Source organism: Megalobrama amblycephala, linkage group LG3 (genome assembly GCF_018812025.1).
Source record: "Megalobrama amblycephala isolate DHTTF-2021 linkage group LG3, ASM1881202v1, whole genome shotgun sequence".
Lineage (NCBI taxonomy): Eukaryota > Metazoa > Chordata > Actinopteri > Cypriniformes > Xenocyprididae > Megalobrama > Megalobrama amblycephala.
In genome coordinates, this window is record NC_063046.1 from 47,348,596 (window position 1) to 47,481,825 (window position 133,230).

Genomic DNA, 133,230 nt, shown 5'->3' on the forward strand with positions numbered 1-133,230 from the left:
TCAAACTGCCAACGGCTGAAATCACGTGACTTTGGCGCTCCGAACAGCAGATTCGATACACTGATTCATTTAAGCTCTGATGCTTCCTGAAGCAGTGTTTTGAAATCGTCCATCACTAAATAAGTCGTTTTTTTTTTTTTTTTTTGCCGCACCAAAAATATTCTTGCCGCTTTATAATATTAATATTGAACCACTGTACTCACATGAACCGATTTAAATATGTTTTTAGTATCTTTATGGATCTTGAGAGAGGAAATGTCATTGCTCACTATGCAGGCCTCACGAAGCCATCGGATTTCAACTAAAATATCTTAATTTGTGTTCTGAAGATTAACGAAGGTCTTACAGGTGTGGAACGACATGAGGGTGAGTAATAAATGACAGAATTTTCATTTTTGGGTGAACTAACCCTTTAAATAGATATGTTCATAAGACCCATGTGAGTAATTATTTAATTGAAATATCCCACCAGATTAGCAGTACTCCATTTCCTTTCAAGGCCTCGAGACCATGTCACTTGTCCTTTGTAGCGTCCAACATCAGATTCGAGATCTGAATCTGAAATCATGGTCAAGGATTGTGCACCATTCAGAAATGAATTTAGAATGCATTGTAATTTGTGAATTTGAATTGAGATGTATTAGCAAACAGGATGTATAATTGTAAAATTTAATGAAAGGAAGTGGAATGAAAATATATTGAAATCCATATAACTGTAGTTTTTTTAAGTTTGATAGGCCTTATAGATAGATAGATAGATAGATAGATAGATAGATAGATAGATAGATAGATAGATAGATAGATAGATAGATAGATAGATAGATAGATAGATAGATAGATAGATAGATAGATAGATAGCAATTCAGTTCAATTCATTTTCCTGTCTTTTCAGTTCAAATTCCAACTCATGAACTGAAAGGGAGCCAGTTCTTCAATTCTGAATTTTGCCCAAACATGCTCTTTGTCAAATATGACAAATTTGTAACTGTACAATCCAGTTCATTCATTTGGATTTATGCCCAGTCAGCTGTGTTGAAGTTTCCACAAAGTCTCTTAATCAGATCCGGAATGCACACTCATCCTCTGCTCAAACTCAGCTGACACTGGGGGCTCAAGAGATGGAATATCCTCATCAATGTGTCATGTGTGAGTGAACAGGTTTGACTGTACCTGTGCCCCCTTCAAACACTGGTGGTAATTCCCTCCCTGGTGACCTAGATACCAATTACCACACATCTTACTGTGAGAAGAGGAAACTGCATTTCTGTAAATGTAGTTGAAGTTGAGGTGGGACATTTTAAAGGGCTTGTTCTTTTTTAAAATTATAATTTTAATTAGATTAAAGGTGCAGTAAGTTTTGAAAAAAAAAAAACCTGTTGAAAGTGAATCGGAAACACACTTGTAGCCAATCAGCAGTAGGGGGCGTGTCCACACATGGTGGGGGAGGAGAGAGAGCTAGAGGGAGATTTTAAGAAAGATGGCTGAGAGACATTACAAAAGAGAAAAGGTCAGAGCAATATCATAAAAAGAAGGGTTACAATCAGATAAGAGCTTTAGGACCCATGTTAGTTTTTTTAACTGCTTTGGTCTTGTGTTTTGAAACAATGGTTATGTAGAATGAAAATTTCTACAACTAGAATGAAAGCATGAGATCAAGTTTTGAAAGAATGACTAGCTGTGTTACAAGTGTGATCAGTTTGGATTTTTCTACTAAGAGTTTTGAAAACAGTACCTAAGCAAATAAAAAAACTGTAATATTAGAAAAGCTTTCCAGTGCTGGAGAGACCTAAGCGAGAAGACCCCGAGAAACCTAACCTGAAAACGGATGCCGAGATTGCGTTGTTTCAGTAACATTGGTTTTGAGTGTATGCTGCTGGCGACTAACAATGAACTCTTGCTTTTATATACTCTTGAGTACTAAAGGCCTTCTGAAGAAAAGCGATGCGTTTGTATAAGAAAAATAACCATATTTAACAAATTATGAAGTAAAATATCTAGCTTCTGCCAGACTGCCTAATGTATACAATGTATACAAGCGTGGGGTACGTTTTGCTCACTTTCTTGAGTTTTATATACGTTGGTCCTGTTCACTGCCATTATAAAGCTTAGATGCATCAAGATATTTATTAATATAACTCTGACTGTGTTCATCAGAAAGAAGAAAGTCATATACACCTAGGATGGCTTGAGGGTGAGTAAATCTTGGGCTAATTTTCATTTTAAAGTGAACTAATCCTTTAAATAACCTACATGATAAATGGGATGGACTAAGTTTAGGGTAAACAGTGTGTCCTGCCTAGATTGGTAAAATGAAAGCAAAGTGAAGTTAATAAACGTAATTTCGGGAGAAGTACGCCCATCTAATCTTCCAATTAATACCAAGGTATAAAACCAGCATCTTACCTCTTCCTGTTATTAGTTCTTTTGGCATCCCTCCTCCTCCCCTTCTCCTCCTTTTGTACTAATTTTGCCTGTTATGGGGGGCAATCGGAGCTCGAGTAGGATTTCTTTCTGAGCCCCTCTATAGCAGACAGCAAGCCAAATCTGTTTACCACTTACGCTAAGATTTTATGGGCACACAAACTTGTGAATACATATTTAGACTGGGACAACAAGCACCCAGCCCAAAACTATAATCAAGTGCAGGAAGCATAAAATGTTGGTGGTGATATTATGTGGCAGTCCCAAACTTATCACCAACATTAAGAGAGATATAAAAAGGGACCGAACAGGGACAGAGGAAAGAGTAAGAAAGTGTAGAAAAGTAAATTAGACAGATAAGATTACTGATTCTAAAATAGATATATAAATTTCCAAAGTGAGGTTTTTTAAAACAATGTGTTTGAGTGACACACTGGTGAATGACATCACTGTCTTTCACACCTAAAGTGTTCATACTAAATATAACACATAATAATAAACTGTGCGGAAAGATAGGCTTTGAGAGGAGGCACTATAATTGTCACCTGTTTGTGTCCTTGCCAAGTAGTGCCACCAGAGACAGGCTTAGCATCTTGTTCTAGGAAGGTTAGATTCTGGCTATGATAACCTTTCTGATGGGATTAATTTAAGTACTGATACACTGCCATTGTGAGACACGTGGAGAACAAAAAAGACATTTGAAATGGATGTTTTGCTAACAATGCACAGATTTGTGTGAGGTTTAGGATACTTAAAATGAGATGAAAACCATTGCATCACTCGAGTTACTGATGTTGCTCCATAGTCAAATTCATTAGATACTGGTGATTTATCTCCTCTATTCAAATTGGAATTGTAGCAATATGAGATCTTTTTTATTGAGCAGGTCAACAGATGCTTTGTATAAATCATTTTGATTCATTAATCAATATCTGGTGGAAGTGACCATGTTTAAAAAAAATGCTTTTATTAAAGCAGATTGTTTCCTGCAGATTGTGTTCAGTGATGGTTTAATCTTAATTTAATCTTATACAGTATGTTTGAGAAGTGTATATGTGCATCTCTGTAAATATAATGTTTCTTTTTTATTATTATTTGTAGGTCCTACATTGTTTTGCAGTTAGCAACATACAGTATAAATAATTGGCCTGTCTGCCTGCACACCAAGAACAAACACACAGAGTACTCTTTATATACACTGTTCAAAAAAATTAAAGGAACACTTTTTCATCAGAGAATAGCATCAAGTCAATTAAACTCCTGGGATACTGATCAGGTCAATTAAGTAGCAGAGGGAGTTGTTAATCAGTTTCAGCTGCTTTTCTTAATGAAATTAACAACAGGTGCACTAGATGGGCAACAATGAGACGACCCCCAAAACAGGAATGGATTTACAGGTGGAGGCCACTGACATTTTTTTCCCTACTCATCTTTTCTGACTGTTTTTCACTAGTTTTGCATTTGGCTAGGGTCAGTGTCACTACTGGTAGCGTGAGGTGATACCTGGACCCTACAGATGTTGCACAGGCAGTCCAACTCCTCCAGGATGGCACATCAATACGTGTCATTGCCAGAAGGTTTGCTGTGTCTCCCAGCACAGTCTCAGGAGCATGGAGGAGATTCCAGGAGTCAGGCAGTTACTCAAGAGAGCTGGACAGGGCCGTAGAAGGTCCTTAACCCATCAGGACCGGTATCTGCTGCTTTGTGCAAGGAGGAACAGGATGAGCACTGCCAGAGCCCTACAAAATGACCTCCAGCAGGCCACTGGTGTGAATGTCTCTGACTAAACAATCAGAAACAGACTTCATGAGGTTGGCCTGAGGGCTGTCATCCTCTAGTGGGCCCTGTGGTCACTGCCCAACGCCGTGGAGCTCGATTGGCATTTGCCATTGAACACTACAATTGGCAGGTCTGCTACTGGCACCCTGTACTTTTCAGATAAGGGCAGTTTCACCCTGAACACATGTGACAGACATGAAAGGATCTGGAGAAGCCGTGGAGAATGTTATGCTGCCTGTAACATCATTCAGCATGATTGGTTTGGTGGTGGGTCAGTGATGGTCTGGGAAGGCATATCCATGGAGGGTCGGCCTCTACAGGCTAGATCAAGGGTTCCCAACCACATTTCTGGAGGCCCCCCAACAATGCATGTTTTCCATGTCTCCTTAATCAAACACACCAGATTCAGATCATCAGCCCATTAGTAGAGACTCCAAGACCTGAAATGAGTGTGTCAGACAAAGGAGAGATACAAAATATGCAGTGTTGGCGGGCCTCCAGGAACGTGGTTGGGAACCACTGGGCTAGACAATGGCACCCTGAATGCCATTATGTATCGGAATGAAATCCTTGGACCCATTGTCAGACCCTACGCTGCTGCAGTGGGTCCTGGGCCCCACGCTCACCTGAACTAAATCCAATAGAGCACCTCTGGGACATTATGTTTCAGTCCATCTAACACCGCCAGGTTGCACCTCAGACTGTCCAGGAGCTCAGTGATGCCCTGGTCCAGATCTGGGAGGAAATACCCCAGGACACCATCCGTCATCTCATTAGGAGCATGCCCCGAAGTTGTCAGGCATGCATACAAGCATGTGGGGGCCATACAAACTACTGAGTACCATTCTGAGTTGCTGCAATGAAATTTAAGCAAAATGGACTAGCCTGCTGCATCATTTTTTCACTTTGATTTTCGGGGTGTCTTTGAATTCAGTCCTCTGTAGGTTGATCATTTTTATTTCCATCAAACGATGTGGCATCCTTTTGTTCCAAACACACTACCCAGTCCATATCAGTATAGATATCCAGTGTGATATTTTTGAGATCTGATGAGTTTTCAAAGTGTTCCTTTAATTTTTTTTGAGCAGTGTATATCAACAAAATCTATAAAGTTTACTGTAAAGTTCCTACCTTAATTTTTTTTTAAGTACAATCAACTTGGTTGTACAAGTCATTTCAACTTAAAAAACATAACTTATAAAAAAAGTTGAAATTGCTTAAATTATTTTGATGAGTTAATGTAAAAACATAAGTTGCCATGACTTACCGATCATATTTTTTACAGTGTTGTTTTAAAATGTAAAGTATGCATCAAGATGGCTCTATCCATTAGGGAGAATTCAGGGTGATTGGGACACTTTTTGCCACTGAGATGACTTGGAAAAAGTATCCCAATCAACCTGAATTCACCCCCTATATAAAATACTTAGAAAGACCATGGCCTGGTTTCACATACAGTGCTTAGATTAAGCCAGGATTAGGGCTTAGTTCAATTAAGACCTTTAAGTAGCTTTTATAAATGTTCCTTAGAAAAAAAAAAAAATACTGGTGTGCATCTTGAGACAAAACAATGGCACTGACATATTTTAAGATATGTCAGTTCAAATTGCTTTCAATTAAAACAGCTCAAACATACATTCTAGTCTGGGTTAGGCTCAAGCGTTTTCTGTGAAACCGAGGGAATATATTCACTGTTTGCATAGTTCATTATGCAACAAAATTTATAGAGTGGTAAGAGATTTCAACTCACTGAGCCATGTGTATAATACGTATTTGTACAAAGCCATATTTCTGTATTCAACCATAGTAAAATCACCACCTGCAGTGCAAAAAAAAAAATGTCAAATGGACAAACCGGAGGTAGTTTGGCTGACAAAGTTTTTATTGACTATAATTTTCATAAATGTAGTTTACATTTGTCATACACAAATGCACTGCAAAAAATGGCTGTTGTATAATAACAAATAAAACATTTAAAACAAATAAAACAAAAGAAAAAAATAAGATAATACCAAACACTTTAAACAAGAGTTTTGACTCAAATGTAAATTTATCTTGTTTTAAGGATGCTTAGATATTTTTGTAGGAAATCAAGGCAAATAAAGTTCAAGGAATTAAAGGTATGATTACACGACAACGATGTACTAAAAACATTTTTTCCTTTGCGGTTTTCGCCTATGGATCAAAACGATCCTCATTTACATGTATCAGCAAAAATGACAAAAACGCTGCCAGACTGGTAGCTGGCGATGTCATCTTGTAAAGAAACACTTGATTTACACTCTTTACACTCTTGATACACCAAGGGTGGAAATACTCTTATTCAGAATGTCCAAAAATTATGGGTTTTCTGATGTCTGTATATGTAGGTTGAGATCTCTGAATACCTTTGGTAAGGAGGGAGGTCTGTGTGTTGTTTATCTAGGGGGAAACTGAGCCGTCTCAGCCGTGAATTAATTTGTAAAAGAACTGGATCCCACTTAAGTAGCCTCTGATAGAACAGCTTGGAGGTTCTTGATGTTGTTTATATAAGAAATAAATGGAAAGCAGGGAAAAATCGGGAAACGGCAAATTGTTCTAGATATGGAATAACTTCTCCATGCTGTCAGGTATGATTGGAGGATACTAGGAGAAACGGCTTGGAGGATGGAGTCAGGTGATGTGTCGAGAAGAGGTTTAGTAGGTGATTCATAAGAAGATCAGCTCTGAATAGTGAGGAACTGGGGTTTGGGCTTGGGTCCGCCTCTGGAGCCACCATCCTGAATTTCTGAGAGGATTTGGGCCTTGATGTTACTGGTCACTGGAGGTGTTCCAAGGCGACGGTATTCTGAGGTACGGGCATCAGCATTGCGCTATATAGAGAAGAAGATGATTTTGTCTGTAAAAGGGTGTTGGGGGGAGAGAAGCCAGGGGCCGAAGTTGATTGCGGAGGCAGCCTCGCACTTGAGTTGGCCACTGGGCCAAAGGAAGTAGCCGGGAGGGTAGTGAAGGAAGGAAATTATGGAGGGAAATAAGGTGTCTGTGCTTGTGACGCTAGCGGAGGCATCCTCGCGTTAGCATCCACTGCTGAAGCTGACGGCCATGAATTAGAGAGAGGGTTAGGAGGAAATGGCAGAGATGGCTGAGGCATCCTCAAGCTAGGGCCTGCTGTTGGAGCTGGAGGCCACGAAAAGAGGAGAGGGTTGAAGACGGCAGAGGGGAAAGGCAAAGATGGCTGGGCCTGCAACAGCTAGCAGAGGCAAAATGAAAGATTGGGAAACTGATGAAAGGCAAGCATCATAGGAGGTGGGCATTGCACTCTGAGGCACCGTGGTGGGGAGAGGCACAGTATAGAGCTGAGCGGTTGTGGAAGGAGAGCGATGATTTTCGGCTGCGGAATCTGGGGCACAGCCCAAGCTTGCTGAAGACCGCGGCCCGATGAACGAAGATTGTCCAGGATTGCACCTGCGTGAGCCGGTGTCATTGTGCGGCATGAGGTCGGCGCCCTAGGGACTTTGCTTGTGTGTTTTGTTACCTTGTGGGCTGGAGTGGATCTAGGAGAGGGAACGACTGATTGTAAGAGACGTACAGATCTTACAGTTGTGCTTTGTTCAATTGTAGGGATTGTTGGATTGGCCAGAGTGTAAGAAGATGCCGAGGAGGATGGTGGATTTCTTGCTGGCAGAGGCAAGGGTAAGCCTCGGTGTCTTGGTGGAACATAGGTGAGTCGGCTACATATTCATAGGCCTCCTCTTATGCTCATTTGAGCTCCTCATTTGAACGTGCTCCTCCCGAACTTTGTTAATAAAACATCATTTCTTTCATTTCCACATTGTCAGTAGAACATGTGCAAAACTTTCCACTCCCATTGGCACTTTTATGGGATTGCGGTCTCATGCTAATTTGCCCTGTTTAATGAATCTGGCCCCAAGTGATCCAGGACCATCACTGGTACCTCTTCAAAATGCATGATGCCTTTGTGTACAGGTATAAAAAAGAAGGTATGGGAATGGTCAGTTAGTATAAGTAAATATGAATTGTTTAGATATTGCACATATATATTGTACAATGATGACATATTGCACTGTGAGGAGATCTGTAATCGGTTCATGAGATACAAAACTTTGTCTCCTCTTTTACTTTTTACGAAACATTGTCTTGACAATGTATATCAATTTAATTCAAGACTAATGAGGATTTAGATCAAATCTAAACATGATTGATAAGTATTAGGTTTGGTTACAGTCCCTCTGAAATCTCTAAACTGAATATAATAGCACAGGTGGGCGTTCAGTTGTGCAAATAGCATTTGAATAAAACTGTATCAGATCTCATAGTTCCCTCAGAAGCATAGTTGGCCAGGTTGGTACAAACCTTGTCTGTGTGAGGAAAGGCAGATATTTCATCTCAACACCAGGTTAGTGGGCCACTTTTGATATGTTTAAACTTACTGTTTACTCCATCATCCATGTGTAGGTGAAAAGTAATTAATCCTCATTATTGGGATCCCTGTTTTTCAGTCATATTGTTTTTATCTTAAAAAACAAACAGACATTTGTTTAATTTAAATTTGGAAGTTGCTTTTTTTAGTATCACTCTTCTCTCTGTTTCTTTTTAGACACCAGCAAAAGCAGTTTGGGGGGAAAAATGAACACCACTATTTCTGTCAACCAAACTGTCTACATCTACGAATGTTTTGACTCCTACCTCGGGATTGTCATAGCGCTGAGCTCTTTAGTTCCAGACTTAATGTTCTTTGTGCCTTTACATATCTGGATCCTTTCTATGTGCTTCACAGATTTGACAAAAGGGAAGGGCATTCCAGTTTCTGACGTCTTTACGGTTGTCTTGTCTCTAATGGAAATTATTTCATTCTTTGGGTTTTTCATGTGTATTATTTCACTTGTTTTTGAAATTTCTTGGACTATGTACGGAGCTGTGTTCATGCTTGGGAAATACCTGATTGGACGGCCCCTAATGAACAACTTGATTTGTCTGGAGCGCCTCATTGCTGTCGTCTATCCTGTGGTGTTCCACAGGTTCAGCACTCTGAGGCTCCGATGCATATGTGTTGCTGTGGCCTGGCTGGTGACCTGGTCTTTTGGGGCATATGCCATTCTCACTTTTCCACAAATCCCATTGCAAGTCTACAGTATCTTTCTCACGGCCTGTCTCTTGTGCATCACAGCCTGTAATCTGGGAGTGCTGAAGGCTCTGTTGAAACCCAGTCCTGGTAATAAAGAGACAGAAAGAATGAGCAACAAGAAAAAGAGGGCCTTCTGGATCATGACAAGCATTCTAGCCCAGTTGTTTGGGTCCTATTTCTCATTTTTGATAGTTGCAGTGATAAAGACACACATTCCATATGACACTTTTTGTTTGTTGGGAGGCATTAGCATGTGGTTTCTGAGACCAAGTAGCTTAATACAACCTATGTTGTATTTGTCCAAGTACGACAAACTGCCATGTATTAAAAACAAATGAACAATATTCGTTTAAAGCGATATTCACGTATACAAAAAAATGTAGTGAGGAAAATTCTTTTTAAAAAATATTTTATAAATCTGTGTTTTATATAGATGAGACCTGTTCACTTACGTTATGTTTTTCCCCTCATGAAATGGGGTCGTGAGTTTAAAAATACTTCATATCACAGATTTTGTTTCCTGTGTACCTCCTACCATGTATAATAGTATGTATGATAATGGTTATGGTTATTCATTAATTAGATCACACCTGTTTGTATTCTGTTCGTTATCTTGTGTATATAAGCTCTTCAGTTCCTTCTGGTGTTGCTTGTGTGTATAGGCCTGCACACTGTTTCGTTGTGTTTTACCTGTTTGGATTACCTGAGTTAACTTTGTTTAATTAAACTGAACAATTAATTTGACCTTCTTCGTCAACCTTCTTCATCTTCGGACCCTTGGCATAACACCATATTGTTTCAAAGCAGCTTTACAGAAAACGCTTGCTTCAGTGTAACCATTATAACATATTTTGATTGTTTATCAGTCAGAGATAAGTGTGTCAAAGTAATGTCCACTAATATACAAGATAATACAAGTTATGTTGTATTCAGTTAAGCATACACAATGGACATCAACATGTTAGTTAATAATTACAATAATTATTATTATAGTATAAGGATAATTGACAGTTTTGTTCGTCAATCCAAAGGTGGTGCTTAAACATTTATTTTAAAACTTTTTAATCTAAATGTTTGTAGTTATGATGATGGAGATGATACTTAATAAAAGGTCTGGATATTTATTTGTATATGATTGATATAGTGAACATCGACATTGTTTTGTAGAGCACAGATGGCAGAGAGAAACTATCAGACCATTTGAATACGCCTTTAATGTGATCGCGTATGAAAATGTCACTGGGCTACTTCATACATCAACATCTGTTATGAAAAACTAGAGCTACTGGAGGATTTGCAAGCAATAGCTTACATTTAATTCATTGTTGTGTATCTGATGTATAGTTAGCCAGCTTTGAGAGTTGAAATTGGGTTGATTACATTATGAGCCCTACAAATAATAAACTTTTTAAAAGTTGAAAAAAAAAGCCTTAAATTCTTTATCATATTCTTATCTCTGATACTGTAACGAGTATACTCAGTTTTGTTTTCGTTTTCACTGTGTTCTGTTCCTGTTTCTTTGTGTTTCCATTTACCTGTTAGTTTCCTTGGTTGTTAATTAATTCCACGCACCTGTTCTGTTTTCCGCTGATCACTCTCAGTCTGTATTTAAGCTCTCAGTTCATTCTGTTCATTTGTCTGGTATTGTCAATGTTAATGTGGTTGTGTTTTGTTATCTTCTGTGATATCCTGAGTGTTCCTTTGGTGGATTTAATAAAGAATGTTTTTGTTGATTCCTCGTCTTCATGCACATTACTACAATCTCACCTGACAGATATGTTGTGCTTAAATTTGGTTGAGCAAAGCAGAATTTAGGCTATATTTTTATATAACTACTGCTAAACTACATGTTTTGTTATTGTTTTGATATTTTTGTGTTTCTGCTGATAGGTAAACTGTGCAGGCTAATTGATTTCTAAACTAAAATCACACAATTTCTTCTCTAATTTCCTCACAGGTCTCTGGATAAGAGGAGTGGCTATCACAACAACATATATTTACACAGACTATATCCTCACACAACACACTACAGGCTGCACAGCATGTGTGAGTATGTGAAGGCTTTTTTTTTTTTTTGGAGTATGTAAGATTTCAAATATACTGTGTCTTAATCTTTTGTAAATTCACCCAATTGTCTACAGGGGATTAATAATGTAATTGTATTTCTTTACTTATTTGATATAATCTTATGAACTAATTTAATTTAACATTATTCCAGGCAGATAACAAAGGAACAAAATGGCAGTGAACAACACTATGGATTATTTATCCAACTGCACTTTCCAATCTAAAATGAACTTTTCTGGTGATCCATTTTATGAGTGCATGGACTCTTATCCAGGAAATATTCTCACTGCCACCGGTTTACTGATGAACGCTGTCCTTCTGTTGCCTGTGAACTGCTGGATTCTGTGGCTGGTGAGGAGAACTGTCGATGTTGCATCCTCAGACTTTGTCATTTTAAATCAGTCTGTTGCTGAGATCATTAATGAGGTTTCTCTTGTTATTTTTGTGTTAGGTGCTTTCCTTAATAAGAAAGCTCTTATTCTTACTGCTATTTTCCTGTGCAGCGCATTCCTGGTGGGTCGACCACTTTTTCAAACCGTTTTCTGTGTGGAGCGCTACCTGGCTGTGGTCCATCCGCTGGTCTACCTGAAATACACAAAAAAACATAACATAAAACTGCTGTTAGTTGTGCTTGTCTGGCTAATTATCTTGATGGTTGGACTGTTTATTGTGGATTCCTACCCTAAAATGCCTATATGGCTTTGCATGGGACTATATCTGGCAATGTTAGTTGTGTGTTCATCTTGCTCTGTCATTATTTTATGGGTTTTGAAGAAGCCCAAGCCTGGTGACGGAGGGAAAGAAGCAGCATATCAACTGAAGAGAAAAGCTTTTGTAGCCATCACAGTCATCTTGATCACTCTGGTGTTTGGCTATGGGACGGTCTCATGTGTTATTGTACTGAGGGATCAACTTCCATATCACACTTATTGTTCAGTTCTAGGCTTAAGTTGGTGGACCCTTATACCAAGTGCTGCAGTTCAACCTTACCTCTACCTGTCAAAAGTGCATAAAGTATTTTTCGTCCTGAACTTCTTGAAGAAACTACATAAAAGTCTTGCATTGTTTGGTAACAAATAATTTTAAACTATTATCAGTACACTAAAGTATCAGCTGTGATCAGTTCATGCAAAATACAAACAATTAAAGCATTTTTACAATAACTTTGCAATGACCATCAGGTTTCTCAGTAATTGTTCCATTAAAATTGGAAAACAATAATGTGTCACAAAATGTTTTACTTTCATTTTGACCAGTAAATCTGTTGGTTCATCATTTCAGGCCTGGCAAACTTCTCTTGTGTAAATGTATTGCTTAAAAAGTGTACTATTCTATCTTTTTGGCAAATGATACTTGTTTTGGATCGAATGTCATGACAATCATATATTTTTAAGTGTGGCTTACATGCCCAAATAATTTGTATATACTAGTTGCAGTGTATATACTATTATCTGATCCTGTCTAATTGACCCATTTTATGGTTCCAGGGTTCTCGGAAGCAAAGAACGTCATTGTTGGGTACACTTCTGGTGTTTGTATTTGCGTTTGCTCTGAAAGCATATGAAACTGTAATAGTGTTTCCATGACTTTCCAAGAGAGGGAAAAAATATAGGGAGGTTGATTACAGTAGTCAGGAGAGAGAATGATGTCAAATTTGTCATCACTCCCTCAGCCGTTGTAGAAACAGCATTTACTATCAAAGTAATATAACACAAAGTATAGAGTTATAAATGTGTATTACATTTTTTTAAAATGAAAATATTAAAAACTTTATTACAGCCCTCAGTATGTTTGGATAGACATCTATCAACTTGCCACATCTTGACTTGGGAATATTTTCCAAATCTTCTTTGCAAAAACATTCCAGATCTGTTAAATTATGAGGGAATCTCCTGGTCATGGCCCTCTTCAGGTCCTCCCGTGTTGGGGGTAATGCACTACATGTAAAACGAGTTACATAATCAAATTACTTAGTAACACTACTTCCTTTTTAACTAAAAAGTTAAAGGATTAGTTCACTTTGAAATGAAAATTAGCCCAAGCTTTACTCACCATCAAGCCATCCTAGATATATATGACTTTCTTCTTTCTGATGAACACAATCGTAGAAATATTAATAAATATCCTGACACATCCAAGCTTTATAATGGCAGTGATAGGGTTCAGTGAGTATGAGCTGAACAATGTGCTTCCATTCACATCCATCCATCATAAATATGTGCTCCACACGGCTCCGGAGTGTTAATAAAGGCCTTCTGAAGTGAAACAATGCGTTTGTGTAAAATAAATATCCATATTTAACAAGTTATGAAGTCAAATATCGAGCTTCCGCCAGACCGCCTTCCATATTTAAAATTACAAAGAAAGTGTAAACGGGCGTCGTGTCAGTTACACTTTTTCCGTAAGTTTAATAGTGAAGGCACATGACGTAGCGTAAGCTTTGTGAACTGCAAGAGGTTTACACTTTCTGCGTACGTTGAATACGGAAGGCGGTCTGGCAGAAGCTCAATATTCGACTTCATTACTTGTTTAAATATGGATATTCTTTTACACAAATGCATCACTTCACTTCAGAAGGCCTTTATTAACACTCCGGAGCTGTGTGGAATATGTTTATGATGGATGGATGTGGATGGAAGCACTTTGCTCAGCTCATACTCATTGAACCCTATCACTGCCATTATAAAGTTTGGACGCGTCAGGATATTTATTAATATTTCTCCGATTGTCTTTGACAAAAACAAGAAAGTCATATACACCTATGGCTTGATGTGAGTAAAGGTTGGGCTAATTTTCATTTCAAAGTGAACTAATCCTTTAAAGGTACAATATGTAATAATTTTGTCCGCTAGAGGTCGCTAGAGGCCTATTCAAAACAAAGGCGTAGCTTGATGAGTCTTGGGACATATGGTCTCCATCTCACCGGACGGTGCAAAAGAATAGGGATTGGAGTCGGGAAGAAATCATGTTCATGGATGCGATTATTAACATTACTGTAGTATGAAGCAGAGCAGGACCGAGTGTTGTGGGAGCTGAACAAGGCCGCTGGAGCGATTGCGCAACTCACGCCTCACGAGCATCTGAACTTTTATTATGACACAGTCGCCGGTGCCGCTTCCGCTTTTCCGGTCATGAGTATGAGGTAACGCAGCTCTGTTTATCATATTAGATACATTTGAGTGTGTTGAAAATGATGTTATAACGTTACTCTGTGCATTTGCTCGGCGTCTGCTGTGAGACACCTGTTGCACACTGCAGTAAGATAGATCGATTTTAGAATATCATATTAAATAATGGATGTCTTGTGTTGATAAATGACATGCAATTAATTTTAAAACATATTGTATGATGGAGGAAATTATGTATTACTCTTAATAAAAATAAAGCTGCATCTGATTATGCTATGTTAGCTATTTGACAAAATAGTGTTTTTCTCTGAGGCGTGGCAAAGCATGGTAAATCGAAAGAAAGACTAAACGTGTTGAGCTATATAACAACAATTCGTTTTCTGTCTATAAATATATCAAAACAGATGTTCCCTTGTCTATTAAAACGTGTAACATTTTAAAGCGTCTTTGGTGTTTCCATGGTTTCTACAAAATAAAACCGGAAACCGAGAGGTAACGCGGGTATGACGCAATTGACAGGCGACTCCTCACACGTCCCGGAGCCTTAGGGTGCGTCTCAATCAGGTCCCTACTTCAGTAGTCAGGGCACTAACCAGGGAGTCGGCCATTTTAAGGGCTGTCTCAATTGCAGAATCCTTCCAGGGCACTGAAACATTCGCTCCCTAAAAAGTCCCACAATGCACCGTGAAAACCAGGGAGCATCGATGCTCACTATGCTCCCTTAATGGAAGTTCTGAGACACGAAACTTGAATCATGTGAGCCAACTCACTACACATAACGACGCGCGATAGATGCTTTTAAAAATACAAACCATTATTTGATTATATTTCAGCATAAACATACATCGCTAGACAGGTAATGAACATAATCTAGCTAACATTTATAATTTATTTACGGCTGAAATGTTGCACGTATATGTAACAAGCAAATAATTTATCATAATGTACTTTAAATAACATTACAAGTAATGTCAGAAAATATCAGCTCTGTTGTTGTTCATAAATACCAGTAATGATGTAGTACAATGAGGACGTTGTCACGTCTCTGGAAATAGAATCATAAGTGTCCCAATGTGTAGTGAACCAGCATCTTTTACTGTCCTTACCATTGCCCGAATTCATGTACACGATATACTGATTCACGAGCTCGGGAGCTAGGGAACTGATTGAGACACACCCTTAGTTAAAATTGCAATTTTCTCACGATTTACAAATAGTTGGAAACATTTGGGATATTGTAAGTACTCAATTGAACAAAATATATAACACTGGCCTAGTGGTTTTTGGATATTTTACTGCAAAAATGTTACATATTGCACCTTTAAGTACTTTTTTCACTACTTACTAGTTACTTTTTAGTTTCAACCTCACGTTGAAAGAAATCGTGAGCAAAGGCGCTGTGTAAACATGATGGTTATTGTAGTTCTAAACTAAATGTGAGCAGGAGTTTACTCATCTCACTTGCAATAATTAAATATGTTAAATAAGACAAATATACTTTATGTATTTAATCTTACTTTATTAACCAATGTCTTTGCTGTTGACTTTCGATGATCCAATTCAACCATACTGATAAACAAAAATGATACATTTTTTAGTTTTTATTGCTTGAGTAAGAGTGTTAAAAGAGCCTTTACATTTGCCAAAAATATAACTTTTTTGTTATTAAAAAGCAAACAAGCAAGCCTAGCCCAGGTGAGAAAATTAACGCATAAAAGTAAATAAGTAACTCAATTAGTTACTTTTTTAGGGATTAACACACTATTTTAACACATTACTTGTATCTTTCTCCAGCCCCCATATATTTTCTATAGGATTCAGGTCTGGGCTCTGGCTGCACCATTTCAAAACATTCATATTTCTTTGCTGAAGGCATTCTTTTGTTGATTTAAATGCGTGTTCTAGATAATTGTCAGGCTGAAAGGTGAAAGTTCTCTTCAGTTTAAAGTTCCTCCAGGAGTCATGGGATCACATCAATAGACTTTTCGGAAACTTTAGTTTGATTTTATAACAAGAGCATGTTTGCTTTTTGTGCAGCAGATACACATGACTGCTGCTGTTACCTAACATCTCACTGTGGATGAGAGGAGTGGTCATATGATCAACATATATAGTGTAGGGAATAAAGCCTCACAACACACTACAGGCTGCACATATACATGTACCATAGAACTATTTATTGGTAAGTATGGGGGTAGGTTTCTTTTTTAAACAACAATCTTGTATGAGAATTGTATGGGATATATCACGTTTTAATATTTTAAATTTATGTGATATGATCTTAAGCATTGTTCACTGTATTATGTATTTACGTGTGTTTACTATATTCTGTGATAATATGGTGCATCTAAAATGATAATACTTTCTCATGATGATAAATGTGAGATGAACAGTCAATGGATTTATTTGGAAGAATCTGACCATTTATAAAATGACACACAATAATCTTGCAAGCACTGCATATATATATATGTATAAATATATGTATGGACTAATTTAACCCTTATTTCATACAGAAAACAAAGGAAAATCTGACTGAATATGGCAGTGAACATCACTGTTGACTTTTTATCCAATTGTACCTTTCAATCTGGAAGCAACAATTCTGATTATCCAATTTATCAGTGCATGGACTCCTATCCAGGAAATATTATCACTGCATTCAACATAATAGTGAACATCATCATTTTTCTTCCTCTGAACTGCTGGATTCTGTGGCTGGTGAGGAGAAATACAGGTGTTGCATGGTCAGACTTTGTCATTTTGAACCAGTCTGTTGCTGAGGTCATTAGTGGGATAGCCCTCATTGTTTTTCTATCAGGAACTTTGCTCAAAAAGAAAGTTGTTACTATTATCTCTAATTACCTGTGCAGTACATTCCTGGTGGGTCGGCCACTCTTTCAAACTGTTTTTTGTGTGGAGCGGTACCTGGCTGTGGTCCATCCATTGGTGTACCTAAAATACACAAAAGATCATAAACCTAAATTTTTTTTTGTTGGGCTTGTCTGGCTGATTATCCTGATATTTGGATGGTATACTGTGTATTCTTACCCTAAAGTACCTGTATGGTTTTTCTTGGGAATATATTCAGCATTGTTAGTTGTGTGTTCATCTTGCTCTGTCATGATTTTATTGGTTTTGAAGAGGCCCAAGCCTGGTGACGGAAAGGAGAAAGCAACAGCATATCAACTGAAGAGAAAGGCTTTTGTAGCCATCACAGTCATTTTGATTACGCTGGTGTTTGGCTATGGGACAGTCTCATGTGTTATTGTACTGATGGATCAACTTCCATACCGCATTTATTGTTTAGTTACATCCTTAGGTTGGTGGACCCTTATACCAAGCAGTGCCATTCAACCATACCTCTACCTGTCAAAAATCAACAGGTTGCCTTGCATGTAAAACATTTAATATTTTAGATATGATCATAAATGTAATAAATGGGTCTTTTTGTGTCTTTAAATCTCTGCATAAATGTCACATCGTTTAGAAGCAAAATATTATTATAAAATATTGTTCAAAAGGGAAAGTATCAGTTTTCCTACAGAGTAGAATAGTTTTTGTATAGTAATTTACAAGAAGACATGCTTAAAATCTAACACATATTCTTATCTGAACCTTAATATCTGTTTAAATATAAATATGATTTTTAAAATATCTGTCTTAAATACTAGTTTTGTTTACTGTAGTTTAGTGGATTCTTATGAAACGCTCTGTAACATAATCATCTTATCAAAAAGTTATTTATTTGCTATTTTGCAAAAACTGTGGTGTCCAGATAAATAAATACGTTTACATAAAATATTGTCCTAAGTTGCCATTTTGTCGTAGTCTTACCTGCATTCATCTTAAAGTTTTAGTTACTGACCAATCAGAATCAAGCATTCTAGAGAGCAGTGTAATAAAAATGATCAACTTTATATGCATGTTTTTATATGTATGTATATATATATATATATATATATATATATATATATATATATATATATATCTCATGCATATAAAGTTATATGCATGTTTTTATATGTGTATATATATATATATATATATATATATATATATATATATATATATATATATATATATATATATATATATATATATATATATATATATATATATATATATATATATATAATATTATATTATATTATATAAGATGTGTGAAAGCATTAGGTATGCTGTAGATATGTCAACATACAATACAAGTGCATGTTTACTTTTTAAAATGTCTAATAAATCACATGCTGTCTGCCGTAATAATCACCACATAAATTTCAAAGTGGAGAAGGGAGTGGCAGTCACAACACAGCACTAAATCTGCACTAAAATCAGCACTAAAACTACAAGCTGCACACATACACATCTCCTCAAACAGCCAAATAAATCCATGAGTGAGGTGGAGCGGAGGCGGACTCAGGGGAGGGTTGGAAGGCCAGATCCATGGAGTGGAACCAGGACTAGAGACTAATGAGGATCATAGCGCCAGGGCGGAGCCAGCAGAGCAGGTGGCCAGGGTGGAGCTGAAGGGATTGAAGTGAAGCTGGAGACCACCACAGCAGAGTAGACGGGACTGAAGACCCCCACGGTGGAGCAGAAGACCACCACAGTGGAGCAGAAGATCAGGTGGAACTGGAGACCACCATGGTGGCTTCGGCAGAACTAAAATAGAGAAGACAGAGAGGTTGGAAATGGCCTCTGTAGCCATCACAGAGAGATCCTAGAAGACCTCCGTGATCGTATCAGAACAGACAGAGTTCACGCTGCCACAGGAGGAGTAAGAGAAGTGTGTGCAGCCCAAATACACAAGATGGCAACTGCCGTTACAGGAAGTGCAGCAGATGGGACTCTGGCGTGGTGGCCATGACGGCTGGAGACTCTGGCGTTGGGACCACTGGACTCGGAACCGCTGAGAGCACTGGACTTGAGATCACTAGACTTGGAAGCACTGGAAACTATGGTGGGCCACTGAAGCTTGATGCACATCTGCCTCTACCTCCCCCACAGTTAAAGAGGAGCCACTCAGCATCAGTGCAAAGTCCATATAGTCACACAAACTATAATTAATCTCCCCTACAGGGATCCTTTTGTCAAAAGCTACTTGATATGACAAATCACAGAACTGATGAACATATTCCTCAATCGACAAGTCTCTCTGCCGAAGCTGCAGTAACTGATCGACTGGGTCCATGATGGGTCCATGATTGGTCTGGATCTCAATGGACTATATATGCACGGAGCGTTCTTTAGAACTTCCGCAATAATAAAAGCCAGCTGCAAAACTTCTGGTGAAATGTCACCTGTTGGTGTCCTGCTGAGCATCAATAGTGTAATACTTAGCTTATAATCAGAATATAGTCAGGCCTAGCATTAATTTAGTTATTCAAACATAATTAGACGACATAAAAAAAAAATAAAGACGTACCTCAGTGTTCCTCCTCAGCCAAATTCGACCATCAGTTTTCAAACTTTAGTAAATAGTTTTCAACACACAGTAAACTAAAGATTTACTGTGCACTATTGTTAGATTCACTGAAAAATTGAGTTTTCACAAGTGTGCCATTGAGCTATTCTGTGAGCTTGCGCTGCATCCAAAGGGAGAGCGCAGTGCCTGCTTGCTGTGTAATTCATTCTCAAGATTTTGTGAGTACTTCATACTTCACCTTGACAAAATGTATTTTTAGACATAGTGATTTTATCACGTTTAATATTTATTCAAAAGCGAAACTGAGTGAAAAACAGAAAATGGCTAATATGCGCAAATAAATGCTACTATGCCGCCATCTGCTGGTTATAGTGGTAATTAATGTTTTTATTTTTAAATAAAAGTGTTTTCTATCAAATGTTGGATTTCCTACATCTTGAAACGTTCGGTTTTACAAATGTGGACAATCTCAGAAGGATGCACAAATAATGTTTGTGGTCATCACATTAAAAATAACATTTGAAGTGCTGGAAAAAAAAAAAAACATTTCTTATTCCAACGTTCCCATTAGCTTCGCATTTATTGCAATCAATAAAACTGGTTTATTGGCAAATTAGGCAAGTGTGATAACTGCATTAAAATATAAATATAACATTAAAAAGTCAACCATTGATGGTTTTGTGTCGATGTACAGCGAGTACAGAATGACAGCTAACAGTTTACTGGAAATGCCCAAGCTGGCTTAACAACAACCAGGAAGGAGCTGCTGGATCTATATATGGCGAAGTCTTCTGTTACAAACTGCTCTGAAACACGGTTAGAAGATCCAAATGCAGCTTTATTAAGGTTAATGCAGAATCGTAATCCAAATAACAGGCAAATGGCACAGGGCAAACCATCCGAATATCAAACAGAGTCCAAGAAACAGTCAAACAATGGAATCCAGGAAAACAGGCAGAGGATCAGAACCCAGAGCACAGAGAAAGCGCTCGGAAATTGCAGTGGTAACACAACAAGACTTCACAGTTGCACTTTATTTTACATTATGTGTACTTACAGAGTACTTACCTGAGAAAATACTGGTAATATAAGGTAAGTACAGGGGTTAAGGTTAGGTTTAGGGGGTGGTTCAGGGCCAGTACCTAGTTAACAGCAAAATGCTTTAAATAAAGTCTCAAATACTACTAAATTTTATTCTGCGTTTGTTCAGTGGAGTTTTGTGAAATTCCAGGTGTTAGTCACTTTTGTCAGCATGTGGTCTAGGCTTGGTGGAAGCATGGAAATTACTAGACTTATAGGAGGCAAAAACCCACAGTTTCAGTTCATTTGAATGAATTGCATTCTTTACATTATGACATCAGTGTTTATTTTCTGGGAAAATGATCAAACATTTTCAGCTAGCAAAATACCTTGAACTGAAGTGGACATGTGTTGGGAGTAGAAAAATTAAAAGATAAAGAGTAAACAAAATGTAAAGGAAAAGAATTACAATTACATTTGCACTGGTCTGTGTCCAATGACTAGTGTTGGGGAAAGTTACTTTTAAAAGTAATGTGTTACAGAATTGCCATAATCCCTAAAAAAATAACTACTTTTTGTGGAAAGTAATGCATTAGATTACTTTTGTGGTACTTTTTCGGCTGGGCTTGCTTGTTTGTTTTTAATAACAAAACAAAATTCTATTTTTGGCAAATGTAAAGGCCCTTGAAATGAATAATCTTTAGGCTGAAGAAAATGCAAATGCACACCTGTGCAGTAGAGGGCATAGCTCAAACAAACCTTTCAGATGTGCTGTCATTCTGAACCGCAGAAGGATAGGACGCAGGTAAAGAAAGTTCAACACTCTAATCCTGCGTGCCAATGTGCATACTATCCATCCTAAATCGTATGTGAGATTAGAATAAGTGTGTCCCCAAGCAAAGAAGTATGTTGAAAAGAGTATGCCAAAAGTCCTCAGATGGTCCACTTTTTCCGGTAGATTTTCGAAGTGTGGATCCGTGCACACTCTGCTAATATTGGCCATTGCGCTTTGGAGGAGGATTTGTTTCAGAACTACAAACATGGCGGATGTGCGCTACCTATGGTTAAGTAGAAAGGTTTAGATAAAGGGGTTTGAGTGACTAATAATCAACATTTATCCTGAAGAAATAAATGTATTTAATGTTATCCATGTTACATTTCATCCATAACAAATATGTGAACTTTTATAAAGATCTGTTTGGCCATTACCTTTTAAATGTGTCATTATGCAAAAATATAAAGAGAGTTCTCCACATGAAAGACTCACACCTGGCAGATGTTACAACATGTTACTTCTTTTCTTTCCAATATGGTAGGAAATTAAATGAAATTAAATGCGGAGGATGTTAACTGTGGATGTTAAGATGATTGACAGGCCAGTTACCGTGAAGGATGCACATAAATATGCGACAGATCATCTGCTAAAGACACAGTTTTATCACATAATAGTATGTCCCAAAGCTTGCCCTATACACTCATAAGTATGTACTTTTTCTTCAAAAAAGAGTACATACTTTTAGGGCGTAGTACATGTATAGGAGAATCGGGATGCAGCATGTCTTCAGCTATAAAAACTTAATAAAAAATGAAACATAAATGTGATGTTTAACTAAAGTCATTTTTGTTTATTTGTATGGTTGAATTGGATCATCAAAGGTCAGCCGCAAAGACTTTGGTTAATAAACATTCTGTTTGTATAACTATAACTGCCCAAGAACATGTTTGGTTCATACATTTTCTACTTGACTGTGTGTAAAAAAATTAATTATGGTGTAGATATAGGCCTATATATAACTGCTGTAATAACTCCACATGAGCTTCAGTGTGGGAGGGAGTGGATGTCATAATACAATATACTGTACAGAGATTAAATCCTCACAATTTTCTACAGGCTGTTCTTTGTTTGAGTGAGTATGTGGGTGGGCTTTTCTAGTTTGATAAAATGTTTGAAATTTGATTAAAAAAAAAAAAATGATATAAATATTCAATTAGTAAACATGTAATTTCAGTAAAATCAAATTTAGTAAAATAATAGTGATATCAAAATGTGATATCAACTTATGCGATATTATCTTAAGCATTGTTCACTGTATCATCTAATAATAATAATAATATGTGTATTTATTATAAGCTGTGGTAATACGGTGCATCTAAAAAGCGTTTTCCCTGTGTAGTACATTCTTGGTGGGTCGACCACTCTTTCAAACCCATTTCTGTGTGGAGCGCTACCTGGCTGTGGTCCATCCGCTGGTCTACCTAAAATACACAAAAAATACAAATCACAGTGTCATTAGTTGGACTGTTCTGGCTGACAATTCTGATGTTTGGATGGTATTTTGTGGATACCTACCCTAAAATGGCTACATTGTTTTACATAGGACTGGTTCTAGCAATGTTAGTTGTGTGTACATTTTGCTCTGTCATGATTTTATGGGTTTTAAAGAGGCCCAAGCCTGGTGACAGAAAGGAGAAAGCAACAGCTTATCAACTGAAGAGAAAGGCTTTTGTAGCCGTCACAGTCATTTTGATCACTCTGGTGTTTGGCTATGGGACGGTCTCATGTGTTATTGTACTGAGGGATAAACTTCCATATCACACTTATTGCTTATTTCTAGGTTTAAGTTGGTGGGTCCTTCTGCCAGTTGGTGCAGTTCAAGCTTACCTTTATCTGTCAAAAGTGGACAAGTTGCCATGCATCAAAAATGTCTAATATGATGTTGTTTGATGTGGACTGTTTGGGTTTATAGCCTATACATTTATACATTACATACATTTTTCTGCACAATCTAATTTAGTAACAAAATTGTATTATACAATATTGAAAGGAAGTATCAGTTGTGATTATATAGAATAGAAAAATTGATTTTGTGTGTGGATAGATAGATAGATAGATAGATAGATAGATAGATAGATAGATAGATAGATAGATAGATAGATAGATAGATAGATTATAGTTTTTATTACCACAATTATTTTAATTACAAGTATGTTTCAAATACAACTACTTTTTTACTCTATTCAGTGGATTCATATGAAATCTCAGTCATTACCAAATACTTTTCTATGAAGTCATTTACTACTGTCACCTTTGTCAACGTGTGGTCTACAGGCTTGGTGGAAACAGGGAGCTTTACTACAAGAGGCACAAACCCACAGTGCCATCAAATTCAATTCATTTGAATGTAGGACAATCTACAGTGACAACAACTGCCATGAGAATATGATGATTGATTGCAGAAAAGCTTAAATAACACACACTTGTGAAAATAAAGCTGATTTTGAGACGCACAAAACAAATTATGTTGTTCAGCTTCTGTTCATGCATTTTGGCTATATTCAAAGGACATAACAAGAAAGTCTTATCTGCGTCTGTTATCTAAGGTCTTATACTTGTTTGACAAAAGTCACAGCAAAGTATTTTGCCTACATTACTTATGTGATACAAAACTCACTAGATTCATTTTTAAGAAAAAAATAATTAAAATAAATAATAATAATTTATAAATGACTATTTTATTCTGATTGGTCAATAGCTGTGTTTTATTCAAGATAAAACACGGCTATGACCGCTTCACCCAACGGTTCTGTGTATCACTACACAACACCTTTAGCAACCACTCTTAGCAACGTAAACTGTATGTTCTCAATTGATATTGTTCATTGAAGCTTACTGTATTATGTAGAAGAGTGTTGTGAGAAAAAGATAGAGTGCGCGAGTTTATTACCTGCAATCAGATTTAGCATTTTCCTTCAGGTCAGTCATGTGTTCATAATAAAAATCTGTTTAAATGTCCGATGTATTATCTTGTCCTTTTAACAGTTAAGGGGTTTTCCGTGACTGACAGCGCTAATCAAAGCATTTATGAGTTGCGTTTTGTTCCGTTTTCAAAACAATTCAGTCTTTTCAATGTAAAAGTCTTCGCTACTGACTGACACACTCATAAAGACAGTCTTTGTCGCCATCTAATGGTGTAATAATGTAACTTCTGTTGCTGTTCACAGTCAGGGACTATTTTTTCCAGTGGAAGGAAGGCTTTAGTGAAAATTTACTTCATGAAGTTCATTGATACCTACTTTTGGCTTTAATATTTGTATTGTGTGGTAACAGTTTTATAAAACCAATAAGGTACTCGAGGCTAGTGCTGTATCGTGAATAAGTCACGGCTAAAGGGGTTGCACGCAGACTTATTCACGATACAGCACAGCCTCTTGTACCTTATTGCTTACATAAATAGTATAAAGCTAGTGTGTCTAGATATTATATGGTTAACATAGTACTTCTCACCTTTATACCATGCATTATGATGCCTGATATTTAGAGTTTAGTTTTCGTTTTTTTTTTTTCTTTTCTTTTTTCTCCTGTTTTTAAGGAAGTTTACTGAAGCATAATGTGCTGCTTTATTCTTGGTGCATTCAATTTCAAAGCTGTTTAGACATTATGAAACACTTTTATTGGCAACAGAATTTGTTTGTATAATAATAATAATAATAATAAAAAATATATATTTTCATTTATTGGTTAAATGTCTCTGACCTGCCTTAAGTTACAAAATAAATGTTGCTGGAATTTGTGATAACAGCATCTGCTTGTGTATATATTTATAAATATACTCACTCCTATCTGCATACTGTAGTCATCTCAATTGAATCTCTCTGTTGACAAAGGGAGGTGCTATCTTGTTAAAATACATGGTATACATGCAAAATCCTCACAACACAGGCTTCATGGATATGTGTGCAACTCTTCATGTGTGAGTATATGATAGTCAATTTCTTTTCCCTTTGAAAAATCAAATGTGTTCAATAACGTTGGGAAGTTTTGGAGAAGTATACTTTATAATAAATAAAATATATTTGATGTAGTTATTTGGTATAAACGCATCATTTACTACAGTGTTACCATATATCAGTGCACAATGTACCTAAAACTCATGTTCACCTTTCTTGTCTTGTGCTTTCTGTTGCAACAAACTACAGTATTTTACCGTTGTTCCATACAGAAAAGAAAGGAAAATATGGCAGTCAACAACACCAATGACTTTCTATCCAATGGCACCTCTCAGTTTGCAAACCACTCTTCTGGTGATCCATTTTTTGAATGCGCAGACTTCTTTCCAGGAATGATTCTCATTGGTTTCTCCTCATTTCTGAATGTCGTTTTCATTCTGCCTGTGAACTGCTGGATTCTGTGGCTGGCAAGGAGAAATGTTGGTGTTTTGTCCTCAGATTTCATCATTTTTAATCAGTCTGTTGCTGAGGTCATTGGCAACACCTCCATCATTATTTTTCTGTTCAGTGTAATCATTAATAAGAAAGTTATTATACTTATCTCTGTTTACCTGTGTTGTACGTTAATTGTGGGTCGACCACTCTTTCAAACCGTTTTCTGTGTGGAGCGCTACCTGGCTGTGGTCCATCCGCTGGTCTACCTAAAATACATGAATGCCTCTAGGATTAAAATGTCATTTGTTGGGCTGGTTTGGCTGATAATCCTAATACATGGATGGTTTGTTATGGGCTCGTACCCTAGAATACCAACATTTTATGTAGGCGTGTTTATAGTAATGTTAGTTGTGTGTACATCTTGCTCTGTCATGATTTTATGGGTTTTAAAAAGGCCCAAGCCTGGGGAAGGAAATGAGAAAGAAGCAGCATATCAACTGAAGAGAAAGGCTTTTGTAGCCATCACAGTCATCTTGATCACGCTGGTGTTTGGCTATGGGACAGTCTCATGTGTTATTGTACTGAGGGATCAACTTCCATATCACACTTATTGTTCGATTCTAGGCTTAAGTTGGTGCACTCTTCTGCCGAATACTGCAGTTCAGCCTTACCTTTATCTGTCAAAAATAGGCAAGTTGCCATGCATCAAAAGCCATTAACCTTTAACATATTTATTTAGAGATGAATGTTGTTTATACTGAATGCATCATGTGCTTAATGTATAAATATGTTTACATTAGATATCATAATGTCTCAAAATGTCTCACTTTCCATGAGCAGTTAAATGAATTCTGATGGTTTTTTACTACTAAAACATATAAAACTTTTATACTAAAACTACTTTTTTTTCTACATTGTACTATTTCTTTCATTCCTCAGTCTCTATTATAACTTGTTTCCCTCTAAACAACTTTGCATTCGTTGTATTGCTCATTTGTAAGTTGATTTGGATAAAAGTGTTTGCTACTGTAAATCAGTAAATGTAAAATGTAATCCAAATGTACTTGTTTTGTGTGTTACCCATATATATATATATATATATATATATATATATATATATATATATATATATATATATATATATATATATGGCCACAATTTTGCTGATTGGGAAATTACATATTATATGATTAAAGTTGACTTTGGCATGCTAAAATTACCTGATTTTGAGTCATTTTACTTGATTTAGCTTGATTTAAAACGCTTTCAATCTTTCAGATGCAGATTCACCACCCTTATCAAAACTACATGGTATATCAGCTGGTATGTATGGGTGGGCAATATGACCATAATATGAGAAATTTTATAATTTTATTTTTTATAAAGTTATTTTTGTTAGACTATACAAAATGGAAAAAAGAAAAGAAAAAAAAAGCAAATTACCAGTACAATAGTAAACTAAATAAACGATTTTTTTCAGGTGCAGAACCTACGGTGCAGAAGCTTTATTTAACATATATACATTTATTTAACTGTTTGATTAACATTAATGACAGACAGGTATTTAATTGGGCTACTGAATGCATGGACATAATATACTGACACATATCCAGTTTTTACCCACCTGTTTACGTCACTTGAGCCATAACCGACTGTATCCACGCGAGATACTCCACACGATGAACATTTTGACATCTGTGTGCGTGTATATTTGACTATAGAGTGCCTCAGGGATGACGCATTTTTGTAGGCAAAACCCGGAAGCGAGTTAGCATTTTAGGACTTCCGGTTCCAACGCCGTAAAGTCTATAGGTGCGTCCCAATTCGCGTACTTGTGCACTATTCTCGTTCACACTGAAAATTCCAAAAAGAAAAAGTGCACTTTAAATACCCGGATGATGCACTAAATTAACGGAAAAAACGAAGTGTGGAATGTTGGACACTTCGTGCACTCAACTGTCGCAGCTTTAATTACGTAGCGGAGGGGAAGGGAGGATCGACTCCGTTGTTAAATGACAAAATAACCTTATAGACCACTTTGGAGCAGACGTCACAATGACGTCACTTGCAGCTGCGCGCGCATAGTGGTTGCAGAAAAATAGCGGTAGCAATTGGAGGAAAATAAGAGAATAAGAGAAAAATGTTTTGTTGTGCCTCTGGATGTTGGAATCGGAAATCAAAAAATATAGTCTTAATTTTTAAAGAAAACCATCGTTGAAAACGTCCTTTGAAGCTAAACGGAGACGTTTCACAGACTGGACTGATGACACCTGCAAGGATTAGTCTACTATTAAAGCAGGAATTTGATGTAAACAGTAAGTCTACATAATATTCACATATGCAGTTCAGAGGACATACATACATAGCAGTTACAGCATTGAAATAATATTTAAACCTATAACATTTCACATAGATAACTTTTAAACAGTCTATACAATTTTAATTTCACAATTCTGACTTTTTTCTTGCATTTGCGTGTTTATTACTCCCAGTTCGGACTTTATTCCTCGCAATTGTGAGTTTATTTCACAATTCTGAGGGGAAAAAAGTCAGAATTGCGGGATAAATTGCAATTCAGAAAAGACAGAATAACGAGTATATCTCACAATTGTTTTTCTTTGTAAGAAATGTGAGATATAAACTCAGATTTGCGAGAAATAAAAGTCAGAATTGTGAGATATAAACTCGAAATTAACTTTTTATTCTTTTAATTCATGACAAACAAAACAAAACAAAGTTGTACGCGTCAAGAGACTTATACGCTTTTAGCTTCTCCTGAGTATAGGCTATACACTTGAGGTGTCAATCAGGTAAATATACATCTCTGGCCACTGGATGCTTGGCCATTTCGTTTCATCATTTAACCACTGACAAGGTGCTATGGCAGACATCCCAAGTCTCCCGGAAGTTCCGGGAGTCTCCCGCATATTGATAGCGGCTCCCTGATGCCCGCAAATTAGTTAAAATCTCCCGGAATCTAGAGCGAGCGAGCAAGAGCGTGCATAGAGACTGTGTTTCAAACCAGCGCGCGCACGGCAGAGAGGGAGAGGGAGCGAGAGAGAGACCTTGCGTGTGTGTGTGTGTGTGTGTGTGTGTGTGCGTGTGTGCGAAGCGCATGTAAGACAGAGAGCATCCCGAATGGCCTTTTTCGGCAAATCAACCAATCAATTATCAGTGAGGTGAGTTGACAAGTTTCATTTCATGTGCATATTATTCAGGCTAGTTGCCAAGGCTACATGAAAACAAAACTCCTTAGACCTGTTTAAAGTTGCAATGGAAAATAAATAAAAGCAGTTTACATAAATAGTATAAGCAGCTTATATAAATAGTAAAAGTAATCTACATATTTAAACATAATTAACGAATAATTGCATATGCCTATAGCTTATAGCTCCTTCCTCTTTTTTTTTTTTTTTTTTTTTTTTTTTTTGGGGGGGGGGGGGGGGGGGGTACCTCCCTGAAATGACTTTTTGCAGGTTGGGATGTCTGCTATGGCAAACGGATCCGTAAGCTGTATCCCACTCGGTAATGTTAATTTTTTTTGAAATAACAGTGCTTATCGCTGGGTGAAGCTGCTGTGATATGCCGACAACATTTTAAAAAAATAACAAATCAAAATATTCTATAATGTTTCTAAATCTTAACTACTTTGAACCGCTTCGTCGTAACTCTCGTCGTACTGGTTATCACTCCCGGGTTTTCTGCAACCACGATGCGCGCGCATCCCGAATGTTTACAAACAGTAAATAGGCCTATACACTTCACGCACTACATGGATGAGTACATAGTGCACAAGTACATAGTGTACAAGTGCATAGTGTATAGTGCGTCATTTGGGATGCAACTTATGGGTTTTTTGAATGGGTTTTTGTTAAATCGCCTGAAATAAGGTCTGTGGTTAACAACGCCTCTAAATACTTTCACGTTTTGCTCTATGACATAAAACACACCAGTTATAACCCACTTGTGATTTTTTAAACTTTTACTTTGTCTTAAAATCGGCGGTTGCTAACAAATTGCTAAAAGGGACTACTTCCTTTGGCGGGGACTTTAGACGTCATCATTAAAAACGGGACATTTGGACAGCATTTCTCATGAAAAAGTGGATAAGTATTCATATACAGCGCAGATCATAATCAGCGAGCATGTTTATAAATAAAGTAGTTTTCTAAATGAAGTTTGAGGAAGCTTGGTGGTGGTGACAATGGTGATCCGCGACCATGGTGTGCTGTAGTCCGTTTATAGCCTACTGTTAGCCTTTTATATCTGACGACTTTATTTAGGCTTCAAAATCTATAAATGTTGTGTTAACTTGTAAAGATTATCTTGATAGACAAAACGTGTGAGTGTCATAACCCTTTGTTAAACACAGAGCTTATTTTCTGCGATTTTCCAAAAGTCTATGGGAAAAATGCATAGGCTTTCAACCATGGGAACCCGTGCGCCGCTAACTTCCGGGTTGGCCTACAAAAACACGTCATCCCTGGGGTACTCTATTTAGGCTCAAGGAGAACTGATCCCGCCTATCCCACCTTCACTAACTGCACGTTCATCGATAACGAATTGTGATTGAATTGTAATTTTGTGCTACAACAAGCTTGGCTACCTTTGATTAGGCTGAAATTATATTCAACCCGCCAAGTGACTAGTGGTGGCTGTCTACACACAAAACAAGTAGCCTACATTTGGATTACATTTCACACACTATATATATATATATATATATATATATATATATATATATATATATATAAATACTGCTCAAAATTAAAGGAACATTTTTTAATCTGAGAATAGCATCAAGTCAGTTAAATTTCTGGGATATTAATCTGGTCAATTAAGTAGCAGAGGGGGTTGTTAATCAGTTTCAGCAGCTTTGGTGTTGATAAAATTAACAACAGGTGCGCTAGATGGGCAACAATGAGACGACCCCCAAAACAGGAATGGTTTTACAGGTGGAGGCCACTGACATTTTTTTCCCTACTCATCTTTTCTGACTGTTTTTCACTAGTTTTGCATTTGGCTAGGGTCAGTGTCACTACTGGTAGCATGAGGCGATATCTGGACCCTACAGAGGTTGCACAGGCAGTCCAACTCCTCCAGGACGTCCTCTAGTGAGCCCTGTGCTCACAGTCCGGCACCGTGGAGCTCGATTGGCATTTGCCACTGAACACCAGAATTGGCAGGTCCGCCACTGGCGCCCTGTACTTTTCACAGATGAGAGCAGGTTCACCCTGAGCACATGTGACAGACGTGAAAGGGTCTGGAGAAGCCGTGGAGAACGTTATGCTGCCTGTAACATCTTTCAGCATGACCGGTTTGGTGGTGGGTCAGAGATGGTCTGGGGAGACATATCCATGGAGGGACGCACAGACCTCTACAGGCTAGACAATGGCACCCTGACTGCCATTAGGTATCGGGATGAAATCCGTGGACCCATTGTCAGACCCTACGCTGGTGCAGTGGGTCCTGGGTTCCTCCTGGTGCACGACAATGCCTGGCCTCATGTGGTGAGAGTATGCAGGCAGTTCCTGGAGGATGAAGGAATTGATACCATTGAATGGCCCCCACGCTCGCTTGAAGTAAATCCAATAGAACACCTCTGGGACATTATGTTCTGCCAGGTTGCACCTCAGACTGTCCAGAAGCTCAGTGATGCCCTGGTCCAGATCTGGGAGGAAATACCCCAGGACACCATCCGTCGTCTCACTAGGAGACATTGTCAGCATGCATACAAGCACGTGGAGGCCATACAAACTACTGAGTACCATTTTGAGTTACTGCAATGAAATTTAAGCAAAATGGACTAGCCTGCTGCATAATTTTTTCACTTTGATTTTCAGGGTGTCTTTGAATTCAGTCCTCTGTAGGTTGATCATTTTCATTTCCTTCAAACAATGTGGCATCCTTTCATTTCTAACACACTACCCAGTCCAGATCAGTATAGATGATATGCATGATATTTTTCCCCACTGAGATCTGATGTCCAAATGTACTTGTTTTGTACATACATATGTGTGATCCTGGACCATAAAACCAGTCATAAGGAGCAATTTTTTTAAATTGAGATTTATACATCATCTGAAAGCTGAATAAATATGCTTTCCATTGATATGGTTTGTTAGGATAGGATATATTTGGCCGGGATACAGCTATTTGAAAATCTGGAATCTCAGGGTGCAAAAATGTATACATCTTAAACATCTGCATAAATCTTAAATATCTTAAATCTATACTTATCATAGCCATTATAGTCTGATTATAGCTACAGTAAAATATTATTTTTCCTAATTACTTATGTGATAAACAATGCTGAGTACAATTGCTAAGTATTGTATACAAAAGCTATTTCATTAAATTTTATGTAAAAATGGACAGTTAAAATAAGTTCTCAAAAGGTAGACAAATAATAATTCTAACAAAATAATTAATGAAATAATACAAAAAAAAGGCAGAATACTCATTATAGAACCTGTCACAAAATATATTTGAAACCGCCCATCACTAGATATTTTGGAATTAGTCGCTATTCTTTTATTTTTGCCGTAAAAAAGTATTCTCGTCGCTTTAAACTGTTTTAAATATGTTTTTAGTAGCTTTCTGGGCATTGAAAAGGGAGTGTTATTGCTGGCGATGCAAGCGTTACTAAGCTATGAGGGTGAGTAATTAATGACATAATTTTCATTTTTAGGTGCACTAACCCTTTAAAGGTCTGATTTCTATTTGCATATTTTCCAGATATAATTCATCCAGACACACAGCTGATATAAATGATGCACACCCAGGTGAGATAAACTACACAGCACGATGGATCCACTCTAACAGTTATCTGTCCAGTACCAGGTCAGTATACAAACTAATATCTCTGTGTCACTATTGCTAACAGTTTATGTTTTTGCTAAAGTCTGTACTTTCTTCTGTTTATACATTTTTTTAAATGAATCTTAATTGCAACATTTGACAGATCTTCTTTGTGTTCTTTATATTCTTGCACTTGTTTCGACTGAAGAGCAAGATGAACACCACGGCCTCCATGAACCAAACATATCCTCTTGTATTTACATGCTCAGACTCTTACCCAGGGAATTTCATTGGATTAACTGTCACAGCATTCCAGATTTTTATCATCCTGCCTGTTCACACCCGGGTCCTCTGGCTGGGCACAAGTGACATTAGAAAAGGTGGAAGTCTGGCAACCTCAGATATCTTTACAGTCAGCCTGTCTGTATTAGAACTTTTGACTGTCATACTTTTTGTGTTTACACTGTTTGCTTTTGCTCTTAACTATCAACACACGATGCTTATTTTTATGTTCTTTTCTGGAAGCTACATGGTTGGACGTCCCTTTTCGAATAGCTTGATTTGTGTTGAGCGCTACATAGCCGTGGGCCATCCAGTGATGTACCGCAACCCAGGCTTTGTGAAGCACAGATATATTGTTGCTGGACTGGTCTGGATGCTGACTTTGTCTTATGGAGGATTTGCTGTGTTCACCTTTCCAGAACCCCCGATTGCAGCCTACCTTGTCTCCCTCACAATTAGCCTGTTAGTGATCACCGCTTGTAGTCTAGGTGTGCTCAAGTTCCTGTTGAGACCAAGTCCTGTTGAAGCACAAAAGGAAAGGATGCACCACCAGAAAAAGAGGGCATTTGTAATTATCACTGGCATTCTAGTTTGCATATCTGTTCCATATGGTCCTGGATTTGTTTGCTTTCAGTATGAAGAAGTATATATCTTATGATAATTTCTGTTTGGTGGTGGGCATCAATATGTGGTTAATTCAAGAATGTAGTTTAATACAGCCTTTTCTCTATCTGTCCAAGCTTGGCAAGTTTTCATGCAGCAAAAAGTTTCTCATTAAAACAACGAAAATGGTTGGAGCTGTCGCTTCGTGGATATCACATGGCTCTCAGATGTAAGACGTAAGCTCAATTCTGGGTTGTGTTGTGTAACCATCAGCTCTCCTTACAATTTTCTATCTGCTTCTTTTGTTAAAAAATCTTGAAATGCATTAAAAGCTGATAAAATGGTAACAAACATGGTAACAAAATGGGATACTTTTCTTGTGGTCTCCAGTGGCCTTTGCTAATGCTCTGTGTGATGTGAAATTAGTCCTGAAATAGGTTGGTTGTTTTTCTTGGTATTTATAAATGTTTGCATTTAATTCAAGATAATCTGAACAAAGTATATGTATCCAATAAAGAACTATAAGTTCTACTGTGTGATGTTATGAAAAATGTTGAGAATGCTAATGTGAATGTACATCAAATCTTTGATTATACTGCTAATGCATAATGATCTTTAAAATTAAAGAGATGAAAAAGTATATTGGGCTATGTTCACATACAGGCAGAACAAAATCTAATTATTGACCTAACAGATCTAACTTAAATCTGTTTTGTTTTTGTAGTATGCACAAGAAAAACAAACAGACTTTTATTAATCTTTGTCAGTCTGAACAGGTGGTTGCAGAAGCAAGGAGCACAATTTATCACAAAATAAAGCCCTTCGTGATGAAACAAGATCTCTAACTTTATGTTAGGCCCCATCCCTTCACAGTGTAATGAGTGAGAGCAAGAGAAGGGAGGCAGAGTGGGGGGCCAGGGTGGAGCCGGCAGAGCAGGAGACTGCCACGGTGAAGCTAATGGAGCAGGAGACCACCTCAGCAGAACTGACGGAGCAGGAGACCACCAAGGCGCAGCTGATGGAGCAGGAGACCACCACCAATGTTTTACGAATCAGTGGTTTGGAGCAAATAAACTGCCAACGTCACGTGATTTCAGTAAACAAGGCTTTGTTATGTCATAAGTATTTCGAAATTTCAGTGGTTCACCACTATGGGGCGTGACTTTGGCAGTTTGATACATGCTCCGAACCATTGATTCGAAACAAAAGATTCGTAAAGCTTCGAGGTTTCATGAAGCAGTGTTTTAAAATCTCCCATCACTAGATATTGTTGAATAAAGTCATTATTTTGTTTTTTTGGTGCACAAAAAGTATTCTTGTCACTTCATAACATTAAGGTTGAACCACTGTAGTCACTGAACTGTTTTAAATATGTCTTTAGTACCTTTTGGGTATCTGAAAGTGTTAATTATCTTGCTGGCAATGCAGGCCTCACTGAGCCATAGGATTTTATGAAAAATATCTTAATTTGTGTTCTGAAGATGAAACGACATGAGGGTGAGTACTAATAAATGACAGTATTTCATTTTTGGACGAGCTAACCCTTTAAATATGACATTTAAAAGGTTGCAATACCATTTCTCTTCACTTTTTATTTTGAGGTTTTAAAACTGTGAACACAAACTCAAATGAACACATGCTGTTAAAATGCTGCTTTTCATTCCATATTTGCATATTTTGCTTTCATAATTCATATAAATGCAAACATATGTACTGTGGGATGAAACTAAAGTGAGAGGAGCTCCAGGAATGAAAAGCACTCAGATGGCTATCTGTCCGATTAACATCAAGTCAGTGTAATTCATTGTTTATATTTCTGTATTGTTCATTGTCACCACAGTGTTTTCTTGTTTTTAGTTTTCAAATGTGTTTTTATTGTATTATTTGTTGTTCTTCACATTCTTTAGACACACACATCTCGAAGAGAAAAATGAACAACACTGTCTCTAAGAACCAAACATCTTCTTTTGCGGTCACATGCACAGACTCTTTCCCAGCGTATTTGGTTGGAATTTCTGTAATAGCACTCAATTTCATTGTCTTCCTGCCCATTCAAATCTGGGTCCTCTGGCTGGGCACATGTAACGTTAGAATAAGGGGACGTCTGGCAGCCTCAGAAATCTTTACAATGAACCTATCTGCACTAGAAGTTTTTGTGTCCATGCTTTATTTTTTAGGTCTGGTTGCTTTTACTTTTAACTATCAAGAAGCCATTCTGTTTGCTACGTTCTTCTCTGGAAGCTACCTGGTTGGACGTCCCCTCACGAACAGCTTGATTTGTGTTGAGCGCTACATGGCCGTTGCTCTTCCAGCGATGTACCGCAACCCAGCCTTTGTGAAGCACAGATATTTCGGTGCTGGACTGGTCTGGCTGCTGATTGTATCTTACGGAGTACTAGTGCTGTTTCCATACACAACACTCACTTGAATTCTACATATTGTCCCTCACAATCAGCATCTTGGTGATCACTACTTGTAGTCTAGGAGTGCTCAAAATCCTGCTGAGACCAAGTCCTGGTGAAACACAGAAAGAAGGGATGCACCACCAGAAAAAGAGGGCATTTGTAATTATCACCGGCATTCTAGTTTGCATATCTGTTCCATATGGCCTAGATATATTCATTGTCACCATTAAGAATAAAATTCCTAATGATGCGTTTTGTGTGCTGGTGGGCATCAATATGTGGTTAATGCAACAAGGTAGTATTATACAGCCTTTTCTCCATCTGTCTAAGCATGGTATGTTTTCATGCATCAAAAAGTTTCTTATTAAAACAGCACAAAATTTTGGAGCCACTTCCTCATAAATAGCGCAGCCATGCAGAGAAGTGGCTCTCAGACATTCAAGGTCAATTCTGCATTGATTTTTGTAACCATCATCTCTCCTTATCATTTTCCTTTCAAGATTGCTTTACAAGTATTGTTAAAAATGGTTAAAAAACAAATCAATTGAGAGGAATTTCTTTAATTAATTGTATAAGAATTAAATGCATTTAATGCAAGTAGATCAAGTGAACAACAAAGCACATTTAACAAATGAAGCACAATAAAATTCTACTGAAAACATGAAAATATTGAGAATTTAATGTTGTGTGAATGTAAATTGACTGCTTATTACTGTAATGATTCTGTTAATAATAAAGTGATGCTGTACTACATGCTCTACATTTATTGAATTCTTGTATTATAATTATTATGCATGGGTTTTAATGATCTGAAAAAAAGTCCGCTGACTACATGTATTTGCACAAAGAAGGACCAAAATCAATTTAAAATGAAGTGAGTGCAAAAAAAAAGTGTTAAAAATGGTGAAAAATTTTGTTGGAGCCATAGCCTTTTGAGCAGTTGTACAATAGTGTTTCAGGTGACCAGTCTGAGTCCTTTCCAAATCAGCATATTAGAATGATTTCTGAAGGATCATGTGACATTGAAGACTGGAGTAATGATACTGAAAATTCAGCTTTGTCATCACAGGAATAAATTACATTTTAAAATATATTAAAATAGAAAACAGTTATTTCCCAATATTACTTTTTCATCAAATGCAGCTTTGGTAAGCATAAGAGACTTCTTTAATAAACAATAAAAAATCTTAATTATTCCAAACATTTTACCATCAATGTAAATGCAAAAAAAAAAAAAAAAAGTGACCATAAGCACTTTACCTAATACATTCACAGTGTTAACTCAAAATCGATTTAAAAAAAAGTCCATGGACACAATATGCGCCAACCTTATTGTTATTACCTAATTAGTACAGCGTTTATTTAAAGCCTAAATGGATCATACGCTGTAAACCCGAATAAGTTGGCAAGACTCAAGTTAAGAAAGTGAAGAAATTCAAAGTTTAAGTAAGCAGAACTGGCATATTTTGTAGTACTCTTCCATTTTAATTGTTCTTAACTTGAAATGTTTGAATACGCTCATATATTTAATTTAAAATTATCATGTACCCTCAATGTAAACATTTTTATTAGTGTAAAATTATCTAGCTAACAAGCAAATTCAAAAAAATGCTTAGCGTTAACAATAGCATAGTATAGCACTTGAAGCTGAATGAGTACAGCAATATAAAGCATTTAACATATTTGCTTTCAAACCAAGTCACATGCACCGCTGTCACCATGATGATAACTCTCCAAATTAGCATAACAAAACATTAACCATTACTAAATCTCCCACTTAACATTAATCTTGCACAAAAAAAAAAAAAAAAAAAACATTATATAACACTTAATTTTGAACCATTGCCACCAATAAGTCTCTACAATCAACTTAGCTCACAATGCTTTTGGGAAACTCAGCCCTGAGCAGTAAATATGTAATTTACAGTCAAATGCATGCAATATCAGTTCTCTGCACTTATTTTGAGGTTTTAAAACTGTGAACACAAACTCAAATGAACACATGCTGTTAAAATGCTCGTTTTCATTCCATATTTGCATATTTTCCTTTCATAATGCACACTTAGAGATACAGATGCAAAAATATGTGACATATATGATGAAACCAGCACGAGAGAATACACTGCTGGAACAACACTGGAAACACTCTGATCTATCCAACATCAGGTCAGTGTAATTTACTGAATACATTTCTTGGTCACCACAGAGAATGTGTTATCTTGTTTTGTTTTGTTTTTTTACAATGGAATTTTTTTCTTTGCTACTATTCCATTATTTGTTCTTGTTCTTGATATCCTTTAGGTACTCTTGTTTAACTTGAAGAGAAACATGAACAGCACTGTCTTCAAGAACCAAACTTCTTCTTTTGGGTTGGCTTGCACAGAATATTCACTTCAAATTTCTCTAATAGCACTGGACTTCATTGTCTTCCTGCCCATCCAAATCTGGGTCCTCTGGCTGGGCATAAGTAACCTTAGAATAAGGGGGCGTCTGCCAGCCTCAGAAATCTTTACAATGAACCTATCTGCACTAGAGTTTTTGGTGATAATACTTTATTCCGCATCTATGTTTGCTTTTGCCTTTAATTATCAATACGCAATATTCCTTGATATGTTCTTTTCTGGAAGCTACCTGGTTGGACGTCCCATTATGAATTCTTTGATTTGTGTTGAACGCTACATGGCCGTTGCTCATCCAGCAATGTACCGCAACCCAGCCTTTGTGAAGCACAGATATTTTGGTGCAGGACTGGTCTGGATGCTGACTGTAGCTTACGGAGTACTGGCTGTTTCTATCTCTCCACAACCAATACTTGAAGTCTACATATTGTCCCTCACAATCAGCATCTTGGTGATCACTGCTTGTAGTCTAGGTGTGCTCAAAATCCTGCTGAGACCAAGTCCTGGTGAAACACAGAAAGAAGGGATGCACCACCAGAAAAAGAGGGCATTTGTAATTATCACTGGCATTCTGGTTTGCATATCTGTTCCATATGGCCTGGATTTATCCCTGTTAATTATGAAGAAAAAATTGACAGATTATACTTTTTTTTGCCTGCTACTGGGCATCACTTTATGGATAATGCGACCAAGCAGTGTAATACAGTCCATTCTCTATCTGTCCAAGAAAAAGAAATTGCCATTCACTAGAAAAGATTAACCATAAAAAATGCAGGGACCTGTATGTTTAATACAAATGTAGATCTTTGCAAAGTTTCCTCAAATAGGGCTTTGTATTTTGTTAGTTTTGTTGATTTGCTTGCAGTAAGTAAACAGTTTGAGCGTGTTATTATATGGCAAAAAAAAAAAAAAAAAAAAATGAATGAATGATGAAGAACATCAGTGTTGTGTTACTGAAATGTGTGCTTTCTTATATTGCTCATGTAGTAAATTGTAAACATATTTAATAATAAAGAGTTAGGGAAAGGTGGATATGAGTACTTTACTATATGAGTATATTATTAATTTGATGATTGTTTTATTTCTACAAACATACACTAGTACAGAGCACAATATACATAGCAAACAGAGAATATTTGACTTGTAGCATACTACAGTACAGTCCAAAAATTTGGAACCACTAAGATTTTTAATGTTTTTAAAAGAAGTTTCAGCATATTAGAATGATTTCTGAAGGATCATGTGACACTGAAGACTGGAGTAATGATGCTGAAAATTCAAGCTTTGCATCACAGGAATAAATTACTTTGTGAAATATATTTAAATAGTACACAGTTATTTTAAATTGTAATAATATTTCACAATATTACTGTTTTTTACTGTATTTTTAATTAAATAAATGTAGCCTTGGTGAGCAGACGAAATTTATTTTAAAAACATTAAAAATCTTAGTGGTTCCAAACTTTTGGACTGTACTGTACATCCATACAAAAATAAAAAACAAGACTTAGGGAGATTAAAACTCCTATTAAAACTTTTTTCTTAAATTGTTACTAAACAAAACAAAGATGTAAGTTCAAGACCTATATATTATTTGAATATTAACCAGAGAAAAAAGTGTTTCACCTAAGGCAATGGTGCAGTGGAAACATTATCACTCCCTTGTTTTTCAGAATTTGTGGTCAGATATAAATAAATTTGTAATTCCTAATAAAGTCAAAGAAACTCACTTTAAAATAATAAACAGATACTATCCATGTAACAATTTTATTAGTAAATTATGTAGTTTTTGTATAGAAGAAACAGAAACAATTGTACACTTATTTTATATTATATTTTATATTATCAGTTGTAATTATACCAAATTATTTTGGTCCCAAATTTCTATGTTTCTTTTTGACTTGTTTTACAAGTTTGTCACTATAACTGATGTAATGGTCTTGTTTATGGATTGTGATACTGGTTTATTGGAAATGGATAATAATTAAACTTCTTATTCTATTAGGGAAATATCATATACATAAAGCAAAATGTATATCGACTGTACCAAATGGTAGACTATTTTTTTCCACTGATTTGAAGATTTTTTATGACTCTCTCAATACAGAACAATCGAAAAGCTGTTAAGACATCTAAACTGTTGAAAAGGATAATGTAATAGAAACATGATTGATTTGTGATATAAGATACAGAAATTTAATTTAATTTAATTGTTTTATATATTCAGATGTCTTTGTATTCCCCTACTGTTGTTTCAATAAAAAATAAATAAATAAATAAAAGACCTATATATTAAAAATATATAAATTGGAGGCGAGTGCTCGTGATTTGGGGTGGGCTTTGTGACGTCACCGTTACAGACGCATGTTTGCGGAAGTGATCAGAGGACGAAGGTTGTGCAGGCGTGATGGAGGTATGTAACGGTGTCTCCTGCACAAATATTTCAACAAACAGTTACAATGTTAATTGCGCAGAGTACATATATTAAAATGTTGTCTCTGTCATGATTGTGAAACAGTGTGTAACGTAACTGTTGAGTAGTGACTGACTGACTGACAGGAGACATGCGAAGGTTTGAAGTGTATTATTTTTATACGATTGGTGCAGGTGCGAAGGAAATTATTGAACTCAGTTGATAAGTGTGTGGACGAGGCTCTGGAGGGTCTCGTGAGGAGTAACGGGGATCTGGTGCTGCTGCGGGGGCACAGAGTTGTGCTGCGGTCAGATCTGGAGAGCATTAAGGGAAAGGTAGCGCTCCTGTCCGGAGGAGGATCTGGCCATGAACCCGCACATGCAGGTAATGCATGATACATCAGCCCCTCCCCTAGTCTGGCTCGCTCTCTTGTCTCGCTGGCACAGAAACATGTTCATGCTCTATTAGCATTTATAGACCTTATGCGCCAGACCTTATGCGCCATCTTTATAATGTTTTTGAACTTCTGCTTTTGCTGTAGCTCCTATATATTTCTATGGCATCGCTGTCAAAGAATAATTAGCTGGTGAAGTGAAGATTTACTTGTTGTAGAGTTAATGAAAGTTTCATGAGCACTGTAATGTTTAAAGCATACGTCTTAAAGTTCACCCAAAAATGAAAAATCTCTCATTAATTACTCACCCTCATGCCATTCCACACCCGTAAGACCTTCATTCATCTTCTGAACACAAATTAAGATATTTTTGATGAAATCCGATGGCTCAGTGAGGCCTGCATCGCCAGCAATAACACTCCCTTTTTCAATGTGCAGAAAGCTACTAAAAACATGTTTAAAACAGTTCACGTGACTACAGTGGTTCAACCTTAAAGGTGATACAGAGGATCTTTTCCTCGACTGAGAAACCAAAGACTGTTAGTGAGTTTTTGAAATGAGCGCATGTGTAAGAACAGCCCCCCTCCTTCACAGCTCATTTCGAGGGAACGCCTCCCAAAACTCGTGCACGAGTATTGGAACACGAGTGTTTACCACCAGCATTCGCTGTGTCGTGTTAGTGGATTCATTATGTCGGACTCGCAGGTAACTCATAATCTGCAGTTGGTACTCCTGTCTCCGGACGAAAACATTGCATGCAGCGCCTGTGGAGTGTGGAAAGTTACTGGAGCGCGCAGCCGTGCTTGTCTCTCACAAGGAACGTCATGGCAGTGATTGACAAGCCAGAGGGCCAATCGTTTACGAGATGATCGCGTAAACGATTGGCTGATGTTTTTAAGGCCCTACCTCGTGCACAGATGATGTATATTAATATTATTCCTTTCAGTGCACCTAATAAATAGTCTTGTCAGTTAGTAAAGACAGTTTCAAGTAATATTGCAAAAATGTATAAAACAAAACATCCTCTTTAGCACCTTTAATGTTATGAAACTAGAATACTTTTTGTGCGCCAAAAATAACAAAAGAGGGACTAGGGCTGGGCGATATATGGCATGCGATTCTCACGCGCATTTCGTCAGTAAAGCCGGTTCCCTGATTACCGCTAAATCGCCATCACCTGCTTTCAAACGGAGCGCCATTTAACAGACAGAGCCGTAGTTCACTGATAAGCCACGCAATATCACGTTCATATCGCAGATGAATCGCCTTTGATAATGAACGCGATATTTGCGTGGCTTATCAGTGAACTACGGCTCTGTCTGTTAAATGGCGCTTCATTTGAAAGCAGGTGATGGCGATTTAGCGGTAATCAGGGAACCAGCTTTACTGACAATGCGCGTGAGAATCGCATGCGATATATCGCCCAGCCCTAAGAGGGACTATATCCCACAATATCTAGTGATGGGTGATTTCAAAACGCTGCTTCATGAAGTTTTACAAATCTTTTTTTTCTCGAATCAGTGGTTCGGAACGCCAGTAAACGAGGCTTTGTTACGTCATAAGAGTTTTGAAACTTCTATAGTTCACGTGATTCTGGCAGTTTGATACGCGCTCTGAACCACTGTTTTAAATATGTTTTTAGTAGCTTTCTGGGCATTGAACAAGGGATTGTTATTGCTGCCGATGCAGGCCTCACTGAGCCATCGGATTTCATCAAAAATATCTTAATTTGTGTTCCGAAGATGAACGAAGGTGTTACGGGTGTGGAGCGACATGAGGGTGAGTAATTACTTTAACAAATGTCAGTAGAACGGGAAGACTTTAAAATGATCAGTTCATTCATAAATACGTAAGATCACTGTAGAAATACAAACCGGAAGACAAAAACAACGAGCGCAGAGCTAAAAAGGGGTGGGGCTACGTAAGATCTATCCACCTTATTCATGACTAGCCTACTGCGTTTCGAATTATGGGTTGCACTTCCAGTTTGGGGAACTTCCATTTAAAAAGACTGAAACGAATCATTTCATATCATAAGGTTACCCTACAAATAAAGCTTATCCGTCAATTTTTCTTTCATGTTTTATTTTCAGACATTGTGAGAATAACGTAACACTTGGTATTTTAACGTAACAAGAATATGTTACAAGAATATTGTACCCAGTTTTTTTTTTAAAAAAACGTATTATTGCGTTCATAGACTGAGCCTTTCACTGACTGTTTACAGCTAAATGGAAGTTACACCCATAATTCACGCAAAGCGTCATGGGGCGTAGGAATCAGGTGGATACTCCTCTACAAAATACCATAAATACCGTAATTACTACAGTGCTTTTGTCATAACTGTATTTAAAAGGAAAAAACTTGATTTAGCTCTGTAAATTACACCCCAAACGTTTGAACGGTAATGTACTTTTATGCATCTGGCAGATGCTTTTAGCAAACGTGACTCGCATATGAACAGTGTAACAGTTCTTGCAATCGAACCTATGACCTAGTGCCATGCTGTACTTGAGCTTCAGAACTGTTTCACATTTGACAAGTCTCACTCTCGTTCAGGTTACATTGGCATGGGGATGCTGTCTGGAGCTGTGGCGGGAGCTGTATTCGCGTCCCCTCCTCCAGGCAGTGTGCTGGCTGCCATTCTGACTCTGTGGAAGGGAGGCGCTTCAGGAGTCCTGCTCATCGTGAAGAACTACACGGGTGACCGTCTAAACTTTGGCATAGCTGTTGAACAGGCCAGATCACAGGGCCTCCAGGTGGACATGGTGATTGTGGCCGATGACTGCGCCTTCGCTCAGCCCAGCAAGGCCGGCAGGAGAGGCATTTGTGGAACTGTGTTCATTCATAAGGTACTATAATGAGCTTGACATGGCTATGTTAATCAATTGCATCATCAATCAAATAAAAAAAATAAAAATAATAATAATAATAAATTTGTTTTTTAGCTAGCTGGAGCTCTGGCAGAGAAAGGCTGTCCTTTGGATGAAATTGTTGCATGGGTGAACAAAGCAACAAAAAATATTGGTGAGAAATATTGGATAAAAAGATGGCTTTTATAGCTTAAAGCTACAATATGTACAATTTTTGCAGTAAAATATCCAAAAACCTTTAAAATCTCATTCATGAACATGATTTCCATCCTGATTCTTTTCCACTGACTGTGAGGTTAAGAGGACATCTCTCAAGATTACGCACTCAAACTCAGCGTCATCAAGCTACGGCTTTGTTTTGAATAGGCGACCTCTAGCGGCAAAAAATTTACATATTGTAGCTTTAAATGATTTAGTTCTACATAAAACTTTCCAATGTGAAAGTCCAGCCATTGTCCTATGTAAAAATGGTAACACTTTACAAAAATGTTTCATTAGTTAACATGAACTAAAGAATGAACAATACTTCTACAGCATTTGTTGCTCTTAGTTCATGTTAATTTCAGCATTTACTAATACATTATTAAAATCAAATGGATTTGTTAACATTAGTGAATGCACTGTGAACTCACATGAACAAACAATAAACAGCTGGATTAATTAATTAACTAATGTTAAAAATGAGACCTAACTGTAAAGTGTTACCATAAAAATATATATTTTTATGGTGTTTCGACAGGCACAATGGGTGTTAGTCTGTCTCCATGCAGTGTGCCCGGATGCCTTCCAACTTTCCAGCTTCCACCAGGAGAGATGGAGCTGGGACTGGGTAGGAGAGATTTATAACAAAAAGAGTAAAGATAAAAAACATTTTTTTTAATTAATTATCAGTAAGTGTGTGTTTGTGTGTATAAAAAATATATATATATATATGTTATTTATTTATATAATTTTATAATAAATATATTTAGGCTATATTGTATTTATTTAACAAAATTAAAAACAGTTATATTATTAGAATTTAAAACAACTATTCTCTATATGAATATATTGTAAAATATAATTTATTCCTGTGATGGAAAAGGTGAATTTTCAGCATCATATTGGTGCTCAAGAAACATTTCTGATTATTATCAATGTTAAAAACAGTTGTGCTGCTTAATATTTTGTTGCTTAATGTGATACTTTTTTTTAAATAGAAAGTTCAAAAGCATTTATTTATTTATTTAAACAGCATTTATTTTAAATTAGAAGTCTTTTATAACATTATAAATGTCTTTACTGTCACTTTTGATTAATTTCATGTGTCAGTTTCTTGCAAAAATCTTACTGATTCCAAATGTTTGAACAATAGTGTGTTAATATATATTATATTTATATATTTAAATTATTTACTGTACATTTATTTGTCTAGGGATCCATGGAGAACCCGGTATTAAGAGATCAAAAGTGAGTCTTTTCAACATGCCGATCATCCAATCCTACAATAAAGAGCAATGTATGGTCCTTTGAGATTGATGGTTTTGAGTGTTTTTAGGTGGCCTCAGCTGATGAAGTTGTGAAAACTATAATAAGTCACATGACTGATTCCTCGAGCAAATCACATCTGTCCCTGAAGTCAGGTATGATGTGTAACAGGGTTGAATCTGAAGGTGTCTGTTCACATGAACGTGTATTCAACAATGTATTTCTCTAACAGGAGACAAGGTGGTGCTGTGCGTGAATAATCTTGGTGGTCTCTCATGTTTGGAAATGGCTGTAGTTTCCAAAGCAGCTGTACATTGCCTAGGTGAGACTCAAGTAGCACAACACTATTTAACATTCAGCTTACATCTTTTTTTCTTTTTTACAACTTACAACTCATTCAACTTTCTTTCCTTTTTTTATAAGAAGAAAATAAATGATCTTATTATATGCAAATATTTGTAGTTCATTATACTGTTAAGAAATTAGATGTCTTCAACTGGTCTTGACTGTTTCTGATTCGATTCGCTCCTTTTCAGAGGAGCGTGGTGTGCTGGTTGTCAGGGTGATGTCGGGATCATTCATGACATCACTGGAGATGGCGGGAATGTCTCTTTCTTTAATGAAGGTTGATGAAGAGGTGCTCAGACTGTTTGGTGAGTTCACTTTAAATCCAATTTTACAAGCATACTTGCCTATATATAAAGTGCAGTGTATGTGAAGTGTCACTGATTTGTCTTTCTCAGATGCTAAAACCACAGCCCCAGCCTGGCCAAACCTCAGCCCGACCTCTGTGAGTGGGAGGAACCTGTTCATGGAACCTGCAGAAAAACTTGCCGCAGCTTCAGATAAATATAATGACGGTAAATTTAAAATTTAAAGTAGCTGTTTTCTATTTTAATATATTTTAAAATGGAATTTATTCCTGTGATGACAAAGATGAAGCAGGATTCTTTGATGACTAGAAAATTCAAAAGAACAGCATTGAAAAATATTTTGTAACATTATAAATGTCTTTACTGTCACTTTTGATCAATTTAAAGGTGCCCTAGAATTAAAAATTTAATTTACCTCGGCATAGTTGAATAACAAGAGTTCAGTACATGGAAATGACATACAGTGAGTCTCAAACTCCATTATTTCCTCCTTCTTATATAAATCTCATTTGTTTAAAAGACCTCAGAAGAACAGGCGAATCTCAACATAACACCGACTGTTACGTAACAGTCGGGATCATTAATATTTACGCCCCCAATATTTGCATATGCCAGCTCATGTTCAAAGCATTAGACAAGGGCCGGATCTCTGGATGTGCACAGTTAAATCATCAGACTAGGTAAGCAAGCAAGAACAATATGTAAAAATGGCCGATGGAGCGTTAATAACCGACATGATCCATGATAGCATGATATTTTTATTGATATTTGTAAATTGTCTTTCTAAATGTTTCGTTAGCATGTTGCTAATGTACTGTTAAATGTGGTTAGATGTAATAAATGTGGTTTCTTACTGTATTCACGGAGACAAGAGCCATCGCTGTTTTCATTTTTAAACACTTGCAGTCTGTATAATTCATAAACACAACTTCATTCTTTATAAATCTCTCCAACAGTGTAGCACTAGCCGTTAGCCATGGAGCACAGCCTCAAATTCATTCAGAATCAAATGTAAACAATATAACAGTATACAATACTAACATGATCCGACACATGCATGCAGTATGCATGACGAACACTTTGTAAAGATCCATTTGAGGGTTATATTAGCTGTGTAAACTTTGTTTAGGCACTGTTTAAAGCAAGCGCGAGCTCCGTGGGTGGGGAGCACAAGATTTAAAGGGGCCGCACAGCATAAATCGGCTCATATTTAATGATGCCCCAAAATAGGCAGTTAAAAAAATTAATAAAAAAAAAATAAGAAGTTTTGAGCTGAAACTTCAGACACATTCAGGGGACACCTTAGACTTATATTACATCTTGTAAAAAAACATTCGATGGCACCTTTAATATATATACATGTTGAAAGTATTAATAAATCTTACTTGGCAAAAATCTTACTTGAATGGTATTGTATGTTTACTGAAATACTAAAGCACTTGATGAACACAGTGATACTGCTTCATAGGCTCGCTTTCCTCCGTCATTCGCCTGGTTTTGGAGTCGGTGTGCAAGATCCTCCTGCAGCGCCAAGAGGAACTCAATGCTTTGGACCGCGCAGCAGGGGATGGAGATTGTGGGAGCACACATGCTCTTGCAGCTAATGGTAAAACTTTTTCAACATTCTAACAATGCACATATTATTTAAACCAACATATTACTTAATTTTATGTTCATAAATAATGCTGTTAAAATGTTTTCCTTCACAATGTCGTCTACTTCAGCCATTCAGGAGTGGCTCCAGACCAGTAGAATCCCTGGCAACCTTGGCCAGCTTCTTGCAGATCTGGCTCTGTTGGTCCAGGATAGGATGGGAGGATCATCAGGGGCGGTATGTGCATTTACATCAGGTTCAGAGACACTTGAAGTCCTAAACCAATGCTTGATAGCTGATAAATTAGTCTAAAGACCCATTCACACCAAGAACGATAACTATATTAGTGTCCACACCAGCAGACAATATCGCACTGTTTATTCTAAGCACTCGCTGCAGTTAAGTCATCTGTCGCTTTAAATGCTCAAGCTCTTAAAGTGGGGTGGATTCTGATTGGCTGATTGTTTGGTCTGCACCAAAGAAGAAAATGAAACATTTAGTCCTGGTTCACTTACTATTCACACTGTCATTTTTAATACCGAACCTAAATATACAAAACAACAACAAAAAAATAACAGCCTTTATGTGTATTTTGTGATTAAACTTACCAAGAATCCAATGCTGTGAGATGGGCTAAATGCGCTCGTTGTATGCATGGACATATGATGGTATTTTTACCAGCTGAGAATTTGTGAAGAGCTTATAAAATGTTAAAAGAAGTAAAAGCAGCGGAAAGAATTCTTCCGTTGCACATAAACGAAGATCTGCTGCAAGGAGATGTTTCTGACACCTGTACCAAACTGTAACAGGCAGCGTAGCTCCTATGATGAGGAGAACCAGGTGTGCTTGAGCATGCTGTTCTTTTAGGGTCACATCTTGTGACATTACCTCCTGTTTTTGGTTTGTTTAGATGTGTTTGTCTTTGTTGGATTCATATTCCAGTCAACCACATCACAGTTCGCTTGGAAGTGGACCGAGACCCACCTTTTATCGATCCACTAGTTTGGTGTTCACCAGGGTTTCGAATAGCAGCATTTAAACTTTTTCAGATGAACCGCACTAGCAGAGCAATTGCACCAGAGTTTGTTTTAATCAAACCAGACGTGCCAAGTGTGAACACACCCTAACAAGATGAAAACAAAATGATTACGAATTTCTCATGAAATAATCAATTGATCCGTTATCTTTTTCTCCCCAGTTATATTGCTTGTTTTTGTCCGCGGCTGCCCCTCATCTCAAACAAAACTGTGATGGTGCTGCTTGGGCCAAGGCATTGCATGCTGGGACAGAGGCCATGAAGAGGTCAGTGTGACACCAGTATTAGATGAACACATTCTGAATTGTTTTTCTTTATACTTTAGTATTTTCAGTATATTTGAAGTTGCCAAGTTTACAGTTTGGCACAGTGTATAAAGTATGAAGATGTGTGTCATTTTATTGCAAATTTGTTCCTTTTCTGACAGATATGGAGGTGCTGAACCAGGAGATCGGACCATGGTATGATTGAGAGAGAAATTAAGAGTCAAATTCTAGTTATAGTAGTCATTGTTGTACACAAATTGGTAATCTCTGTTCTTTAATTAGTAAATAGTAAACGCAGATTAGCTAATATATGCATGAATTACACTAGCGTTCAAAAGTTTGGAAAAAAAAAAAAGTCTCTTATGCTCATCAAGGCTGCATTTATTTTACCATAATTAAAAACAGTAAAATTGTGAAATTTTTGTGATTTTAAAATATTTTTTTTATTTATTTGAATATATTTTAAAATATAATTCATTCCTCTGATGCAAAGCTGAATTTTCAGCATCATTACTCTAGTCTTCAGTCACATGATCCATCAGAAATCATTCTAATATGCTGATTTGCTACTCAAGAAACATTTATTATCATTATCAATGTTGAAATCAGTTGTGCTACTCAGTATTTTTGTGGAAGCTGTGATATTTATTTGAAATATGAATTCTTTTGTAAAATTATAAATGTCTTTACTGTCACTTTTGACCAATTTAATGCATCCTCGCTGAATAAAAGTATTAATTTCTTTAAAAAAAATAAAATAAACTTACATTTGAACATTAGTGTAGTTCCCTGTTTACCTGAATAGTTTATTGTAGGTACATGAACAGTATTTTGGATAAATATGTATATTGACAAACCATGCTGTTTATATCCATGTATATCAATGATTGATCTGCTTGAGCAGTGTTTTTGAAATAATTAACCTGCAAATCTTATCCTTGGACCTTCATTAAATCCAATCTTTTAATATGTGCAAATCATTGATAAAACTGACCTTATGTGTTATCTTTAGGGCCCAAGCGAAAATTCGCGCAGGGCCCTCTTGTTCTTCTAAGGATTATTATTATTTTTTTTTTTTTTTTTTTTTTTTTTATTTTTTTTCCGTCTTCCGGGGCTTTTTGGGGCCTTAACATGCTCAAAAACTCTTGAAAATTGGCACACACATTGGAATCCGCGGCCATTAGGACGCCGGAGAGGCTGGTACCCGGGCGTGGCAGGGGGGCTCGACAGCGCCCCCTTGAAAAAAGTCTGAAAATTTGGTCCATATATTAAACACGCTTGCACGTATTAGTATGAAACTCAGTACACATATAGACCTCATCGGGCCGAACAACTTTCGTGCTCTAAGTTAAACACCACGCCAACAGGAAGTCAGCTATTAAGGGTTGTTTGAAAAACGCATGCTCTGGAATTTGATATACTCCTCCTAGACGATTAATCCGATCGCCACCAAACTCGGTCAGCATGAAGTCAAGACACTGATGATTAAAAATTGCCAGGGGATTTTTGATATCTCGAACGGTTTGGCCGTGGCGAGGCAACGAATTTATGGCGAGAAAAAGGAAACAGGAAATGTGTTATAACGTCTGCATACATATATTGATCTTTATGAACTTCACGAGTGTGTTCGTTATAGGAGTCTGATCACATGGATGTGACTATTGTGAGTCAAAGTTATAGCGCCACCAACTGGCAGCAGGAAGTGTATCACTTTTTGAAATGTTTTGAGATCACCCTCTTATTTTTACCTGATTTGCTTCAAACTTCATCAGTGTAATGTCAATACACAGCAGATGTAGACCTATGACAGGATTTTGATATTTGAAATATTGTTGCCATGGCAACAGGTCAAAACTGTAATAATATTCTTGAGTGTTTTTGAGGCTCTTAACATGCTTCAAATTGCATGAAACTCGACACACACATCAATATTGTCAACCAGTAGACATGGACAAAGCCATAGAAATGGGCGTGGTGGAGGGGCTCAGTAGCGCCACCTTTTGACAAAAGTGGGGGGTTAGTTTTTCCTACAATCACCAAACTCGGTACACATATTGTTCTCATCAAGCCGGACAATTTTCTAATTTACATTCATTAGCTCCGACCAACAGGAAGTCAGCTATTTTGGTTTGAATGTTAATTTTTTGAAAAAACAGGCTATGAATTTTATACTACTGCTCCTACAGGTTTATCCAATTTACACCAAACTTTTTTAACTTGTTGCTAAACACATTGAAGTTGTTTAATTGCAAACGGATTTTGGATATCTCAAACGGTTTGGCCGTGGCGAGGCAACGAATTTATGGCAAGAAAAGGGAAACAAAGTGTTATAACTTCTGCATACATTAATTGATTTTGATGAAACTTCGGCTTAGTCTTCGTTGTACAAGGCTGATCACATGGATGTGACTATTGTGATTCAAAGTAATAGCGCCACCAACTGGAAGCAGAAAATGTGTCACTTTTAGCATACATTGAGATCACCCTCTTATTTTTACCTGATTTGCTTCAAAATTCATCAGAATAATGTTAAAACTTGGCACATGTAATACTTTGAAAATGGGCAGGGAGGAGGGGCTCTATAGCAGCACCTTGTAGTGCAGTAAATGTGGAGCGAATTTGACATAGTCCTTTGATGTTTAACCGTTTTAAATGCCTATTGCCCGCTGTGCACAGTTGCCCTGAAGCCACCGGGGTGGCGGTGCCACCGGGCTTGGGCCCGCCATCGCTGCTCGTTATTATTTTTTTATTTTTTTATTTTTTTATTTTTTTTCCGTCTTCCGGGGCTTTTTGGGGGCCTTAACATGCTCAAAAACTCTTGAAAATTGGCACACACATTGGAATCCGCGGCCATTAGGACGCCGGAGAGGCTGGTACCCGGGCGTGGCAGGGGGCTCGACAGCGCCCCCTTGAAAAAAGTCTGAAAATTTGGTCCATATATTAAACACGCTTGCACGTATTAGTATGAAACTCAGTACACATATAGACCTCATCGGGCCGAACAACTTTCGTGCTCTAAGTTAAACACCACGCCAACAGGAAGTCAGCTATTAAGGGTTGTTTGAAAAACGCATGCTCTGGAATTTGATATACTCCTCCTAGACGATTAATCCGATCGCCACCAAACTCGGTCAGCATGAAGTCAAGACACTGATGATTAAAAATTGCCAGGGGATTTTTGATATCTCGAACGGTTTGGCCGTGGCGAGCAACGAATTTATGGCGAGAAAAAGGAAACAGGAAATGTGTTATAACGTCTGCATACATATATTGATCTTTATGAAACTTCACGAGTGTGTTCGTTATAGGAGTCTGATCACATGGATGTGACTATTGTGAGTCAAAGTTATAGCGCCACCAACTGGCAGCAGGAAGTGTATCACTTTTTGAAATGTTTTGAGATCACCCTCTTATTTTTACCTGATTTGCTTCAAACTTCATCAGTGTAATGTCAATACACAGCAGATGTAGACCTATGACAGGATTTTTGATATTTGAAATATTGTTGCCATGGCAACAGGTCAAACTGTAATAATATTCTTGAGTGTTTTTGAGGCTCTTAACATGCTTCAAATTGCATGAAACTCGACACACACATCAATATTGTCAACCAGTAGACATGGACAAAGCCATAGAAATGGGCGTGGTGGAGGGGCTCAGTAGCGCCACCTTTTGACAAAAGTGGGGGGGTTAGTTTTTCCTACAATCACCAAACTCGGTACACATATTGTTCTCATCAAGCCGGACAATTTTCTAATTTACATTCATTAGCTCCGACCAACAGGAAGTCAGCTATTTTGGTTTGAATGTTAATTTTTTGAAAAAACAGGCTATGAATTTTATACTACTGCTCCTACAGGGTTTATCCAATTTACACCAAACTTTTTTAACTTGTTGCTAACACATTGAAGTTGTTTAATTGCAAACGGATTTTGGATATCTCAAACGGTTTGGCCGTGGCGAGGCAACGAATTTATGGCAAGAAAAGGGAAACAAAGTGTTATAACTTCTGCATACATTAATTGATTTTGATGAAACTTCGGCTTAGTCTTCGTTGTACAAGGCTGATCACATGGATGTGACTATTGTGATTCAAAGTAATAGCGCCACCAACTGGAAGCAGAAAATGTGTCACTTTCAGCATACATTGAGATCACCCTCTTATTTTTACCTGATTTGCTTCAAATTCATCAGAATAATGTTAAAACTTGGCACATGTAATCCTTTGAAAATGGGCAGGGAGGAGGGGCTCTATAGTGGCACCTTGTAGTGCAGTAAATGTGGAGTGAATTTGACATAGTCCTTTGATGTTTAACCGTTTTAAGTGCCTATTGCCCGCTGTGCACAGTTGCCCTGAAGCCACCGGGGTGGCGGTGCCACCGGGCTTGGGCCCGCCATCGCTGCTCGCAGCTATATTTATTATTTTTTTTTTTTTTTTTTTTTTTATTTTTTTCCGTCTTCCGGGGCTTTTTGGGGGCCTTAACATGCTCAAAAACTCTTGAAAATTGGCACACACATTGGAATCCGCGGCCATTAGGACGCCGGAGAGGCTGGTACCCGGGCGTGGCAGGGGGGCTCGACAGCGCCCCCTTGAAAAAAGTCTGAAAATTTGGTCCATATATTAAACACGCTTGCACGTATTAGTATGAAACTCAGTACACATATAGACCTCATCGGGCCGAACAACTTTCGTGCTCTAAGTTAAACACCACGCCAACAGGAAGTCAGCTATTAAGGGTTGTTTGAAAAACGCATGCTCTGGAATTTGATATACTCCTCCTAGACGATTAATCCGATCGCCACCAAACTCGGTCAGCATGAAGTCAAGACACTGATGATTAAAATTGCCAGGGGATTTTTGATATCTCGAACGGTTTGGCCGTGGCGAGGCAACGAATTTATGGCGAGAAAAAGGAAACAGGAAATGTGTTATAACGTCTGCATACATATATTGATCTTTATGAAACTTCACGAGTGTGTTCGTTATAGGAGTCTGATCACATGGATGTGACTATTGTGAGTCAAAGTTATAGCGCCACCAACTGGCAGCAGGAAGTGTATCACTTTTTGAAATGTTTTGAGATCACCCTCTTATTTTTACCTGATTTGCTTCAAACTTCATCAGTGTAATGTCAATACACAGCAGATGTAGACCTATGACAGGATTTTTGATATTGAAATATTGTTGCCATGGCAACAGGTCAAACTGTAATAATATTCTTGAGTGTTTTTGAGGCTCTTAACATGCTTCAAATTGCATGAAACTCGACACACACATCAATATTGTCAACCAGTAGACATGGACAAAGCCATAGAAATGGGCGTGGTGGAGGGCTCAGTAGCGCCACCTTTTGACAAAAGTGGGGGGTTAGTTTTTCCTACAATCACCAAACTCGGTACACATATTGTTCTCATCAAGCCGGACAATTTTCTAATTTACATTCATTAGCTCCGACCAACAGGAAGTCAGCTATTTTGGTTTGAATGTTAATTTTTTGAAAAACAGGCTATGAATTTTATACTACTGCTCCTACAGGGTTTATCCAATTTACACCAAACTTTTTTAACTTGTTGCTAACACATTGAAGTTGTTTAATTGCAAACGGATTTTGGATATCTCAAACGGTTTGGCCGTGGCGAGGCAACGAATTTATGGCAAGAAAAGGGAAACAAAGTGTTATAACTTCTGCATACATTAATTGATTTTGATGAAACTTCGGCTTAGTCTTCGTTGTACAAGGCTGATCACATGGATGTGACTATTGTGATTCAAAGTAATAGCGCCACCAACTGGAAGCAGAAAATGTGTCACTTTCAGCATACATTGAGATCACCCTCTTATTTTTACCTGATTTGCTTCAAAATTCATCAGAATAATGTTAAAACTTGGCACATGTAATCCTTTGAAAATGGGCAGGGAGGAGGGCTCTATAGTGGCACTTGTAGTGCAGTAAATGTGGAGTGAATTTGACATAGTCCTTTGATGTTTAACCGTTTTAAGTGCCTATTGCCCGCTGTGCACAGTTGCCCTGAAGCCACCGGGGTGGCGGTGCCACCGGGCTTGGGCCCGCCATCGCTGCTCGCAGCTATATTTATTATTTTTTTTATTTTTTTTTTTTTTTTTTTTTCCGTCTTCCGGGGCTTTTTGGGGGCCTTAACATGCTCAAAAACTCTTGAAAATTGGCACACACATTGGAATCCGCGGCCATTAGGACGCCGGAGAGGCTGGTACCCGGGCGTGGCAGGGGGCTCGACAGCGCCCCCTTGAAAAAAGTCTGAAAATTTGGTCCATATATTAAACACGCTTGCACGTATTAGTATGAAACTCAGTACACATATAGACCTCATCGGGCCGAACAACTTTCGTGCTCTAAGTTAAACACCACGCCAACAGGAAGTCAGCTATTAAGGGTTGTTTGAAAAACGCATGCTCTGGAATTTGATATACTCCTCCTAGACGATTAATCCGATCGCCACCAAACTCGGTCAGCATGAAGTCAAGACACTGATGATTAAAAATTGCCAGGGGATTTTTGATATCTCGAACGGTTTGGCCGTGGCGAGGCAACGAATTTATGGCGAGAAAAAGGAAACAGGAAATGTGTTATAACGTCTGCATACATATATTGATCTTTATGAAACTTCACGAGTGTGTTCGTTATAGGAGTCTGATCACATGGATGTGACTATTGTGAGTCAAAGTTATAGCGCCACCAACTGGCAGCAGGAAGTGTATCACTTTTTGAAATGTTTTGAGATCACCCTCTTATTTTTACCTGATTTGCTTCAAACTTCATCAGTGTAATGTCAATACACAGCAGATGTAGACCTATGACAGGATTTTTGATATTTGAAATATTGTTGCCATGGCAACAGGTCAAACTGTAATAATATTCTTGAGTGTTTTTGAGGCTCTTAACATGCTTCAAATTGCATGAAACTCGACACACACATCAATATTGTCAACCAGTAGACATGGACAAAGCCATAGAAATGGGCGTGGTGGAGGGGCTCAGTAGCGCCACCTTTTGACAAAAGTGGGGGGGTTAGTTTTTCCTACAATCACCAAACTCGGTACACATATTGTTCTCATCAAGCCGGACAATTTTCTAATTTACATTCATTAGCTCCGACCAACAGGAAGTCAGCTATTTTGGTTTGAATGTTAATTTTTTGAAAAAACAGGCTATGAATTTTATACTACTGCTCCTACAGGGTTTATCCAATTTACACCAAACTTTTTTTAACTTGTTGCTAACACATTGAAGTTGTTTAATTGCAAACGGATTTTGGATATCTCAAACGGTTTGGCCGTGGCGAGGCAACGAATTTATGGCAAGAAAAGGGAAACAAAGTGTTATAACTTCTGCATACATTAATTGATTTTGATGAAACTTCGGCTTAGTCTTCGTTGTACAAGGCTGATCACATGGATGTGACTATTGTGATTCAAAGTAATAGCGCCACCAACTGGAAGCAGAAAATGTGTCACTTTCAGCATACATTGAGATCACCCTCTTATTTTTACCTGATTTGCTTCAAAATTCATCAGAATAATGTTAAAACTTGGCACATGTAATCCTTTGAAAATGGGCAGGGAGGAGGGGCTCTATAGTGGCACCTTGTAGTGCAGTAAATGTGGAGTGAATTTGACATAGTCCTTTGATGTTTAACCGTTTTAAGTGCCTATTGCCCGCTGTGCACAGTTGCCCTGAAGCCACCGGGGTGGCGGTGCCACCGGGCTTGGGCCCGCCATCGCTGCTCGCAGCTATATTTTAGCTTGATGCCCTATGCCCTGCTGTGGAGGAGTTGATGAAACTTTCCACAGCACCTCCTGATGGTCACATGGCTATACTACAAGCAGCAGTGGAGGTATGGACTGTCACTTTAGCAATTTTTTTCTTTTGCAGTTTTCTCAATTTCTTGCATCTATAATATTAGCCTCATGCCTATCTGTTACAGAAAGCAGATTTAGGAGCGGAATCTACCCGCAGTCTCACTGCAAGGGCTGGACGTGCCAGTTACGTTGCATCTGAACATCAGACCCAGCCTGACCCCGGTGCCGTGGCAGTAGCCGCCATTCTGAAGGCCATACTCCATTCTTTGAAGGAAGAGAGTTAAAGAAGCTTTTTAAACTACCCTATTATGCTATTTTAAAGGTTCCTAATTTCCTAATTTTGTTTTGGAGGTCTCCTACAATAGATTTACATGCATCCAAGGTTAAAAAAAAAAAAAAAAAAAAACTTTAATTTTCTTATAATATACATTGCACATGACCTAATTTCTCAAAGAGGATTCTCTCTCTCTAAACCCCTCCAACCCCTCTTCTGATTGGTCAGATGGTCCAGTCTGTTGTGATTGGTCTACGGCTTACAGAGAGGGTGTCAGAAACTAAATGCCAATTACCATATCTAAATTTCAGCTGCGGAGGCTTCCTCAGCACTTGATAAACAGCGATACGAACGATGGCGTCATTTTTTCCATATAAATTCCAGCGTGAGTCCTCATCCTTTTGAAGTGCAGCAAAGTAGATTCACAGAACCGAAAACAATGTCTTCTCGACATGACGACAACATGAACCAAACTTTTCCAGGCCTCAGCTACAACTACAGTATTTGAGGGTCAAAGTAGATGTTCGCTGGCAGCCAGTGAAGACCATATGCTGGCATTACATTGTTACATAGGTTTGTAACAGGAAGTGAGACTGTAATTGCTGATGACGCATTTCTGCAGTTCAGAATCGATTCTTTATTTTAGGAGACAATAACTTTATTTGTCGTGCACTTTGATCTTTAAAACTTTGCAGACCTTTACATTCACAAACAGCTGTAGTACACATTACATGAAAGGTAATATTCAAAAAAGCATAATAGGGGCACTTTAAGGAACAGTAAAGCAAAAGGTTATAAACAAAACACAAGAGTTTGCTAGCAATGATTTTTGCAGATCTTTAAGATGCTGTTTGATTTTTAAAAACATTAAAATACTTTATGTATATATACTGGGTCAATCATTTGTGTGGGTTTGGTCCAAGAAACCCGTTTAAAACGAGTCATAATTTGTGTATTGCAATTTGGTGCCACTAACTTCAGCTTTAATGAAAATAATGGAAATACTGAATAAATAATTAATCAATACACTGCCAATAACAAAACAATAAAAGTGACTAAGACCAAACATTGTTAAAATGAGAGGGCTTTGAATTTGAATTGTTCTTGTTTACTGTTGTAAACAATTATGCTAATTTCAGTATTGTAAAATGAATAAATGTAACTAATAAAAACTGCTATATTTTAATCTGTGATGTCATCATTTTGAATAATCAGATGTAAAAGGAATAGTTCACTCAAAAAATTAAATTTCTGTCACCATTTACTCACCCTCATTTCATTCCAAATCAGTATAACTCTCTCTCTCTCTCTCTGTGGAATATAAAATAACAGAGACATTTCTCCAAAAAAATATATTTTATTAAATAATGACTTTTTTTTTGAGTGAACTAACCCTTTAATATGATAATGCATTTATTGTAATGTTTTGCTCACACACCCACACGTTCATACACGTCTACACAGAGAATTTGACAATCCAGTTTTGTGCCTTGAGTGATGATGATGTGTCGTAAGTGTGATGATCTATTTACATTAAACAGAGTGTGAATCATGAAATCAGACAATAACACTGCACTGCTGATAATGATTAAATGACTGAATTATCTTTACATACAAAGGTAAGCCTGACATCTGAGTCAAAGTCCATGTTAGGTGAAGGAGGAATAGCAAAGAAAATAGTGTTTTTAAATCTACACTTTAATATTTGAGCTGGACGTCTTCTTTCGTTTCTGACTTTTTTTCTTTCTTTCTTTACCTTCTAGTCTTGTACCCACAGTTTCCTGACTTCCTGTATCTTCAAGCACACAGTCAAAAGTGCACAGTAGGTATGTGAAGAGCAGGACCGTAATGTTTCTGGCTTTCTACCCAAGCTGAATGACTCACGCTTCATTTTGAACTGCTGTCACCAGGTAGGTACGTTTTAAACATTGTACCTTGTACAGTTTATAAGAGATTGAAGCCCTCACGATTATATGTTATATATTATATTATTATTATATTATATATATTTTGTGTGTGTTTTTAGGTGTATGTGTGAGAGTATGTGACCTTTTATTTTCAATACCTCACTCAGTTTGCTTGTAGCTCCATTTCTCATAGAATCATGTTGACATTATTTTACAATGTACATCTTATGTAAATAACGAGCCCGGGGTGTGTTTACCCTTGGTTTCTGCAAACTCTTATAGAAACGAAAAGGAAAGAAGACAGGACAACCACATACTAGCTTTCATTTAATGATAAATCAGGTAATTTTCTAGATTGAGATCATTTTACAAGGCAAGCAACTATGCCACATCGTTTACCACAAGTGTAACTGCCTTCAGCAACTGAGATCAAAGTAAAACCGAACCATTCTAGCAGGAAATGAAAGTCTTAGAAAAGAACTAGAGTTTTGCCTGAACTACATAGAAACACATTATCTGCCATTTTCTGTGCACATGACCAGGCGAATGCTGAAGTTGTTGTTTTAAGGTGTGTTGGCGTTATGGGTTCATATTTAACTTGACTGTAAATAACAGAATTTGATGCAGCTATAATTTCTCACTTATTTTTGTCAACAATTCCTTTTCTGTCACCCACAGAGATGGAGTTTGCTTGCAGTCATGTTGTGTGTAACTGGAGGTCTGAGAGCTTAACAGAAGATGAAGCTAAAGTCACGAATCAAGGTTAGTCTTGAGCTCTGAATGCATTAAAGAGAATAGAGAACTGTTGGCTATTAACATTTATTATTAGAGCTGAGATAATTCTGATGAGACATATAAAGAGAGAGATTTACTAAAAAAAATGTATTAAGGGGAAGTTGTCACAAGGGTTGTATCTTAGCAACAAAGTCCAGTTACACATACTTGCTTTCTCTAGCTGTGTTGTTTTTATGTTGGATTCAGTGTCAGGTTGGGGCAGGTTGTCACGTGCTTATGTATTTGTTGGTTTAATATTATTGTATGTTGCCTTTAAATTTTGCTGATTTGTCAGTTGTTTTGTACTTGATAATTATTTTACTGTTAAAATGTAACTGAAACAAAATGACATTAAATGGTGTCTAATAATAGGCATGGTCCAACTGTGACAACTTACCCCATATAGTGTACTGGGGAACTATTAGATTTCATTGCACACATAGTCAGTCAGTTTATAACTCCATCTGTTCCACATGATTGCTCATGTTTTGTAGGTTCTGCCTCCACTCTTCCCTGTGGTTTGTCCAGAGCTCAGTCTGTCTCAGATCATCCTTACGACAACCGCGTTACCTTTATTCAGAAACCAGGTGAGTAAACGGCGCATTGTTTATCATTTTAGCATTGCTTTATAAAGACTGTTTGTAATGAATGACTGTTTGTAATGAATATTTGTGATCTTGCTTGAAATGAGGAATGAGATTTCTTTTTTAATGTTGTAATGTTTTTGTACCAGTTGTTTTTGTTACTAGTTCTGATAAAGAATTTGAAAAGATTGGTTTGATCTAAATTTATTTGATTTACTTTGTCAAGTCACCTTCATTTCTATAGTGCTTTATACAACACAGAATGTTTTCAAAGCAGCTTTATAGTGATAATAAGGAAACTAATGATTCATTGATGCAAGCAGAATTCAATTCTTCTGTAAAGCTGCTCTAAAAAGACAATAATGTTGAGTGGAACCACTCTTTCAGTTCAAAAGACTTTAGGCGAAAGACATATGCTCTTGAAAGAAATTGTTCGTTGGAAAAAATAGCATCACATCCTTTTTGTGGGTGTTGAAAGCTGATGAGATCAGTGCTTTTTCAAGTGCATGTTGATGAGTGGGTGCTAAAAAAATCAGCATCCCTGATATTCATACAGTAAAAATAATAAAATTGTGATATGTTAATACATTTTAAAATAACTGTTTTATTATTATTATTATTATTATTATTTGAATATATTTTAAAATGTAATTTATTCCTATGATTACACTATTCTTCAGTGTCACATGATCCCTCAGAAATCATTCTAATATGCTGATGTGCTGCCCAGGAAACATTTATTATTATAATCAATGTTGAAATCAGTCATCAACTGTCATACTTCTTTTTTTTTTTCTTTGATAAATATTACTGACCCCACAGTTTTAAATGGCTTTTATTTGTTCACGATACTATATTATTTTTATTATTAATTCAAACTTTTTTTTAAGCTCCATCATTGGTTCCACCACCTGTTCCACCCCGTAACATACAGCAGAGGAAGAGTCTGTCTAGATCTCGCCCACCACCATTACCACCCAGAGGTGAGAACACATTCTCTCGTCCTTTATAACACAAACATACACAGAAAATATTCAGTTATGCAAATACCTTGTACTTGATAATAAACAGGTTCAGTCAGTTGATTGTTTTTGTTTTTTTGAGCTCAATAACACAACAAAATCTGTTCTTGAACCTTTATATACTGTTTTTCTCTATCTCTGTATCAGGGCTGGAGAATAATGGAGAGACTCGACTTAAAGCTAATGTAAACGTAGTGTCACTAAAAGTCGGAAGCCTTGTGGACATTACTAAAGGTGTGCTAAATTTCTAAACAGTCTTTTTTGAAGTACTTTTTTAAGTGTTTTCAATTCAAACCACCTCACTTACTGTGTCTGTAGGCTCTGCTATACAGAGCAGCCAGAAACCAGTGCACTGTGGGAAATGCAATGCCGTCATGTCCTCTGCAAGCAGCCCAGAGACACACCAAACAACAATAGTAAGTTATACCAATAGGTGCAAAATCCATTTGTGCATCTGATATTAGTGTTGAAATATCATTTACTTTTGATAAAAGTGATTCCTGTGGGGTTTTTTTTCTAGATGTGGAACTGTGAGTTTTGTGGGAAGGAGAACGTTTACTCTCTGACGGCACTAAAGGCGGGCCGGTTTCCCTTGCGCTCTCCTCCAGGCAGGGATATACTTTACATGGATGACAACGAGGACACGGACTATGAGAATCTAGACGACATGCTAATTGTGCTGTGCGTGGACATTTCCGGAAGTATGAGCGTCACTTCTGAGGTGCCTTCTTTCATTACAGATGGCCAGAGCTGTCATTATGTTTTCAGCACTCTTTATTTGATATTTTGTTTACATTAAATATATTTTTCTCTCAGATCTCTCCTGGAAACAGCATGCGATCACCCACATATATTTCACGACTGCAGGTGAGAGGTGACCTCTGAAGTTTTGCTTATATAAACAGGAACCATACATGTGAAGTTATTCTCATTTTTTTGGGTTCAGGGAGTCCAAGAAGCTCTTCAGATGGTGCTGTCCTCCCTGCAGAAGACCTCACCTCACCGAAGAGTGGCACTGGTGACTTTTAACAATGAGGTAAAGGCACTTATGGGAGGAGACAAATGAGTGAGCCAGAAAAGGAGAACAAGAGGAGAGAAATGTATACTGTACTTTGTGCAAGTGCAAGTGCTTTTGAGGAAGCCACCAGATGTGCCAGGTTTTCCAGATTAATGAAATAGAGAACTTGTTAGGCTTTTTTTTTAAGCTAGATTTTTTCAGATTGTTTATTATTTCAAGTTCTGATCTGACCTTTATTATTTCTCCACACTCATTCACAAAAACTGCCACACCATTATTTGAATTTTTAGCAATGCCAGTCAGTTATTGTGGTATAATCCAGCAATTTTCAAACACAGAAAATGTGAAAGGAAAAAAGTGATGTTATGTTTTTATGTATTATATAAAATACATTATTATATAAAATTGGTCTATTATTATTATTATTATTATTATTATATATAATTTAATTGTTTTATATATAATTTATATATTATTATGTTATAATTTATATATTATATATTATTTATATAATTTATGTATAATTTATATATTATTATTATAGTTTATATATTTTTGGGGGGATGAACAGCAAAACAAAAAACAAAATGAAATTATGTATTGCAATAAGCACTATGCATTCATATTTGAATTTACTTGAAAGTATTTCTTGTCAGGTTTATTCTGTACAACATTACGCTAATGTTAGTTTGAACAAAACATAATATTTTAATTTTAATTTTTTTGCTTTGACTTATGTTACAACAGCAATATAAAAGCCAGTTATTTAATTTTGCAAACGTGTTTTCTATATAATATCACATTTTTTCAAGGACTGGGTAAAAAAATATTGTTTTCTCGGTTTTAATCGATTCGATATCGATTCTTAAATCCCAAGAATCAATCTTTTAATCTGTACAGTTTTCAGTTGATGAACATGACAATGTAACCCATCTCCCATCCATCCAATAAAAAAAATCGCAGTAAGCTTTGTCGATTTTATTACGAAATTCAAACAATAAATACAGTTTTGGCACTCTTTAATGTGGCCTGACAGATCGCTGTAGCGCTTTAGTTCAAGTGAAGCGTGAACCAATCATCTCTTTCACTTTACTACGAGTTACCGCGTGAAATAAACATGAATGAACATCAGAAGGTATGTTAAAAGATACAGTATAACTTGCCGAAATCCGTATCATGTCTCATATAATTGCTCAATCAGTGTTTCAACCACGGAAAGACGTCAATAAAACAGCATTTGACGTAATATTACATTTACCTCAGAAAAGCTGTTCAGACCATAAACTTGTTAGATAAAAAAATTTAACTCTAGAGAGCAGCATTTTGCTAAATATATGCATCACCATATAACAAATTTATTATATTTTTACTGTTCTTCAGTATTTAACGCATGTATAAATATGTCAAGTTTATATGACAGCCACCATATAAATGTTTATATTTCAAAAAACGAATTCGAGTAGAAACATAATTATGTAATTTATATATAAAAATTATGTATATATATAAAAACTCTGTGTGTGTAATTTAAGTGTTTGTGTACAAATCAGTTAATATTAACCTTCAATGTTATAGAAATGTAGTAGGCCTACCAACTGAATCCCTGTATAGTTTACAGCATTAGTTGAGATTTTTTTTCCTTGGACTGTATCTGATATACAAACCCGATTCCAAAAAAGTTGTGACACTGTACAAATTGTGAATAAAAACAGAATGCAATGATGGGGAAGTTTCAAATTTCAATATTTTATTCAGAATACAACATAGATGACATATCAAATGTTTAAACTGAGAAAATGTATCATTTTAAGGGAAAAATAAGTTGATTTTAAATTTCATGGCATCAACACATCTCAAAAAAGTTGGGACAAGGCCATGTTTACCACTGTGTGGCATCCCCTCTTCTTTTTATAACAGTCTGCAAACGTCTGGGGACTGAGGAGACAAGTTGCTCGAGTTTAGGAATAGGGATGTTGTCCCATTCTTGTCTAATACAGGCTTCTAGTTGCTCAACTGTCTTAGGTCTTCTTTGTCGCTTCTTCCTCTTTATGATGCGCCAAATGTTTTCTATGGGTGAAAGATCTGGACTGCAGGCTGGCCATTTCAGTACCCGGATCCTTCTTCTACGCAGCCATGATGTTGTAATTGATGCAGTATGTGGTCTGGCATTGTCATGTTGGAAAATGCAAGGTCTTCCCTGAAAGAGACGACGTCTGGATGGGAGCACACGTTGTTCTAAAACTATATACCTTTCAGCATTGATGGTGCCTTTCCAGATGTGCAAGCTGCCCATACCACACACACTCATGTAACCCCATACCATCAGAGATGCAGGCTTCTGTACTGAGCGCTGATAACTTGGGTTGTCCTTGTCCTCTTTAGTCCAGATGACATGGCGTCCCAGTTTTCCAAAAAGAACTTCAAATTTTGATTCGTCTGACCACAGAACAGTTTTCCACTTTGCCACAGTCCATTTTAAATGAGCCTTGGCCCAGAGAAATCGCCTGCGCTTCTGGATCATGTTTAGATATGGCTTCTTTTTTGACCTATAGAGTTTTAGCCGGCAACGGCGAATGGCACGGTGGATTGTGTTCACCGACAATGTTTTCTGGAAGTATTCCTGAGCCCATGTTGTGATTTCCATTACAGTAGCATTCCTGTATGTGATGCAGTGCCGTCTAAGGGCCAAAGATCACGGGCATCCAGTATGGTTTTCCGGCCTTGACCCTTACGCACAGAGATTGTTCCAGATTCTCTGAATCTTTGGATGATATTATGCACTGTAGATGATGATAACTTCAAACTCTTTACAATTTTTCTCTGAGAAACTCCTTTCTGATATTGCTCCACTATTTTTCGCCGCAGCGAAATTGGTGATCCTCTGCCCATCTTGACTTCTGAGAGACACTGCCACTCTGAAAGGCTCTTTTTATACCCAATCATGTTGCCAATTGACCTAATAAGTTGCAAATTGGTCCTCCAGCTGTTCCTTATATGTACATTTAACTTTTCCGGCCTCTTATTGCTACCTGTCCCAACTTTTTTGGAATGTGTAGCTCTCATGAAATCCAAAATGAGCCAATATTTGGCATGACATTTCAAAATGTCTCACTTTCAACATTTGATATGTTATCTATATTCTTATTGTGAATAAAATATAAGTTTATGAGATTTGTAAATTATTGCATTCCTTTTTATTCACAATTTGTACAGTGTCCCAACTTTTTTGGAATCGGGTTTGTATATAACCAAATTAATCAATATTGAATTGAATTCATTTGTAATCAAATAGCAAGCTCGTGAATCAAAATTGAATCGTGAAATTTGTGTCAATACCCAGCCTTAGTTTTTACCTCACCAATTATTAATGGGTCTTTATACATGAAAATATAGAGCAGCCTTTATTTTATATGTAGGGGGTCTCTTGCAAAGAGATCATCATATTTGAGGGTCCCTGGCTTCAGAAAGTTTGAAAACATCTGGTATAATATATTTTGTTGTTAGTGACTAAACGACACAAAAAAACTGTGGTTGGTCATTTTACATGTCCATCACTTGGCTTCAGCGGTGAGATCCAGAATTTATGCTAGTTGACAAAATTTTGGCAACACAGGCTGACCAGGCTGAATGTACCCTGTGTAAGAATCACAGATATGAGGAAGAATTACATACTGTACTTCTGAAGTCAAAATTCAACACACCTATAAAAGTAACTGAGATGACAAGTTGTGATGACTGAGCATTTCCTGTTTTAATTTTGACTAGCTTGTGGCTTCTGGTTGTGGGTACCAAAATTTACCATTAAGAACAAGTGAAACTACTAATATTAGAAGTGTTAGGTATCTATAAAGAGAAGTAAAGTCATTGTGCTTTATTTACTGTGATGTGCCACATTCACTTCAGAGTTAAAAGAAACATGACAGTGGTGTGTATGGTTTTCAGGTAACAGTGTACGGTGACGGTACAGGGGTTCCTCTCTCTCTGAGAGACTGGGCGTTAGTGGACTATGACTATGTGAAGAAGGAGGGAGAGAACTACAGCACCCCTCACTGCATTGCAGAGACTATCCAGCCTCTCACCCAGAAAATCAAAGAGTGAGTAAAACGTTCTATTATTGTTTGTATATCTGTCAATCGTCACCTTGACTGTAGTCTCATTAGAAAGAGCCTCTGTGTGTATATGTGTGTGTGGCCGGTTGTTTTGTATGTTTGTCACTAAGTTTAATTTTAGTGCTACTGCTGGTCTATTTGATTTTGTGGTTTGTGCTTCTGTCTGTTGATTTTACAGTCTGAATTGTACAAAGTTCCGCAGTTTTATAAAATCACTATAACCTGTTTAAAATGTTAGAGATAATTTTTATCAAGTAAAAAACACTCGACAGAAACTGTTGCCTACGTGGAGTTTTAACACACAAACAGACCGGCTTCCAAATTATTCATTCAAGAACGGTGTGCAAATTTACTGCAACAAACTTCACATACTTTTGAAAATCCAGCGTATAGTTGATTCTGATAAGTGTTCATTGTCACAGTTGTAAACAAGATGGCTTTCCTCTTCTATGAGGGGGTTTGGCTTCACGACGGCTTTTGTTTTCAGTACGTGACTTCCGAAAATCCTGTAGAATTCAACCAATCAGATGATGACTTCAAAACTCCTGAAGTGTTTCTCATTTTGTGTGCCTTATGCCAGAGATTGTCTTATTATTGGGAGATACGAGGGTCCGTGGCTCTAATATTGGGGAAACCGTAATGGCTAACCAATCGCATTACAGCCTTGATGTCACTGAATTTCGTTCAGAGTTGTGCAACAGTTGTTCTGTTTGCGGATACCATAGAAATGAATGAAGTGCCATAAACTGAATCCTACCTGTTGCACAATTTCTGTATCTTCTCTTATAAAACAGCATTTCTTTTGGTTCAAAGTCTGAAAATAGATAAATCCACAACAAATGTTTAAGAGCAAACATGTTGAAGATTAGTCGAGAGGCTGTCGATTCATTAAATGATCAAAAGTTTTCCCACAAAAGCAGTTTATTTAGCGTAGTGAAGCCTCTCCTCCACTGACATACATTCAACAAAAATGGCCTCTGGTCTCCTTCCCAGGGTATTTTTTGCTAACCTTGCAGGTTTGCCTTAAAGTGACTTTGCTTTGCATCAAACGTTCAGCCAACGGTCCGTGGGTGTGATGTCTGCGGTTGAGACTAACAGCCTACATTTCATATAATAGGTCTTTAGATGGCACTTGGCCTTAAATTGACCAACTGTGATAGTTTCATCAAAACATAAATCATAAATGCAGTACCATTAATGCAACTTCTGCTATGATCTCAACATGTCATTAATTTCAATTTCTTCCTCTCCCCAGACTCAGAGAACATGGAGCCACAGCATTGGGACCTGCTGCCCTCGTCTCTGTTGCCATGGCATCCCAGTTCACAGGGTCAAAGGTTTGTATTCATAATTACATGCTCTGACAACTATAACTTTTTATGATAAATATGTAATGATAAAACTACTATTCATTGTATTATGCCATGGTCCTAAATAATGGTCTAAGAGGACTTTATTTGAATCACACATATAGATCATTTATCACTTATTCTGTTACATAAATAATAGCTGCTTGGCTACTATACATATATATATATATATATATATATATATATATGCACCGATGCACGGATACCATTTTTTAAGGACCGATACCTTTATATCAGTGGCGTGCAGTGGTGTTGAAATGAGGAGGCACATTTTTTATTTATTTATGAATCAGTGTAAATTCTTGTGCATTACTCTTAACATTGACACATCTTCCTTATTAAATAAACATTACTTTACATTACATCAAAAAAGAAAAAAGAAACCAAAGACAATTCTATTTTGTAATTTTACATTAACAATGTATTGTAATAAATGTTCTATTTATCAAAACCAAGTCAATCTCATCAAGTTAATGTTTTAAGCATTTCTTCATTCATTCCAAAATAATAACTAAAGGCAATAATAATTTAAACAATATATTTTATTTGTATATTGATGTTTTTCTTTTTAATTGTCAACTTAGGCTATTTTGGATCATCAGTCATGCTCCGTAAACACCGTCTGTCACAGACACGAATTGTATTTTTAATTTAACCAAGCACTAAAAAAGACCCGCAGTCATCATGCTTTCAGTCCATTTCAAGTTTGATTTTGATGTGACATAAAGAGGTGATATCTAACTGGGTGATCTATTTGCATACTTTTCAATTAGTCTTCCCACTGACGCCAATATGTTCAGTCAAACTGACGCCCAGAACGTGCACGTCAACAAGAGGAGGGATTTATCGCACAAACCAATCATATCCACTCATAACCAATCACATCCATTCATAGCGCGATGGAGACATTGCCTCCTCTCACGTGACTTTCCCCCATTCATTCTCAATTACCCCCCACAAAACCCACCGCACGCCGGGGGTCTGATGATTTTATATGGTTTCCTATGAGAGCAAAGGGAGGCATTACTCCATATACTGTAAAGCATGTCTCCTGCTGAAACTTTACCTGCGGGTGTCACTGTTGGGCAGGGTTCCTTTAGAAATACGCGCTCTTTTTAATGTCATAATTTGTAATATTTGTGTTGTTTTATATGTAATATGGATTATTTTCTCATCATATTTTTTTGAGGAGGCACTTGCCTCCCTTGCCTCCTCAGAGGAAACTCATTTCTCTCTCTCTCTCTCTCAGCCTCTTTATTATTACTCTAATGAAAAAAGTAATAATTTTATGTGCTTCTCACAAACTTAAAGAACAAAAATTTCACAGTGTCCAATAACCTTCAAAGGGCATAATTACTAATATATATAATTGTTGTTATATAAAAAGAAATTTACAAACAAATTACAAACAATACAACAATTACCATAGAGATAAAAATTAAATGTAAACTTTTTCAGATACATTAGGTTTATTTACCATGTATACATTTATTAAACATATTTTGTTGTTTTATTAACATTATTTGACAAATAGGCTATGGTCGCTTTAAGACCGAATCCATGGATACTGACACATATCCTGTTTTCACCTAAATGTTTACGTCCACTTAAGCCATAACCGACTGTATTTACGTGAGATACTCCACACGATGGACATTTTGACAACTATTTGTGTATTTGACCATTCAGGCGCGAGGAGAACCGATCGCGCGCTGTCTGAGAGAACTGGAATCGCGCGCAAGAAAGAGAGAGAGCGCGTGCGAGAGAGAGAAAGAGAGAGAGAGAGTGAGACAGAGAGCGCGCGCTTCTGGTCTGTGTCATTCATACAGTAAAACCATGTTATAAACTATTATTATAGTTAAACATTTTGTTTTCTATTTTAAAATTCTGTTTTTTGTTTTAATATATTTTAAAATGTAATTTATTCCTGTGATGACAAAGCTGAACTTCAATCAATTAACTATTAAAACATTTCTGTTAATTGAAATAAAGCTGAAAAAAAAATATATAAATAGTATAAGTTAATTAGAAAATTACATATTTCTAATATTAGTTATTAACAAGAATTAGAAATGTTGCCTTGGCAATAAACTCAAATAAGTTTATGTTGAATCACTACAATTTTTAACTGGAAATAAATAAAAACGAAATAAAACTAAAATTGAAATAAAATAATTTAAACCTAAATAGCAATATTTGCAAAAAAAATGACAAAAGCAAATAATTATATGACTAAAACTAAAAATAACATGAAAACTATAAATGTAAAAATAAAAGCAAACTCAAAATATTAATAAAACTAAAGTAAAAGTTAACACTGCATCTGAAATCAAATACTTCCCTACTATATAGTATGTGACAAACAGTACGCCAAAAGAGTTGTGTGTCCGAATACATAGTGTTCAAAAAACAGTAGGCTAAAAGTCCCCGAATAACCTACTACTTCCGGCGAGATTTTGAAGTGTGCATTCGCTGGACATTTTACTATCCCATGAGGCCACAGGAAAGATTTATGAATGGCAGTGAAGCGACGCAACTGATGCTGGTAGGTCACGTGACAGTAACAAAATGGCGGATGTAGTACGTCGGAATTTCATATAGAGCACTTTTTTTTATGGTTGTGAAGTAAATTCAAATTCAAGCGCAGTAGCTACGCAGATTTGGACGCAGCATAACACAACACTACTCCAGTCTTGGAGTGTCACATATGTTTTATAATGTGTTATATTTTAATACACACTTTTTTTATTTCTTTTTTCAGGTTATAATTTGCACAGATGGGCAGGCCAACATAGGCCTGGGCCAATTAGATCAAGAGTATTCCCATTGCTCCGCCCCCTCACCTTATTTCTACAACCAGTTAGCCCATTATGCTGCTGAAAAGGGGTGAGCGTCTGCAAAGCACAAATCTCTTAGTGTTAAATGTTAGTTTTAACATATAATGACTGTAGACAAAAATACACAGTGAAATAGATGAAAAGTTATTGTGTTTATTAAGTCATGCCTTTCCATTGTTGTGGATATTTATAGTGTGATAGTGTCCGTGATGACCTTTGAAGGAGAGGACTGTCGTTTGGCAGAGGTTGGGAGGTTGGCTGACCACACAGGAGGCAGAGTGAGTTACTGCTACTGTTCATCTGCAGTCCACCGTCCGTCACTCTGTTGAGAAGCCTGGGTCATGTTGAAGGTATCAGGTTAGATGGTAAAGAAGACCGATTGTGAGCAACATTTAGAGAACCCTAGAGGTACACAAGGATTTTAGCAACGTTTAATTTCCCCTAAAGTGGTCATCTTTCACTCATTTAGTTACATTTCACATTCTTGTTGCTCAGTGTAAACTTTGCGAGAAGTAATCACATTGCCAGTATGACTCCTTTTCTATACAGTTTCTGCTAACAGCACTAAATTTGTTAGTTCCTGAACTTTGTCTATAAACCCGCTCTGTAGATGCTTAACCTGTTTTAATAGGTAAGCAACATGTAGTTTGAAGCCTATTTCAGAGAAACTGATACTTATCACCAACGACACCCACACATGCAAGGGAGAACGATTTTGCGTTCAGTATTTCCCCTTCAACTCATTTAAATGTGAAAATAAATGTTGTGCTTTGAAACAATGATAACAGGAAACTGGGGCTGGGTTTACAAAAATCTTCTTAAGAAAGAAGTAAAAAAAAAGAAGTAATGTTCTTAAAATAAATTCTAAGAAGTTCATAAGAATGTTCCTAAGTGCAATTGTTGACAAATTTTTAAGAAATTCTCTAATTATTTTCTTAAGAACATCTTAATTTTTCTCCTTAGTTCACCCAAAAATGAAAATTCTGTCATTAATTACTCACCCTCATGTCATTTCAAAACCCGTAAGACTTCAATCTTTGGAACACAAATTAAGATATTTTTGATCAAATCTGAGAGCTTTCTGACCTCAAAGACTGCAAAGTTATTACCACATTCAAGGTCCAGAAAGGTAGTAAAGACATTGTTAAAATAGTCCATGTGACAACAGTGATCCAACTGTAATTTTATGAAGTGACAAGAATATTTTTTTGTGCGCATAAAAGAACAAAACAAAAATAACGACTTTATTCAATAATTTCTTCTCTTCCGTGTCAGTCTCAGATGCTTTTCATTTTTGTAAACACAGTGCAGCGCTTCCGGGTTCTACTTCAGAATGTCAGCTCATTATACACGCATGTGTTGTGCTGCTTACGTGAATGGCGTTGGAGACAGACATGGAAGAGAAGAAATTGTTTAAAAGTCATTAGTTTTGTTTTGTTTTTGTGAACAAAATGTATTCTCATTGCTTCAAAACATTAAGGTTGAACCACTGTAGTCACATGGACTAATTTATCTTTACTACCTTTCTGGGCCTTGGCAGTGGTAATTGCGTTTTTCTTTGGGCTTTCTATAGGGGATCAAAAAGCTCTCAGATTTCATCAAAAATATCTTAATTTGTGCTCTGAAGATGAACGAAGGTCTTACAGGTTTAGAATGACATGAGGCTGAGTAAATAATGACAGAATTTTCATTTTTGGGTGAACTGAAAAAAAAGATAAGAACATTCCTAAGAAAAGTTTTTGGGAATACAAAATTTTCTTATCTTTTTTCTTACAAAATAAGAAGAAAATGACAGTTAAGAAGAATTTTATTCTTAAGAATGTTATGTGAATCTGGCCCCTGGTGTGCACGTTTGCAAAACTGCAGTCACTAGACATCCATCTCTATATTGTGCAGCACTATAAGGTTGCACCTGTTTAATATTAGTTTGTACTTGGTTTGAATAATATAGATTACTGTTCAAAAGTTTGGAAGTTTTTTAATACTTTTGTTCAGCAAGGATGCATTGATCAAAAGTGACAGCGAAGAACTTTCTATTCATCAGAGAATCCAATGTTTCCACAAAAAAAATATAGTATGTGACATACAGTATGTTTCCTCTTTTTCTTTTTAACATTGATAATAAGAATATTTTTCTATAGCAGCAAATCATCATATTAGAATGATTTCTGAATTTTGAATAACAGGAATAAATTACATTAAAAAAATTATTCAAGCAGAAAACATTTTTTTTTTTTTTGTTGATATTTTTGAACGGTAGTGTATCTCTTTCAATATATGCAATATTACATACAAAACAATTAAAGATCAGTCAGAATAACGACATTATGTTTTGTTATTTATTCCCAGATAAATATTGTAAATATAGGTACAGTTGCCACAGAGATTCAGAGCGCTATAGCTGACAATGTCCTAGCAACTAGCGTCATGGCAACACTGCTTGCACCGGATGGCATGTAAGTATCTGTTAGTAACCTTCAAATATTCACAAACACACATATGCACTACACAGTCACATAAAAACACGCAAACACCCATATATGTTGTACCTCTGTCTCTATTTTTCTCCTTCTTCTTTGATTGACGCAGGTACTTCCCCTATGAGGAGGATAATCATCGGTTAGTAAGAGAGATTGGCAACGTGACAGACGGTGTTGAGATCACCTTCCAGTTTGCAGTCAGACCGGAAAAAGTTGAAAGTAAGCAAAAATAAACGGTGCCATCAAAAGAAAGCATTTGAGACACATTAGAGAAAAAGGAAAATTTTACTCTTTACTCATCCTCATGTTGTTTCAAATCTGTTTACTGGTATTTTTAGCAGAATTTTCTCTGTATTTTAGTTTTCCAGCAACGGGACCGGGTCCCTTTTCAGCTGCAGCTGAGTTTCAGGACTCGGGAATTGCAGAAAGTGATGAGAGTCATCACTCAACAGAAACGGGTCACCACCAGCAGGTAAACCACTCAAAATACTACACAATAACAGCAAACACTGTCCAGATCCACAGCCCTTGATATACTCATTTTATAGTCTCAACATAAACTATATGGTGATTTATGGTTAATTGTTTCACATGCAAAATATCTGCAAAAAATGTCACTGTGGACATACAAATACTTTTGCTCATACAATAAAATACAATAAAAAATACAATAAAAGCAGTAATATTGTGAAATATTGTTACAATTTAAAATAACTGTTCTATAGTTTTTAAAATATAATGTTGAAAACAGTTTTTGCTGCTTAATATTTCTGTGAAAACGATATGCTGCCATTCAAAGGTTTGGGGTAAGTAAGATTTTAAATTCAGCAAGGATTGAAACACTAAAAGTGACAATAAAGTAATTTATAATGTTACAAAATATTTATATTTCAAATAAATGCTGTTCTTTTGAACTTTCTATTCATCAAAGAATATAAAAAAGTATCAGTTTCCACAAAAATATGAAGCAACTGTTTTTACATTGATAATAATAAGAACCGTTATTAATAATTTAGCACCAGTGATAATTGATAATAACTGCAGCAGCAAATCAGCATATTAGAATGATTTCTGAAGGATCATGTGACACTGAAGACTGGAGTAAATGCTAATGCTAAAAAAAAATTGAGCTTTGCATCACAGGAATAAATTACATTTTGAAATGTATTACAATAGAAAGATATAAAAATATTAGTATTTTGAATTGTAATAATATTTCACAATATTATTACTGTATTTTTCTATCAGATTAACGCAGCCTTGGTGAGCATAAGAAAATCTTATTATTAACAGAAATAAGTCTTATTTTTCCAATTTTTGAGTATATAGTAGTGTATACATCTCAACCTCCCTTTCTTCATCTTTGTCTCTTTTTCTGTCTGTGTAGTTGGGTGTGGGCGGGCAGTTTAAATATGTCTGTGTTGGGCGTTCACTGCGCCCAGCTGTGTGCCAGGCTGACTATGGAGGGCCGAGTACAGGAGGCACAGAGACAACTCAGAGCTCAGCAGGACCTTCTCAGAGACATTAGGTACAGCAAACCTCTCTAGACAGCTCTCTGGTGCATCATATGTGTGTGAATTCATGTCCATCTCTCTCTATATATATGTCTCACAGTCAACAGAAGCCAAGCCCCAAAGAAGAAAGTATCTATGGGAATTGGATCAGTACCATGAGTATGATCTGTGAAGACATCAACACTGCCAACCAGGTCTGAATACACCCTCAATCATACTGCCATACAAATATTTTTATTATCTCATTATTTTTTTTTAAATTTGGTTGCAGTAGCTTACACACAGCATAGGGAGGCTTTATTTGATACTTTGAACTAAACTTACAAACAAAAAAATAAAATAAGAACAAATAAACAAATTGCAAATGATAGCAAAAATAAATACAAAAGAATAAAGAGACAAATAAACAGGTGGCTCTAACAGTAGTATTCAGGTAAGAACTGCTATAGAAATAAAGGTAATTAAATGTAAAATAACACTGAATTGTCTTCATTGTAAAAGTTAAATACAGATTAATGCTTAAAATACAGTTATAAAGGTTATTCAGTCAAGAGCACTGAGTCATTTTCTCTGTCTTTTGTTCTTTGATTAACATGACAGACAGCAGCAGGAATATTAGGCTGCTGTCACTTTAAGAGCTTATGCACAGATCCAATATACTGTTACACAACATGCGTTTTCAACTATTAACTTCCAAAACTGACTGTGTTTACCTGAATACTCACATTTTGACATAATTTTGTATGTATTTGGCCGTTCAATCGCAGTAAGCCACTCAATTTGGTACTCATGAGCTGTTTGAGAGGAAGCTTTATGTGTGCGCCACTTAAATAGATCAGTGGTACACGTGCTTTTGGTGTGAGTGCGAAATCTGAGTGAATGAGTAAAAGTATGCGCAATACCCGCAACCCCACACCAAAATTCAGACCCTGTAACACCAATTCAACCTGAGCGAATGAGACGGTATGTCAATTCCACTGTTGGAGAGAAGACACTGAGAACGTGCAGCTGGCATCAGTGTATCGTTCCTGCAGAAAATGAGTTTTGGAACTCAAATATCGATAGTTTTGAAAACGCTACATACATACATACATACATACATACATACATACACACATACATATATATATATATATATATATATATATATATATATAATGTACAGCAATGTACAGCCTATATATATATATATAGGCTGTACATTGCGACAAATATGTAAATAATCGGTGTATATATATTTAAAAAAAAAAAAGACTGTGCAATGAATACATTTATCACAGTAGCACACAAGAGATACAGTTTTGCATATGTGTGAGACAGCCACTTCTTTGTGCGAAGTGAGTGTTTGTTTTGTGCTTGTTTGTGTGTGAAGTTAATCTAGGGCTTTACGATTAACCAAAAAAGCAAAATCCCAAAGTTTTAATTAAATGAGTATATGCACAGCGTGTTTCGCGTTGAAACGGATTGTGATCGGTTCACAGTGAATGCTGCTCCATCTCTGCAAGCAGAGTTTGAATTACTTTACTTTGTGCATTTGAAAAAGCAACAACACATTTAATGACATATTTTTACTCCCAACTCACTTTATAACGTCAGTCGAGTGTTTGAAATAGCTTCCTTTTGTGAGCTGACGTGGCAGAAATTATATTTTATAGTAGGCCTATAGAGAATGCATAACAAAAATTTTAAAATTACCATCACAGATTTTTATTATAATAATCTAATATTTTATTAAAGAAATTTTAGACATTTCTAATGATAATTACAGGAAAATGAAGTGGTATTTTCAAGTGCTCAGCCAAAACGGATGGACGATGTCTGGATGTGATTAGTGATTGGGCTGTATTAACAAAACTCACTTAAGTCTGCCAATTTTGGCAAATAAACCAAATGTTTGTATGAAATCATTTCTTGTTAAAGGGTTAGTTCACCCAAAAATGAAATTTCTGTGATTAAGTACTTACCGTCATGTTGTTCCAAACCATTAAGACCATCTTTCATCATCTTCGGAACACAAATTAAGATATTTTTGATGAAATCCGAGGGTTTCTGAACCACACATAGACAGCAATGTCATTGTACCTTCTGAGGTCCAGAAAGGTAGTAAAGACATTGTTAAAATAGTCCATGTGACTGTAGTGGTTCAACCTTAATGTTATGAAGCGACGAGAATACTCTTTGTATGCAAAAACAAAACAAAAATAACGACTTTATTCAACAATTTATTCTCTCCCCTATCAGTCTCCTACGCAGTTGACGTAGTAAACACAGTGCAGCGCTTCCATGTTTACATCCGAATGCCGGCTCAGTATTGGCCGGCTCCTGCGTCAGCATCATATTGGCCAGTACTGAGCTGGCGTTCTGACATAAACACGGAAGCGCTGCACTTCTTTCACTACGTCAACTGCGTGCGAGTCTGACAGGATAGAGAACAAATTGTGGATCTCAAAAGGTGTAGTGACATTGCTGCCAATGTGTGGTTCAGAAACCTTCGGATTTCATCAAAATATCCTAATTTGTGTTCCGAAGATAAATGAAGGTCTTATGGGTTTGGAACAACATGAGGGTGAGTAATTAATGACAGAAATTTCATTTTTGGGTGAACTTGTGTGCCCTGTGTGGAACATTTACTGTTCAAAAGTTTGTGGTCACTAAGATTTTTTTTATATTTTTTGAAAGAAGACTCACGCTGACTCGGGCTGCATTATTTAGTATTTAGTCATTGTTTACTCAAAGGCAGCATACCACAGTCAAAGCACATACTCATGTAGATATACTCTCACATGCATCTAGATATGTCTCAGTGATAGTACTGAACATCATATTTTAAACTTAGCTCAGTCACAAAAGGGCCCAAACAACTTTAGCATTATGAATGAATCATTGTGACTAAATGATAAAGTCTTTGAATTAAAACATGACACTTTTACTCTAAACAGAACACAACAGAAACTGAAACTCAACCAGCATGCCGAACATCTTCCACTGCAGTGAGTACAAGATCTCTCACACTATATTACATTGTAGATTGTGATTCGAAATCTAATTTAAAGCTGGATGCAAGTAGAAACTGTTATACATAAAATGAATAAGAAATCATGTTTAGATAGCATGGTTAAATGTGATACACATACACAAACTGTCACTCAGTAGAATTGTTTTCCCCTCCAGAGCATCTCAGACGCGGCGGCTAAGGTGGTTTACCAAATGAAGAGGGCGAAGAGCGTGAATGGAAAGGGACAGAGAGTTGCCATGCTGGAAAACTGAGCTCAGATGTCACCAAGACTCATGAGCAGTCATTTTAAGTGTGAATCCAGTGATGTAGGCTGCTGTATCAATCACAAACTATGGAGAATTGTTATTGCTTTGAAAATATGCAATATATAATGTATACAAACTATAGCCGATAACCTGATAACTACTTTTGTGGTGAGCTTCTTTCTATGCCATCACTGCTGTTTGGCAACACCTGCCAGTATTTATCTTTGGCTGATCTGTGGATTTCAGATGTTTTTGTGTTAACAATTAGAGTGCAATTATGTCAGATTACAAACTATGATACTAGGGACTGTACTAATAAATATAATGCAATGAAATAAAACATTTTATAGAAATCACAGACTGATTCCTCTTATTCTTTCTACTTACTGCCAGTGTTATTTTAGTATCATTGAGATACTATTATAGGTTTTTTTAATATTTTGAATCAGTTTTTATTTTTTTATATTTTCCATTTGAATTTTTGAAGTTTTTAAATTGTTTTTCACTTAATATTTATTTTATTTCAAGTAACAAAATCTTTTATGGTTTTAGTTTCAGTTTTATTTTTTAGTCAACTATAATAACCCTGCTTACAGCACCTTAAAAAACCTTTATATTATTTTATTATGTATTTAGTTAACAGTATATCAACAAGAAAAGATGAGAACTGGTTGGAACCAAACTTAGTGATGTACGTGAGAAAGCTGCCCTGATCATTTGCACTCTTTGTGTTCTTTTCTTATCTCTCTCTCTTTTTTTCCCTCTCTAATGCTTATGGCCGATGTAGAGTAGCATTTGACTTTTGAAATACCATTCTTGAAATGAGGCGATTCTATCTCTCTCGGCAGACGGTATGTACCAAGAAACATCGTGTCACCATCTGGATATCCCTTCCAAAAACAGCTGCTGATTTAACACTACGTCAGGTTTTTCCACAATGAAGTTTTGTTTTGCACATCTGACCTCTGGTTCACTCCGCTAACTGACCGCATAAGACCTTAAGTCGACTGTATTCAGTCACGATCTGGCCCAAATCTCTGCAGAAATCACAAGTTGTACAGCTTTGGCTCCTTGTGATTTTATTTTTGTTTAAAACTTTATTTACACAGTAAAATACTGTTTTTCATTGAAACAGTAATATACCGTTTCAATGGAAAATGGTATTTTACTGTGCACATTTTTTTACAGCTAATTTTAGAGTGTAGTTCATCACATCAAGTATGTTTTAAGTATGTTGAAACCGATTGCCTTAAACCATTTTAGTTTTAAAACCAATAAGTCTTGAGTACTGTAAACTCATATACATTAAGTTATTCACTAATATTTTAGTGTTGGTTTAGTCAATCATTAGAGCACACTTAACTTAAAGATTTTAAGTTTATTTCACTCATTCAGTTTGAATTCAAGTAACAAATCTAAGTCTTAACAATTATATAGCTACTTAAATGGTTTGAGAAAACCAGTTGCCTTAAATGGTTTAAGTTCCATTTAACTTTAGTCTTAAAATGACATAAGACTAAGCAAAAACTAACATTGGTGCAAAGCAACGATGACAGAACAGGAGATGAAAGCTATAAAAGCATAATCTACACTATAGAAATGTAATTTCTCTAAAAACAATTGTTTAAAAAAAAAAATTTGAAACCATGGAATAAGTTCACATTTCTTTTAAATATGTTGTGGTCAGCCAAAAACGAAAGCTATTAGATTTAATTAATTTCTGTAACCTAAATTATTATAGTTAAAAATAGCATATTATTTCTAGTAACTTATTCTGATTGAGTTCTGCTTAATATAATTAGTTTTTGAGTTCATATAACAAATATTTGTTAAGTTGAATCAACTTTTTAAAAATTAAAAAAGTGAAATGAACTTATTTAGCGATTTTCACTGTTAGGTTTCACAGTGTTCATTTTGAACAGTATAAATAAAATGAATATTTGGAGATTTTGTCTGGATCTGGAAATGATCAATGTCAGTATTATTTACATCAAAATGTAAACTACTTATGTTCCTGCCTCATTTATTGTCAAAACCTGACAATGAAGTGTGTTTGAAACAAGCATGTAATCTTGTTTGGAATCTCATCAGACAGGTTTGAACTCACTGTGTCTGGCAGAAAGTGAGGGAGGAAAAGAGAGCTGAGGAGGGGAGTGGCAGATCAGAGCATCAAAAGCAAACCACATGTAAGACTTTCTATCAGACCTGTACCACTGAATCGCCTGGATACAGTACAAGAACAGAGTGACAGACCACTGGATAAAGAAGAAAGAGACTTAAAGAGATCATTTGCTCAAGAGATTTCAGGTATTATAAGTTTTATGACTGTTTATATGGATTTGTTGTTGAGCATTTAAGTCGAAAAGTGTTATGAAAGAGCCAAGAGCACTTAGTAAATCATAGTTTAAATGGTATTTGGACAAAACATTGTGACAAAACTTTTTGTCACAATTTTGGACACAAAAAGGAATGTCATTAATTAGATAATGAATAAAACCAAGAAGCATTTATTTGAAAGAAAGATAGCATGAGCACACTTCTCAAGGCAAAATGTTTCACCAAAAAAAAGAAAAAAGTTTAAAAAAGGGACAAAACATTTGACCAGTTGTCAAACTTGGTTTGTCTGTGACCATAGGGAAATGGCTTCATACATCTACTAAAAATCACTTTTGGACCAGCTGGTTAAAAGTCATTGGGAAAATGGCTCAGAAAATGGATAATTTTTTAGCAGATGCAACTTGGTTTGATATTTTGTTATCTAATGCAATGACATTTAGGCGTTTTAAGTGCAGCTTAAAAAACCCTTTGGGCGCCACTGACAGAATGATAGAAGTACAACTGAATGGTTGCATTTGTGTGCATGTGTTCATTTCTTCGGTTAGAAATAGATTTGGATTCCCAGAACCCTCCAGAGGACTAAGATACTTGGCAAATAAGGAACATACCAATGAAGCAGACCTGAAATGTCACAAGCTCTTACACAACATGTGCACACTTTAGCCAGTAGTGCCTCATTCCAGTGTAAAACCGCTGATTAGAGGTGAGAACAGCATTTTCTTTATCCGTCTCAGTTAGTGTGAATTAGAATCTCAATGAAACTAACACTGATCCTAGACTATTACTTCTAACTTATCCAATAATCTTATAGGTTGCATTTGTCTGTGAAGATTCCCATTCATTCAGGTCAACACAGGAAGTAAAATAAAATCATACCAACTGAACAAATGTTAGCCCAACAACCTTATATTGCAATCATTGTATATGGGCTCTGTAGTTTTACGTATGTATATGTAGTTTTAATGTGTGCGACTTGTCCGATGGTGTCCAGCAGTCTCACATTGTTCTTTTTTGGAAGTTTTGTGATGATACTTCACTCTATATTTGCTATTTTGCCAACTGAAGTAAAGCCATGTTCTTTCTTGAGTTTAAAGACTTTCAAGCAGATAAAATGCTTCATCCTTTAAAATTAAATAGTTAAAAAAGCACTAGTACAAAGGTTATCATGGTTAATATTAATAAAATAAATGAAATGAAATAAAATAAAATGTAAAAAACCTTTTTTTAAAATGTAAAAAACCTCAGCCATTTGCCAAAACATTTCTCATTTCCATTTGGTTTAACTTTATTAACTAAAATTATATATTTTTCTTTATAAAAAAAATTATTAAAACTATATAGACATATTTTTTAAACCAATAACAAAAAAATAAATAAAAACAATACTACAAAATTACTAAAGCTGAAATTAAAATGAACTAAAATGAAAACGAATTTGAAACAGTATTTATATCATTTTTTAACTCTAATACACCATGTCCAACCGCGTTCAGCATTCGCTTAGTGAGGTCTGATTGCACTCTGACAATGGCAGTGATGTCTCGCACTCATTGAAGTATAAGCGTGAGACATCAATGCCGCTGTCAGAGCACAATCAGACCTCACTAAGCGAGTGCTGAACATAGTGGTGTTTTAGAGGTAAAAAATGATATAAATACTGTTTGGTTTCTCGCACAAACCGATCGTTTCGTGTCTTAGGACATCAGTGTGTCGTCACGATCCGCAGGGTTTAATTTGGACTTGTCTATGCAAGTTTTATTTACTCTTATAGTAGAAGTTCCCATCCACTCGTATTATTTGACTGACAGACGGCAGCGGTTGGAGTTAAAAATCATCATTTGTGTTCTACTGAAGAAACAAAGTCACCTACATCTTGGATGCTCTGGGGGCAAGCAGATAAACATCAAATTTTCATTTTTGGGTGAACTATCCCTTTAAGACCAACCATGTGCAAATTCATCAGTCAACACCATTGCTGAGTATTTTCTCCTTAAAACTGCAGTGTACCAAAGACAATCTCAAAAACAAGGTTTGAAACCGCCTGTTTTCTACCATCACAAACATGTAACCAATCCTGTCAACGTGCGGAGCGGGGCTTACAATGTTATGAACTGTATGCTTTTCTCCCGACTTTCTGTGATGTTAAAATAGTTTCTAAGGATGCTCATTTTTAGAGCGCAGCTGTCTGACTCTAAGATGGTGAACGGGAACATGGTTTGTGTAAGATTAGAAAAACATTATGAACTGTCTGATAAAGTAGTCAAGCCAAAGGCTAATCATATTGTAAGGAACCCCGCATCGGCCCAAAAACGGAATCTGACACGCCTGGGTGAAGGTTAACGCGTGTATGCCTTTTCAGCGTCTCTGAATGTTCACTTAATTTCACTCGTTTAATCTGACTCCAATTTCAAATGATTATTACTCTTAGGTTGTGTTTCCAATTAGAAATTAATCATTTGTTATGTATTAATTTAGATATTCGATTATTCTGATTACCTTATATCTTCAATTATTTCGTTCACTGCAGTCCCGGTATCGCTTTAGAAGAGTTACTTCAGCCGATTTGAGCACTCTTCCCGGACACAAACTCGTCAGTCTGACCTTAAACATTGGATGCAGGGTAAATATCTACCTTTAAGTCGGTCGCGCTCTGCTTACTCGTAACAAAAAGCATAGTTTTTATATATTTACGAAAACTGCAACTTATTTAAGGCAGTGATAGTCAGAAATCGAAATGGATTTAATTGACGTGCCCCATGCTCCATCTATTAAACCTTTCGTATGAACAATCCTGAACACAGATTTGAGGTAATACCTTCGCTTTGATCTACTAGAAATAATGGATTAAGAATAATACAGAATTAACCACATATAACATTTTATTTGTCAAGTAAAAATATATGATGCCAATTACATTACAATTAGACAATTAAAGCCAATTCAGAAATGTTAAATGCATAACATCGATTACTCAAAGAAATGCATATATACACAGGGATGGGTGAGTGTCCTCAGACATTCACCCATCTCTGTGGGGGCTACAGATGATCCCCCATGACTACTTTGCTCTTTACCTTTTATACCAGAACAAAAGGATCGTAAACGTTTATTACACCAACACCTGTTTTGGGGGAGAGGAGAAGAGACACCACCCAAAAAGAGGACAGAATTTTCCTTAATTTTCCATCTTCTTCATAATTCTAGTAACTGCAGTGAAATTGAGACCATTTTACCAACCGCACTGAGACTTTTAAAATGATACCAAACATGAAAAGGGAAAAACAATAAATACACAAGTTACATTAAACATGTTGAATAACTTTCAGTCAGGGGGAAGGAGAGTTTGTGTGTGTGTGTGTGTGTGTGTGTGTGGTGGGGGGAGGCATTGTCCTTTTGGAGTTGGGGCAAGGCGTCGCCCCTTGCTATTCTTTTAAGATCTTCTCTCCATACGCTTTATTGCTTTATTGCAGGATGCTTGATCTCAGTTTTTGTTTAGCAGGAAAATCAAGCCTTACAATATTAATTACTGTTGGTTGTCCGACGTTGTAGAGAGTGATACATAAAACGCATTACCATTCTGATACATCGACTTGTAGACGACCCTGTGTAATTCACTCTTCCTCTTCTTCTGAATCAGCTTCTGATTGAAACATATATGGCTGAATTAAACCAATATTTCCACTTGCAATTATGTAGCGTTTACTAAAGTTGAGCGAGTGGGTCAGGTAGTCTGAGCTAGCTGGTGTGATTGAGTGGAGACGGGAACTAATTTATATATTCATGGAATATATAATATTATATTGAATGAAGGTTGTAGAGTTACATTCAAACTATTTTAAGGCAGGAAAAAAAATGTAATTTTTATTATCAAAGATGAGTTTTAAGGGATAAAATTATTGACTGCAGGGGGATAAATTAGACCTTATTGTAAAGTGTTATATAATCACATTCACAATAAACATCAAAGATTATAATGAATTCATACATGTCTGCTATAAAACACTCAATAGGTTAAAGAGGAGAGGCTAGTAGCCTAATTTGACTTCTGAAAAAAAAAAACAGCTGATCACTTTATGAATTAACAGCCTCTGTTTACCACTAAACATTAATTGTGGAGTGAGCTATATTCAGAGTATAACAAAACAAATGTTGATAATTACGAGAGAAGTCCCAGAGATTTTTATTTTATTTTATTATATTTTAGATCTGCTGTGATTAACTGTCACAGGGCTGAAAGTGATTCAATGATTCAGAACCAGATTTAATAATGATAAATAGTTTTAAATCCAAGTTGTGACTGATATATAACATTTCTGTTTTGGCTAGTAGAAGTTTTGATTGCCTGGTTACTTACAAATGTTGTAGCCAAAATGGCTGGTGAGTAAAAAAGTTAATTTCAAACCCCTGTATTGGTTTTCCTATCCATGTCATGCAGCCAAATCCTTACAATTCTGATGCCATTTTCCTTCTCTCCTCTGTATTTTTTGCTTTCCCTCTGCACAGCCATGCCATTCTCACGCAGCTTCCTGTCTGAAGAGCAGCTGCTGTGTTCCATCTGCTTAGATGTGTTTGACAATCCGGTGTCCGCTCCATGCGGCCACAGCTTCTGCATGGCCTGCATCAGGCATTACTGGGACACAGCGAAGCACTGCCAGTGCCCCCTCTGCAAGCAGACCTTCAAGAGAAGGCCCGATCTCCACATTAATCGGACTCTACGTGAGATCACCGAACAGTTTAAGCGTATGGTGGCAAGCCCAGGAGACTCTGGGGGGGTCGGAGCAGGTGGAGAGGCTGAGGAAGGGGGAATGACACAAGAAACAGTGGATGGGGCACAAAAGCCAGGCCATCTTCCAGGACTTCTTCTTAACGAAATGAAGCAAAGATTATCACGGCACAAGGTACACAGCAATTCTCAGGCATGTCATGAGGAAAGAGGGTCTGAACAAACACCAAACACAAATACTAATGGCACCCAGCCTCCTGTTATTGACAGACAGTTGTCCCTGCGAAGGTATACCCTAAGTGGGGCGGCAGACGCCATGAAAGTGCCCCTTTGTCCAAAACATCACTGTAACCTGGAACTGTTCTGCTTGTCTGATCGTGAATGTATCTGTATTGAGTGTGGACAAACGGAACACCAATCACACAACATCACATGTGCCGAGAAAGAGTGGCGCAGTAATAAGGTAGGATGAAATAAGAATAAGTCTGTTAACCCTTTTCCACCAAGGCAGTTTGAGTGCTGGTTCGGAGCCAGATCCTAGTTTCAAATCAGTTCTTTGTCTTTTGACACACAAAGCACCAGCTCCGAACCAGGAAAAGTGGTTCGTAAGTAGCACCAAAACGTTGCTGGGCTAGAAGTAAGAACCGCTTGCGTCAGGGGCTGGGGGCGGGGTTACCGTGACCAACAAGAAACTTGTGACCGCCATTTTTGAAATAGCTCGATTGTAATCTCCGTCTATACAAATTATGTCGAGCCGTGTTTGGATGCCGATGTAGGTTCGCAAAGCCATGAGCATCAACAGTAGTGAAACATCCGCGATTGTTGATAGAAGGCTTGTTCGAGATGCATCGGAGCAGCGCGGACCGATTCGGCGGGTGCCACGGATCCGCGGGAGCGTTGTAGAGCATACGACTCTTTGTGCTTTTGGATCGTTCTCGCGGAGCCTTGATGTCATCCGCCGATCGCTCTGCGGGAAGCCGATGTATCTCAAACGACCCTGATGTGTTTGTGTTTGGCGCTGCAGCGCTAGCTTTGCTGTGAAATATGAGACATATACAGTGACGTAAGACCTGGCTCTGGCTCTCTAACCCGTGGAAAGGCAAACCGGTTCTAAGGCTCGTCAGTTGAACCAACTCCGAACTGGCACTAGCACTAGCTCTGAACTAGTACCCGGTTCGTGCTGGTGGAAAGGGGGTTGTGTAGTCGGTAACACATTACAAGTAACGCAAGTTATGTAATCAGATTACTTTTACAAGTAACTAATAAAATAACATATTGCTTTTAAATGTACAACAAAATATCTGAGTTACTTTTTCAAATAAGTAACTGAAGTTACTTTTTCTCATTTATTAAATGTCAGCAGCGCTCCTGTCCCCATGTTAAGAGAAGGTACAGAGGCGTTGTGTGTGCTGTGTGTAAACATGATGGTTATTGTAGTTCTAGACTAAATGTGAACACAAAGGATGATATTTGGAAGAATGTTTGTCCCCTCATTGACTGCCATAGTATTGTTTTCCTACTATGGTAGTCAATGGGGGGACGAGATCTCCTTGGTTACAAACATTCTTCCAAATATCTTCCTTTTTGTACAGCAGAACAAAGAAATTTATACAGGTTAGGAACGACTTAAGTTAACTATCCCTTTAAATGTGTGCTTGTGCTATTAAATTAAAAAAAAAAAAAAAATAAATGTAACATTTCTTGCTTTAAATGTGTGCTTGTGCTATGGATTTTTAAACTAAAATAAAAATACCACCTTTATTTTGTTTACTAATCCAATGGCATTCATACATTTGTAAGTGTGACTTCAGTGTCCACATGCTTTTTGGGGCCACTGAATATTACTGATCAAACATGGGCAGAGATCTTTGGCCACTACTATTCAAAAACAAGACATTCTTAAAAAAAAAATTTGGGATGTAAAAATGTACAGTAAATATGCATGAAGCACTGATATTGCTTAAGCACTTGTTTGGAACTGTAGTAATATAATGTTGCATCATGCATTACTGGTAAAATCTGGGTCGCTTCCTTCTGCATCATTTCCTGTTTACTTTCACACAGATGAAGATCTCTATCACAGAGACAGAGATACAGGAGATGACCAGGGAGAGGATGCAGAAAGTGGAGGAGATCAAACAATCACTAGTTGACATTAGAGTAAGTAACGCAGAATCACTTGCTTTTATCATCCCACGACATTAAAAACCCCCGAAGTCTTAGAGAAAAGTGAACTGCGACGGTTTAACTGTAATATAAATCAAGCTCTATGATGAAAACCATTCTGACTTCTTCACCCCTTCTCCAGAAGCTGGCCGAGAATGAGGTGCAGCGCAGCATGCAGCTGTTTGGGGTGTTGATGAGCTCCCTTGAACGCAGCCAGGCCGGCCTGCTGGAAGTGACTGAGATCAACCGTCGCTCAGCAGAGCACCAGGCTGAGGTCATGATCAGAGAGCTGGAGCAGGAGATCACAGAGCTCAAGACGAGAAGCACAGCGCTGGCTAAACTGGCCAAAACTGAAAATTTTGTCACTGGACTGAAGGTCTGTAATGTGTCAAGAGAACATACTTAGGAATTGTGCATCAGATTTCTTTTGAGACGCTCCAGTTCACCCATCTTTTCAGTCTCTTCTCTTCTACTATTTAGTCTGTTTCAAATGTCATAGAGCTCTTTTGACATGAGCCAATAAGAATGCCTACATAGCAAATCCCTTAGCAACTCCTCACAACACCATTGCATATTGGTATGTTTTGCACTGACAAGTACCATTTTATGGTTAAAAAAAAATTCAATTATCAATTAAATAATTCAAATAAATTGTTTTTGAAAGAAGTCTCTTCTGCTCACCAAGGCTGCATGTACTATATTTAATCAAAATACAATATAATTGTGAAACATCATTGCAATTTAAAATAACTGTTTTCTACTTTCATATATTTTGTTCTTGTGATGGTAAAGCTTGTGATTTTTAGGTTCATTACTTCAGTCTTCAGTGTCACATGATCCTTCAGAATTCATTCTAATATGCTGATTTGCTGTGTTAAAAACAGTTGTGCTGGAAACTATATATATATATATATATATATATAAATAAATAAATAAATATATATATATATATATTCATTTTTTTTCCCCCAGAATTCTTTGATTAATATAAATGTAAGTATTTATTTGAAATATAACTATTTTGTAACAGTTTAATAGTCTTTAATGTCACTTTTGATCAATGTAATGGACCTTGCTGGTATTATTTAAAAAAAAAAGAAGAAGAAAAAAATACTGACCAAAACTTTTGAACTGTAGTGTTAAAAAATAAATCCCTTTTTTGCAAACTAATAAATAACTATATTTAAAAGGTTTTTTTTTTTTTTATTTTGTTACATATTTTATTACATTTTTAAAAATATTTTATTAAAAATAATAAATTAATTTTTAATTGACACAAATAGACATTTAAACCTGTTTATTAAACTGTTTTATTTTCAAATGTTTAGAATGTTATTTAAAAATAAGTATAAAATAGTATAAAATACTTTTAAATTGCTTTATATATATATATATATATATTTACCAGTTACCTTTCTTTATCCTTTTGCCAGTGCTATAAGACTCTCTTATACTGTCTTGTGGCAGTTAACTGTTGTTTTCTGACTATATTAGCCTTCATGCAGTTATTTTGTACTTGTTTACATATACATTTTCAATTTTATCTTTGCACTGTTTAGCCATTTATTGACACTACACTATATTATTACCTCCACCACACATACTGCATATATACACTTGCATATCTTTTTTCGTGATACTAGACTGTTATCACTTGATTTTTTTAGATATGTTATATCTGATATTGTGTGTATTGGTGTCTTCTCTGTTGTATAAGCTACTGGATGCCTTGAATTTACTTCGGATTAATCAATCAATCAAGTCATTTCACAATGGGCTGTTGACAGCTGACAAATTATGACTACAAAAAGCATGAAAAAAAGCTCAATAAATGCTCTTGGTCTTTTCTAACAGGGCTACTCTGATCTCAGTACTCCCACGTCAATGAAAGATTGGACGGGTGTATCACTGACCTGTGACCTTGGAACTAAAGCAATTTACGCCTCTGTCTGTCTGTTACTGGAACAGTTTAAGGAGGAGCTTCGGAAACTGCCTACAGTCTGTGAGTGACACCTAACAAACACTAAACAACATTGCCATCTAGTGGCAGGTGTTTCATCATGCAGTTGACATAGTTTTGTTCTGGTCTAGGCCTCTCTGTATCTGCTAACCAATCACTGCTGACATCACACCCAAGTAAGTAAGACTTTTGTTGGCAAGTTTTTATATAACTATAGATCTAGATTTACGAAATGCATTTTTAAACTTTATCGTTTCAATAACATGATCTTATTGCAATGTTTTGCAGAAGTGAAGAGAGTACAGGAATATGCAGGTATGAGTTAGATATTACATTTTATTGCTTTTATTGCAGTGTATATATAAGCAGGTGCTATAAAGTTTTTTTTTTTCCCCTCAAGGCTTGATAACAGCTTTGCCCTCTTAAATGTAAAGTCCTAAATAGTTAAGTTTATTGATTGTTGATTCCTGCACATCACATCATCTACATCCCTTGTGTTTAGGAAGGCCACAAGAACTTCATTTTTATTGTTTTTGTGAAATAGATCCCTTTGAAATTCAATGTTTCTGAGCATTTGGGAACTTGACATAACCTTTTTAAGCAGTATGACATGCTATGCTTATTAGAAAACTCAACAGAATTTTTCTAATTTGCTTAATTATTTATAATTTCCTTAAATTATTATGCATGTGATTTTATATGCCATTAAAAATACAAAAAAATATTACCCATTATTTGTTAAATCCCCATTTTTCTATATAAAATAAATTATATTGAATTTTCATATAAAGTGTCTAACCAAAAAATATTCAGACGTTTTGATATATTTTTACTAGTGGGTACAGGACACTATAGTTCATTTATGTAAGTGAGGATAGCAAAATAAAGTAAACTGTGACATATTATATCCCAAAATTCTTCATACAGTGGACTACCAGTAAACTTTATAAAACTTTAGAACCAAAAATTATTCAGACACTTTGACCTGACCATGTTTTGCTTAAGTGTTATCTGACATAATAAAAGGGTTAGTTCACCAAAAAATGAATATTATGTTATTAATTACTCACCCTCATGTCGTTCCACACCCGTAAGACCTTCATTCATCTTCAGAACACAAATTAAGATATTTTTGATAAAATCCGATGGCTCAGTGAGGCCTGCATTGCCAGCAATAACACTCCCTTGTTCAATGCCCAGAAAGCTACTAAAAACATATTTAAAACATTTCATGTGGCTACAGTGGTTCAACCTTAATATTATGAAGTGACGAGAATACTTCTTGTGTGCCAAAAATAACAAAATAATGACTTTATTTAACAATATCTAGTGATGGACGATTTCAAAACGCTGCTACATGAAGCTTCGAAGCTTTACGAATCATTTGTTTCGAATCAGTGGTTCAGAGCATCAAAATCCCATGATTTCAGTAAATGACGCATCGTTAAGTCATACGTTTTTTCAAAACTTCAATAGTTTATGTGATTCTGGCAGTTTGATATGCGCTCTGAACCAGTGATTCGTAAAGCTTCATGAAGCAGCGTTTTGAAATCGGCCATCACTAGATATGGTTAAATAAAGTCATTATTTTGTTATTTTTGGCGCACAAAAAGTATTCTCGTCACTTCATAATATTAAGGTTGAACCACTATAGTCACATGAACTGTTTTAAATATGTTTTTAGTAGCTTTCTGGTTTCTGGGCATTGAAAAAGGGAGTGCTATTGCTGGCAATGCAGGCCTCACTGAGCCATTAGATTTTATCAAAAATATCTTAATTTGTGTTCTGAAGATGAACGAAGGTCTTACGGGTGTAGAACGACATGAGGGTGACTAATTAATAACATAATATTCATTTTTGCGTGAACTAACCCTTTAAGATTTTTTTTTTTTCTGTCACAGTTTAAAACTCTGAGATCTTGTCATATTTTATTATCATTTACTTAAACTATAGTGAATAAACTCTATTAATGAATGAAATGTTCAAGGTGTATTTTGGTTTGACTGTATGTATATGTATATACTAAAATAATAATAGTAATAATATTAATTATAATTATATATATATATATATATATATATATATATATATATATAATATTATTATTATTATTATTATTTTAGAATTTATATATAGCACCAGAATATTTAATATTAAATTTTTATGTGTATTCAAAAGATCTTTTTATGTTTTTGAAAGAAGTCTCTTTTTCTCACCAAGGCTGCATTTATTTTGTAATGGTAATACTTTGAAATATTATTGCAATTTAAAATATCTGTTTTCTGCTTTAATATATTTTAAAATGTAATTTATTCCTGTGATCAAAGCTGAATTTTCAGCATCATTACTCCAGTCTTCAGTGTCACATGATCCTTCAGAAATCATTCTAATATCATGATTTGCTGCTTAAGAAACATTCAAGTCAAGTCACCTTTATTTATATAATGCTTTTTAGCAAACTTTTGAACGATATACTATCTCTATCTATCTATCTGGTGCCAATTCATATGTGATGAAGTCACAGTGATAAATATTCTAAATATAAAAACGTATTTTAACTTTTTACATCAGTGGATGTGACCCTGGACTCCAACACTGCTCATCCACGTCTCATCCTATCAGAAGACAAGAAGAAGGTGTGGTGCGGTGAAAAACAGCAACATGTCCCCGACAGCCGTGAGCGCTTTGACCGTGTAGTCTGTGTTCTGGGGCGTGAGGGCTTCAGCGGTGGCCGACACTACTGGGAGGTAGAGGTCGATGGAAAGACCGACTGGGACCTGGGGGTGGCGAGTCATTCCAGCAACAGGAAAGGAAAGATCACAGTCAGCCCCAGCAACGGCTACTGGTTTCTTAGCTTGCGGGACAGGAACAACTATGCCTTCAGGACTGAGCCTTCCACTGCCCTACCCCTCAGCCTGAAACCTCAGAAGATAGGGCTGTTTGTGGACTACGAAAAAGGCCAAGTGTCATTTTATAATGTGGACGCAAAGATGCACATCTACACATTTATGGACAACTTCTCTGAGACCATTTATCCGTTTTTCAGTCCCTGTACCAACAAAACAGGCAATAATGATGCTCCGTTGGTGATCACACCTGTCCTTCTTGACTGAACAGAGACTTGAGAAGGTTTTATGACCAAGCAACTGGTCCATAATGTGTTTTTTTGCCATGTAATTTGTCTGCTAGCATGTTGGCACTTCAATGATAACACAAAGTGCACCTTTACTGCTAAAAATAGTGTTTTCACACCAACAAATCTGCTAATCTCGATTATTCTATTGAAGTCAGCATGAAACGGAAGATGCGATAGTCTTTTATTCCCTATTGTGATATACATGTGAGTGACGTGGCTTCCTGAACAAGAAAAAAAGTAGGGCGGGACTTAATTTTGTCCATTGGGAATCGGTTGGATGGTTGTGGTTTGCTATTGGTCGATCTCATATGAGTGACAGTTTGTCCCGCCCTCATGCCAGTAAACATGTCATCAGAGAAGAGATGTCGCTGCAAGAGGGAGGAGGTTATTTTGATTAAAAATTACAAGGGCACATGAATTTAAAAAAAAAAAAAAAAACTTATGATTTCATGGTGACTTTAACATAAAATCAACAGGAATTAATCTTCAGGATAAAATAAGACTTTACATTTCTTGTCAATTAAACAATACTGCACTGCAGTCTTCTATGAATAACAATATTGTGTACACTCTATTGCTTGTCAGGCACTGAAGATGAAATTTAATACTTTTATAAAAGCTGGATATTATGTTAGTTTGTATCTTGGCTTTGTCCACCGTTGCAGGCCACACAGTTAAATCTACTCATGCAATTCTCACACACTGCACTTTATGTTTCTGTTAAGAAGAGTGTACTTCTGATCATGATGAAATAAACATTTCAGTGTCAGATGGCAAGTTACTTCAGGTAATTTCTCTCTTTATGACATTCCACCCTTTCTCTTTATTTCATACTGCCGGAATAGCAAGACGAAGGTTATCTGCTGCTTACACTTACATAATAGGACTACATTACAACCACCGCGTGTCTGTTACTGTTAATGACGCTGTAATCAACACTAACTGTCTTTACATTTTTGTTTTTGCCTCTCTTGGTAACTCCCAACTAAATCCTAACGGTATTTTCTCTCTGTACATCGTTCGTGTTGAAACATGTCAACAGTAACAGTCGGAGAGAAAATACCCGAGGGCTGAGTGGAGACGGCGGGCCTGCGTTTCCTCAACGCTCCGCCAGATGGCATACCGACTGAGTGTCGCCTATAACCGCACTCTTTTCCCCCACTAACGTTTCCTAACACAAACACGTGGTTTAAAAGGGCCTAGGTTTGTCTTCCGCCATCTATCCAAAGTGCTCTTTATGACTTATTCGCATATAGAACTACATAAAAACAATTTAACGTGTGTTGACCTGTTTTTCCTTGCCAAAAGATGTCATTGCCAATATGTTAAACTGATCCACATGGAACAGATAGGCCTATAATGAAGACCAGGGCTAGTTTTTACACACGTCTACTTGTCACAAGGAATTTGTCCAGAAGGCAATATCTCTGTAGCTGTTCTTTTGTGTTTTATAATTGTTTTACTGTTTAAACTTTGCCGAACAATTATAATAGCCTGCTTAGTGGCAGGTTCCATCGTGACACGTCAAACTTGGCATGTCAAAATGATGTCACTAGTGTTCAGTGTCACGTGTTCAGTTTGTTCATTTGTTTTGTAGCCAAAACTTGTTATGTGAGATATTTTAAAGAATATGGGTAAACAAACAGTTGATGGGTCCCACCGACTTCCATAGTATGAGGAGAAAAAGAAAAAAACGCAAGTCAGTGGGGCCCATTAACTGTTTGGCTAATGACATTATTCAAAATATCTACTTTTGTGTTCAGCAGAAAAAATAAATTCATACAGGTGTGGAACAACTTGAGGGTAAATGATGACAGAAGTTTTCAATTGTAGGTGAACTAATTCATTTTTTTTTTTATTTCTTTTTTTTGTGTGTGTGTGTTCTTTTTTTTTCTTTGTATTTAATAAAATCTTTGTTTTTTGTATTCTCTGGCACCACTTCTTTCTGTGGGTCTTAAGTATTAATGTTATGTTTACTGTGTCATTCTAAAACATGTCTAAAAGTAATGTATTATAGATAGGCCTTCAAACTGTCTTTTGAATTTAGAATAACAGTAACTCATTGTAAAGAAGAACCTTAAAATATACTGTAAATGCCATGTGAACTTAAAAATTAGATGTGTATTGGGCATTCAGGGTCTGAAAATACATAAAAATATGAATGAGGATCAGAAATTAACCAGGCCTTAGAACGAAATGCCCAAGTATTTAAAATAAAGGGACAAAAATGGTGAATTTCTCTGTTTTTATTTTACAATTCTTGATCTATTCCATTGATATACTCAATCTTTAGAGTTCAGCATGCTTAAAAGATACTGAGCCTTTGTTGTGTTATTTACAAATATTCTGCATTTGATTTTATAATTACAGCAAATATTATTATTACTTATAATGAATTCAATCAAATTATTCAGTTTAAGCATACAAAGACTTCAGATGCAAAAGCCTCGAAGTGCCATCTGAAATTTTCTTTTAAAATTAGCATTTTTATCAAGCTCATATGTTAATGTTCAGTTATTTTACTTTAATAGCAATGAAAAGGACCTATTAATTGCCGTTAAAGTGAAATTACTAAACCTAAACATACAAGCTTGATATAAAAATGCTCATTTTAGAAGAAAATTTCAGACGGCACCTAGAGGCTTTTGCATCTGAAGTCTTCATACAGTACATTGTAAATGGACAGAACTCTGTGTATTTTTATATGGTTGGAAAAAATTTGCCTCATAAAGTAAAATTCACAAACAAAACAATTCCATGTGGCACATATAGGCACTTAATAATGAATAAAAAGGATAGTGATTGGAATAAATGGCTATAAAACATTTCAGGAAGTTCATCAGCTGAAAAATAGCACCATGTGAACTTCTCATCATGGTAGAAATCACAGGTGTAACAAGCCAAGCAGGAACGCTCGACTGGCATAACAAAATTGACAGAATGAGAGAGCATGTGTGTGAGATGACTATTACAATATTTAAATAGTAACCAACATTCCTCGCTAATACAGTCTAGAATGTGGATCTGTGAGAAGAGTTCTTCCAAATCTTTTCAGACCGCAAATCGTTTCTGGTGACGCACGTTAAAGTCATGTCACACAGATACTGTGAGAGAAATGCACGCTGGTCACAACTCCACCCAGCTGTGGAAAAAAGCCCATAGCTTTAGTAAAAGTCACTACCAGTCATTCTTATGGCTTAGTGGTAAATGAAGCAAAGCAGGCTCTGAGCAAGACGAGAAGAAGAGAAATGGGGGAAGGGATGGGGTGATTGTAAGAGAAATGGTCGTAGGCCGTCTATCAGGTTAAGCCTGAATGTACCGACTCTTGCCCTCCTGCCAGCTCTACTTGCATGGCAGCCAACGTCTCCGTCTTTGAGACCAGTGTTGGGAACAGTAGTCACAACGCACGGGACTTCTGTCTCGTGGCTGAACTGATTTATAACGGCCTATAGAACGCAAGCCTTGTACTTGTGAATCTAGTTTGCTGGAAATGTTAAACTTATAGAACCCTAGAAATTTGAAATAATATTAGTAAATATGTTTAATTCTTTCATCAGATGGATGGAGAAGCTGATTTAAAAAAGTAAAAAATGTAAGCGAAATGTTCTGCCTCAACCACTCCAACAGCCCAGGCAGCATACCTGTCATTCCATGCACCTACACACTCCTTTTTCACTCAAAGTCTTTCTCTTTCTCATTTGCAAAAAAAAAAAAAAGGCCAAATCATCTCTTCATCTTTCCGTCTGTTTGCTCTTTTCACCTCAGCCTGTTTTCCATTTTTACATTGTGCTGTCCTCCCATTATCTTGGTCTTTTACAGTTAACATACATGACAGGATCTGTCGAGATTCATGGTTTGTGAGCACTCTGTAAGCTGAAGCCTTTGTAAAAGAAGAGCACAACTATTTCAGAATATATACAGAATGTGTGCTGCTAATGTAATATCTATTTCAGCAGTGAAACTGCAAAAAAAGCAGATATCTTTGTCTTTAGAAACTTGCATGCCAGCCCAACACGAAACTGGGAACTGAGTATTTTCCTAATTGTTCAATTAGCATCATGATGAACTGCTGCTGTTTTGTGTTCACTTGAGGTGTTTGTGTTATTGTAACTGTCATCAATTGCCTCATAAATAAAGTGTGAAAGTGTGTAGGGGGAGGATTAGGCCTCAGAAGTTTCATGGTCAGTTTTTTACCATCAGGGGCTAAAAACAAAGAGAGCACAGTGCATTTGGCAGTTGACTACTAGAGGAAACTATCATCATCACAATGCTTAGTCTAATGAGCATTAAGCAATATGAGTTAGTACACTAAAGAAAACAAAATATATATTTATATATATATCTTTAGTCATTTGAGGTGTTTCGGCCATATTTGAATGTCTCGTATGCTTTAGAGAAAAACCCAAGGAAAATAGTTTTCTAGATTTGTTTACATGACGTAATGGTCGATTTTAAATGTATACAGTCGGTGTAATATTTCTTTTAGTTCGTTTTTGTAGCATATTGCCTCGACTATTACCTCTTCATTCACTTCGTTGCCACCTTGAAGCGGAATTGTTCTCATAAGGGGGAGAGAAAGAGAGAGAGAGAGAAACCGGTTGGACAGGTAAAACGTAGAGGCCGGACTGGGTCGGGTTTGTTGTCACCGTTATATTCAGACGCATGCGCATTGTTACCTGTTTCCTCATGAAATGTGTACCTGCGCTCTAATGAGCCACTGAAATTCGTTTTGTACTCCGTCGGTTGAGCAGTTTGGACTATTTATCTGCCACAAACATCACCTTCCACCTTGACAAAGACACCTAGCTTTGTCTTAGCCTACTGAACTGAGTACATTTCCGAAGAAGACTTCGTCAACTCAGAGTAGCGGAAGACGGCGGAAGGTGTAAGCAGAAGCGGGTAAATATAGTGGGAAACTCCACGGAAACCTGGACAGGTACACAAAGTTTGGAGTAAGGAGGTGTGCGTATAGAGTGAAGAACTCGGCTTTGCTTTTCCAAATTGAGGATAAGGCAATTGAAGGCACCATCCAAGAAGGACTTTACACTTAAATTGTATTGTGGAGCAGTTTTCCAAAAAGTAGGTCGCTGTTAAAAGCCTGCGTTTAATTTTGAGAGATAGCGGGGAAGGACCTCTGGAATAGACCATGCCACGAGCTTTCCTGGTGAAGAAAACGGGAAATTCACCCGGCAAGAGAAACTGGAGCGATCTACCGGATCATGAACGCGGTGATATTTATATTCCAGGTGAGAAGATACAAAAGTAAACTCTTTTTCAGACCACAATCCGGATAACGGTACGGATGCATCGAAAGGCACAACAGTTCATTCCAGGGGGGTCCGGTTGTGCAAGGAACAGCCTTGCGTACTTATAAAATAGCTTATTTTTTGTATTAGCCTATAAGTTTTATAATTATTTTTTTTAAAACAATTTTATGTGTGTTTTAGCCTACACTAAATTAAAAGGTAGCCAAATACACAACTTACCTAAATTATTTGTGAGTGATTGAACAACTAAACTTGATCTTATAAAATGAGTTTGCGTGTTAAGAGGGCCGTTACTGCACCTTTAGTTGACCTTCAGACCCAACTGTCTTCCTTATAACATGAAACTCATTGCAACACAGAACGGTGCCAGTTTGGCCTACGCCAAACGTTAGTCGTCTGAAATTAAAGCACTATAAATGTATTTATTTTTTTCTCGAGATGAAGCGAAACGTTTCCCATGAAAGCTGGTATCTAGATTAGACTAATCACTGTAATTAGTTTTATATATATATATTTATTGGGTGATATTTAGCTTATACAATCAAGTTACTAACTGCCTCATTTGACTGTTTTTGGAAGTAAATAGTTTGTGCTATCATATTTCTGCGGGTCACCTAACGGAATATAGGCTAAAACCGTTCATTATGAGCCCCTTTCTTCAGTCTCTACACGGATACCCTAATCATATTACAGGCGTAACGACACAGGCCTATTCTGAGATAGTAGTCAAGTGTATTTTTTATTTAGCCTATTTTTTTTTTTTTTAAATATTTACGGTTAACAGTTAAAGGCGAAACGTGTGTCGAAACGTGACATTTTAAAAGAATGCGTTAATTAGCTATGTGTTTGTCATCATGGTGTTTTTTGCGAAAGTTTAAACCATTTGCATAATAGCTCATTCATAACTGAACCAACTTGAAATAGAGACATTTATAGCATTGATTCATGCAGGTATGTGTCAGGAGGTTGTTGTACCTGTTCCATTCGTTGCCATGACGATTACTGAGTTTACTTACGGCGGTATTAATCGTTATGATATTGCAGCAATCATGACATGAGAAAAAAAATTTCTTTCTTTCTTTCTATCATTCTTTCTTTCCTTCTTTCCTTCCAATCAATGCAGCATCCGTTTTAACGCATCGTGGTCCTTTAGTGTGTCGGCCGTGATCTGGTTTTGGGTTAATGTTTACAGCGGTGAAGGAAATAACGGGCTTCGCCGCACTGGCTCCCTTTCCCGCTACACCCTTAGCAAACACACATACAACACACAGCGAGTGTACCTTTCACCTCACTTTTCGATATCTGCTGAACAAACCCGCAGCGCAGGCATTGTTATATATTTATCGACGTCGCCTACCCATTTTATGACTCTTGTTTTAACCCATTCGTTAACTTTAGTTTCTTTGTTTTTAGGCTAATTGTTTTATTCCGCACTCCATGTGATGTGGATAAGGAAAATTGACATCATAAGTTAAATGACTGATGAACCAGTTTAAGATTAATGGAAACTTTTCTAACTGAAATAGAAATTGTGTTTTTTCCTGATTATAATGACTAAAGCATTTAATTAAAATACAGAATATTTGTCTACATCGAATCTATTTGTGCGTTACCTTTTTAAGAAAAACTCCGCTCGGTTCTCGTTCATCTTGTTATTGTTTGTGGTGTGACTGATGTCTGTGAAGGGGAGGGGTTGGCAAACACCAGGGCAAAGGCAAAAAGAAACAATCACGGCTCATATATATATATAATATATATATATATATACACATACACATTTATTCAGACACCTTGAACATTTAATTCATTAATTCAGTTTATTAACTATAGTTAAAAAAAAGGTAATAAAATATGACAAGATCTCAGAGTTAAACTGTGTCTGAAAACATTAATCTTAATTATGTCAGATAACACTTAAGCAAAACATGGTCAGGTCAAAGTGTCTTAATAATTTTTGGTTCCACTGTATGAAGAATTTTTGGGTATAATATGCCACAGTTTAATTTATTTTGCTATCCTCACTTACATAAATGAACTATAGTGTACTGCACCCACTAGTAAAAATATATCAAAAATATCAAAAATGTCTCAATAATATTTGTTTTGACTGTATATATGTATATATATTATACACTACAGTTCGATTTAATTTTTTTTTTTTTTTTAATTTACTTTTATTTGATCCAAAATAAAACAAAACAGTAATATTGTTAAATATTTTTACAATTTAAAATAATTGTTTTTCATTTTTAATATATAAAATGCAATTTGTTCCTGTGATCAAAGCTGAACTTTCAGCATTGCTCCAGTCTTCAGTGCTAATATGCTGATTTGCTGCTTGTTGAAAACATTTTTTTTTTTTTTTTCATGATTCTTTGATGAAAAAGTTTGGGGTCAGTAAGATTTTTGGGAAATAAATACTTTTATTCAGCAAGGATGCATTAAATTGATTTAAAGTGACAGCAAATACAATTGTAATGTTACAAAAGCTTTCTATTTCAAATAACTGTTCTTTTGATCCTTCTATTCATCAAAGAATCTTGAAAAATAATTTTATAAAACTGTTTTCAATATTGATAATAATCAGAAATGTTTCTTGAGCAGCAAATCAGCATATTAGAATGATTTCTGAAGGATCACAGGAATAAATTATATTTTAAAATATATTAAAACAGAAAACAGTTATTTTAAATTGCAATAATATTTCACAATATTACCATTACCAAATATTACCAAATGAATGCAGCCTTGGTGAGCATAAGCATGAGACTTATTTTAAAAACATTTAAAAAATCAACCCAATCTAAATATAGCCTAAGTCATATTTACAAATCATACACACATTCTGGTCTCTTCAGCACTGACTTAAGTTTACATTTGGATTTTTTTGTTGACCGGAAGCCGAGTTTGCTAACTGTACAAGTCTAAACATAGGCAATATGGTCGTTATGAAATATAGGTTGTTGTATTCTACCGTTAGCCGCTGCACCCATTAGATATTTGCATTTTAATTTGCAACTCAGTCGATTGTGCCACACCAGAATCAACCGATTCATTGTCCAGGCTACTAGTATTAGCGTTGGTGATCATCTGAGATCTCCATGCAACCAATGTTTAGTTTTCTCCCTGTGACCTAATAATCTTAGTAAATGTGTTAGGTATGATCAAACAACCTCTTAGGAAAGAACATGATAGTTTACCGGCAAACATTTGCAGATTATCCATCTGTATTGTGTTGCATAGAGGTTTGTATAAAGGAAGCTGGAGCCTGTGCCTCTAGCCCAGCTGGTCTGACTGGTAATGCAGTAACAGGAGTGGTTTGACTTCAGCCCAGCACAATACACTCACACACTCAGGCACAGCAGCCAACCCACCCACTCACGCTCACACACACCTGGCCCAGAGGCACAACTGTCCCCCATAGCCTGGAGAGCCACATACACACCCAGTTTCTGATTGTCTTGCAATCACATCCTTCATCTTCAGCTATGTAAGATGTAATCCACACTTACAAAGCCAAGATGTAATGCTGGAAAGGTTTGTAAACCTTGTACACCTGCGCTTGTTATCATTTGTCTTTTGAAATGTCTCGAAACAATACTCAGGCTGATCAGGCAAAGCAAATATTGTGGTGCCACGATGAATGATGTTTTCTGCTCTGACTCAGTACCTCTAAAATTTCTAAAATTTAACGTTTCTTCCAGTCTCCATGTCTCCCGTTGCTCTGCGAGAGGAGACCGAAGCCAGTCCGGCAGAGGTGGCGCTGTGCCTGTCCACTCGCAAGGACCACAGCATCTACACGTACAACCAGATGTACACCAATGACCCTGGTGCAGTGGTTCCTGCTGCTGAGCTCCCATCATGCACTGCTCTAGGCCAGAGTCCAGAGACCGAGCACATCCGAAGCGCACACAACAATACATATGTGCGCACTAAAATAAAGGTGAGGCTTCTGGAAAATGTTTGCTTTAGCTATGTTGATCTAAGATCTAGTTACGGCAGCAGTAAGCAATCATATTCAGCTGTTGTGCCATTGTGCCACTCTTTAACATAATTGATTTGTCTTTCCCTATTGCTTATGTGTGTGTGTGTGTGGGGAGGGGGGTATATCATTTTACTAGTTTGAATGTTTACACTGCCAATAATTTCATCTTTATATTTCCCTCTTTGTTTGTTTTTTCGCTGCAGGTCACCACTGGTGAGCTCCCCATAGAGGTCCCACCCATTGTCCCTAGTATAACTACAAGTCCACCTGTTCCTATAGCGACACCTTGCTCCCCTCCTGTCGCTAAGTCGGCTGCAGTACACTCGGGTGGTAGTACCTATGTTTGCCAGGTGTGTCAAAAAGTTTTCCAGTTCCAGCGCATGCTAAACAGACACCTGAAATGTCACAGCGACCAGAAGAGACACCTGTGCGACTTTTGCGGAAAGGGCTTCAACGATACCTTCGATCTCAAGAGGCATGTCCGCACACACACAGGTAAGAGATTCATCTGTTCGAGATGAAATGGAAGTTGTAATAAATCGTTTCGTCCGTAATGTGACGTACATCTGAGTATTATGAATTATCAAAAAAGAATAAAATGTATGGTGCAGACTTGATTCTGTTCATTGGTTGCTGAGTTGTGGGCGTTGCACTCGAAAATGGATGCAAGCTTACAGTCAATTGTAGGAGGGCGGAGTTTAAGCGGACTAAATGATTGGAGAAGTCTGGCATATGTCACCAGAGAGAAGTCTGTCATTTTCACTGGAAGATCTAGTTGCGATATTTTGATTGAACAATAAAACGTGAAAGAAAGAAGAAGAAAAAAAATATATTAGGGCTGGGATGATACATTGATTCTCGATTCGCGATACAAAGAATATGGAGCAATTCTGATATTTTCCAACGTATCGCAATTCTCTCCCAAATCGATTCTGAGCTTAGTTTTTAACAGCAGATGGCACTACATGCTTTAGAAACATCCGTACTCTGCTTGCTTCCAGTTCCTTTACACACACACCACTTAAACCTAAAATAATCATTCATAAAGTTTGAAAAGGTTGAAGTGAATTTCAAGGGTGTTCACAGTGGGCTGTGTTTACATTAATCTCGTGTCATAAAAGCATTCTGAGCCGAGGTGCAAGTATATTTAGCCTTTTACATGTCTCAGCCGAATGCATGATCGCTGCCCAGCACTCTTCTTTGTGAGCATTTGAGTGTGCGGTTAAAAACTAGCCTAGAGTGTCATCTGCTGTTAAAACTAGGCTCAGAATCGATTCGGGAGAGAAAATATCAGAATTGATCCAGAATCACTGTTTTGCAAATTGAGAATCCATGTATTGTCCCAGCCCTAATATATATAATATGTACTGTATATATTTAGGCAGGTGGAGCTGGGGGAGGTGGAGGGTTTCAGAGGACCTCTGATAGCGTGCTGCAGGACCAACTTACAGTAAACAATGAACCAGACTATTTAAATGTTGAGCAAGCAATCTCATTGGCTGCAGGATCAGCAAAAGCCAATCAGCTTGTTCTATCGGGAAATTATGTGATTGCTTGCAGATTGCATGTAAAGGACCTATCAGCCTGTGCCCTATAGAGTTTCATAACTGAACTATATATATACACACACTACTGTATGGAATAATTAAGATTTTTTTCATGTTTTGAATGAAACTCTTGAATGGTAGTGGAATATTAAGCAACAAAATCTGTTTTAAACATAATAATAGTAAATAATAATAATAAATGGCAATAATAATTCAGTACTTAATCAATATGTTATGATTTCTGATTTTTGATTAAATAAATGCAGCCTTGGTTAGACTTATTTCAAAAACATAAAAAATATGAATTATTCCAAACTTTTTACTGGTAGAGTGTATGTGTGTGTGTGGTCCTGGTAAACGCTACATTGTGGGGACATTTGTTTTTATTCCCCATGCTTATAAATCAATGAATTAAAATGCAGGAAGTTTTCTGTGAGGATTGTGTTTAGGGTTAGAGCAGGGATAGAATATACAGTACAGTTAGTACAGGATAAAATATATATCTGATCAAAGTCTAAGGAAAGTACCATTAAAACATGGAAACCCAACGTGTGTGTGTGTGTTTGTGTAAATGTACATTAGTGTTATTTCCTTCTCAGTTTGAATACTTTATTTTTGTTAGCAGAACATTTAGCTATGTTAGACCAACATGCAAAATGCCTTCACCTTTTTAAAACAAGAATATTCTTCTCTTCCTCCTGCAGGTGTTCGTCCATACAAGTGCGATCTCTGTGAGAAGGCCTTCACCCAGCGCTGCTCTCTGGAGTCCCACATGAAGAAGATTCACGGTGTCACGCAGCAGTACGCTTACAAGGAGCGCCGCAGCAAGCTGTACGTCTGTGAAGAGTGTGGCCATACTGCATCTACCCAGGATGCACTGCTGCGCCACCTCCACAATGAACATCCAAACAGTGTCCTCCTGCGGGCCAAGGGGGCACGAAGACTGTCGCCAGCAGTGAGCGCTTCCAGAGACGACAGCTCCCAACCTGGTTCCCCTATGTCTCATCACAGCGATGATACCATAGGGTCAGGAGGGAGGTAGAGAAAGGGATGTTCCCTGTAAAAATATTGTTTTATATACAAAAGGATGTGATTAATGTGCATTCTGATGATTTATTGTTTCATTCAGAGAACAGACATGAGGGAGGAGGGAAATTCAAAAAAAGGGAAAGTGAAGTCATGCAAAATGCTGTTTTTATGGCAGTACGTTGAGATTCAGTTTACACTGTTGCTGCAGAATCGAGCTGGACTTTTTCCTGTGAAAGCACACAAAAGCAAATGATAAAGTCTACAGCATAAGTATGCACTACTTCACTTTACATAATAATATTATTAACATTGATGAGATGAAACACAACTCAGGAGAAATAAGCAGATGAATGTGACATTAAATCGTTCCATTTGTACTGTGTGGGACAATAATTTTATGTAGCAATGTTTCAACACTAAAATAATACTGTTATGAACTCAACTGATAGTTATAATCAGTGGTCTGTGAATGTTTGAAATGAGGGTTTTCGAAAGGGAATTAATTTAGTGTTGCTAATTACTGCTGTATGTAATATATATATGCATAAATTTATCATAAAAAGATTTATATTTATCCTGGTGTAGTTTTTATATTTTCTGGGGTATGTTTGAACATTTTGCTGTAGATTTTATACATTTATTTTCACATCCTGTGTTTTTTGGTGGCATTATTATTTTTTTTGTACTTTTTTTACATTCATAAGCATCATAAATATCATTTTAATTTCTTGTCACTGTTTGTTTAAATAAGTCAGCTATGTGTCATTCTGTTTTGGTGATCACAACACACCTCATCAATAAATGTTTTTGTTGATGGTTTAAAAATGACTCTGTTTCATTTCACCTGTATTGTTTCAGGAATAGACTATCATAAACTCAACTACTTAGTTAGAACTTAATTATTGATATTTTAAAGTACTTTTTCTATGGATGACTGCATGCATGCCTAATAATATGGAGGGAGATAAGACCAATAAAGCATTTTGGGATTTGCATGTAAGAGAGAATGAATGAGAGACAGCAGCAGGCGAGAGAAAGATTCAGTGGGTGGATGTTGGCGGATTCCAGATCCTTGTTTGGTCTTGTTCATGGAATTCAGTGGCTGTTCATTGTGGGCATCAGGCATTAACGGCTCAAAGGTGCCTATCCCTTTAGAACCGTTATTTTCGACACCAACAAATTCAGTACCACCCTTTCTAAACTAATATTACACAAGAGTGTCTTGTTTAAAACAAACAGAAGTTGAAGTGAAATAGGAAATGTACTTTAAGTTGGTTAAATATACTGTAGTAGTTGTATGTTACTGCAGAACATTCACCCAAACATCATCCAAACATATTGTGAAATAATGATAAAATATTATTATGTCACTTTTCTACATTTTGAGCAACCCTAAAATGCACCATCAACCCTTTGAGTGGCGCTACTCGTGTATCGTCGGACGGAAATGACGCAGTTACAGTACTTTCGAAAACACAGGGGGGGAAACAGTGTGGCAACTAAACCAGGTAAATGATCACAAAAACCTGTGGTTAGTAATATAATAACAGCTTACATGCATTTTAAGATGATCACTCTTGCATTTAACATTATATTAGGCAAATAACTGAACGTGCAGATGCACATTTAGTTTTTAGTATTCATACATACACATTTCAGTTATTGCAAAACACCCTTGGTGCTGCTGCCTAGTGTTTATCCGATCTTGTATAATGCGGTTACGTCAGTTGCATTACAAACACATGAATCTGTTTAACTTTATAGGATGTAAATTGCATGTTCAATGTAAATATGCCGGCGGACCAGGTGTGTTTGGGCCGAAAGCGCCCGCTGCCATCGTGCCCGAACCCTTTATTCCTGCAGTGGTTAACTGAGTTACGTGACAGCGCCAAAGAGAAAGGCTTGAAAACGCAGTACGTGTACCAGAAGGTGAGCGAATGTTTGATTTAACTGACTGTAAACACGTAAATGATCTCATTAGAATATGCTAAACTGATTAAACTCAGCAACTGCAAACTTGTGCTATTTCACAGGCCATAAGCTCTTTGAAAAAATATCCTCTCCCGCTAAAAAACGGAAAAGAGGCGAAGATCCTGCAGAATTTCGGCGACGGGATCTGCAAGATTTTGGACGAGCGACTGCAAAAGCATTATCGGGAAAACGGTGCGGGACTTCAGTGTAGACTTAGATATTCCCTGAAATGTTTATAGAGTATCCACAGTCTTTCTTTAATCTTTTGGCGTCTTGTTTACAGTCTTATGTTTGTTTGTTTTTTCCTGAAAGGTTCTGATGCTCCAATCCACTTGGCTACTTCTTGCCTTACAAGCAATATGGCTTCCTCTAAACAGATGGAAGAACCTCAGAAGAAACCTTCCGGAAACTTGGGTGAACATATGGTCGGTTTAAGGATGAAGTGAGTTGTGCTTACTTGTCTTAGAAAACTAATGACTAATTTCTTGCAGAAACGAACACAAACAGAAGTAAGAAAGGAGAAGGGAACTAAGAAAAAGAGAGAGTATGTGCCGCAGAAGAGGTCTGGAGGTTACGCCGTACTGCTCACTTTGTATAGACACACACAGGTATAGCAAACGCATCTATTGTCATATTATTTTGCATTATATAATTAACCTGTACATCAGTGCACTAAAATGTGAGTGTATTATATACTGTAACAGTGCCTATGAACTTCTTCAGCGGCTTTGGTTTTGTTTGTTTTTTTGTTTTTTTCCAGTGACCTTCCATTTACTAATTTCCATTCACAACACAAACTTAGATTTGAAACAAAACCGTATTTAAAAAAGGAACAAGAAAAAGTTACAGGTTTCCAATGAAGCATTGTGAATGACATAACTGAGTTTAAAAAGATGGAGAAATATAAAGAGTTTGATTTTAAAGATGTAAAATATATTGTTTCTATATATTATCTAACCAACATTTGAAACACACACACATATGTAATGATTTTGAGAGTGTAGGGTTGCTTCATGGGAGTGAGAGGGTACTAAAGAGTTCTTTAGCTGTAATTTGTTTCGATTCTCTGATATCTTTGGAGAATCATGTGTGTGTATATATAGTTCCTCACCCACTGTTAAACATGACTATTTAAATGGGTGCTGATTACTTAAAAGCATTTACAATTGATTAACAACCTCGTAGCCCACAGTAGTTTTGTCTTTTCTAACAGTTTACAAGTTGTCGTTAAAAATAACTTCCCCTGTGGAGAAAATGAATGTGATTTTTACTCCCAGACCAGAACCTGACTGCTGCTCTCTATTTTGTCCTGTGTTTTCTAGATGCCTGGCAGTAAAGGCTTCATGTTTAGAAATGAACTACAAACTGAGGCACAACCCTTATGTGATAAGTCCTTCACAGTGGTGAGGCCAACAACACACTTCTACAAAAGACTTGGCGAATTGTTGACTATAACCGTAGTTTGTAGCTTAAGTATGTCTTTTTCTCCTACATATAGCCTGATCTTGGTAGCAAGTACACTGCGTGGTCCTCTGTGAGCACACTTATTCAGAAAGACCTTTTGGTGAAGACGCACAATCCCGCCAGGTGAGATGTAAAGCAGTTCTTCAGTCACAGCCCAGGATTTCTGCTTTAACTTGAGTTCGGTTGATCTCCATCGCTCTCTTTTCCTGTTTTATTCCAGGTATTCATTGACTGACCAGGGTTTGGCTCTAGCCGAGAAGCTCAATTCAGAAGAGACAGGGATGACTAAAGAACATGAGGAGCAAAAGAGTGAAGAAGAAAACTCTCAAGATGGACCAGATGTTGTAGACCTGACTTTGGAGGAGGGGGAAGAGGAGGAGGAGGAGGAACGGGAAGAGAAAGAGAGCTGGTGGGTACAAGCAGGTTGGCTTTTGTGTAAGTGCAAGGATGTGTTTAGCCCTATTCGGACGGGATTAGTTTTACATGGGTCCTGAAAAATTACCTCAGGTAATACTAATCCCGTTCGAATAGACCCACTGTATGTACGGTAAAATTCTGTCATTTCCTGTTTAAAAGTAGTTTTCAGCGCATTTTTCAAGCATGTAAGCACTTGAAGAAACATTCAGTTGTGTTGTAGGCGGTGGTGGGACAAGTCTGTGGCAAACCTCAAGTATTTTCCACATAGCATTCAGAGCAAAAAGAAGATCGAAAGCACTTGTCAGAGGCACAAAACTAATTTTATCTTTAGCTAAGTATTGGGTAAGTTACTCAAAAGTAATCCACTACAAATGACACATTACTACATTAAAATTGTAATTTGATTACATTACTGATTACTGCATGTAAAAAGTAATCAGATTACTAATTACTTTACATTCAAGTTACTTTGAAAACCTATAAAACCTACAAAAATACACCACAAACTGAAACTCAAAGTTCTTTCCGTAATTTAATATTGACTGAAAAATACTACAGAAGTATGAAAACAGCAACTTGACTTAAAAATATTCGTTAATCATCTGTAGGTAGCTTATTCATTCTAATGTAATCATAACGGTCACCTGAGGGCGCTCAACGACCACGTCATCTGTGAGCATGAGATTCTAACAAACTAAAAATAACTTTATTATAACTACTAAATATATGAAATATTGTACACTTGTTAATGTGTTTTTTTTTATTTTTTTTTTTTTATTATGAACACATATTAAGCATGACAAACCAATTATACAATCGATGAAACTACAAAGCTGGCACGTATGGTATGTATGATTACAAAATAAAGTCATTAAGATTGTTATATTATTTTATAAAGTAACATGTAGGATAAAAGTAGTTTTATTACGTGTTGAGCCGTTTATGTTTGTATTTAACTGCATTAAAGATAGAAAAAATTGCTGAAAACATTTATAATAACATTTAAAAACAGTATTGTTCAGAAGTTACCTTCCCTCCCGATCCTGAACAAAAAAATCCAATCTAGCTTGTTTAGGCGAGGTTGAACTGCTCTCGTCTTGGGTGCGGGTATCCTCCTCCACGCGTTCTCCGGTGATTCATAATGAGGCATCGCGCCAAACGTGATTTCTTTTTAGAAATGCACTTTACCTAATTTTCTTGTAACGCAAGTAACGTAATTTTATTGACATCAGTAACTGTAATCGAATTACATAAATTTTAAATGTAATGCGTTACATTACTGCATTATCAGGAAAAGTAATTAGACTACAGTAACGTGTTACTTTGTTGCACGTTATACCCAACTCTGCCTATTACCATCATAATCCAATCAGAATTTAATTAATAAATCGTTTGACCGGGCCTAACTGTTATATATAGTTTATATATTTAGATTGTATGTGTTTGCGCAGATATCAGGAAGCAACATATACCCACATGACGACAGGGAGGTGATGGTGGTGCTTCCCACTTCTGCTAGTTTTACTGAGATGTCTTATCCCGTGCGAACTGGTCATTAATATTACAGACGTCCTGAGGTAAAATTACTTTACTCCACCTCCCCATGCAAAACTAATCCCGTCCGAATAGGGCTTTAGTTTCTATTTTATGTTACTTTTTAGATCACATCAGGCTATTTTGCGTAGCAAAAGTCAGCAATATTCAAAATTAACAATTGTTTTTTTTATGGAATATTGTAGTATTTAGTATAAATGATTTGTACTTGTACATCATTATTTTTAAAAATTGTGCCCTGATAATCTTTAATCAAAATAACTTCCCTTCCCTGTTGTACAACATGCTTCTCTTTTCTGATTATTTATTATTTGGACAACCTGTCACTCACATCATGAGATCGACCAATAGCAAGCCACAACCATCAAACTATTAAATCAATTCCCGATGGACAAAATCAAGTCCCGCCCCTACATTTTTACTTGTTCAGGAAGCTGTTTCACTTGGATATACGTCACAATAGGGAAGAAAAGACTATCGTAACTTCTGTTTCATGCTGACTTTAAGATTCTGTGAATATAGTTTACAGTTTTAGTTTTCTGTCTTTATATTTATTTACAGTAAAATGTCTGAAATGCATGTTGGAAGCTGGGAATGTCCATCCTTAGTAATATTGTTTTCAGCATGTTAACTGTATTAACCTTCCTTCACTCATAGGTCCAGCAAGTCTTTAGAAAGGCCTGCTACTGCTCTTTCTGTAAACCAACCCAGAGGAGTTGTCTCCCAGTCAGATGCCATAGGAAAATCCCAAAACTTAGAGACGGGGAAAGCAGCAATGGGTTGGAATCTTCCACCTGGCTCTTATGACATTGTGTTGTGCGTCGACTTCATCGAGACAACAGGGTAAGAAAAAAAAGATTGTGTTTGGGACAACTTCACTTTTTTGTAATTATAACAATATAATTTAATTTCAAGTTTGTTTAATGCATTGTTTTAGAAAACAGGAAATGGCTAGTAGAATTATATTAGAGTTACATTGTGAACTCAACAGGGGAAGCAGTGGTCGCAAACAAGAATTGGCCAAGGAATTGCAAAGGAATGGTGTGACCTTTGACATCAGGAAACTGAATGTAGGGGACTTCCTTTGGGTGGCACGTGAGAAAGTGACACCTGTTCCTGGTAGGTCAACTTTGCAGTGCTTTACTGAGATGCAGGACTAGTTAATAACCAGCAGATGGTGGTGTTGCGCTTCTCAGAACAAAATGCACATGAAAACTTTAACATCTCAAATGAAGTCATTTGTATACAGTGGTTCTCATCTTTAGGACTTCAACGCCCTCCTTTGTCCAAGAAGATATTCAAAGGCCCTCCTATCTAAGCTAATATGTACCTCTAGTACTTATGCTGAAATTAAAACAAATAAACTAAAATATATGTCAGTTTAATTTTGTACAATTATTTTTTTTTTCTGTTTTTTTTTTTTTTTTTAGCATTTTTATATAGATTGTCAATATATAAGTGCATTTATATAATTTAAGACTGATGCCCCCTGGTTGTGAACCAGTGCTTTAATAGTTTAATCCATAGAGGTTACATATATAAAAACCATTTGCGTCTTCCTCCAGGGCAGCTGCGTCCACCAGTGGGAAAAGAGCTAGTGCTTGATTACATCATTGAGAGGAAGAGGATGGATGATCTGTGTGGAAGCATCATAGATGGACGCTTTAGAGAGCAGAAGGTTTGAACCATGACCACAAAAATAAAAAGTTATGAAAATGAATGTTGAATTGCATTCTCCCTTTGTAAGTTGTAAGTTATTTTTAACAAAGTGAACAATAAAGCAAACAATGGATGTTCAGCCCTTCATATTTATCTGCTTTTCAGATACAGTGAAAAGCTGCATGATTGTGGATAAATTGAGAATCATGTTTTTTTGTTGTTGTTTATAATAGAGAGAACTTCTCCCATGTTTCAGAATAGACAACTAAACAAAATTGGATTTAATTATATATATTTTTAAAAAAAGATGCATTGAGTGAATAATTCAATGACTTACTCAGATTTCACTTGTTTCATTATCATTACTGGTTTTTGAACCAGTCTCTTAAAAGAATGATTCAATGTCAAATACATTAAAGGGTTAGTTCACCCAAAAATGAAAATACTGTCATTAATTACGCACCCTCATGTCATTCCGAACCTGTAAGACTTTCGTTCATCTTCGGAATGCAAATGAAGATCTTTTTGATGAAATCTGAGAGCTTTCTGTCCCTCCACTGACAGCTACTGAAACTCTGATGCTTCAAAAAGTTCATAAAGGGATTGTAAGACTAATCCATATGAATTGAGCAGTTTAGTCCAAATTTTCTGAAGAAACTCGATTGTTCATATGATGAACAGATTGAATTTAGGCTTATATTCACATGTAAAAATTGTATCAATTCACACATAAGTTGTGGTAAATGGAAGCTCAAGCTTGTTTGCTTGACATGTGCAAGAACCAATAAAAGTAGTTCTCTTGTGTTATGCAGCATGTTTGCTTTTATGTTCACTGATCAATGTTTATATGTGAGTAAAAGCCTAAATTAAACCTGTTCATCATAAAAAGCAATTGAGTCTCTTCAGAAAATTTGGAATAAACCACTCAATCTCAGATCTGAATGTTCGCTGTCATCATACTCATGCAGCTCTAGTGAACAGACTTGTGACTTTCCTGATATATATTCCATTATTTTCCTGTTTCTTCTGTTGCTTGTCATTTTTAGTTTCGACTGAAGAGGTGTGGTCTGCATAAGCCCATTTATCTAGTGGAGGAGTGTGGATCAGCAGCAGCTCATCTCAGTTTACCTGAGAGTACATTACAACAGGCTATAGTCAATACACAGGTATACAACAGCCCATAAAGACAGGCATGCAATAGATGATGATGATGATGATGATGATGATGTGATTGTATGTGTACAATTGCAGGTGGTTGATGGCTTCTTTGTGAAGCGTGTACAGGATGTGAAAGAGTCTGCTGCTTACCTCACCATCATGACCAGATACCTCCAGAAACTCTACCAGGTTTGTTTTAAAGCCCAATCAATGCAGCATGTGTAAATCACTTCTTTAAATATTTCCTAATATACGTCACGAGGTTTTATGTGCTTTATTTCCATTTTTTTTTAATCCTCAGAATTGCACGTTATTCTGTCGCTCCCGTGAACTGGAGGGTGATGGAGAAGAAGAGAGAGAGCAAACAGCAAACCTCTCCTGTTCTCTCATGACCTTCATAGAATTTAACTATGGGGCTGTTAAAAATAAGGTAATGTGAAAACAAATCAGTGGGCTTCTGACAGTAGGGTTGCACTGATATTAAAGTTATGTCCGATGTGATTTTCTGACATGAAAACAATTATCTGGTCTATTATTTAATGGACTTAAACTAATATGACCTAAGAATGAACTTAAAAACTAGCATTAGCAATGTTTCTATCCACCTATTTTAATGCCCATTTTGTGCTTAAAAAAACAATGCACTCAGTTGAGTCTGATTTATTTATTTATTTATTTATTTATTTTTTAGCTGATAGAAAGACGTACGTCGACTACAATGGAAATACATTTACCGAATTAGTCCCTCAATGTGCAACAAAAACTCGCGTGACTGCTTTATTCGCAAATGTTTTATGCGATATTTCAATTTTGCACATAAGTTAAATTTGCAACTTTGGATGGAAACATAGCTATTAACAAAGATGAATACAAATGTATTACTCATTGTTAGTTACTGTTAATACATCTAACTATTATTAACAAAAGGGACCTTATTGTAAAGTGTTTTTTCTTCTTCATAAATCTAATAATTTCTAATCAAGATCTCTCTTTCTCTCTCTCTCTCATACAAACACAGTGCCAGACAGTGCGGGAAGTATTTGCTCGACAGCTTATGCAGATCAGTGGAGTCTCTGGTGATAAAGCAGCCGCTGTTCTTGAACACTACAGCACAGTCAGCAGGTGTGACTCAGTCTTTACTATTGCAGAATCACATTAAAACTAATTTACATTCCACTATCACAGACACTCGCTCATTAAATTATGGTGTATCGCGCCGCTATCACAGACGTACACTTTTCAAATCACTCATTTGCATTCAACTATCAATGCCTTTTTATGCATTGCTTAACAATTGCTTGGTATGGCTGACATAAGATCATGTCATTTTACTTGTTAATCATTTGGAAAATGCTGTTGCTCCTCTTGGATTTGCTTGTTTAATTTTTTCCCAATATTTTTAACCATTCATTTTTTTTCTCCAGTTTATTGCAAGCGTATGATCAATGCTCCAATGAAACGGAAAAAGAGAAGCTTCTTTCATCCATTAAATATGGAAAACTGAAAAGGTTTGTATGATTTGTAAGGTATTAAGCAGCACAACTATTTTTAACATTGTTATAATAATCAGAAATGTTTCTTGAGCAGCAAATCAGCATATTAGAATGATTTCTGAAGGATCATGTGACACTGAAGACTGGAGTAATGATGCTGAAAATTCAACTTTGCATCACAGGAATTAATGAAATTTTAAAATGTATTTAACTAGAATTTTTTTTTTTTTACATTGTAATAATATTTCACAATATTATAGTTTTTACTGTATTTTGATGAAATAAGTGCAGCAGAAGACACTTTATTATTATTATTATCATGATATTTTCTTGGTTGATATGATATTTTTTTTTTTTTCCTTTTTAATTATTATTGCAGGAATCTTGGACCAGCCTTGAGTCGCACTATATATCAGCTTTACTGTACGCGTGGACCTCTGACATAGGCTTTCACCTTGTGCACTTCAGTTTAATCATTGTATTGTAATTTTTCTGTACATTTGTTGACTCAAATAATGTCTAAAGTAATAAAGGTATAAATTAGTTTTTCAAACACCTCAGGAGTATTGCATTTTATTGTTGCTGTTCAAAACTTGCTGTGTCTAAGCGTTAAGCACTGAAGCGTTTGATTTAAAAAAAAAAAAAAAGGCAAAATATGCATTAAAATGAGGGAGAGAATTGCAAGGGGCATTGGTGCAATGCATTGGGACTAGCTGTATGGGGCAGGTGGGTGACATCAGTGTTAAGAAAGAAGTGTTGAGGTAACAGCTGCTCTGCCTTCCAGGAGATTGGAGGGGGACTCCGCTGACGTCCTCTGAATCTCCCTCAAGGAGAAACGCGCATATCGACATAAACAAGTAGGGCGCCTTGGATCCACGCTGGTTGCTTTCGTGGAAATGTGTTTTGACGTTTTGCTGCCTGCATCCAGCGTACAGACAGGCGCGTGCGTTTTGATATCCTCGATGCATTCTCTTCCCATCATCCATGTTTCTGGATATACAGCCATAATAACAACAACAACTTCATCATCACAGTGAAGGTGATGAAACTGGTGGTGAAATGTTTAGAACCGAGAGACTGTTTGAGAAAATATGCATGCTCTTGATGTGTGAAGGGCAAGGAGGAGACGGAGAATGCGGGTGGGTAATGTGGCGTTGATCATGCGACTTCGGCCAGGCTGCCGCTCTCGAGAATCCGTATCGGGACCAGCGGCGGATGGGGTGACTTACCCGCAGGGGAAGACCCGGACGAGGGCCGCCACATCGTGAAGCGCCCCCCCGGCCATCCCCGGGGTGTCTCCGCGGGGCAAGAGGGACGGAGGGAAGATGCAGGAGGCGACAGCAGATGCAGAGGAACCCATTCTGAACGGAGCTGGGAGGGAAGAGGTGAGACGAGGGCGTGTAATGGCCCAAATTCTATATAAATTTTGCCTTTACATATACAGGTTAGTTGTTATTGTACAGTACAAACAGTGTTGGGCACAGGAAGACTGTCACGACGTTTATGGCAAGCCGTTTTAACATATGTTTATATATATATATAATTGCTAGTAGCGACTAGGCTATTTTTTTACAACTTCACTAGTAACTATTTGATACTAGTACTTATTCTATTAGTGACTAGCATTTATTTCAGTTTTACTGTACTTATTCGTTAGCTCTAGTAAGACTATCCCATTTATTACTAACGTTTTCTTATCTTGTTTACTTTTATTACTAGTTATATGTAATGATTAGTCAGAACAACTTAATAATTCAATGAAATATTCTACAAATAAAATAAAAAATGTTAGCAACAATAACAATAGTCTTATAAATAAATACTAGTCTATTCAATTGCTCTTAAGAGAACTGGTTTGATACAAATAACAATTTGAATATTTACTGGTAACTAAAAAATAAGTAATAGTATCTAAGCAAGTTACTGATAGTAAAAGTATAAAAAAAAATAATAATTGAAAATTGACTAGCAACCAATAAAAAATACCATGTAATCAATAAGTACTACTATCTAATGAAGAGTTACAAGTGAAGATGCTAGTCACTATTGGATTATTTATTAGTAATGATAAAAATAAGTTCTAGTAACTTTAAATAGATACTAGTTGGTTTTAAGAAACAAATGCCATATGCTAAATAAAACAGCTTGCCATAAGATATGATCAAGCTGCACTCTGACGTTTTTCAGGCATATAATTTTATTAGTGTTTAATATTTAGACCTGTTTACCATTACTATGTCTATCCATAAAAAATCGTGCTGCAGTATTTTGCCTGTTAGCCATGTGATTTTTCCCCAGATTTTTGTCCTTCTCTTAGGAAAAAAAGTGATTATATAGGCACAATATGCTCTTGTTCAAAAAGTACTGTGGTGGTACTTTAATGGTATCATATACTAATAATGTGGTACTGAAAGATTGCCATGCACATATATCATGGTGTTTACAAAGTGTACTTTGGTATTGAGGTTTAAAAGAAATCAAAATGCATCTCTCAAGTACATTATCTCCACAGATGCACTCAATTAGTATTACACAATTTTAGGTGTTCTCTTCTGAGGTTATTAATCATAAGACGTTACCAAAGAAAGTGTGTCACCCATAGCACACAGTATAAGTAATGCAACGGTGTATTTTAAATTGATATATTCTCCACACAGGTAATATGCTTGTCTTTTCCCTCAGGTCTTGGCAGAGCATTTCCCTTGGGGCTGTTGTTTCACCATCAGCCTTCTTTGCAACATCTCTCTCTCGCTCTTTCATTTTGTCTGCCAATGTAGCTCTTTTCCTTTCACATTTATCATGCTCTCCCGTCTGATAGATGTCCTCTCACTGGCACAACATCTGATCAAAGGAGGTCTGTGTTATTTCAAGGCAGACAATGACTTTGGTTAGGCCAACATATCTGTGACGAAGCTCAAGACCGGAGTCAGCACTGACCTCCAGGCTCTCTATATTAACAAACCACAGCATTTCTCTCTCTCTCTTTCTCTCTTCTCTATTCATTCATTGGTGCTGAGTTAACCTCCTGTCTCTTGTTACATGAAGATCAATAGAAATGGAGACAGCTTGAAGGAAAGAAAGCTGCGAGTCATATCAGAAATGCAGTTTTAAATTAATTTGGATGGCAGCAGGAATAGGCTACAACAGATAGTGTGCTATTCCTATACATTTTAGTGTGGAATTAGTGTGACAGGCTGTTGAAGGATAATGAAAGACTGAAGTCAAGTGAAAGATGCTGGCAGAGTATCTGGCTTTGAAATATTGCTCTACCTTCCAACTAAATTTTCTCTCTGTAAAGATATCATATTCCTCCTTTAACCAGTATTTATCTATGCTTTATATTCCCCTCTCTTGCATGATAGCCCTTTCTCTTTCATCATTTTCGATGAACCAAACCACAAATTCAGAATTGTAAGATCGAAGTCATTACGTCAGTCATTCAAAGGCCATAATCCTCTTGCTACTTCACTCAAATGTTAATTTCCGAATTTGTGGTTTAGTTAATAGAAAAAGACTAAAAGAAAAACGGCTACGGAAGAGAGAAGTTCATAATGAAGAGTGTTCGAGAAGGAGAGTGCTAATGCACATTTAAAAGCTAGAAAGAGCAAATTTATTTATTTTTTAATTTTTTTTTTTTTTTAGTTTTATTGTGATTTTTGCTCAAACGTCACTTACATCCCAGGTGACATCTATTGATATGTTATATACACATAGTATTAAATAATTACAATAATAATTTAAAAATATTTAAAAGAGTAGGATTGATTAAAAAATGTTTGAAATGATCCAGTGATGTCAGACTGTGAAGGATTTCTCATGGTCATGACAGTTCTCTTTGAAAGCATTATAGTATGAATGAACTGAAAAAATTGTAAGGAAAAAAAGTGTTACGAACATGCAACCAACAGTGGTGCTGGTTGACTTAAAATGTTATAAAAAGGTTTAAATTAAAAATTCAGAATACAGTAGATAGTAAAAATTTGCATGAGATCCATTATACTTAAAATAATGTTCCATAATAAAATGGCAGACAGGGCTTCTCAACATGTGTTAGCACACCTATTCAGACAATTGCACTAAAAAGTACTTGTCTGGAATTCGATGGTTGTTATGAGGTAATTTAGTCTATTTTGCAACCTAATTTGCATGTAATTTATTGCAGGCCAGACCAAGAGTGTTGTGTAATTTAACCATACTTTAAGTAATGAGCCAATATAATTTGATATGTATTTTTCTCCAGGGAATTTTTCAGTGTCCCCCTAATGTCTAAATATTTTTAAATAGTGTTATAACCTTGTCCACATGCTCACTCTCATATATTCTCTCTGTCCTCACCTCTGCAGCAGCGTCCGGTGAAGCAGTCCTTGGCTGCCTCTCTGTGTCGAGAGTCTCACTGGAAGTGTCTTCTCCTCACTCTGCTCATGTACGGCTGTTTTGGCACACTGGCCTGGTGCAAGCTGTGTAAAGTTCCAGTGCTAGCTCCGACAGAGCCCGAGGCTGCGGTTGTGGAGCCTGGAGACCCCTCTACGACCTCAGCTAGTTCTAATGTCTACATCCCTCTAGAAGTGGATCTGGATAGTCCCTGTTCCAGTGGCTACATTTATATTCCTCTCGCTTTCCTGGCCATGCTGTATGTGGTCTACCTGGTGGAATGCTGGCACTGCTACTCCAAGACGGCCATGTTGGCCCAAGCAGAGGTTGCGGAGGTGTACGAGCGTGTGCAGAGGCTGCAGCAAGCAACGCCGTGCATCTGGTGGAAGGCCATCAGTTACCACTACGTGCGACGGACAAGACAGGTGACACGCTATCGCAACGGTGACGCCTATACCACAACGCAAGTGTATCATGAGCGTGTAAACACGCATGCGGCGAGCTCGGAGTTTGACTATGCGAGGTATGGCGTCAAAGACGTTTCCAAGGAGTTAAGGGGCCTAATGGATCATCCAGCAGTACGGTTGCGCTTCACAAAATGCTTTAGTTTTGCTAGTGCCCGAGCGGAGGCTGCCTACCTGACCCAGCGTGCACGTTTTTTTGGTGAAAACGAAGGACTTGATGATTACATGGAGGCACGGGAGGGAATGCATTTGAAGAATGTGGATTTCCGTGAGCACATCCTGGCTTTCCCAGACCCGGCCAGACAGCCCTGGTATGCCAGGCGTAAAGTTTTCTGGCTGGCCTCGGCTCTGCTCTTGTCCTGGCCGCTTCGGGTTGTTGCGGAGTATCGCACTGCGTATGTGCACTACCACGTAGAGAAACTGTTTGGCGATGCTGATGAAAACAATAGTGGTGATGTAACTGAGAACAGTGGGGGCAACGAGAATGGAAACGGACCTGGACCCGGCAGTGGTTCGAGCTATCGTGCCATTTCACGAGTCAATACGGTGGACATGACAGAGCTGGAGTGGCACATTCGCTGCAACCAGCAGATGGTGCCCAGCTACTCTGAGGCCCTGTTGATGGATCCCGGTTCGGGCGCCAACCAAGGTACCAACACTCCTCCAGCCGGGCAGGGGACGAACTCGACAGCGGGTGGCCCATCTTATCCAGTGGCCTTCACTTCGGCTTACTTGCTCCAGAACTGTCCTCGTTGCCGCCGCACCACAAGCAGCGCTTCCCTGCCCTCCCGGTTGAGAGGCCCGACTTCAACCCTACTGAGTGGAACCATGGCTGGGATGAGAGCTAGTGCATCAGGAGGTGGTCCTGGAGGCCCAGGGCGACTGGTTCTGAGCAGGAGTGGCTTCTCATTAGGGCGGCTCCAGGCTCCTCGCCCGTCATCCCTCTTCCACTCCCGAAGTGTAGGTGGAGGACTAGCAGCAAGAGGAGAAGAGCCAAGTGGAGGAGGTGGTTTCTTAGGTTTGGGAGCTAGACAAGACGAAGAGAGCAGAAGAGTGCTGGAGGGAGAGGGTGAGGAGGATGAGGAGGTGGCAAATGTGGAAAGAGAAGAAGAAGGTGAGAGAGATGGGGAGGAAAGAGAGCAACAAGAGGATGCAGAAGAAGAGGAAGCAAGGGAAGGAGACAGACCTCCTACATATCAGGATGCCTTTTTCTTCCCAGTGTTGATTGTGCATGGAGAGGAGAGTTGCCATTCAGGTGAGGACATTTCCTGAAGAAAAGACACCAAATCCCTAACAAAACGTGCATTGAAGTGTCATGACCATATACAATGTGAAGAAAGAAATTTGTCAATTGACCCTTCACTAAGCTCCACCCCCTTTGGTCACTGTAGCTAACTCAGACAAACTTTAGTTTTTTTAAATTATGTTTCGTGAGTAAAAAAAAAGGTGCTGGAGGTGCTGAGGTGAATGCTAATCACAGGAAACTGAAGAGACATCTCATTTGTAAGAGATGAATTGATACATATGTTTAATGATCTGGAAAATAATAAAATGCAGTTTGTGCTGCTATTATAAGTGACCTGACAACAATGTTATTACCATAATTTCTGTAAAACTGCATTTAAAACTATCCAATCACACAGCTCCTCTATAGAATTTCATTAGAAATGTGTAAAAGCTTGTCTGAGAAAAAAATGGCAAAAAAAAAAATGGCAACAGCTGCCAAAGCGGGATTGGTAGGTCAAGTTTTTAAGGCAACGCTTAGAGAAGAGTCAGTTGGTTAAGTTTAAGACCAATCTGAGAACGAGAATGCATAAATTGATCAAGAAAGATGTCAGACACCTCTTGTAAACAATGACTGACGTTAATATAAACTTATCTATGCAATAAAGAAATAGCAAGAGAGTGTTTGTAAGGGGATACACAACAAAAGAAGAGCTTCCAATATACCGCTCCTCCTCTGGTCATGAAGCAAAAAGCACCAAAAGACATACTACTGAAAGACAAGACCATTGGAAAGCCTTCCAAAGATCATGAAGAGAACAGAGCAGTTCATCAAGGGGAATGTTATTAATCTATATATAGCTGTGTCCCACATGTCAAAAAAAAGTTTTGTTTTATAAAAAAAAAGAGAGAAGAACCTCATAAACTTGCACAAAATGTTGGGATTCAGCTTCTCGAGATTTCATTGTAACTGTTTATTTTTTTCTTTCAAAATTCCCTCACTGCATCTCCTGTTCTTATGAAATGGATATTTGATGAAACTAATAGAGTCCATTATGGTTTCAGGGAGTATAATCATATTAATTCTGTTTTCTTGCAGCTTCATTGAGCGTATTTTCTTTCTGCAGGCTTGCAAGTCCCAGTAACATGTTTTGGTTTGCTTATCAAAAAACTAGTAAAAGTATATGGAGATATTTTCCTCAGCTAAAACTACAGCGCTTAATCTTGCACTTGTGAGGTGCTGTAATCTCCTTGTGTTCTCTGTATGTATTTTATATTTGTTTGTTAGTCAATAATTGTTTATTTGTACAACAGCGTATCACCAACTTTGCCTCATGAAGAGTTTGAGACAGAAGAGCACCTCACAGACATAAATAATGGTACAGCATGTTGCCCTCCACTGTAGTCTCTGTGCTCGTCTTTGATTGGCTGAAGTGTCATGTGAATAAATAGGCCAATTGTGGATGAGACTGCTTGGTGTGCCAAGATACATCCATCTCCTGGTAACTGTGGATCCTCGTGAGACATCTTAGTAGCGAGTTCATTGCAGCAAACACATATGAATGTGTTTAGTACTTGGAAAATGCGTACAACGCAAATCTTCCTCCTTGTGTTATGCTGTCAAGCTTCAAATATAATCTGCAAATACACATTGAAAGCCGTAAAATGCACACGCTTTGTCCTATCATAAGCCTAAAGCATGCAGACATGCTCTCTCGTTTATCCTTTAGCAGGTCACATAGATGTTGCTACTATACTGCAAATAATTTAAAAGCACCTTTTAATTAAAAAAAAAAAAAGAAGAAAATATTCTTGCAATACTGTCAAAATGTTCCGTCACAACGTGAATGTTGAACTAACAGTGATGTGGTGTCTAAGTCACGATGAGAATGTAAAGTATGTCATAAGTATTTGATTGTGCAGTGTGTTTCATCCATTCCTCAGTTGTTGATACCCAGATGGCTATCAGAATACTTGAATTTCTAGAAATCGTAACTGTTCAGTTGGGTGCACAATTGTCTTCTGGAACTCAGATGGATGATGAGAGTTTTCTAGTTTAAGTTGCAAAGGCTTCAGGCAGTCCTAAGATCAACTGTATGTTCAACATATGCATGTTTCTAATCAGTTTTTTTTTTTTTTTTTTTTTTATGTACCCTTTTGAGACCGAACCCTTTAACATTTAATAGTAGCATCAAAAGCAATACTTTACTTTTTGTGACAATGACCTGAATACAATCAGTTCAGATGTAGCCAAATTCATTAAGATGTTTGCAGGATACAGTATGATTCATTTGTTTATCTTAACTAAACAGGAGCTTTATAATTGTCCCTCCCCGAAGTTAATAGGTTGTTAGCAAGTGAATGTGTTCTTTTACACTAAAATAATGTTTTGGCTTGGAGTTATGAAAGGAGAATGAAAGTTATGGAATATGTAAGTTTGTATGTGTGTGTGTGTGTTGCGAGGCAGACTGATAATAAGAAGTCACAACTGATGATCATGCAAAACATAACACTGATGGTTCATAATAAACTGCTTGATTTGAAATCTTATTTGTGCCTTGACATTGTTATCAGTGTCCAATTTGTAAATTTAACTGGTTATTTAGTCATTTAAAGTGTGTTTTGGCAGTTTGATCAAACAAAAAAAGAGAATGTGCTTCTAAAAAAAATAATGCCTGTGATTCCTCAATGCAATCAGAAGGTCAAGTCAAATGTATTAGACCTTCCAATTGCAGTGTTTTCCACAATTGCTGGGAAATATTCTATATTCTGTGCCACGTTCCCCTCTGTATGCAGTTAATAATGTTGATATGATGTACATATCTACAGGTTTTTAATTTTTTGTGTTTTTTTGAAGACTTCTTCCTTATACCACTACTTAACCCTCATGTGGTGTTGGGGTCATTTTGACCTGGAGAAGATTTTCTTTTTCCTGAAAATACTAGTTAATGTTATCACATTGGACTGAAACTTCGTGACTTTGTTCACTTTGTCACACTTGTGGTGTTCCCAGTCAAAAATGACCGGCTTACAAACAACTGCTTATAAATCTCTCATCATGCTATATTATCACCAAATAGTGGATTCAATCTTTTTGTCAACTTGTTTTCTTTCATTTAGGACTGGTTTTGTATTTCTTTTTGCATCTGAATAATCGTAGCCCTCATTTATCTGAGAGCAGGCACCTCAGTTTTTGAGTGAAAAAAGTTGTGGATAATTTAAATTTTAAAAAAATATATATAAAAAAAAAACTGCATTGTTTATCACACTAGTGTGCTTTAATGTGTAAGCAGGAAATTTGTTTTGAAATGTTTTTATTTATTACAAAAAGGCACACAAAACTAGCTTATAAATCACTTGTTACGCTATTTTACAAACCCGATTCCAAAAAAGTTGTGACACTGTACAAATTGTGAATAAAAACAGAATGCAATGATGTGGAAGTTTCAAATTTCAATATTTTATTCAGAATACAACATAGATGACATATCAAATGTTTAAACTGAGAAAATGTATCATTTTAAGGGAAAAATAAGTTGATTTTAAATTTCATGGCATCAACACATCTCAAAAAAGTTGGGACAAGGCCATGTTTACCACTGTGTGGCATCCTCTCTTCTTTTTATAACAGTCTGCAAACGTCTGGGGACTGAGGAGACAAGTTGCTCAAGTTTAGGAATAGGAATGTTGTCCCATTCTTGTCTAATACAAGCTTCTAGTTGCTCAACTGTCTTAGGTCTTCTTTGTCGCATCTTCCTCTTTATGATGTGCCAAATGTTTTCTATGGGTGAAAGATCTGGACTGCAGGCTGGCCATTTCAGTACCCGGATCCTTCTTCTATGCAGCCATGATGTTGTAATTGATGCAGTATGTGGTCTGGCATTGTCATGTTGGAAAATGCAAGGTCTTCCCTGAAAGAGACGACGTCTGGATGGGAGCATATGTTGTTCCAGAACTTGGATATACCTTTCAGCATTGATGGTGCCTTTCCAGATGTGTAAGCTGCCCATGCCACACGCACTCATGCAACCCCATACCATCAGAGATGCAGGCTTCTGAACTGAGCGCTGATAACAACTTGGATTGTCTTGGTCCTCTTTAGTCCGGATGACATGGCGTCCCAGTTTTCCAAAAAGAACTTCAGATTTTGATTCGTCGGACCACAGAACAGTTTTCCACTTTGCCACAGTCCATTTTAAATGAGCCTTGGCCCAGAGAAAACGTTTGCGCTTCTGGATCATGTTTAGATATGGCTTCTTTTTTGACCTATAGAGTTTAAGCCGGCAACGGCGAATGGCACGGTGGATTGTGTTCACCGACAATGTTTTCTGGAAGTATTCCTGAGCCCATGTTGTGATTTCCATTACAGTAGCATTCCTGTATGTGATGCAGTGCCGTCTAAGGGCCGAAGATCACGGGCATCCAGTATGGTTTTCCGGCCGTGACACTTACACACAGAGATTGTTCAAGATTCTCTGAATCTTTGGATGATATTATGCACTGTAGATGATGATAACTTCAAACTCTTTGCAATTTTTCTCTGAGAAACTCCTTTCTGATATTGCTCCACTATTTTTCACCACAACATTGGGGGAATTGGTGATCCTCTGCCCATCTTGACTTCTGAGAGACACTGCCACTCTGAGAGGCTCTTTTTATACCCAATCATGTTGCCAATTGACCTAATAAGTTGCAAATTGGTCCTCCAGCTGTTCCTTATATGTACATTTAACTTTTCCGGCCTCTTATTGCTACCTGGCCCAACTTTTTTGGAATGTATAGCTTTCATGAAATCCAAAATGAGCCAATATTTGGCATGACATTTCTAAATGTCTCACTTTCAACATTTGATATGTTATTTATATTTTATTGTGAATAAAATATAAGTTTATGAGATTTGTAAATTATTGCATTCCTTTTTTATTCACAATTTGTACAGTGTCCCAACTTTTTTGGAATCGGGTTTGTATTACCATATACTGGATTCAGTCTTTTTGTCAACTTGTTTTCTTGTTTTACAGGTTTTGTATTTGTATTTATTTTTGCATCTGATTAATCGTAGGCCTCATTTATCTGAGAGCAGGCACCTCAGTTTTTGAGTGAAAAAAGTGTTTTTTGTGGATAATTTTGTAAATTTTTCAAAAATTTGTGCATTATTACACTAGTGTGCTTTAATGTTTAAGCAGGAAAAGTGTTTTAAAATGTTTTTATTTTGGTTTTTATTTATTACAAAAAGGCACACAAAACTAGCTTATAAATCACTTGTTATGCTATTTTATTACCATACTGGATTCAATCTTTTTGTCAACTTGTTTTCTTGTTTTACAAGTTTTGTATTTGTATTTATTTTTGAAACTGATAGATCGTAGGCCTCATTGATCTGAGCTTATATTAGTCAAAAATGACCGCCCATTGAAAATGAATGTGGGAGTCAAAATTCAGAGAAACAATTAGTGTTCAGGAGCGTGTTCATCATGTTCATATTTACATATATACTGTACATGTGGGCAAACAAAAATAAAGGCCTCGGACCTCTGCACGTGTGGATAAACGCATACTCGTGCATCTGCGCACATACACACACGTTCATGTACACAAACAAACCATTTTGAGTATTACAGGCTTTGTTTTGCACAGAGATGAACTTTATCTTCAAATCAGTGAGGCTCAGATCAATGAAGCCTACGATCAATCAGTTTCAAAAATGAATACAAAACCTGTCCTAATTGAAAGAAAACAAGCTGACAAAAAGATTGAATCCAATATTTGGTAATAAAATAGCGTAACAACTGGTTTCCAAGTTATTTTTCTGCAGGCCGGTCATTTTTGACCGGGAACACCACGAATGTGACAGGGCAGTGGTTCCCAAACTTTTTAGCTTGGAGTACCCCCTGAAGGGATTACCATCCTTCTGCGTACCCTCTCTCGACTGCAGTCACAGCTTTACCATTAAGCGACAATATTTGCCCCCTAAATTGAATTTCCAGTGCATTTTTTTAGCTTTATGAATAACTTTATAAAATAAATAATGTTTTAAATAAAAAATGTTCAATAAAGAAATATGCAATGATGGTAAAACGAAGTAAAACTTTTAAAAATTAAAACTAAAACCGCCAGTAGGTGGCAGCAAGTCACTGTTTTTATGAGTGAGTCATCGATCATATCTGTGTCTATATTTGTTCTTCATGCGAGTAAGTGCTAATCTCCACTTTTACAAAGGTGCATTGTCGAGAACGACAGTAATTTAGTGCGATTTAAGGCAGCAGATTCGGCACGCAATCTATCATTTGCATGCTGCTTGTTTTACAGTCTATGGTGGATACAGTAATTTTTGACTGCAAATGATGAGGTAATTTGATTAAATGTACTGGATTTACGACATTTTGCAGTTAGAAATACATGCTCGGTTTTAATATTACTTTAAGGTAGAGTTAAATGAACTACTCAGCATTTTGTTCACGTAGTCTACCCCCTTTTGTCACCTCACGTACCCCAGTTTGGGAACCACTGTGATATGGTTTTCAACACAGCACAAGGGTTAAGTTTCTTGCTGTTAAGTCTAAGCCGATGTTAGGCCCAGTATTCGTTCATAAAGGACGTTATATGTAACTGTAATGAGGTCAACATACCTGTTACCAATCAACACTGGGCCTGCAGGCTGTATTATGCCGCCATGCGGCGAGTGTCTGTATTACATGTTTCTTAACGGCTCGGTTTAAAATTAATTTACACACTTTTAAGAACTTTTCTTTTTTTAGTGCTTAGCCTATTTCAGTTTACATTAAAAAGGGGGAAAATGATGTTATTAATACAAACTTGTTCTAAACATATCTCTGCCAGTCTGTCCCTGTCTCACTCTTAATCCTGTCGTGTTTAGTTTGAGGTGAATTAGATTTAAGCCACTGAAAATCACGGATTTAACAGTCACGCTGAATCGCGTCAGAGACACAGCAAGCAGAAAAACTGCATGACCAAGACGGAGGGGAAAGTCTGGTAAGACTGCAATCTTATCTGATTAATGTGGAGAGTAATTTGCACTTTGAGCTGTTTGTCTTTAACTGTAAAGTTTGTTTTGTGTACTGTAAAGACAATGACTGTATACAAAACGGTCACAACTTTATTTCGATGTATTTGTTACAACTTTACCTGCTGTTGTTGCTGTGCGGTCTCGTGCTTTAACAGTAGCTAATGTTCGCAATCAGCAGGATGAGCCTGATGTGAGAGAGAGCGGCTCGGTAAGCCTCTGTAAGCCGCTTCAAGCCCTGAGGATCAAACCGAGTATGCTGCTGCTGTATAATAAAGCGTCAATGATTGACGCATTTTCACTTTGCCGGAGTGTAAATGCCCCGCTGATGTCTGCTGAGCACTGTACTGAAATCATCACTTCCAGACGCAACACATGATTTCTGTCGGTTGTAGGTGTATCGGAAGAAACGATAGCATGTGACTGGACAAAAATATGTCTCGTGCAAGAAAAGTCATCCACCCAATTTAAAGTAGGCTACACATGAAATTTTGTAATATTTTGAAAGTCTCTAATGCTCAACAAGGCTGCATTTATTTAATCAAATAGGCTATGCAATAAAAACAGTAATATTGAGAACTGTTTTCTATGTGAAGATATTATAAAATTTAATTTATTTCTGTGATGCATCATTACTCCAGTCTTCAGTGTCACATGATCCTTCAGAAATCATTTTAATATGCTGATTTGATGCTCAAGAAACTTTTAATATTTATTAATATTTATATTATTAATAGTTGTGCTGTTTATCATTTGTGTGGACATTCTTTGATAAACAGAATTCTGTTAACTTTAAAGTTCAGTGAACAGCATTTATTATTATTTATTAAAGCATTTATGAAATAAATCTTTTGTAACATCATGAATGTCCTCACTGTCACTTTTGATCAACAGTTCTTTTAATTATAATAATATTTCACAATATTACTGTTTTTACTGCATTTTTAATCGAATAAATGCAGTCTTGGAGAGTATAAGAAGCTCATTTCAAAACAATTATAAATCTTACCGACCTGGTGGTAAATATATAGGTGACTGACAAATAGAGCTTGTTTTATTTTTGCCATAATTAGAAGGCTATTTAAAGGGTTAGTTCACCCAAAAATGAAAATTCTGTCATTAATTACTCACCCTCATGTCGTTCCACACCCGTAAGACCTTCATTCTTCTTCGGAACACAAATGAAGATATTTTAGTTGAAATCCGATGGCTCCGTGAGGCCTGGATAGAGAGCAATGACACTTCCTCTCTCAAGATCCATTAATGTACTAAAAACATATTTAAATCAGTTCATGTGAGTACAGTGGTTCAATATTAATATTATAAAGCGACAAGAATATTTTTGGTGTGCCAAAAAAACCAAAATAACCATTTATATAGTGATGGCCGATTTCAAAACACTGCTTCAGGAAGCTTCAGAGCGTTATGAATCAGTGTATCGAATCAGCGGTTCGGAGCGCCAAAGTCACGTGATTTCAGCTGTTTGGCGGTTTGACTCGCGATCCGAATCATGATTCGATACACTGATTCATAACACTCCGAAGCTTCATGTGAAATCGGCCATATATAAGTCGTTATTTTTTTTTGGTGCACCAAAAATATTCTCGTTGCTTGAACCACTGTACTCACATGAACTGATTAAAATATGTTTTTAGTATATTAATGGATCTTGAGAGAGGAAGTGTCATTGTTGGCTATGGAGGCCTCACGGATCCGTTGGATTTCATCAAAAATATCTCAATTTGTGTTCCGAAGATTAACGAAGGTCTTACGGGTGTGGAACGGCATGAGGCGGAGTAATAAATGACATTATTTTCATTTTTGGGTGAACTAACCCTTTAATAATAGTGGTAAATACCCATGACCACTCTCTCTTTTTCTCTCTGCCAGATGATGACTGAGATAGGAAAGGCCCAGACCGATTCGGTGGTGTCCAGTGTGGAGTCCATGCTGGCGGACGCTGCCCGAATACAAACCCAGTGCAAGGAGCGCAGCACGGAACTGGCCGCGGCTGCGGTGGAGCTGCACGAGGAGACCCAGAGCCTGCGAGAACAGTGTCAGGCCACACAGCTGGACATGGCCCGCCTCCGACGGACGCTAGACGAGCTAATGGATACAAAACACGCCTACGAGGCCCGTGAGAGACAGACCCGCAAACTCAGCAAGCAGCTGTAGAGCGAGGCTGCCATTTTTCATGAATGCGAAGAAATTAAGTAAAGCTAAAGTAAATATCTCTGTAAAAAGTTGTTTACATAATTACAAGTATATCAATAAAATAATTATTAAAAGCAAACACGCAGTTGTCTAACAATTGTACAAGACTCTTAACTAAATTAATTTGTTCAGCACTAATGATATTTGTTATGTAAAGTACTCGCAGAGTAGCTGCAATCATGAAAGGTATAGTTCACCCAAAAATGAAAATATTCCCATGATTTACTCACCCTCAAGCAATCCTAGGTGTATATGACTATCTTCTTTCAGATGAACACAATCAGAGATATATTTAAAAATATCATTAGTCCTCCAAGGTTTATAATGGTTGTGAATGGGGGGCCACGTTTTGAAGTCAAAAATAATGCATCCATCCATATATAAAAAGTAGTAATCCATACTACTCCAGGGGGTTAATAAAGGCCTTATGAAGTGAATCAATGCATTTTTGTAAGAAAAATATACATTCAAAACTTTATAAATTCAAATAACTAGCTTCCGGCGGACGACTGTACAATGTAATGATGAACGCGGAGGTGCAGAGGATAGAGCAAAACAAATCAACAGTCACAGATTATATGTCTAAAACGATCATTTTTAAAGTGAAATATCGGAGGATTTTGATATAAGAGGAGCTTAAATTTGTTGCACAGTCCTATTTGTTTGAACCGTGAGAGGCGTCTAAGCTACAATACTCCTACATCATACATCGCGTCAGAGGATTACTCATTTGGCGTAAGTCGACTTGAGCATTCTGTGTACGGTCGTCCGCCGAAAACTAGTTATTTAAATTTATAAAGTTTTAAATATGTTTATTTTTCTTTCAAAAATGCATCGCTTCGCTTCATAAGGCCTTTATTAACCCACTGGAGTCGTATTGATTTTTTTTTTTTTTTTTTAATGGATGCATGCATGATTTTTTACTTCAAAAAACAGCCCCCCATTCACAACCATTATAAACCCTGGAGGACTAAGGATATTTTTTAACTAACGTTATATCTCCGATTGTGTTCGACTGAAAGAAGATAGTCATATACACCTAGGATGGCTTGAGGGTGATTAAATCAAGGGATAACTTTCATTTTGAGGTGAACTATCCCTTGAAGAGACTTGTTTTTATCCCGCAATTCTCACTTTTTTTTCCTCAGAATTGCAATTGCGAGTTATAATGGCCGAATTGGGAGATATAAACTCGCAATTGCGAGAAAAAAGTCGTAATTATATAATGAAGTATGTTTTGGGTTCTAATGTTATATATCTAAAATGTTATAGGTTTAAATATTATTTCATGTTGTAATTATATACATTATGACCCCCATGAACTGCATCTGCCACCACAATGTGCGGCAATGACGTAACTGTGACGTCTACTTCCAAGTGTTCTATATATCAGATTATTGGCCTCAAACTGATTTTATTTCTTGTTTGGCATGTTCAACCCCAATGTGGCAGATGAATGAAAAATACTATACCATACATAATAAAAATACCATATTGTGACACCATAAGAACTTTGCTGACAAATTTAATTGCTTTGAAACGCTTACATTGCACCCAAGGATAGTATGTTATACAACAGATTTAGTATTTTAAAAAAATATCAGTGCATAATCTGTAACCAGCAGTTTTAAAACCTAAGTTAAATGAAAAAGTTTCAAAAGAAGGTGATGAGACCAAAGCATTTAGTGGCTGAAGCAAACATGGACACTGTGCAGCCGAGATAGGTGGAAGGACAGTGTTTCTGAGGACTTTAGTGTTGTGGGCAGCACCTCAGATTTGGCACTTCGCCTGTGGAAAGCGGATACCATCAGTAGCCAAATTATGGATTTATGTCCCTGTCAACCCACACACACATACACAACACACACACACACACACACACACACACACATCTCCCGTGGCTGTGTGCAGGAAAAAGCCATTAAAAATGACACCTCTGCTGGGCACAAGATTAATAGCCAAACACTCTCGGAAAGACACTCTCAAGCAGTTTTGCCCATGTAAAGGACACCAAGGACTATGGGGAAGAGAAATGTAAAATTAGGGAGGGGAGTACTTATGGGAGCTTCCTTGCCTACATAACAGGCACGAGCACCGTCTAATGGGATTTATGGAGTAATTCATATAAACAGACAGGAGAGGGCGGTAATGTTGTACATTGACACAGAGCAAGCTTCACTTAAGACAAGTTAACAGTCACAGTACAGTGCATTAACTTGGTTTGACTTCAGGTCAGCTAGGTTCAATTTAATGGATGCTATTCGACAAAAGCCTATAAATTGATGTACGTACTCATGAAATGTTTTGGCCAGAGAGTAAAAACACTAGAGTCACCATGTGGAAACAAAGTAGTAGTATGAGTATGCAATCCTCATGTTTAGTTTTTGAAAACACTGACTATGTTGTCCGATTTGATCTCTTTACATAAAGCTGTGTCTCAATCAGTTCAGGTCACACCACCAATCTGGCAACCGCACACTATCACCGGCCAGGTCTGTGCTGCCAGCCACAGATCAGTAACCATGGCAACTAACCCTTGGCAATGCTAGTGAACAAAATCAAGATCGTATACTGGAACTGCCAAAATCCTCTTGGCTCAGCTAGCCAGCAGTGCGTTTGTGAACGTATGTGTGTGTGTGAGTTGAGTGAGTGTGTTCAAGTGACACATAGACTGCTTTAGTGTGGAGCGACACAGATTAACTGTGTCTCTGTTCACTAAGGACGTCCTGGGCGGTTAAAGAAGGGCTCGGTTTCAGAAGGGGTCACTGATGGGTTCTCTTCTCCTGACTGGATTTCTGACCCTTTGTTACGCTGGAGCAGGATCAGAACTGCTATGATAATCCAAAAGAAGAAATTCACCCATACTGCTGTCTGAGAGAGAGAAAAATAAAAGTGTCTTAAAAATGATGTTGAACATGAAGAAAAAGAAAAAAAATACAGAGAAATTTGTAGGGCATTAGTGCAAATAGAGACAGACAATTTGTTTTTGTTTTTTTTACTTAAAATTAAAATAATCAATTAAAAATATATATAAATGTGTGTGTGTGCATGAAGTCATTTGCACAATATAATTGTCTAAAACATTGTCTACAAATTTTGTCTATTATATATATATGTGTGTGTGTGTGTGTGTGTGTGTGTGTGTGTGTGTGTGTGTGTGTGTGTGTGTGTGTGTGTGTGTGTGTGTGTGTGTGTGTGTGTGTGTGTGTGTGTGCTGTCAAGTGATTAATCACATCCAAAATAAAAGTTTGTTTACATAATATATGTCTGTGTACTGTGAATATTTATTATGGATATATAAATACACACATATACATGTATATATTTAAGAAATATTTACATGTATACATGTGTGTGTATGTGTGTATATGTATATATAAAATTTATATTATATATAAATATAATGTATTTTTGTTAAATATATACATGCATTTGCACAATATAATAGTCTAAAACACTGTCTACGAATGTATACATTTTATACATGTATGAAGTCATTTACACATAAATATAGTATAATTGTATACATGTATGTATTATGGATTTTTTCCAATTTTACCATCAGGAAAGGTTTCTCCAACACTCTCAGATAAATGAGAGATTTGAAGCCAGAATGTCAATAAGGGATCAAGGGAGTTTGTAGCTACCTCTGCACTGTGCAGTCTGGAGTAGAACTGGCTCCCACTTATAGGGCTCAACCAAGACTCATTTTGAGCTTCTTCACACCTGCAAATGCACAAAAACATGTATACAGTATATACACCCA

General features: G+C 36.9%; 8 protein-coding genes and 2 long non-coding RNA genes across 20 annotated transcripts in view; 8 read left to right on the plus strand and 2 right to left on the minus strand.

Moving 5' to 3' along the window:
- LOC125265501 overlaps positions 1-12,573 on the plus strand; it is a 23,949-nt gene extending 11,376 nt beyond the window's left edge. Inside the window, exons 2-4 of one of the 2 annotated variants that reach the window (XR_007184266.1) lie at positions 11,283-11,371; positions 11,544-11,743; positions 11,844-12,573. Coding sequence is in view for 1 of the 2 variants with exons in the window: in XM_048185765.1 (XP_048041722.1) it covers positions 11,564-12,472 (909 nt within the window). In the remaining variant the exon portion in view is untranslated. Of the gene's footprint in view, positions 1-11,282; positions 11,372-11,543 lie in introns of both variants that reach the window. The other variant, XM_048185765.1, reaches the window with a different exon arrangement.
- Positions 12,574-25,498: 12,925 nt separating this feature from the next.
- LOC125264178 lies at positions 25,499-27,811 on the minus strand. The gene is made up of 3 exons (XR_007184009.1): positions 27,753-27,811; positions 26,305-26,394; positions 25,499-26,157 (listed from the first exon to the last, which is right to left on the minus strand). It is a non-coding gene; the product is annotated as an uncharacterized LOC125264178 (long non-coding RNA).
- Positions 27,812-28,815: 1,004 nt separating this feature from the next.
- Positions 28,816-34,241, plus strand: LOC125265502. 2 transcript variants are annotated; one of them, XR_007184268.1, is made up of 3 exons: positions 28,816-29,307; positions 32,867-32,971; positions 33,138-34,241. It is a non-coding gene; the product is annotated as an uncharacterized LOC125265502 (long non-coding RNA). The 2 variants fall into 2 exon arrangements; XR_007184267.1 differs by lacking the exon at positions 28,816-29,307 and adding an exon at positions 32,726-32,786.
- A 6,655-nt stretch (positions 34,242-40,896) lies between these two features.
- On the plus strand, positions 40,897-58,611 carry tkfc (triokinase/FMN cyclase). Its single transcript, XM_048185772.1, has 16 exons — positions 40,897-41,031; positions 41,226-41,415; positions 43,985-44,277; positions 44,374-44,452; positions 45,038-45,127; positions 45,713-45,747; positions 45,836-45,920; positions 45,998-46,087; positions 46,302-46,418; positions 46,509-46,625; positions 47,887-48,024; positions 48,143-48,249; positions 49,211-49,314; positions 49,476-49,509; positions 57,094-57,186; positions 57,277-58,611. Exons 1-16 carry the CDS (start codon positions 41,026-41,028, stop codon positions 57,433-57,435), a joined length of 1,737 nt encoding a protein of 578 aa, XP_048041729.1. The 5' UTR covers positions 40,897-41,025; the 3' UTR covers positions 57,436-58,611.
- Positions 58,612-58,892: 281 nt separating this feature from the next.
- si:dkey-9k7.3 (circularly permutated Ras protein 1) lies at positions 58,893-78,657 on the plus strand. 6 transcript variants are annotated; one of them, XM_048185767.1, is made up of 22 exons: positions 58,893-59,044; positions 59,189-59,335; positions 60,011-60,094; positions 60,601-60,693; positions 61,581-61,673; positions 61,860-61,946; positions 62,031-62,128; positions 62,233-62,433; positions 62,529-62,579; positions 62,659-62,748; positions 66,673-66,824; positions 68,095-68,176; positions 70,971-71,095; positions 71,240-71,324; positions 73,396-73,502; positions 73,636-73,745; positions 73,887-73,998; positions 74,775-74,789; positions 74,914-75,054; positions 75,141-75,234; positions 77,980-78,030; positions 78,212-78,657. In XM_048185767.1, exons 3-22 carry the CDS (start codon positions 60,013-60,015, stop codon positions 78,305-78,307), a joined length of 1,965 nt encoding a protein of 654 aa, XP_048041724.1. In that variant the 5' UTR covers positions 58,893-59,044; positions 59,189-59,335; positions 60,011-60,012; the 3' UTR covers positions 78,308-78,657. The 6 variants fall into 6 exon arrangements, with proteins under 6 accessions (XP_048041724.1, XP_048041725.1, XP_048041726.1 ...); XM_048185768.1 differs by adding an exon at positions 59,615-59,674 and having other exon boundaries at positions 58,899-59,335; XM_048185769.1 differs by having other exon boundaries at positions 58,899-59,339.
- Positions 78,658-80,389: 1,732 nt separating this feature from the next.
- On the plus strand, positions 80,390-93,426 carry LOC125265505 (E3 ubiquitin-protein ligase TRIM39). Of its 4 annotated transcripts, none has more exons than XM_048185776.1 (9): positions 80,390-80,608; positions 81,184-81,341; positions 85,142-85,824; positions 87,426-87,521; positions 87,673-87,903; positions 89,382-89,529; positions 89,619-89,663; positions 89,776-89,802; positions 92,059-93,426. In XM_048185776.1, the coding sequence occupies exons 3-9, from the start codon at positions 85,144-85,146 to the stop codon at positions 92,598-92,600; spliced, it is 1,770 nt and encodes a 589-aa protein (XP_048041733.1). In that variant the 5' UTR covers positions 80,390-80,608; positions 81,184-81,341; positions 85,142-85,143; the 3' UTR covers positions 92,601-93,426. The 4 variants fall into 4 exon arrangements, with proteins under 4 accessions (XP_048041733.1, XP_048041730.1, XP_048041731.1 ...); XM_048185773.1 differs by having other exon boundaries at positions 80,393-80,608; positions 87,670-87,903; XM_048185774.1 differs by lacking the exon at positions 81,184-81,341 and having other exon boundaries at positions 80,393-80,608; positions 87,670-87,903.
- A 3,673-nt stretch (positions 93,427-97,099) lies between these two features.
- ovol1a (ovo-like zinc finger 1a) lies at positions 97,100-105,276 on the plus strand. The gene is made up of 4 exons (XM_048185779.1): positions 97,100-97,869; positions 101,595-101,833; positions 102,079-102,370; positions 104,127-105,276. The coding sequence occupies exons 1-4, from the start codon at positions 97,770-97,772 to the stop codon at positions 104,462-104,464; spliced, it is 969 nt and encodes a 322-aa protein (XP_048041736.1). The 5' UTR covers positions 97,100-97,769; the 3' UTR covers positions 104,465-105,276.
- Positions 105,277-105,827: 551 nt separating this feature from the next.
- On the plus strand, positions 105,828-114,722 carry mus81 (MUS81 structure-specific endonuclease subunit). The gene is made up of 17 exons (XM_048185777.1): positions 105,828-105,959; positions 106,216-106,380; positions 106,485-106,614; positions 106,735-106,847; positions 106,914-107,030; positions 107,745-107,825; positions 107,921-108,009; positions 108,107-108,295; positions 110,515-110,700; positions 110,849-110,976; positions 111,423-111,535; positions 112,563-112,682; positions 112,768-112,863; positions 112,976-113,104; positions 113,693-113,796; positions 114,099-114,182; positions 114,547-114,722. Exons 2-17 carry the CDS (start codon positions 106,228-106,230, stop codon positions 114,611-114,613), a joined length of 1,899 nt encoding a protein of 632 aa, XP_048041734.1. The 5' UTR covers positions 105,828-105,959; positions 106,216-106,227; the 3' UTR covers positions 114,614-114,722.
- A 22-nt stretch (positions 114,723-114,744) lies between these two features.
- Positions 114,745-121,625, plus strand: LOC125265507 (transmembrane protein 151B). Its single transcript, XM_048185778.1, has 2 exons — positions 114,745-115,552; positions 118,511-121,625. The coding sequence occupies exons 1-2, from the start codon at positions 115,493-115,495 to the stop codon at positions 120,272-120,274; spliced, it is 1,824 nt and encodes a 607-aa protein (XP_048041735.1). The 5' UTR covers positions 114,745-115,492; the 3' UTR covers positions 120,275-121,625.
- A 9,348-nt stretch (positions 121,626-130,973) lies between these two features.
- Positions 130,974-133,230, minus strand: part of tmem179ba (transmembrane protein 179Ba) — a 5,622-nt gene continuing 3,365 nt past the window's right edge. Inside the window, exons 4-5 of the mRNA XM_048185780.1 lie at positions 133,112-133,190; positions 130,974-132,335 (exon numbers count right to left, since the gene is read on the minus strand). Coding sequence (XP_048041737.1) covers positions 132,180-132,335; positions 133,112-133,190 — 235 coding nt within the window. The 3' untranslated portion in view covers positions 130,974-132,179. The remainder of the gene's footprint in view (positions 132,336-133,111; positions 133,191-133,230) is intronic.

Bases quoted from the DNA above. Each gene is read 5' to 3' on its own strand.
- tkfc (XM_048185772.1), top strand. The intron at 44,278-44,373 runs GTACTATAATGA...TTTGTTTTTTAG, and splicing joins GAACTGTGTTCATTCATAAG to CTAGCTGGAGCTCTGGCAGA. The intron at 48,025-48,142 runs GTAAAACTTTTT...CGTCTACTTCAG, and splicing joins ACATGCTCTTGCAGCTAATG to CCATTCAGGAGTGGCTCCAG.
- si:dkey-9k7.3 (XM_048185767.1), top strand. From the start codon at position 60,013: ATGGAGTTTGCTTGCAGTCATGTTGTGTGTAACTGGAGGTCTGAGAGC. The intron at 62,129-62,232 runs GTAAGTTATACC...TTTTTTTTCTAG, and splicing joins AGACACACCAAACAACAATA to ATGTGGAACTGTGAGTTTTG. The intron at 62,434-62,528 runs GTGCCTTCTTTC...TTTTTCTCTCAG, and splicing joins GTATGAGCGTCACTTCTGAG to ATCTCTCCTGGAAACAGCAT.
- LOC125265505 (XM_048185773.1), top strand. From the start codon at position 85,144: ATGCCATTCTCACGCAGCTTCCTGTCTGAAGAGCAGCTGCTGTGTTCC. The intron at 87,904-89,381 runs GTCTGTAATGTG...CTTTTCTAACAG, and splicing joins ATTTTGTCACTGGACTGAAG to GGCTACTCTGATCTCAGTAC. The intron at 89,530-89,618 runs GTGAGTGACACC...GTTCTGGTCTAG, and splicing joins TCGGAAACTGCCTACAGTCT to GCCTCTCTGTATCTGCTAAC.
- ovol1a (XM_048185779.1), top strand. From the start codon at position 97,770: ATGCCACGAGCTTTCCTGGTGAAGAAAACGGGAAATTCACCCGGCAAG. The intron at 101,834-102,078 runs GTGAGGCTTCTG...TTTTCGCTGCAG, and splicing joins ATGTGCGCACTAAAATAAAG to GTCACCACTGGTGAGCTCCC. The intron at 102,371-104,126 runs GTAAGAGATTCA...TTCCTCCTGCAG, and splicing joins GCATGTCCGCACACACACAG to GTGTTCGTCCATACAAGTGC.
- mus81 (XM_048185777.1), top strand. From the start codon at position 106,228: ATGTTCAATGTAAATATGCCGGCGGACCAGGTGTGTTTGGGCCGAAAG. The intron at 110,701-110,848 runs GTAAGAAAAAAA...TGAACTCAACAG, and splicing joins GACTTCATCGAGACAACAGG to GGGAAGCAGTGGTCGCAAAC. The intron at 114,183-114,546 runs GTTTGTATGATT...TTATTATTGCAG, and splicing joins AAATATGGAAAACTGAAAAG to GAATCTTGGACCAGCCTTGA.
- LOC125265507 (XM_048185778.1), top strand. From the start codon at position 115,493: ATGCAGGAGGCGACAGCAGATGCAGAGGAACCCATTCTGAACGGAGCT. The intron at 115,553-118,510 runs GTGAGACGAGGG...TCACCTCTGCAG, and splicing joins ACGGAGCTGGGAGGGAAGAG to CAGCGTCCGGTGAAGCAGTC.